This window comes from Achroia grisella, unplaced genomic scaffold (assembly GCF_030625045.1).
Source record: "Achroia grisella isolate CSIRO2021 unplaced genomic scaffold, CSIRO_AGI_Agris_v1 utg546, whole genome shotgun sequence".
NCBI lineage: Eukaryota > Metazoa > Arthropoda > Insecta > Lepidoptera > Pyralidae > Achroia > Achroia grisella.
The window spans coordinates 5,280,684-5,402,579 of NW_026712931.1; the positions used below are offsets into that span (position 1 = coordinate 5,280,684).

General features: G+C 31.4%; 10 protein-coding genes across 13 annotated transcripts; 6 read left to right on the forward strand and 4 right to left on the reverse strand.

The window, feature by feature from the left end:
* The first annotated feature begins 9,637 nt into the window (after positions 1 to 9,637).
* LOC131848197 (rab11 family-interacting protein 4) lies at positions 9,638 to 54,126 on the forward strand. Of its 3 annotated transcripts, XM_059197977.1 has the most exons (11): positions 9,638 to 9,733; positions 10,456 to 10,577; positions 12,457 to 12,540; positions 13,689 to 13,733; positions 26,387 to 26,425; positions 26,933 to 27,050; positions 47,863 to 47,997; positions 48,965 to 49,117; positions 49,463 to 49,745; positions 50,137 to 50,282; positions 52,921 to 54,126. In XM_059197977.1, the coding sequence occupies exons 1-11, from the start codon at positions 9,659 to 9,661 to the stop codon at positions 53,062 to 53,064; spliced, it is 1,344 nt and encodes a 447-aa protein (XP_059053960.1). In that variant the 5' UTR covers positions 9,638 to 9,658; the 3' UTR covers positions 53,065 to 54,126. The 3 variants fall into 3 exon arrangements, with proteins under 3 accessions (XP_059053960.1, XP_059053962.1, XP_059053961.1); XM_059197979.1 differs by lacking the exons at positions 9,638 to 9,733; positions 10,456 to 10,577; positions 12,457 to 12,540; positions 13,689 to 13,733 and adding exons at positions 19,877 to 20,121; positions 52,149 to 52,196; XM_059197978.1 differs by lacking the exons at positions 9,638 to 9,733; positions 10,456 to 10,577; positions 12,457 to 12,540; ... (1 more) ...; positions 26,387 to 26,425; positions 26,933 to 27,050 and adding exons at positions 38,875 to 39,730; positions 52,149 to 52,196.
* A 551-nt stretch (positions 54,127 to 54,677) lies between these two features.
* On the reverse strand, positions 54,678 to 59,485 carry LOC131848213 (fas-binding factor 1 homolog). Its single transcript, XM_059197998.1, has 11 exons — positions 58,391 to 59,485; positions 58,128 to 58,279; positions 57,523 to 57,707; positions 57,164 to 57,424; positions 56,900 to 57,093; positions 56,669 to 56,775; positions 56,402 to 56,527; positions 56,155 to 56,292; positions 55,969 to 56,078; positions 55,376 to 55,898; positions 54,678 to 55,262 (listed from the first exon to the last, which is right to left on the reverse strand). Exons 1-11 carry the CDS (start codon positions 59,421 to 59,423, stop codon positions 55,152 to 55,154), a joined length of 2,940 nt encoding a protein of 979 aa, XP_059053981.1. The 5' UTR covers positions 59,424 to 59,485; the 3' UTR covers positions 54,678 to 55,151.
* Positions 59,486 to 59,986: 501 nt separating this feature from the next.
* On the forward strand, positions 59,987 to 63,553 carry LOC131848015 (ubiquitin domain-containing protein UBFD1-like). Its single transcript, XM_059197754.1, has 6 exons — positions 59,987 to 60,138; positions 60,268 to 60,704; positions 61,764 to 61,889; positions 62,484 to 62,625; positions 62,783 to 62,829; positions 62,908 to 63,553. Exons 1-6 carry the CDS (start codon positions 60,126 to 60,128, stop codon positions 63,016 to 63,018), a joined length of 876 nt encoding a protein of 291 aa, XP_059053737.1. The 5' UTR covers positions 59,987 to 60,125; the 3' UTR covers positions 63,019 to 63,553.
* Positions 63,287 to 66,256, reverse strand: LOC131848014 (uncharacterized). Its single transcript, XM_059197753.1, has 5 exons — positions 65,791 to 66,256; positions 65,324 to 65,571; positions 64,520 to 64,652; positions 64,310 to 64,439; positions 63,287 to 63,974 (listed from the first exon to the last, which is right to left on the reverse strand). The coding sequence occupies exons 1-5, from the start codon at positions 66,145 to 66,147 to the stop codon at positions 63,889 to 63,891; spliced, it is 954 nt and encodes a 317-aa protein (XP_059053736.1). The 5' UTR covers positions 66,148 to 66,256; the 3' UTR covers positions 63,287 to 63,888.
* A 443-nt stretch (positions 66,257 to 66,699) lies between these two features.
* Positions 66,700 to 77,149, forward strand: LOC131848013 (polycomb protein suz12-B). Of its 2 annotated transcripts, XM_059197752.1 has the most exons (9): positions 66,700 to 66,863; positions 66,944 to 66,990; positions 67,069 to 67,356; positions 67,644 to 67,857; positions 68,204 to 68,439; positions 70,096 to 70,315; positions 70,643 to 70,848; positions 72,731 to 73,044; positions 73,727 to 77,149. In XM_059197752.1, exons 1-9 carry the CDS (start codon positions 66,764 to 66,766, stop codon positions 74,424 to 74,426), a joined length of 2,325 nt encoding a protein of 774 aa, XP_059053735.1. In that variant the 5' UTR covers positions 66,700 to 66,763; the 3' UTR covers positions 74,427 to 77,149. The 2 variants fall into 2 exon arrangements, with proteins under 2 accessions (XP_059053735.1, XP_059053734.1); XM_059197751.1 differs by having other exon boundaries at positions 66,944 to 67,356.
* Positions 77,150 to 77,675: 526 nt separating this feature from the next.
* Positions 77,676 to 80,467, forward strand: LOC131848237 (uncharacterized). The gene is made up of 5 exons (XM_059198029.1): positions 77,676 to 77,791; positions 77,884 to 77,928; positions 78,398 to 78,855; positions 79,272 to 79,443; positions 79,999 to 80,467. Exons 1-5 carry the CDS (start codon positions 77,710 to 77,712, stop codon positions 80,244 to 80,246), a joined length of 1,005 nt encoding a protein of 334 aa, XP_059054012.1. The 5' UTR covers positions 77,676 to 77,709; the 3' UTR covers positions 80,247 to 80,467.
* A 117-nt stretch (positions 80,468 to 80,584) lies between these two features.
* On the reverse strand, positions 80,585 to 84,800 carry LOC131848233 (methyltransferase-like protein 22). Its single transcript, XM_059198026.1, has 6 exons — positions 84,557 to 84,800; positions 83,365 to 83,443; positions 82,944 to 83,054; positions 82,247 to 82,438; positions 81,398 to 81,565; positions 80,585 to 80,903 (listed from the first exon to the last, which is right to left on the reverse strand). The coding sequence occupies exons 1-6, from the start codon at positions 84,563 to 84,565 to the stop codon at positions 80,605 to 80,607; spliced, it is 858 nt and encodes a 285-aa protein (XP_059054009.1). The 5' UTR covers positions 84,566 to 84,800; the 3' UTR covers positions 80,585 to 80,604.
* A 754-nt stretch (positions 84,801 to 85,554) lies between these two features.
* LOC131848083 (protein disulfide-isomerase) lies at positions 85,555 to 99,713 on the forward strand. The gene is made up of 10 exons (XM_059197838.1): positions 85,555 to 85,835; positions 86,048 to 86,245; positions 86,388 to 86,659; positions 88,026 to 88,193; positions 90,330 to 90,439; positions 92,020 to 92,140; positions 93,871 to 94,037; positions 96,730 to 96,895; positions 98,019 to 98,108; positions 98,946 to 99,713. The coding sequence occupies exons 1-10, from the start codon at positions 85,688 to 85,690 to the stop codon at positions 98,991 to 98,993; spliced, it is 1,488 nt and encodes a 495-aa protein (XP_059053821.1). The 5' UTR covers positions 85,555 to 85,687; the 3' UTR covers positions 98,994 to 99,713.
* A 4,317-nt stretch (positions 99,714 to 104,030) lies between these two features.
* LOC131848253 (TOM1-like protein 2) lies at positions 104,031 to 113,591 on the reverse strand. The gene is made up of 13 exons (XM_059198053.1): positions 113,457 to 113,591; positions 112,942 to 113,189; positions 111,446 to 111,553; positions 110,802 to 110,897; positions 109,705 to 109,806; positions 109,243 to 109,389; positions 108,821 to 108,972; positions 108,371 to 108,447; positions 107,908 to 107,973; positions 107,458 to 107,560; positions 106,904 to 106,994; positions 106,419 to 106,478; positions 104,031 to 105,127 (listed from the first exon to the last, which is right to left on the reverse strand). The coding sequence occupies exons 1-13, from the start codon at positions 113,509 to 113,511 to the stop codon at positions 104,912 to 104,914; spliced, it is 1,521 nt and encodes a 506-aa protein (XP_059054036.1). The 5' UTR covers positions 113,512 to 113,591; the 3' UTR covers positions 104,031 to 104,911.
* Positions 113,592 to 114,072: 481 nt separating this feature from the next.
* On the forward strand, positions 114,073 to 121,691 carry LOC131848214 (dynein regulatory complex subunit 3-like). Its single transcript, XM_059197999.1, has 10 exons — positions 114,073 to 114,124; positions 114,659 to 114,792; positions 115,216 to 115,583; positions 116,364 to 116,536; positions 116,913 to 117,122; positions 117,973 to 118,113; positions 118,943 to 119,144; positions 119,833 to 120,018; positions 121,122 to 121,261; positions 121,478 to 121,691. The coding sequence occupies exons 2-10, from the start codon at positions 114,693 to 114,695 to the stop codon at positions 121,620 to 121,622; spliced, it is 1,665 nt and encodes a 554-aa protein (XP_059053982.1). The 5' UTR covers positions 114,073 to 114,124; positions 114,659 to 114,692; the 3' UTR covers positions 121,623 to 121,691.
* The last annotated feature ends 205 nt before the right edge of the window (positions 121,692 to 121,896 follow it).

Below are 121,896 nucleotides of genomic sequence, written 5' to 3' on the forward strand. Positions count from 1 at the left end.
AATATATTTATGATTCTAATTGTAAATTAAAAGCGTATTGGTAGTTCTTTTTACAATTACAAACTCGAAACTGTTTTAATCAGTGGTTTTTCCATAAATCACGGACATGAAAACAAAATTGATTCTGTAATTTCAACCGAGACTTGGACATCGATCAGCATTATATTGATTTCACGAAACCATTACGTCCACAATAGACACAGTCCCACTATTTATAGGTCAATGTCGCACGACCACACACAATTATTTAGAAAGCAAGCAACTCAATATAATTTCCACATACACGCATTTGTAGTAATCTAATTTCTTTTATTTTGCTATATATATATATATAGAAGTATACTGTAAAGAAACAGGCAAGCCCATTACAAGTTCAACGTAAAGCCAGTCTGTTTCAATTGGACTATTTTTTTTTGAGTGGGAATGGAAATGTTAAAAAAAATATTTACGCCGGGATCTCAATACTCGACTACCTAATAGTACATGGTAACCATAGCTTACTGATACACGCAACTTCGTCTGTATCACACTTATCCTTATATATCGCCCAATTTACATAATACCTTTTAAAATTATAGCCTATATGTTATTCTGATGTATAAATTTATGTTAAGTACTGTAAAGTTTCATCAAAATCCGTTCTGTAGTTTTTGCGTGAAAGAATAACAAATATCCATCGATACTCACAAACTTTCGCAATATTAGTAATATATGTATTATATATATATGACGAAGACCTCATGACATAACGTCATCGTGTAACACCCATCATCGTATAACTCCCATTTCTCCCTTGTAATTTAAACCGAAACGCGATTTACAAAGGCTAAGAGGGCGCTCATATTCTCAAATTTTAATGTAAACCCACTCTAAAGGTGAGATGAGATACACAATGTACAAATACAATTTTGTCTATCTCGGTAAATCGATATTATACTACGAGATATTAGATGACTTAGAAAGGAATATCGTCCTATATCATCTGACGCTGTTAATCAGAGCGATTTCATTGCAACTGGGTATATAATTAACTACCTACCACAGATAGTTCTTGGAGCGTAAACAACCAACAACGCTGTGGTCATTACTGACTTGCTTCCTATTCCGACGCCCGATACAGCGTAGAACAAATTGCATGGCTAGGGCTTTTTACTCGCCATTTACGATGGATGATCGTTACAGCATACCAGGGTTTACAGTTAGGAATTTACTTCATTGCCTTACTATTTAATACTCAATCTCCGGTAAAATTCCATTTTACAATCTTCGTAAAGTGCACCTGTAAAAGTTGGTCCAAAACGATCAAGATACTTATACTACAACATTTTTGCTTATGAAGTTATTCTATTTAGTTAGAGAGCACTGATATCTATAGTACAGGTGTAATACCTAGTTTAGGTTATCAGAGTCCTGATTTTGTATTACGCAACTTACTGCCATTTGATTACCTAGTATTAATTTGAACTGTTATGTATTTAAACATTGTATGTAGGTATGTATGTATTCAAGCCGTTTTTAAACATTGTAGTTTTATGGTTTGTACAAATAAAGCATTATTATTATTATTATTTGAGAAAACTTTTTATTTAATTAAGAGGAGATATGGAAATAATTACAAAGCCAATTATTTAAATGTCTATAATTTAATTTAATTCTGTAAATTATAAATACATACTGTAAAATACACAAATTCTAGTTTTGTTATGCCGAATTGCTGTATAATGCATATGATAGGAACGCTACAGATCAAATCGCAATGTTACCAATGTTGCTGTAGCTGTCAACAGCGGTGCGGTTTACATTACAATTGGTATACGTATACGTATTACAATACGTATTTGTATTCTGTAATGGTAAAGACATTATTCATTCGCCGTGACAAAACAACCGACAAAAGAAAAGCTAGCTTTAACGCATGATTTACGCAAATCGTACAATCGAGGCAGATTCGGAACGTGACTAAAATCGAATTTGACCCGTGGGCCAGTGAAATTTGTGAGCATTTGACGAATATCTGATAACGAATTATTTAATTATGTCCAGATAATGCAAACAAATATGTTTAAGAAGTTAATGTAATCAACATTAAAATAATGATAAAAGTAATACCCCAGCACAATTCATACAACGTCATCTAGTCCTAAGTTAAGATGAGCTTGTGTTATGGATATTAAACAACTGATAGATTAAATATTTTTTAATGCATACTAAATATATATAGAAAAAACCCAGACCAGTACAAACAATCATACTCGTAAATACAAATAATTGTACCGTTTGTGAAATCGAACCCGTGACTATTGAAAATAAGACGGTGTGCTAAACCACTAGACCACCGAGACCGTCGGTAAAATATATACTTATTGTTTTATTTAATCAAGCATTTAGTTATTATGACTAACTGTATGAACTCAAACCTAATCTGTCGTGTGACACACCTAATTATTATATACAATATAAATCTATATATGACAAATTGCATTAGGTAATTAATGCTTGTTAATTTTACATGCCCATAACTATGCGACGAAACTAATTAACAGTGTCTCAATTAATTAATTCTATTATTGAAGAACTACTTAACTTATTTTTCCTGAATGGGTTCTGAATGAGATTAATGTAAGTAGCTTGTTGATGAGTAATATATATATATCTAGAAACTTCTATAACATTTATACAACATTGATAAACTCCTAAAGCTATGCACACGGTGCATTCTAAGATAAATATTTGGTTGAATTACGCTAACCTTTTTGAAATCACGTAAATGTCCTAATTAAGGATTGATCGATTTATTGTGTTTGATGATGGAAAAATTTTACCTGCCCATATAGTCTGTTAGTCAAGAATGACATCAGGTCTATTATTCGATTTAGCGAATTCTCTTGAAATTAACCAGTAAATTGTGGCGAAGCAATTAAAGACAATGGCTTCTATTGGGCACCAAGTAAAAAATATTTTTGATATATATTTTGCATCAGTATTGCAGCACTGTGTACCTAATACTTAGATTCGGCAAATGGGCCTATTAAACCTACACCCGGGAAACAGGTCCCAGAAGCTGCTTGGAGTCTCTCTCTTTGCCACACGATCACACGGCACCGGCACAGTGAATCGAAATTCGTCTCTCTCTAAACAGCTTGGTTTTTTTTCACTGTGGTAGATTCGACAAAGGGGCCTATTAAACCTACACCCGGATAACAAGTCCCAAGAATTGCTCGGAATTTCTCTCTCTGCCACACGATGGACCCGGCTCCAGAACTGTGAATCTATGGAATACTAAGAAGTTCGTCTCTCTCTTAGCTTAGTATTCCTTTCACTATGTTAGGTATTGTTTAATAATCCTGTAATTTAATAATCTAATGACATTTTGTTTGTTTCAGATTTCATCACGTTGTTTTTTGATCAGAAAAGAGCATTGAACATTTCGGTAAGAATCTTTCGATCTTAAGAGTATAAAGAATTATGCTGGAAGTATCTGAGTGTTAAAAAATGTCAGTCACGTATTGAGTATCCGTCCGGTGTGACTCCACAACTATTATTGGTCTAACTTTTTATACGTAACATCCGTTAGCTTTGTCTTTAACGAAAAAGTTCCAAATTATGTTGCTTTTATCCTTTGCTAGGTGAATGACAGTTGATAAAAGTTGCAGTTATTAAGCAGACTCATCTTTTCATTTACCAATACTGTGAATTACAGTTTTACATTAGATTATTAGGTAATGAACCACTATTGACTTTAAAAATATCAACCAACTGGCAAAAGGAGGTGATTCCCAAATAGACAGATTTTTTTGTAAAACTAAACAGAATATTTCGATCGTCGATTTCGACGATTCTTCTTATAATCGATAAACATTATGTCCGTATATATATTTCTTAAAAAAATTACGTAAATGAATATTCGTCGTCTCACTGTGACAGTATGTTCACTTAATAAATACGGTAATTTTTCGAGCTGAACTTGCTCATTACGTATTGCGAACAAATACTGCAAACTGGTTTTTTAATCTGGTATAAAAAGGGTTACGAAACAAAAATTGGTTTTAAATATACAAATTAACGATCCTTTTTAACGAATTAACGGGCCCTTAAAATGTAATTTTTGTAAATAAAGTAAAAAGGATATTTTATTGGATTTCTGATAAAATCAAAAATATTTCAAATTTATTAATTATATATTTCTGAAATATGGTATTGTGACTAACACACACCACAGGAGTACTTCGTACACTATTGTGCTTATGAACAATACCAATTTAAAAACCTCAAACATTGAAATGTGTGCTTTTTTTTCTATTATCATTAACGCGACGATCACAACTACCACACGTACCTATTCGTGTTACTGTTAAACAAACAAAGTATTCAAGTTATCGTGAGTTCTACAATTAACCGTATTCTAACGTGCACGATTTCCAACAAAGGAAAAAATAATACTCGCAAAAAGACATTTCACCCTACAGCGTAGAAGAGCTGCGCTCGCGCAATCAGCCACATTTAGCCGAACCGATCCATTTGTGCATTGGCTTGGATGAAATAGAACGAAAACACACTTGCCACATTTGCATAACTCGCTGGCCTTGGAATTTACTTTTTTCATTCAATACTATATTTCTGAGAATTTCGCAAACCACACTAATCGTGCACGATTCGTATTTCTAATTTGCATCCGAAACATATAGTATTTTTTCTAATGAAGTTGTATTTGTTTGCAGAATATAATCCTAGAGAATTTGATGCAGACGGAGTGAAACTGCAAAGGTTTTTGCCTACCGGAAGCAATGGTTCATAAAAATCTTGTAATAATAAATTAATTCAGAGTGTGTATAAAAATAGTCATTAGAATCTAGTTACGGCAATAACTTATGTATAAGGTACATAGTTAAATTTAGCTATGTTTATGCTAAATTAGCGATTTTATATGTAGGTACATCGGAGATTCGACTATACTTATCCTAGTTAATTGGCCCTCTTAAATTTCTACAATTATTATCAACAATATGATTTCCAATATAGAATACATATAATCTTTATTCAAATAACTTAATATTAACACTTTTGAATAATTACTTTTTTACTTTAATGCAACATTAGGAGTACAGTTTCAGTCATGAAAAAACTCAATTGGTAGTCTTTGCAAAAATATATTTGTTTGTGATTTTATTCACATAAATATAATACAAACTATCAAATAGCTTGAAGTTTCAACAGTGAACAGTAAATGTAACTGTTCTTTTGTATTTATTGTCCGGACAGTTATCGATAACGCAGTTTATATTAGTTGCATAATCCGTACGAACCAGTTGACCGGCGCGGGGGCAGTTGCCGCCGACCAACGGACCTTGCCGGTTCAGGTCCAAATACGGGAATTTAACACTTTTTGGCCTTTTTATAATAAAAAACGTGCAGTAGAATAAACTACGTATAAATGTAATTAAATGCTATGTTTATCGATTCCAATCAGTTCTAAATGTATTCAGTTTGTAACAAACAGGTTTTAGAAGAAAATTACTACGTGTTAATTAATACGTGTTTATGTGAAGCAATATCGTAATAAGAACAATGCGTTTTGTGGTTCTAAGTGAAAGTACCCTTTAAATACGTATCTCTATATCTAAACACAAACTGCTGAAAACACTTCAATAAATCACAAAATACCCAAAAAATTGCTCCCTATTTTTATGTATTTACGTTATACGTATTAAATCTACGTGCACTTTGAACAAAATGTAGACTGTGTTAATATTAGATAAAATCTATCTGTGTATAGAGTCTCATTCAAATCAGTCCAACAGTTTTAATCATGAACAAGTAACTAATATCTAATTATCTCTAGATACCTTTATGTTTATGCTATTATATAAGTTTTGTAACTACATCAATTATAATAGACGCCTTGAGTAAAGGTCTCCATTTTATGACATCGATAATAACGAGAATAAAAATTGAAATATCTATAATTTCTAAAACACAATGTGTATAGGCCTATTTACTTGCAAAGTATTGTGTGGTTAATCTTGTCCAAGTAAATTTATGAAAATATCTGTGCAGAAAGCGTGAAACTATAACATCTCTCTCTAAATCATAGGTATCCTCGTATTGATGTATCTTATTACCACGATCGGTTTTATTAGCTGACATCAGGTCTGTCATTATGTTTTTTTGCATCATTAAGTTTTAATCACATGTTCATGTACATAGTAAAACTCACTTTTATGCACAAAAATGTTCAAGATAACTATAAATTAAAACAACCTTCTCTAAATATTATATTAAGTTAAAATTATAAATATGACAGTATGTTTATGGACTTTTCGATGTTTAACAAATAAAATAAACATATATTTTTAATTTACATATAGGTAGATAAAGTCGTATATAAGAAGTAGTTCTTACTAATATTAAATTGTGTCCGTTTGCCATTAATTGGCAATTAACGACTAAACCAGTTATCAATTCCTGTATATGTGCTTAAGATTTCTTTTGTAGCTGTACATTTAAAAAGGACACAGGCTACCTCTAAGCCCATTCAAGTAATCTGATTTATTGGTGAATTTGTACTAAGTTGAGAACACATCTAGCACCTACACAACAATTCAATATAATTTTTTAACGTAATTTTAATTTATAGGATTTATAACAATTATATAAATTTAAAAATCACGTTAAAAGTACAAACTCTCAGCCAGTTTATTGCAGTTTGTAATTTATCATGATATTACCATTATGATGTACAATCTGCACATAAAGTGTGTACACTTTCACCACACCATAAGTGCTATGACTCACACTAATGAAGTCATAAACGTGTAATTAACTTTTAGATAAAAAAATGCTTATCAGAACTAAAAACATATTTTAACAGTTTTTCCCGCACCTTTTGCGTTTACAGTTAGACATTCCAAATGACGGCACACTTTCTTATCAAATTCTCTGTATGGCTAGCATTCAAATGTTACAACATTGCAAAATTAAATAGGTGAAAATATACGTCTATTGACTATTTGCTAGTTATAAAAGTTACTGCTCTTTTGATATACCTACTTAGAACATAATTATCTGCAATAACTTCCATTTGTACGCAACATCTATTATACACCAGCTGACCTGCCAGACGTCCTGTGTTGGTGAATATGAACTGATAAACACGCAAGTTGAAACAATCGTAACATTTTCTAATTTAAATTTAAATTTTATTTTTCGTTCCACTTAAGAACTCTCTATAAGTATAAGAAAACAATAAAAAAAAGATGAATTTAATCCGTTAAGTCGTTCTCTAATTACGGCGTGATCAATAGAAATAGGGATTCATTTAACAGATACTATATATAAAATGAATCCCTATATGTATATAGAAGATGTGCTGTTGTATTTTTAATGCATATGCATTACTATTATCATATCGTATCGTAGATAGTTATTATACCCCGATTAGAAAAATATTCACAATTAGGTACGTACCACTAAAACATCAAAGAAAATAATTAATTGTGTTTAACGATTTTGTGTTTATACTTTGCCTTTATAATTGGCAGGAATTATAATAGTCTAAAAAGTAAACTGTAAGTACAAAGTATGTAGTTTTAAATTCTAATTTAAATTCGCTAAGTCGTATAGTTGCTAAGAAACTATAAAGTCTTCATATAAATATCAATCATATAAGGAAAACATAATATAAAAAAATTACGTTCATAAGCGCCTAAAATGTCTTACATGAATATTTTTTTATTTATTTGAATTAAATTTTAATCATAATCATTCTACTGCTTAATTCGAGTTTCCTCTATTAACATTTAACATAGTACATATTTACAAGCTGTCCAGGTGTCATAAAGACATACTATCGTAAATTTAAAAACTTACTACCGTATAACGTGATGAGTGAAGTGATATCCGATGGTGGCATCGATGTCCAAAGTGGTTGTGGTGGTGAAGAGCGACACCCTCGACATCTTGTGGATATTAGAAGCATGGTGGAAGACATTGTTGTTGGTCGGAAGACTGTTGGTTTCCTGTTGCCGGTATCTACTACAGGCTGTATATGGTGGGCACTAGAACTATTTTCTTTATAACGTAATGTAATTCTATTATTTTGTTTACTATTAATTGTACTATTCTCATTGCTATCTTCTACTATCATTCTTTAAATTATGTAAATATGAGCAGTGATAGTAAATATCTATGTACTTGCTGAAAGTTATTAGAATATTCGTATAATGTACACTTGTAAAAATACCTATAAAAACAATTCAATTCTAATTTAGTAACTAAAACTTATAAAATTAAAAATGTAAAAATAAAAAATAAACCAGAATAGTGACACTTTACATTGTGTTACATAAATTTACAGATGTGTATTTAGTACTACTACTAATATATCTATTTCATTTTAAAAACTTCTAGTTACGGTGTACTAATCAATATGTATTTTTATTTTCTCTCTGACAATTTACTTTACTTCATTCTAAATTCGCGCCGCGGCCGCTGCCACGATATCGCCTGCGATTTTAGTGTGCAGACGCTTTAAGATAGTCTTCGGAATGTAGAAGAACAAGATAGTACATCCGGAGTCGTCTATCTGTTGTCTATCTGTAAACATATAAACCACTTTACTTTTTTACCATGTGAATCATACGTATGTCTAAATATTAAGAGACATTATATAGATCTAGTCTACAAATTTACTACGTCGAGTTTTTTTCCGTGAAATTCTCATTTGTATGCATTGTATACTGAAGTATTCAATACATATTATGTATAGTGTATATTATTTATATTTAGAAGATGGACTTGTTCTTTGTTGTTGTAATATGTAGTCAGTAATGTGTTGGACATTATATGTCAACGGCCGGTGGCATAAAACCGACTTTCCTACGCCCTCAATCCAAGGGATAAATATAGCATCATATCAAAAACAAGGCCAAAATAGGTGTCTAATAATATTTAATGGTCAATTTACTCAATTGCCTACCTACCTACTTTCACGAAAGTATTCAAATATAGCATGCATATGATAATTTAAGATATTTTTCCTAGATATAGTTTACGTGTGATAAGGTGACGATTTATCAAGTAATTAGGTATTTACATTTCGTAGTGGCACATAAAACCGCATATAGAACACATATTCTTGTGTTGTTGCTTTAATTACAAGCAGACATAATTGAAGTAGGTAGTTAGTTAACATAAAATAGTCATATTGTAATGTTAATTAATTTTAATATTTTAACTACATACCTAATCTACTTTTACTCTTCCGTGCTAGAAACGTGCATTTATATTCTTAATATAAACCTGTTTTATTTATTGTTACTCACAAAAATATAAATATCCTTAGAAAGTTATTTATAAAATCACAAATTCCACAACTACTTCTTCTACTACATCACAAATACCACAGATGTTATAAATTAAAAAAATATTTGTGGAATATATTTACGTATTTATTCCGATTATGAAATATGAGCAGAGTAGACAAGTATTTACGTTTTTATTTTTTATTTTTAAATAACAGGTTTATATTTTTTACATATTACATTATCATACCCATGTGCCTATATAGATGTATATATTATTGTTCAACTTAAGACATGAAATATACTTAATTTAGTTTTTCATTTCATTTACAGAATTGAAGGTGCCAAAGCCGGCGGCCATGATGGCGCCCAGTGTGTTCCAAAGAACCAAGTCGCCACGGTCATCCCCAGGAAACTTGCCCAGAAAATTACAGGTAAATAAAATATCTTAGTGTTTTTTTTTATATTACGTATGGCAGTAAAATTATTGAGAACAGAACACAACACCTTACTCCTCAAGATTACCAACTGTTAACAGTACTATGCAAGTCACGCTATCGAAATGTATGATCTGTCATATGCCATTGATTTATTATTTATATATATATATATATATATATATATATACCTATATAATATAATTATTGTGCGGTAAACACTCCTGTATATTACAAGGTATAACTTAACAATTGTTTTATTTATAGCATAGATGTCGATAATAGTTTGCTAAAGCCTACAAAATGATATTGAGGGGTATAAAATAAGTATATAATCAACATTCCAGAAACGAAAAAAATTTAAGCTTGGTAAATTATATTAAAAAATAGAATTAGTAATATACATTCTCAGTCTTAATCTCAAATGGGGTAATCATGCAAACATAAACTTGATATATTTAGAAATATAAAAAATAATAATATGCATCTTAATCTCAAACGGTGGTTTCAGACAGAAGTATTGTAAACATTCAACGTCGTGGTGAACTTGAGTAATTGACATGTTTTGAAATAATTTAAATGCGTAAAATAAAGCGTTTTAGTTTTCCCGATTATCATGTTGTTTACCTCCTCCGGTTGCTTCCTCATCATAGCTGTATGTTGGTTAAGTAACTGAATGAATATACTGATTTAAAATTATTTTCAATTACACATTCCAGAACGGCACAGAATCTGCAACACAATCGGCTCCTACAGCGGATTCCAGTCCCGGCAATTCGATTTCCGACGCTGAAAACTTCGAATGTTATGGAGAAGGAGACGCCGACGCACCAGCTAACAAGTTAGTATTTTGCTACATGTGCACGTGTATGGGTATATAATATAATTAACTATATGTTAAGTGTAAATGGAATATACAATTACAAAAAAAAACATTTAATGTAATTCTCTCTCGCAATGTACGGGCACCTATTGGCTCCACTTTCTATTGCAAATGCTTACGCTATGTTACTAACAGTTTTCAACTATTACTATTTATAATTTATGTATGTATGAAGTATTTGAGCGGTGCAATTTCAAAATGGTGGTACGAAGCTGGATTAATACGTAATATCATGTACAAGGACAAATCTATGATTTAAGCTAGTTTAATTTATTTGGAAATAAAATTGACGTACGTGTTGACCCAGTTGTTTAATGCCTAAATTTACTCTCAAAAATTCATGAGTTCAAATCTAGCCGACACTTTAAAATAATTATGTTTGACAAATTAATTATCAGGCTGACTCTTCGGTACAGCAAAATACCAATATCAAACCAAAAAATAATGCGACAGTCGGTAGTAGGCTCTCCCCCTGCCACGTTGTATTCAAATATATCTACCCAGCGAAATGGGGGCAGGTCAAATGTACCGTTCACCACGACATCGACAATTGACAATTCCTCTACCTCATCCAAAATAGTAGTTTTGACATTATATGTAAGAAAACTTAGTCGTAGGCATAATATATTTCAGCACAGATATAAAACTTTCATGCACCTACATATAATAATAACATTGTACGTACCTATTAACATTTTGGCCGGTCAACGATCTCGTAAAAAACTTCCGTCTATAATTCAGTTTTATGTGCATCATTACCCACCTATTTAGATGCAGTGTAGTTGTAACTACAGGTTACAGTTATAACTAAAAATACATTTTATTACTTTACCAATTACAAAAGTAACAACCGAGCTAACATCAATCGATTACCAGTACCAAAATGGTTTTTTACGGCCAGTTTCATTATGACCATAATGTACACTTTCTAATGGCAGATCATACCTAAAATATCACAGAATATATAATGATAGTTAGCGACTCTGAATGTTAGCCCGCACTCAAAATCGTCTTTTACAGAATGCTTCAAAATGAAAACATTCGTTTCGCAATTTAGTACGCGATTTTTAGTACTAAATAAGTACTTTGTATTCCCAACCATAACTCTTTTACTGACAGTAGTACTGGTAGTTGTTACAAGGAAACTAATATTATAAATACGACAGTGTGTTTAATTGTTCACATTTTACTCTTTAATTAATCGTCATGAAATTTGGCAGATATCTCCTGTGACTAGAGCGTGATTCCTATGCAGTTATTATTTAATAATAACGAAAAATTAACATACATGTACATTTTTGTGTCAAAAAAATGCTCACAATTAATTGTTAAAAACTAATTTTTAAAAATATCAAAATAAGATATGCAATACAAAAATAAGCAACGCATTTATAGTAATTGGCATTGAGAAAGACATAATGTGCCTTTATTCCGATCAGACTTAGTCAAGCGGAAAAGTCACGAGGAACACTATAATATATGTAAATAAGCATTACGGCAGCCACAGCATGCTTTTAGCTTGTGTGGAGGCAACAGAGTATTTGAAAACTATTAACTGTTGGGTTTGTCAGTAATTAGGGCTAGGAACTAGTGGCTTCATTTCTATCAATATACCTGCCTTGTTTGATCAACTTCCCCCCAAAACCATTATGGTTAATTCCTTGTGAATTCGTCACTATTTGCTGATCCTTGTCTGTACCTCGCCAACGTAAACGGCAAGCACAGCTGAGCGCACCATAATTGTCCAATACGATCTCAAAATTATTTACTTTTTTTACCTTATTGTTTACCGCTATTATCTAAAATAAATGCTTAAATATGGTCTTTTTATTTGCAGTTTAGAAAATGGCACCAGGAGTCCAAGCAGTAACCTGAATCGACATTCTTGGACTAGAACCAGTTTGAGGCGAACGCCGCCCAGGTATGCATTTTACTTTCCTCATCACGTCACTTGTTCCTCACTAGTCATACATAGTAATCTCTCATTAATAGGTACAGTGGAGATACGACTACCTGGACTAATTTTAATAGGAATATATAAAGTAATAAAAAATTTATATCTCTATTACGATATATACACTGTCGGAAAAATATGAATTTTGAGAAAGATTGCGCAAAGTCAATATTGTTTTATAATAACTAGTTAATTAATTTAAATTATAAGTTTTAACTTTATTAAGGTACTATTTTCAAAGACTATGTGTGTTTGTGTGTAGTTGGTATATTATTTAGTAGTAGGTTATATATAAATACAGTATAAATGCTATTCTTAACGACATATAGTCGTTTATAAATAAATTTTAATGTTTTATAATACATATATCTCACAAATGTAATGTAATGTTTAATACCATCTGATAATTACGATATTGGTTCGCTTAGTGCAGGTCCAATATACCTATAACAGTTTTGTGAAAAGAACTTCCGCAAAATAACACCTAATTCGATTAAATATAAATAAATAATGCTTCAAATACAATAAATACATAAAAAAACATTTCACACTATACCTACATCTATGTTTGACACACAAATACATGATAAAATACATATAAATTAGTGACGTTCAATTAAATAATGAAGTAAGGATAATCTCCACTGTACCTATTATAATTTAAAGAGAACTTCTCTCTATATTTTTATTTTGCATTTGCGCCACAATTATTCTTTTTACTGTATATACTTCTATTTTAATGCAAAAAATATAGAAGTTTTATTTTTGTTTAAAATTGTTTTATTTATTATTTATTACTTTATTAGATGTCTACTAATTTAAAGAAACTGCTTTCCAATGAAAGTAATAGCTTCAAAGAAAAGGACAAAACAAATAAATAAATAAAACTGGATAAGGGGTATATTTAAATCAATTATTTCATTATCATTTTAAGAAATAATAGAACGAATTTTATTCAAAATTAATGTACTTTTTTATTACATATATTTAATTCTTAAATTTTTGTATTTAACGATAATTATGCTTTCTTGAAACTATCTATTGTTGTAATGTTTCTGTTTGAATTTTGCACATTTTGTACTCGCTTCTCACGTTTGTGTTTGTATCTTCCGTAGCCACCAAGAAAACCTGCCGCATCGGCGATGGGGCTCTATGAGACAGTAAGCTTATTTCTTTTATTTTCATTTGTTTTGCTATTTATAACACTGGTTTCATACTTTAGCGTGGCTGTTTACAATTGAATACATTATATAAATGATCCAGTCTACATATGACTAGAACGTTTGTACCAACGTTGAAATATCACATCAAATTAGTAGTTATGGTAAATGTCCTGTTTATATTTATATAATGTATTAAATTTATATTCTTATATCCTAATATGTATCTGGTAATACAATAGCGAGTGTCGCTATAATAATTTTTAGATATAAGTTATAAAAAGTACTTTTGGGTATATTATGTAGAACAATCTTCGTATTATTACAAAAATTATGTAAAATTTTAACCAAATATTATTGGTACAAATACACATTTTCACACAAAATGCATAAACATAACTAATATTATAAACGCGAAAGTTTGTATGTATGTTTGTGACTCTTTCAGGCAAAAAGTACTGAACGGATTTTTATGAAACTTTACTACTTATTAAGAGTAGATATTAATTCAACGTTAAAATTATCTGTCTAGCTAGATGTTATGAGAGTATGAAAACTACATTATTCGAATGATGTCTTCATTAAATACTCATATAAAAACAAAAACGTGCAGTGGTCTTTCTTATAAGGTACCAACAATTCATAGACAATTTGAACAAAAAACCAACGTGCTCTAATCTGCGTATCAATGGGCAAACCTTTTCGATTGATTGTCTACGGATCTATTCTATATGAAAATCTTAAATACAAATGATTTTGCACTTTAAAACTAGTGAATAAGGTGCAAACTTGTTTCACGCCATGGGTTTTAAAAAATTTAATACTATTGTGTATCCAACACAATAGTATTTCCAGTCCGTGAATGAGTCATCACGTTAGATTTAATTGTAAATTGTGAACGTTTTCATTATATTTTAGAGGTGTTTAGATAGGTTTGGCAACGCTTTGTAATTTTGAATTATCTAACCTACAAAAGGAGGATAATGTTTTTATGTGCACTATAACTCATAGGTATACATAATCTTAAGGTCCAATATCGACACTAAATGGCTTCATGAATTTTAATTAATATGATGCAATTCGTTTCAGATTTATAATAATTATTATAGGAATTTTGTACTATGATTATAAAGTATACCTAGGAAAATAAGTAATAATACCAAAGATTATGATAAATTGATATACCGCAGTAGATACATTTATTTACCTAAATTTGTTCAAATCCATTATAAAGAATAACCATGAAATAGTAATTAAGAAATAAACATCCAAACATTCTTACAATCTTCTGGTTTATACTGATTGTCATAAAGTGTATGCTAGATAAGTACAGAACCACTTTTAATTGCACAGTTACAAACTGAAACTGAAAGGATCAAAAATTATTTTGAATTCTTACTTGCTTAAGCAGTTTGTTCATTTTTATGAATATTATACACAGCTTATCGACTCTTTACATCTATTTAACTATAATATGCAGAATATTCTTCATTCGATTAAGAATTTAAAAGAGATATCACGACTTCTTGCCATGGTGTTGTTAAGTACACCCAGGGTGTTGTTAAACACCTCTAATCGCAACACACCGATGCAAGATGTCAAAATCCTATACTAAAATGATTTGTGTAAGTCGAGAAATAAATACCTTCGATAAATAAACGAACGATTCAGTAATCGTTCGTTTATTATTATCAAATAAATACATATATTAAAACCAATGGTTATGGTGGAATAACAGATAGCAAATATCCTGCTATCGATAGAGATCCACACACTGCCGTAAAGTGTGAAATGTGAATGTATCTTATAGAAAATTTATAAAATTAATTGCCAGTTAGATATTTTTGGGCAATGTTGGGTAGGTTACATTAATTTTATATAATTAAGTTTTTAAAATTATAAATCAGATCAGAGAAGAGTTTTTTTTTCTTTATTAAGGTTGCGTTCCAATTCACATCATAAATTATTTGTACATATTTAAGCCACTTATTGAAGTGAATAGCTATTTCTTTACCTCAAAACAGATCTCTGTGATTTGAAATTTACTAATAAATGTACTAACATGGTAACACAGTCAGTTATGATTTGTTAAGATTATGCAAGATTGAATAACAAGCAATTAGAAGAGAACATTGAAGTGTGCGTATGTTTTGGTATTCCTTAACGGTAAAAGTAATTAAAGTAATCGTCTTCCTAGTTGTTAATGTAATAATATTAGTTGTTTATTTTATATCTATTTATTTTATTCGATCGTGACTGCCTAATAACGTACAGGGGCTGTTGGACGCAGTGTCTCATTTAGGGGTTCCTTTATACACACAATTTACACAACGCAATCTAGTCCACGGTAAGCAGAGATTGTATTATGGATACTAGACAACTGATATAAATACATAGAAATATATATAGAAAATACCCACACTGACATGAATACAAATATTTGCACCGAGCGAGGAATCGAACCCGCGCAGTAAAGCGGTGAATTAAACCGCTAGACCACCGAAGCCGCCTGGAATGGAATGGTGCTCAAAGTTTTTGTTTCACGCAATAATGTAATGTGTATTAACGAAACCCGGTTGTTACTGAGATCTTAATATTCACTTTTCCGATGCGTAACGAGTTTAGGAGGTATTATCTATTCCTCGTATTTCAACATTTTATTATATTATATATCCGAATACGTTATATACTTATATAATAATGGTTTAATGGTGAAAGTACTATAGTAAAATTATAAAAAGAATATGTATGGGACCATAACTAATGTATTACATGATACAAAGCTGTATCGTCTCTAGATGTATACTCTTGGAGGTAGTTATATAGCTGTTTAGCTCGTTTGCGGTGTTACAGTGTTTGCACAATATCGTACTTAGTTATTTTACGTTTCAACAGCCAAAAAACCTTTATTGCAAGATACCACTAAAACCAGTAATTGTGGTTAGAAACTAGAAAACAACTGTAATTTTATTTAAACAAGCAAAATGTCTTAGAATTCAGATTTCGAAAAATGATGTCTAATCTATTTATCATAAATAAAAATAAATATAAAATAACTGATTTATTTGTGTCATTTAATTAACAACGACTATTGATATGGATTAAGATTTTTAGTACATTAATAAAACTTATCTTTATTTTGCACTAATATTTTATAAGAATTAAATCGAAACAATTATTGCGCAGGATGTAAACATAGTAAGTTCAATGTATTCCCAAACAAAATATAAGTATTTTATTGTGTAAATTTATTTGTTTTTTATCTTATTAGTCGATAAGTTAAGACTAATCGATAATGAAACTTAGTGCACCCAAATATTTCCTGACAACACAGTTTCTTTGGCGAATGTCCATATTAAGAATTGAAAGCAATATTTCTTTAAAAAAATATATTTATGATAGAGCGGAAAGGTGACCTTAGCAACTCAGTAATAAAATCAAGTAACTACATCAAGTCCTTTCTCCTTTAATTGGACTCTATAAATAGTTGACTGGCGGGAGATAATATTAATCAAAGTCTAATCAGCAACATAACTGATCATCAGTAAATTAAAAAAAAACTATACATGAGAATGGTCTCATGTATAGTTTTTTTATACCTATATATTACCTGTTATACCTCAATTATTTACATATTAAACAGATGATTAACAGTGCCTATTAATTAAATTATTATTTTTTTAAATATAATTATTCAACATTATTATCTAGGTATATATGTATAAAGCGGGTAATGGCGACACGATTGAACTAATCCGTGCGTCCGTAGATTCTCCTTAAGAAAGTGAACTGTTCCACGCGGCTGCCGACGGCGTGCCACGGTTGCTTAACAATAATATGCAATTGTTATACACCCACTGGTTTCCTATCCCTGTGATAGTTTTAATGATCAACACACAGACATTAACTGTGTTACACAAAACTATCAAACGATTAGTGAAATTAGGTATATGAGAGACAAAATGCAATAAACAATTCACCTCCTTTAATAAAGAACGTTGCAATGATTTTGTAATGGTTAATGAAACTACTTATAATATTACAATATCTTCTTGTCTTGATATTTCACAAATTATATATATTTAAGTATCATAATACACCTAACTCTAAAAGCAATTAGACTAAGTTGAAGCAACGGGTTAAGGTCATAACTGCAACGTCTAATATATACAAATAGTACAGTAGTCATTGAATTGACCATGCTAATGATAAACAAATGGCAGTATTATTATAATATAACTTAATAACTAACTTCGCAAAAAAAACATAGCTTTGGGACAAGGTATATCTAGATTCAATAAATAATATACAATATAATTACTTGTACAAGCTGTAATAATAATAACACAGGCCTATATACAGAACGTCATCTAATGCGTTTTTCTTATATATCTTACATATACAGAATGCGGCATTTTTTTATATATTAAAATAAAAGTTATTAATTGAATAAAATTCGTTTAACTTACCACCTACAATGTTTAGCTTTCTAAATAAAGGTTGGATTCATCCGATGAGTTGTCAATAGGTTTAAATGATAAAGTTACGCTACTGACTCCAGTGTTGTACTTTACGACACAATAATAAATGAATTAAATTACCGTTCACAGTAACTGCTGCACAAAATTACATAACGTCTTCCCGTCACTGACAGTATTGACAGAAACTGCTTTTATCCTAACACTTGCTGACGAACGCAACTTTGTCTGCTTCAGTTTTCATTCATGCTCCACAACTATTAGACATAGCGTGATGTTATGTATTGCCTATAGTTTTACTAGACAAATATTTTTATAAATTATAATATAAAATATTTTTTTTTATAACTAAAGTATTTTTTCAGTATCAAACAATATCAAACTGCTTAAAATTTTAATATCTTTACATAGTACAAAACAAACACGTTCTCGCAATCAGTTCGATTATATCTTTTAAATTTTGCTAATTTTAATCAATTTTTCAGCAAGAAAATGATTAGTTCAAGAGGAAGGTTTATATGTATGATACATACGTTGTATAGAACAAACCGAGAAATTAAAAGATTTGTAGTGCGAAGCCGGGACGGATCGATAGTATACACATATAATATTTACTACAATCGTGACGTAAATTGAACCGTGAGTTGTGACGCGAATTGACGTGATTCAAAAATAATTTACCATTATTACCAACACACGGCATTTTTAAAATGACCTGTGACTACATATAATTACGTACAAATGTTCAGCTAAACCTAGTTTCTCTTTAGTTGGTCACTTAAAAAGTAACACGGCGCCATCTAGACCCAAAGCTAAGCTTTTGTTATGTGTAGTAGACAACCGATACACATACTTTTTTTGTTAATACAAACATAATATACATAGAAAACTGCCAGATCAATACAAACAATCATACGCATGAATACAAATGTTAGCATAGTGCGAGAAATCGAACCCGCGGCCATCGGAAGAAATGGCGGTATAGTAAATCGCTAAATCTCTGACGTTCTCAATTAAGTATGGTATTTGCTGTGCCGAAAGCTAGTACTAGTATTTATGAAATATAAAGAAGTAAAGTGGAAAATTGAAAATATTAGGCATTTCAGACCTCTAAAAAACGACGTACTGACGTGATCATAATATGAAGTTTAAAAATATGTTTGCAGATTTTTCTTTCTTTGTAGAGATGATTCAGTTTCATGAGTAGGTATACTAACTTTTACAAGTAACCTTGTATTTATCATTATTTATATTAATTTAATATTTCTATTGAGTATTAAAACAGTGCAAAAATAATTAATAGTAGGTATTGTCTACTCTAATTATAGCTCGTATGACATATAACAACTTGTCATCATAATTATTACAAGGCAAATGATTTTTAATAACAATTCTAAATTCAGACACTGTTTAAAATGTGTTACTTAATTCAGTACCAGCACAGTTGTTCATGATAATTCGCATTCGTAGACGGTAGCTACGTACTTACATGGAGCTCTGTCCGCCGGCACACCGGCCGCGAAGCGCTTAATAATTTAATAACGGCGGGCGTTTTGCAGCCAGTAATTGTGGATAATTTATAGTTACCTCTACTTCGTACCTGCTGGCCAGTCCAACGTTGCGTTTGTTGATGCGTCAGTGCCGCACAACCACTCGAGCGATTCGCTATCTACGAACCCACGCACAGCTTATGGCTACTTCACCTTCCGAATTCGACGTTCCAAATTTAAATTCAAAATTTATTATTTTTTAACAGTGATGTAAATAAAAATGGTATCGTGAGTGATTATAACATTAGTGTGACGTGATTTTCAGTGAAACTTGAAATTATTTTCTAAATCTGCTGTTATTCTATTCGTAAAGCTGGAGCGGAACGGTGTTTACATGCATTACAGAAAACGACCCTATAGGTTGGTAACATTTAAATGGAAATATTCAATAGCTTATCTAATTAGAGTTTGAAAATAAACAATAATTATTATATCTATTACTACATATATAATATAATATAAATTATTTTTATTGTATTAGTACATAGACATTTATTTCCAAGATTAACAATTATGTACATTAATATCTGAAAAAAAAATATCATTGTTTTAAACAAATATTGGAATTACGAATATTCGACCGACTACGACCGACATTAATACTAAACGTTGTTTATTCCATTATAAAATATTTAACCTTGCCGTTTGCAACATATAAAAATAAATTGACAGGTCTATGATAATAGTATTAAATACAAAAAGATCCCTTTGCATTGTTTCCAACATCGTTACTCAGTTATGAGGTGATGATGGCGTAACATTCAGTTGTTGGTGGTTCGGTATGTCAACTATTTTATTTGTCACAATAAACCCAACAGCGATATACGTACACATGAGTACCTGTTTATTATTATGTCCACTCTATTGTGTTCACAGGCGATATGGTAGCATTAATTTTGTCACGCGAATTCAACGTTCCGATGTAGTGTAATCACGAGCCTAATCATATTTTTTTACCCTTGAAATGTTACCTTGTCTGGTGTTTTTCTTAATGGCCAGTCACTGCATATGACTTAAAGGAGACGCTTACAATTTTATGTTTACTTTGTATCAATATTTTTTTATGTAACTGGAATAGCACATAACCTAAGAAAGAGCTGTTCGAATATCCTGATGAAACATGGAAGCCATCGCTTATATACATGGGCAGCATCACAGTATTTATGTCGTCATGTAACGTCTGTCGCGCCCTTCATTTTAATATTTGCGTTGTCTTTCCCAAGGATTAAGGAAACAGGAAATCATGCCTCTGTACCCTATTATTTCATCCTTCACACCGACAGCTGAAAAACGAAGCTGCTTAGCGGCGATTTTCCAAAGTCTATATTTACCAAATACATTATTTAATCAGCTTTCTCATAATTATATTAATTAGCACTTAACGCTCGTGATGTACGTCGGTTCATTATTGTCCTATTGGTTGGTGGTAAAGAGAATGCAGCACTTCATTGTTTTGAATTTATCCGCAAAATTTTCTTTATCTGCGTGTCTAAATAGCCATCTACATTAACCTAGATAAGTGCAAACCGCTTTCGTATGATGTAAATGTGTCTTCCTAAATAAAACGTTACAAGAGATTAGTCGACGGATATTGTGTAACTTTAATCTTTGTACAGGTTTCCCATAAATGAGCATATTTTCATACTGGTTATGCTTATTTCATCTTTATCATGCAATATTAGTGTCTTCTTTTATTATATTTTGTTTGTATAAAAGAAATATATTTCTTTCTTATATTTCGGCTTAAGATAAAGATATTAAAATTCAAATTTATTTCACTTCGTACTTAAATCGAAAACCCTTAAATTCCAAATTTTATTTTTTAGATATCAGATATGTATCTGTATATTATAAAACAAAGCCGGGACTATGATATGTATATTCGTGATATTCTCAAAAACTACGGAAAGCGTTTTTATCCGGTTTTAATACAATACAGAGTGATTTCTGAGGAAGGTTTAGGTATATGTATAATTCGTTAAAGTTAGTTTAAATTAATGAAAATTAGCATGGAGTGCTGGAGTGTATTTATTACTAGTTAACTTCAGTTAATCCAAATCGCCACTTGTGTGCATATAATAACGACAGTTTAGTGTTTATTTGTTTTAGACTATCTTTTATTAACGTCAAAACCTTATAAAACCAATTCTTTATCGTAAAGGGCCTGAACATTAAAATAAACTTTCAAATGACACAGTATTAAAGATGGCTGACGACGGATGTCCGGAACTTATTCGTAATATATTACATATCAACTATACCTTAATTTGACTATATTAGTGTACAAAACCGTTAAACCTTTCTATATTCGTTCAAGACACGTACTTAACCTGTCTTTACAGAAGGAAAGTAAAAGTGGCTTATAATAAATTTATTAACCGCAATCCTTCATTAAATTGGAACATAAATTTCATGTAGGTAACCACGACTGACTATCCCCTTAATGAGATGATTAGCTTTATGATTTAGAAACAGTCTTACGGATGGCTTTGCTATCCCTCACATGTTTTAAAATAAAATGTCCTGAATAAATAAAATATGAAAAAAAAGCAGTTTGCATTTTGTCGTTCTTTTGTTGTTTTTTCTTTACCGCCTTTTTTGAGGATACATAATTTGTGCTAAGATGACATAACATGCTCACTATAGTAATCCTAAGCCACTAAATAAATAAAGAGCAAAAAAACCTGCATCTGGGATCACCCTTTGTAAAATGAGCAACAGTATCCTTTGCTGACTTCAACAAACGCGCATGCGACTGATCGTCACTTTCTTGCACAATTTCACGGCGCACGCACACCCATGTCTCATTTGATGCAGCCACTGATTTCTCTGTCAGTCCCCACGGACATCCTATCCAATATAAAATTATATGGTTACAGTAACACGACTACCAATTTACTCAAGCTATACTTATACAATCATTTGTTCTGACTGACTATATCAACACAGCCAATACTAATCTGGAAAGCTCAAATTTGGTGTATACAATGTAGTAAACTCTGTTATTTTGTTTTCCTTATACTACAAGTATATTATTAGTTGTTAAGGATAAGATAAGGCTAAAATTATTGCAGTCAATGAATAATTAATATTAGACTCATCACACACTCACTGCCATGTCAGAATAAGCGCTCTGCCCGCATGTTTACCGTCAGTGATATATTAAGTTATTACGGAGGCAAAATAGAACATCTAGTCCTCCTAAATGTCAACATTAGAGGGGTGCCACGGTCGTCATATCATAACGTGATTTCCATTGTGCTATTCATGTTTATAGACAACATTTATCATAAAGTGGGCCATCTGTTTGTTTTCAATTTCAATAAAATAATAGACCAACATAAATAAACGATGTACTAAAGATAAATGATATACTGCTACATATTTCTAAATATTGTAATGTAAGTAATATTTTAAGTAAAAGAGACTCTTATAAGCAAATTGGTGGATGATTACTTCTTTCAATTATAATGAAGTAATCACAATTTTGTTTGCAATTATCTGCCTGACTATTAACCACATGCAAACTTCTCTAAACAGTAGGTTTCTATATATTCGAGCATGGAGCCTATTGTTTTAAGATTAAATCACTATTATTAGGGTGGACTGGACTATTATAGTACGTACCTACGATTACACCAAGTTTTCCACCAAATGAAGGTCAGCTTGTGCAATAGTATCTATTCATTTTAGAAGGTTAGCCACAGTTCCACGCCATTTATTTCTTATAAGAAATAAATATACTTATTACATATAAGTATTATGAGTCAGTAATGCGACGTCGGCATCGAAGTTTTGCTTGAGATTTCTTGAGAATATTATCTTTCCATGGGATGGTACAGGATCTCCCGTTTCGTGGGAGGGTTCCCACAGAAACATATGTAATGCAGTAAATAGCTATCAATTCTTGTTTAATACTAGCTGATCCCGCGACTTCGTCTGCATGGAATTTAACTTTAATTTTCTAAAATAAAAATAGCCTAAGTTACTCCTTATTACATTAGATATCTGCCAAAAAACTTACACGTCCAGACATTTAGTCCAGTCCAGAGATTAGCCGGAACAAACAGACAGACAGACTGACGGACAAAAATTGTAATTGTTTTAGTGGTCTAAAATCATCCTCCCCTTTATTGACCATGCTTGGCTTTCAAATGAAACTATGTACTTTGGGGCATGTAGGCTTGATTGCTTGAAAGTCTACAGCGATCATGGGTAGAAAGAAACATTAAACATGTTCGTGTGAACACTAATTACTGGCATATAATTGAATATCGATTGACTGAATACAAATGTTCCAAACTCTTATTGAATTCATACAAAGGCAACAAAAGTATAATTTTAGTTGGCCGGTAATAATCTTATTCCATTTCTTCCTAGGCACACAGACATTTCAATAACAGACAATGAAAAATATCCTTGCATTACCTTAAACACATACCATAGGATTTTTAGGTTTTACTATCAAATAAAAAGTTACATAATTATGTTCATATGTTTTATTAGAAGCCAAAAGCAATTCATAAATATGACCACATTGACAAAAACGTGTATACACATGTATATATGTGTATATTCATGCCTGTATACTTTACTTGAAAATAATAAAATGTAGAATCAATTCATATAATAAGACGGTGACTTACATAGTGATCTATCAACGCGCAGCCCAAACCACTGAACGGATCGGGCTGAAATTTGGCATGCAGGTAGATGTTATGACGTAGGCATCCGCTAAGAAAGAATTTTGATTAATTCTACCCGCAAGGGGATGAAAGTTTATATGAAACTTTGTCAATTTTAGACCAATCGGGCTGAGACTTTGCATACATAAAGCTACTATGACGTAGGGATCCTCTAAGAAGGATTTTGATAAATTCCACCCCTAAGGGGATAAAATAGGTGATGACAGTTTGTATGAAAGTACTGTAAGCCGTAGTGTAAAGCCGCAAAAACTATACCTAACAATAATACTTCTTAACGCGAGCGAAGCCGCGGGCAAAAGCTAGTTTCTTTATACAATTGTTTTTTACTATTTCCATATACGGCAAACATTCTTTAAACGTGAATTTCAGATAGATAATTGCAATACTTTCACCTCTCGTGTATTAACAAGATAGGTGTTGTGTTGTGTGCGCTTAAATATATCACGCATCGTGTTCCTTCATAATTATTAGTCATGGTACTTGGAATGGAAAAGATATACAGTTTCATAACTGAGATAGGTATATTAATTAGGGAGCTGTCATAAAAATAGTATATAAATGTGTGTACTTATATAACAATTACGAGCACAGAAGTTAAGTAGCGAGTAATAAAAATGTACTAATTGTGATAGCATTGCATGCAGTAATATTTCCTTATTTTCAATGAATGTACAATGTATAGTGTTTAAAAATTATTTGTATAATGAGGGAAATGGTGAATATTTCTGTGGATAAAGAGAAATGAGGAGATCTGACATCTTAGCCCTTAGGAATGACAATACATGTGGAGTATGTATTTTGTGATGTTCGGTACCGTATGTTAAATAGTCTGTCAGCTTGTTTATTCTATTAATATAAAGAAGAAACTAATTTGCTATCTACTAACCGTTGACTAATGGAAGGTACGTTAGTGATACAAAACTCACCCTTTATATTTTCCTAATATGTATATTTATTGCTAAAGCTTAATTTATTATAAAATTTGGAATTTATAAAAAGATTTCTATTAAACTGTGTTAGAACTGCAACAGATATATTTTAAACGTTGAAAATACAATAACCAACGCTAGGGTGAATGCTACGTGTTAAATCTTTTACAGATAAACTCTATGATGTCGTTTACGTGGCTCTCACCTATTTCAGCAGCTAAGCAACTTGTTTCGTAAACTGTAACCATAAAACCGAATGTTTGGTAAGTTGAACAGTGAAATACGATAAGAGGCACGACACCTGAGTCCTCTGGAATTGCGCTATCAACGACTGAGCGGTATTAAGAGCATCATATAATAACATAATCTCAGTTCTCTTGATGCATATAGGCAACAGTTGCCACTTAACATGAGGTGGTGGTGATGTTTGCATTGATAGCAATTACATAAAATAATAGATACTAGCATTGAACAAATAACCACTACAATGTAAGTTAGATACTAACCACAAACTATAACGTTGTTGTTACTAACTTTTACCTGATTATTGCTGTGCACGTACACGTAACTTGTTGATATCTATACCTGCATACAAAGAAATTTTTCAAGAAATTTAATTACACTTCAATTCGTACAACTACAATATTTTGTAGCTTGTTACCTCAGAGTATGATTAAATAAATACCAGTAGAATACAAAATTATACTGCAAAACTTATAAATAATTGTTTTTAGAGTTTGTCGCTGTTTGTAATGATATAACTTAGCATAAGTACCGTATTTCTATAAAGAATTTACTTGGATATAAGATACATAATAGTCTTTAGATGATCCAGTACTAACATCCAGGGCAGGACGCCTGAGAAGTGTTTATCAATCGAACCGCTAAGAAATCACTACTATTTCTCTACTAAAGATAGATATATGTAACCAATATATCTATTTAAAATTATTGTTAGAAAATATTAAAATAATAATTATTTTGTTTCAGCTCAGGGAAGCGACAAATCGGCTCCAATGTCTTAGCCAGGTACTATTTTTTTTTATTCTTGTATACCTAATAGATTGTAATATTACATATCGCTGATTAAATGCCAAATGGCCACAACGCAAAAAAAAGCTGAAACTATTTTTTTTTTAATAAAAAATAATTTCCGCAATTTTTTGCGTTGTGGCCCTTTAGACATGTTTGAGATGAGTGAAAAACTCGGTGTAAAAGGTTTACTTAATTTTTTGAAATGATAAAAAAAAAATTGTGACTGCATTTTTATATTTTTATGTCCTTAAATTCGTCTACTATTCGTACAAGAAATGTCATATTGTTGTTAAACACTTTAAATTATGTTTGTGACAGCGCCATCTATAATTATATCGATGTACTACAACTTGTATAAGACAGAAACTTACTTCACGACGTATAGATGTCGCTGTCTCGTTAATAAACTTTATACTAGATGGCGTTAGGAGTGGCATACTCCGTAATAAAACATGACTGAAAAGTTGTATGAAATTAAATATATTTTATATTTTGTTTTAGCCAATTGTACCGGTCGTCGTCATTCAACTCGTCCGGCTGTGGGTCGGGCGGGGAGCCGACAGACGACATGTATTCCGATGTCTCATTAGAAGAAGACGTACAAGGTCTTAATTACAAGGTCAGTGTCAATACTTAGCTCACCCTACCTTACAATTGGTGAGTTCACAATAGATCAACTACGTTTATTGAGTGATAATGCGTGTCATCACTATTGAAACAATTGGCATATGTACCTATTATTTCATTTCCTCTCTGGCATACACATATAACTAACTAGGTACTACTGTGAAGATCTCATATTAACTGAGTATGTTCAAAAGGCCATGAAGATAAGAGGTCCTTCTTATAACGCGTTACCTAATTTTGCAATTGTTTACGTAAAACAGTTTACATATTTTTAATGTCATTAGAATGGCAAACAAACTGACGGCCTATATAAGATAATAAATGGTAACCGTCACCTATATATGTAGATGAACAGCACCATAGATCGTGTGGTCATGTTACACACACGATACCTTATGAGAAGACCATGTCCCCCTCACAAAGAACAGTCCTGAGCCACCAGCATCTATCGATTCCCTGTCAAAGGATTATGGACAGCATCCCTCTCAACATTCATTTATTTTATAGTAGATGCTTGCCTATATATTAACTATCGGTATTTGCTACATATAAAATTTAAACAACTATTAATGATTCATGTAAAATTATATACCAAGCTACCTACTTTTGGGAAAACGACACAGTGTTGTCGGAAAATCGTTAATCATTCTTAACACTTGGTATCTAATAATAGTAGTAATGTTTACACCATGTGTTATCACTTATTATGTCAGTTTCCTTCCTGATTAATCATAAATTTTAAGTAGATATTTAACTGGAAAAACAGAAAGCATTTAAATCATTTGTCATTATATACCGGGGGATCCTGTGGATATTGTATATTAAGGTTGTGTATCCGATTTGATAATCAAATCTACTCGTCATTGCTTTTAACGATTATGGATACAGTTGCTTTGACGCTTGGCTTTAATTAAACAAATATTTACTTAAATAACCAAATATAGAAAAGAATAAAGTATTGGTTCAAGATAGGTACTTATTGAACAAGATGCTTTAAGTGTTTCAAAATTACATTTTTTTTTTCTTTTCTTTTGGAATAACTTACTATTAGCCAGTATTTGGTATATAATTTGTACAAAGTAATATATGTGTGTGCCTCTACCTCACCTTTCAACCAGTAAGGAATTTACGATTAAAGATGTGTTTCGGTGGAAGTTAGTGATATGTCAGGAAACGTAAGTATGACATCGTAGTCCTTCAGAATGACTTCCATCACGCTGCGTATGATGCCGCTGTAGGGTTAATTAAGCCATTTACAATAGCTGCACAATCAAATTGTTTGTCATTCTAGTTAATCGTACATTAAATTGATATTGTAATTTATAGAGATACGGTAGAGTTAGATTATTTAACGTTCACGGCGAACTTCTCATACTGTGCTTATTTTATTAGAGAAACTACACGTTTTGATTATTATTTAGTACGTTTGTGTTCATTACATTCCTCTCATCATGAAAAAAGAAATGAATAATGTTGGAACCAAGTCAGCATAGCAATGCCTGTCTTAAATACATGCCGCTCTTCCGTATCCATCATATTACAGATATATCTACCATACATCTGCCAACCGTATGTAAGAATGTTGAAAAGATCTTCAAATACTTATGTAATGATATTTTCAATCCTGAAACCTGCGATGGTTCTCTTCGATGAAATTATTAAGTACTAGATGACCCGCGCGACTTCGTCTGCATCACACTTATCATTATATATCGCCCAATTTACATAATACCTTTTTAAATTAAAAACTATGTGATATTCTGAAGCTATGTTACTGTAAAGTTTCATCAAAATCCTTCCAATAGGTTTTTGTGTTAAAGAGTAACAAACATCCATCCATATACACAATTTGGCTTTCGCATTTATAATATTAGTAAGATAATGAACTATATCTGCAAATCGGAACAAATAAATGCTATCGATGTTGACTCCCACATTTTGTCAATATAATTACTAACAAAGTAATATTATGCTATCACGATTATGCAAATTATTGATGGCATAATGTGCTGTGACTCGTACAGCGACGAATTTTATATCTGATAGTCTCAGAACTTCCAGAACCTAATCTTTACATCTTTACTTATCTGACAGTAGGTAGCTATACCTATCTGATAGCTACCTACGTGATTATAAACACATAGGTGGATACGATGAGAATAAGATTTCTCTAATACCATAAGTGGAGCACCTACACTTATTTGCCATCTCCCTGTTAATCTATTATCATCTTATTATACTGTATAAACCTGCAGTATTGTCCACGTGAAAAATTATCCTAAGTAATTAGAATATGATCTATTTTTATACCAAATTTTATTCGAATCCGTAACAAGAGTATCAAACAGAAATCCTTACAAACTTTGAGTGTAGTAGTGTCCAGTATTGGAAACATTCATCATCACATTCACTGCTGTAATGGCACTCTAGAACCGAAATACAGCTGTAACATAGCACAAGTTGCTTGGCGGCTGAAATAGGTGATATTGAGGACTTCTTCCAATCTACCTCAAATAAAGAATATAATAAGTGGATAGTTACACATGCCAGTCCTTTCTTGGTGGCTCTGGAATCAGAGATTTTTGTTATAGGTACTAGCTAGCTATAGAATTATTACTTATGTTAGTGGCTATTAAAAACATGAACCACCATAAGGCACAACACAAGATTACATTGGCGAATACCCAAATTCTAAAATAAAAGTTGATTAATCTTTCGCTGGATGTGGATATCTGAGCATGATGCAAAATTATTTAAAGATCTGTTTACCCATCCACCTGGACCTAGCGTGAAAACATTGTATATTTTTGTATTAGACATTTTATATATTATTAATTTAAAATATTATATTTCAGATATTAAAAGCTACATATTATGTCTGTAGTACGGTTTATTTAAAAAAAAATCTCTATCTCTACTTTCTGCAATAACTGCACTCGTGATCCGTCTGAAGCTGCGGTTGATCGCTAGTACAATAAAATTAGAATTCTGTTGTTTACAATCTTCCATACATTATGTTTTTTTTTTGCCATAAAGCTAGTTGTATGGACAATACAACCTTGTGTTAATTCATGTATAATTGTAATTGTATATGTATTTAGTAACGACTAATAAACTTAAAATAAAGATAAAAAAAATTGCAATCTTCTAGTGCTTATATTAATATAAGGTCTAGAAGATTGCTTGTTTTTTAATCAATAATTTATTTCACCAAGAAGCCTAAACTTAATAGGGATGCTGCTCTTCCCCAACTCTATATAATTTATACCAAATGTTCATTACACATAATTTAATTGAATAGAGGTGTATTTTTAAGCAATCTATCCAGACAGCATGTACCAATTTGTACTGTTTAATATTTAACCTATTTTCTATGACTTAGGCATAGATAACCTACTTAAACCTACCAACATCTGGTTCTGGATATTCTTCCTAATATCTAACTTTAATAACAAAAAAATTATACTTAACCGTTTTTATTAAACTAGTACAATGACCCTCGAAATTACTAGATTGAAGGAAAGGGCTCGAACAATGAGTCTCGCTTCATTTACCAGTCAATCGTAGCGACAGAAATGGCCGACGGAAACGGTCTCAGTCATACGCCACTTCCGGTCAGATGCGTGTACGGTAGTACACGCTTCTAATGATAAACGATTGCTTAGTTTAGTATTATTAATATTGAAACCGAGTGTTTTGGGTAACCATAATCCATGTTTGTTAATATCGCTCATTGAATGGTTCCTTATTAGCCTTATATAGTTTCAGTTTCCAAGTATAACATATTAATTTAATAGGATTGTAGTAATATATAAAATAATACATTTCCTGAGGATTGTACCTTAAAATTCCTGATGAAAGTTTTGTGTATACAACACCGAAATATAATCGACTGAAAAATTTATTTACGAATATAAAAATGACATTAAATATACTGTATGATCTTTATAAAAGTCGTTGGAAATAAATTGTAAATGGTATTAATATAACTTAAAAGTTAAAACATGATCATAATTAAATTACACGAAGCAATTGAGTAAATATAAGATACATCATTACCACCACAATCTGTCTGATCACAAAACAAACTTTCATTTTCTGATGTATCAGATGTGTTTAACGACGACAAGTATGTATACTTGTCGTCGTTAAATTGTATCTGAACAGTATCATATACCGTAGTATTATTCGAGTATTCACTGGATGCAGAGTGAACAATTTATAAGAGTTAGTTTAGTAGACAATAGCGTTGCATTGTGGGTGGGAGCAATGCGTGGGTGATATAACTGTGTCAAGGATATCAGGACAAATAATACAGATATATCACAGTTAGGTTTCAATTAATCAAATCCAATTTTAAAACTTTGTGGCTCATAGATATGTCTTTTACTTTACTGGAGTAAAGATTGTATACGTCACCCACGTCAACACAAACAATCACACTTATGAATTCAGACGTTCGCATTGTGCAAGGAATCGAACCCGCGTCCTTCGGAAGTAAGGCGGTGTGCTAAAACGCTAGACAACCGAGGCCTTCTCTATATACATACATATAAATAATAATTAATATGCTGATTGCAGATATTACATTACAAATTTTACTTTGCTTAAACTATTGGAAATGCTAAACAAACTAACAGTCCACCTGATAGAAAGTGGACTATTATATAGTGGATATTCCGAAATTTGAGTACCATAAGATCTTAGACTGTATGTAGTATGTAGGTATGTATATTTATCAGACATTGTACTATGTAGCTACTCGTAATAGGTATGTAAATAATATTTATTCAGCCAAGATGCACAAAACTCTTCAATGAATTTGTAATACGTGATTTAATGATTAAATAATGTATCTATCAATACCTAACACATAATACTTGAGCGTAAGATCTAGTAATGCTTATATGACCTTTTTGGAAAAGTAAACCAGTTTTGCAAAATGCAAGTTATCTCGGTTACCGACGGTGGTGGACATATAAGCACATCATGCTGATCATATTAATGTACTAAAACTTGCTATTGCAATATTGTCAATATTGATTTATGAACGTTTATTTAAAATGTTCAATCATTATTACTATCCTTTACATCAGATCTTCAAGTTGGCTTACATAAAACTAACAAACAACAGTTTGATCTTGAGTTCAATTTCATAACTGTATTGTAAATTGAAAATAAGGCCGAATTACTATAGACTTGCATAACTTACGACAAACTTTCATTAAGTGTGTCATTCGATCCATATCTCCACTCTCAGCAATCTCTTATCTCAAATCTATACCTACATATAATAAAAATGTAACTGATCGCTGTCTGTTCTTACATGAAAGATATGAGAAAAACTGTTATTGGGACTTCGACATAATAGAACTTAAAACAATGATTGTTGCAATAGATTTTTTTTCTTAGATTATCCCATTTGAGTGCAGTTTTCTTTAATGTACTTTAGATATGACGACTGATAGAGAGCAGTGGAAGAGAATGACATACTGCGCCGACCCCAAATAATGGGATAAAGGCAAGGCAATGATGATGATGAATAAGCTGGACTTAATATTTACTGTTTATTTTCTTGCAACCAGTTTAACAAATTACAAACATAGTTTATAAATACTAGTCGCGAGTTCAGCTAATACTTCTATGAAACTATTTAAAGACGATCACTACTGTCAACTATACATGTGTTTACATACATGCTCTTACGTAGCTCTACAGACAGCATTCGTAATTTGTTTTTATTGTTACTGTTTCTAGTTACTATAATTACGAAAGATGCAATGAAAAGAAATTACCACTTAGTTTATAATTAGGCAACCAAAATTACTCTCTAAATTCATAATATACTCGTACATCTATTGTAACACAAACATATATTAGACAATATTGATAATGTAGTCTCATTAATCAATATTGTTACTAAACGGATTAACTAAACTGAAATGACATTTATAGATTTTCGATAGCTTTGAACAAATTGCATTGGATTATTTCGATTATTATGCATTTAATATTACTGCCTGCAAATTGACTTGAATCTTTTAACTCTTTCTATTAACATAACATAATATATTTGGATTTCAGAAAACTATATGTACACATGCCATGTGGAAATATGGTATACGTGTACTAGCTAAGTTTATTTGCAAAACATCATCGTTGTCAGGGCAAGTTATTATGAATTTACACAATTTTGTTATTTATTCTTACTGTATGGTTTTATTGCGAAAATCTGCTAATTACAGCAGGACCTTGAAGATATTTGGAGTGCTAAGATTTACGATTACACACTCTTTTAACGCTTTGTTTTCTCTACCGACGTAAACTTTGTAAAAAGTTGTCTGCGTAAAAATTAAGTAAAATATTCTACTTACTTCATTATTTCAGCCGTTAAACATCTTGCTTTGTAAGATGCGTTTCGGTTGAAGGGTTAGATAAGGCTCTGAAATTACAGGATGTGTATGCATGGAGGCATGACATGTTAGTCTCCAGGAATGGCAACGTATGATTCGTTTCGCGAGAGCCATATGATAACGTGATGCCCTCTGTTCTGTTGAGTTCTGTTCATGAATATAGGGAAAATTTATTATACTTACCATCAGGTAGGCCGCATGTTCGTTTAAATTTACATTTACAGAACAAAATTCTTCCTATGGCCTCTATTTTATGCTGATCTGTTCATAAAATAGGTACCTATGCAAGATGGATGTTTGTAGCGCTTTATTGATATAGGTACATTTCTATAGATGATGCATGTCGTTTATAGATAGACATGCCTCATGCCAATATATTTATAGATATCACAACAAAAGTATATATTGACTGAGTTGCTAATAGTACTCTTACTACGTAGTTCAACAATAGAAATAGATACTGTAATACAAACAACACAAGATACATAATACGTATTAAAAATTTGGCATACGCACATAGACGCAATTAACTTCATCGTATACATATTACATACGAAGCATTACGTCTGACAAAAAATCACAATGTGAAACGGAAAGTGGTGCGAACGTACACGTGTGAACAAACATATTGTATGCAGATGGCTCTTAGCTCATTACATCGATATGCTTAATTACATGTAGCAAAGCTCATTGTACTTTTCTAACTTATTCATTTTGTATTGCTAATATAAAAATTATCTCAGAAGGATCAAATCCATAACGAAGTATATAATTCGCCATAGAAATAGGATCACTTATTTCAGCCACCAACCCGTTTGCTTTGTAAGCTGAAATAGCAGATGTGTTATATTTGTCGTATAACAGTTAGTTTTTTGTGTTTAAAGTGTTTAAGAGTGGAGAGTACTTGTCAACGAACGTAGTGCAGGACAAACTATAGCCAGATGACATAGGTAGAGTTGCGGGTAACAACTGGAAAGAAGCACTATAAAGAGTGCTCAGTAGAGTAGAGCAGTGCCTAAGGAGATGCCTATATCTTACAAAGGACTGATGATGATGAATATAAAAATTGAGCAAACAGAATTGATATTTATACATGCACACGTATTTCAAAATGGTGTATATTAGGGCTGATTGATAGATAGAACAGGTTCTTTGTACGTCTAATATATAAAACATTGTATTATTTAACTAAATATAAACTGCCATAGTATATTCATAATATTAATACACTGCTATCTCAGCTTTTTACAAAGGTTGGTATAGCACAATTGGTAAATTTAGGTACACCAAAAATAAATGTTTTAATTAAACACCCGCTTTATCAGAACATACATATTATATTATTGATACTATTTATCGCCACTTTGTACTTTTTTAATAGATATGATTAGCTATTTGTGTAAATAATATTATTCTTATTGGATCCATAATCAATAATTTTACAATTATCATTTCGATGGACATTGCACGGATGAAACTGACAGAAATTACGAAAACAATATATTTAGTAGATGTATATTTATATACTTTGTACTATATTTTAAGACATAAAAATTACAGGAAGACAATTAAAATAGGGGTAAACAGAAGGGCAACGTTACGCATGTAGGACACCCACACGCAATTCTTGTAAGAAGACAAAAGTTTTTGGGGCGCAAACAACGTGTGTGAATCAGCTATATCGGTAGTAATAGGGTTGGCAACAACCAATATTGTCTCACGACTAATAGCTAAAGTAGTCTAGTAAGTTATAGTCTCATCAACAATATAAGAAATTTATACACATTTTATTTATATTTTTCAAGAACTTAATATTTGTTTAATGTCAACTACATTAATGGTAAATAAGATGCTTATATACATGAACAGTCTATTTTAAGCTTCTGTTTATATAATCCAAACCTGCGGAATGGCTTATGAAGCGGCTGAAGGCCAACTTTAGGTGGGACACCCGCGATACCACACGTGCATTGCCATTCCAAAGAACTAATATGTTATGATTAATCCCTGTAATTTCCCTTTCTGCCACCGTACAACCGAAAAATAATTTACAAAGCAAGTTACATGGCGGCTGAAATAGGTGAGACTGAGATACCTACGCAGACGCCTTTAACAGTCTACCACTGGTATAAATATACAAGGTATCATGTTGCCGTAAATTTTATTGTCATATCTGAACTGACCCTTTAAACAGAAACAGCTTACAAACTATTGGCGACTGAATTAGTTGAGAGTTACCCACGCAGACCTTGTACAAAGTCTAACTAGAAATTTTCAATTAATAAACCTTGTTTACATTATTTTTACTAGTAATTTTGTTTATCGATTATAAAATACGTCTATGTTATTTGTCATAGAATAGATACTTGAAAAATTATCAACTATAATAATACCCTATCAAAATCTATCACTACTAGACAACGTTCCAAGTACTGTTTAATAAAATAGATAAATCATACTTTATGTAATTCAAGACAGTGCTGTCTTCTTTTATCTTTATATGATTATTATTGCGGAAAATTATAGAAAGAATCTTTCTTTATTTTTTAGACAATACAATATCACGAAAGAATTCGTTGGTTCGACCAGGAACAAATCACGAGCATTAATATTGTTTCTCAACTATAATACTAAACCTACTAATTTAGATGTCTTGTTATGCTCTCTACAAATTAATTTTAAACTAATCAATGACAACCCTATAGCTAACAGAGCGCAGATAATGTTGTAACCGTAGCAGATTAGATATAATTAAACTGAGATCACACCACGGATTGGACAAATGTACAAAATTATGTTACGGCCTGGATTTAAACAGACATTTTTTATTTTACTCTACTTATGTAAAACGTACAGTATATATAATCTTAAATCAATATTAACTTAAGTATGTATATGAAATATTAAAAGCTATGTTTAAGGTTTAAGGTTTCAAAATATACTACCATTTCCTAATATTTATATATCTGTATAAGGAGATTTTTACTCAATTTTTTGTGGGTGTAAGCAGATATTAATTTTTGGACCATTATAAAAAATATACAAAACCTGCATTACCACCATTCGCTGAGAATTGCTACAAAAATTTCGAAGTTAATTACAATTTCTAACGAAATCCACTAGTTTAAGAATTCTATTTGACATATCAAGCATCTAAAAAATAGCGGTAATAGACCCCGTGTCAGCTCTGAACACAATCCCATACAGAAAAAACATGTTGTTATTGATTAGCATAACTACAAAACCTCTACAAGCTATAGATATTTGTACAATTATTTAAAATAGAGCCATCAGTTCAACACTACACAATAGATTTTTTAATATTCCCTATCTTTTGTTCTGAAACAATATATTATTTACAAATACGTTATGTCATTGACGTCAACAGTCTGAAAACCGCATGGTATAATTCAATACTAGTATTATTAATGTATAAATTAGTCATTAAACCATCGTTAGTCACCAACGAGAGTAATGACGTTCCTGTTAACTACATCCTCGTATATACTAATCATTATTCTTTTTTTTTATATAATACTATATAATAATTGTATTGTTTTATGCCTGTTATCTAGAAGCTAATATAATAGTGCATAAGACATTAATTTTAAATTATAACATAATAGATTATTTAATTTTAATATACCCAACATTTGCATGCCCTTAAATTAGACCTATTAAATAGTTGCCAATAATATTACTCGTATTACCTGGACATATTACCGAATATCTAACTATATAATACGCAAATTAATTTCATTTCATTGCTAATTAGGCTGTAGAACTATAAGGCAAAAACTACTCTCTGACTATTAGTTTTTCAATATATTTTTGTTCCTATTTTATTATATGTATGTTATATAATTAAAAAGAAATAAAAATATATTGAAGAGTAGTGTCCAACAGTGAAGTTTTAACGATTATTATGATAATGTAGACGATAATACCATCAGGACTCTAAAATCTATAATTATAAGCTTTTAACTATGTAGCTATTTTAGGCATTTCTTCACCTTGAACTGAAGCAAGGTCGTCGCATTGTTTAAGGAGATATATACTACACGAAGAAATAGCGGCACATCACTGATATCATTATTTTATCATCAACTATATAGTTGTATACCAAGTCATTAAACGCCACATTAGATATTCTACCCTGGAAATGCAGATAAACAACGATAAAATTTACAAATATATTAATTTAAAATATAATTTTTGTATAATGTAGAGTAATTATTACTAACATTTTATCCAATCATTTTATTTTAATTAGGCAGTAAAAGATATAAATCTCTAGGACTACTAACTACTACACCCTACAAGAAAATTTTCAACATTTTGTTCAAGTAACAATTTTTCCTAACACCTAATAAACGCCAAAAGTATACTAGGCTATATATATACCCGCCCGAATATATATTAAGTATACATTTTTTATATTAAGTTTACATTTTTTCATGAACTATGTAGATCAAACCATCAAAACTGAATCGCCCTGAAAATCCCTACAATATGAGTAAGGGGAAAGCCCAAAACTGCGCGTTTTACATCGCATGTCAAAGTTCGATACGAATAAGTAATAGCAGTAACTTTAATACAATGACATTACATTGAATATGCAAATTACATAGAAGCAAATCTTACAATTCCTATATATGTCATCAATAATACATTCCGCTCCTCTTATATATATCGTGCTTAGTCTAGACAATGACTTTTTATTTTTTTTTACTACTTATTGTTCCATAGTTCTAAAACCTGCACGTAAAAGGTGTCTGCAACAGGTATTCAATTCCAAATTCCGAACACAGATTTCACACACTCTGAACAATAGCGTTGAAATAATGCTAAAGCGGATTAAATAACTTTGTTATTTGTTGTAATTTAGTAATTATCTGTTACTTACACTTCATTGTTATGTATATTTTTGCTGCTACTACGCTGCTTTAAGTATTTTGCATGAATAATTCCTTAATAATATCTCAGGACAATCCACACAGCGCTATCTAGTCCCGAGCAAAGAAGAGCTTGTATTTTGTGTACATCTGATATAAATACAATATCAACGTTAACTATTATATAATTTCTATTAGATTATTATTCTAACCACTATTTATGAATATTTTCATATACATCTGTTTTGTTTTAACGTCTGTAAACAAAGTCGATATGTGTCGTCCCTCCATCTGGCACCGTCGAACATAATCATAGTAGCCCCTCGGCCGTAAAATTACGAGATGCAACAAACTGGGGGAGCTTATGAAAGGGGTTATTGAATCTGACCTAGCCATTAGACGGTCATGCATATGCGCAGGGAGCGAATAAACTTTATGTGTGGTGCAGCAACGTCGGAACTTTGATAATCATGACATGACGATGGGTGGGGCGCGCCGGCCGAGCGCCCACTGTGCCGCCGCTAGTGCTGATCGCGATTGTGAGCCAACTTCACGTGAACGACGCTCTTCAAGTTTGCTATACGGCATATCACAAAGTCTATAACGTCGTCGCACAATTCAAATCTAACGTGACGTAGTTTACACGCGCTGTTTACTCATCCAGAAAATAATGCCAGAACAAATTTCGAAAATTTCAAATCGACTACGCCGGTGTGTCTTTTTGCCTGATATTTTAATTCTTGTGTACGACGACAACTAGAAGACATTTAGTCTCTTCAACATTGCGAACTTTGCTTTTCATATTAGGACTGTGAAATAAAATGTGACGAATAGTGATATTTCTTCCCTGTGCTACATGATTTCAATAAGTCTTACTTTACGAGTGATGTGAAATTGTTTTAAATATTAATAACATTTGCAACTTGTTGTAGTGCCATTAAAAACTTAGCTTTATCTCTAATCAAATTATTCTAATCGTTGATTAAAGTCAAATTATATACGTAAATTTAAGGTGAAGTGCTGTAATAAATAATTATTGGAATTCATCCAAATATCGTCAATATTGTGAATGAACTAACTTTTAAATGTTTAAATCGGGAATATTCAACCGCTCAAGAGGCGCGATGGGTGAACCAATTGAAGTAGAAGATAGTCTCGAGCTTGAATACGACATGTGGGACGGTCAATTTGACTTCGTAGGACCCCAGGACCCGCCACCCGGGGCCCGTGTTCGGGTAACTTCAAATGCTAGCATTACGGAGGATTTGTTCACGGGGGGACCACTGACTCCTCATCTGAATAATGGATTGAATGGAGGAAAGAAAACTGCTGCACATCAATGGTGTGATAATCTGTCTGATCAAGTGAGAACCGTTATTATTATATTAGTAGTAATTCAGTTCACAATTATTTTAAAACTATTGGTTCATATTTTTCATAAAATTTATTTGTTAGTCATCAAAATTAATTAGTAATAAATTGTTATAACGTCATATCATTTTTACCCATACTGACATACAGTCCGCTGTAAAAGCAAACTATCCTCTATTGATTCACTTAGACTCACCGGTAAATTATGTATGTACTGCAAGTACCTACTTATAATACAATGTACTCTGTAACATGCAACTAAGTAAACGTAAAAATATTCATATTTTACCAGCAGATTAAGCATAACGAAAATAATATCCTCTATATAACATTGTGTAGAGTGACAGAAAAATTGTCGACATAGATTTGATCTTTTATTTGTTATATTGCAAGTAAAATAATAGGGAAACAGTTATCATGACCAGCCGGTCACAGACAGTGCGTATCCGCTAGCTACAGAACATTATCGAAAACAAAAGTGTATTTTTTTGTTATCGATAATGGTAACTGAGCCGCGCCATCGCAATTCCTCGACCTGGCGGCGCTGTTGCGGCCCCTGATTTGTGCACCATCGTCACGCGATCTTACACTCCATCTAATGTATTTTCATCGAACAAACAACACCAATCATCATACTTCATATATATACTACCTTATAGTTAAACTAACTTTGATTCTTCAATACACTTATGCTAGCCTTTTTCAGCAAAAGATTTCGCTCGAAGGTTTTCAAAACTCATTTTACACGATAAGGGTTTATGTGTACAAGCTGCAGGTCTGTCGTATTGAAGACGTAATATTAACAGACTAGTACATCTTAATGTATAACAGTCGATATACTGAATAAGAAAGAAATTATAGTTTATTAAAATTTTCGATGGTCTCTTCAGTCGGGACAGAAGTGTTTATATGACTAACTGCTATATTTTGATGATTAGCTCAGTAGCGACTTGTAATAATAATAGGTAATTAATATAAGATTTTATGCGAAAATCTTATAGAAATTTGTAATCTAAATTATATGTAATAATGTAATAGTATGTAATAATGTAAATCTAAATTTGTCTCTAACTAACATATATCATTGTTCTGATTAAATTTTTCGTATCTCTAAATACTCTTATTTAGATTGCCAAAACTAAAAGGATTATCTCTACTGACTAAATGAAAATGTTAGAATATTCGGATTTTACAAACAAACATATTACTACAGTAAATTTTTATCAGTATTTGATTGTTATCAATATCGGTGCTCATGAATTCTTGATTGATGACCCTTGTCATCACTCTCCTTGAGAGTTTTGTTCCATAGAATTATCTTATGAAGCTTACTTATAATATTTATCTTTGAAAACATGTAGTCTTTTTTTTTAACATGACTTGAAAAAATAAGGCATGCTGTTAAACAAATAGTATAGTTATTTAAATGTCCATAGTCCATTTAGTATATAAAGTATCATAATCACTGTTTTGTCTTAATTTGAATACTAACGTGTATAAAATGAATATCTATTACTATACAAAAGAGTAATTTAGCTAAATTTGTCTAGCTACACGAAACACTAACAAATATTTATTATTTACATGTGGCATTGATGAAAAATTTAAAATCATTACTACACCTCTGAATCTACATGTAAAAAAGGCAACCTATCTACCGCCATGTCAAAGAAGAATAACTTGTTCTGTGCAAACTTTGATAATATTACTTCACTTTCACGCTTCATTGTTCACTACAAACAATTCTACTAAGTACTACTTTAAACGAGTAAACAGTCTCAGGAAAACTATGTTATGGAAACCATCTCATTTTGCGTAACTTTAGCACCATCAGATAAGCTATTGAATAAGATCACTTATTCAATAGACACAGTTTTCACACACTTTTAGCCAATTCGAGCGTAATATAGTTATGAAGTGAACGCGAACGCATAAAACAATACCACAATTTAATTTATTCCATGTGATAAACAATAGTTGAGAAAGAAGTACCTACTACCGGTTTTGAAGTTTTTTGTTCTACATAATGCTTTCATTTGAATATTCAGAGTTAACATATCAATGCTGATAACCGACTTTTACTGATAAATGTTTCAAATAAATTGCCTAATGGTATAATAAAATAAATACGTTATATAACAAGCATATCACTTTAGCCACTAAGGTTAATAAACTATGAAAGTTTAAATGGTATTATCTGATGGGCGAAGTCTACTACTGCCCTTCAGATAAATTATAACGTTCAATAACATAACAATAACAAGCTAATATATGCAAGAATCGCTAGATAGATTAATAACTAATTCTTTTACGTGAATCAGAAAACAGAAGAGGCTTTTCTCGATTACGAGTAATTTCGTATTATACCAAGTTTCGTGTTAATACATCCCGTATTTCCAACTACATATAATAAGTTATTGCCCCACTTAACTAGATTCTAATATATGCAAACCAGGTATATTAATAACTTATTTCCACTACTAATGTTAACTAATAGTAGTTTAAGTGTTGCAGCTGGTAAATGTCTCGGAAGTAAATAATTTATAAGTAATTGATACTTATTTGAAAGCAAAGCAATATTTGTATCAACAATTCTTAATCATAATAGGAAATCCAAAGAACAGAGCATTCAGATAATATGTTCATCTCAAATGAGAAGCATTTCTAAAGTAGACCTAATATTCTAATGCAAAAAATACTAACCTCGGCAGGATATTTTTTTGTTACAAATAAAAATTGTTGTATTAAATCATGTCTGTTCTTACACGAACAGAAACTGTAAATAAAAAGAAAATATAAATAAATATTATACATTGTTCCGTACAAAATGTAAGTCATGGCCATACCAGCTCGGCATTTTCTGCATAATAAGTTAATAATCAGGTTAGCATAGTATGCAACTTCTGGAACATTCAACAACTCCACTTCCTTTATAAACATACCTACCTACATTGTGTTCTTGATACTTAATGCTATCAGAAAAAAACTAATTTATTTATCATCGACGTTTTTGTATATAAGTAGCGTGGTATTTGTACATTGCAATTGAGCATCCTTTTGATAACAAAATGTTCTAATTTACCAAGGTCTCTTGATTATTTTAATTAATTAGCAGACAATTAATAATTTTATTGAGTTATATTTTTATTGTTTAACTATCATAATTAGTATTTAAATATACATAGGAAGGAATGAGTTGCTTATAAATGATTAATAATTAATTTAATTAATAAATCTATCAAAATAACCTAGAACTTACACTCGGTTGCAGTTTACCGTTACGTTATACTGTTGACTAGAATTGAATCTGTAATTGATATCGATCGAACCTGGCTATTCGTTTACCGCACAACGACCTTTTTATTAGTTAGGACTTCGACCAACCGTTGACCAGTACTAATCTGCAATATTGTACTTAGTTAATTGCCTAGTTCTGTATGGGATTGTTCAACCGTGAAAAGAGTATTATTCCTGTTAAATATTTCCTGTACAACGTACATATATATATACCATGTTAGTTTTTTTTAAATCTATAATTAGCTTATAAGTGGTTTAATTAACTAGTTAGTTATTACAGAGCAATGCAGACAGTTATCGCAAATCAATTTTAAAGGGTAAAAAGTAGAGTTTTTTTAATTGTATACGATAAATACTAAAAAACTTCCCCCATGATCAATATTGCTCCGTACTAGTCCCCAAACCCATAGGTCTCTTATAATAGAAGAAGATATCTTCTATTAAAAAAATAACTACATACTTTAATAAATACTAACACTGTTTTTTTTAAACTGCTATAATTTCCTATCACATAATTACTGTTACATTAATTATATTTAACATACCTACATGTGTGTATATAAAAACTATTAATTAACTAACAATTATTATCAGAAAATATACTTATGTATTTCGACATTATTAATTAGAAATAAAATTGGTAACCTGTTTTTATATAACTTCTGATACACATACATAAAAACGTCTCCATTATTTTCGCTGCCTCCAACATTATTACAGTTAAAATTGGTATGGACGAAAACGAATCGCTAATATGTCCATCAGTAAACGTATAGTTGTTAACAAATGCTGGAAAGTTGCAAGACAAGTTAGCCCAGCAAGAAAATGTGTTCACTTGAGGAAGTCACGAGCGCTCACTTTGCAAGCTATTCAGTTAAAGTAAAGTGACTATTGATAGCACTTAAATACAATTATGGTAACATAGCATCTGTTACCACAAACGTTCTCTGTTATTTCTGTACAATACACGAATGAGTATTACTACTAATTTGCAATATCCAATTGAAAATATAGTCGATTCATATTTAATAACAGCTACAGTAAAGATTTAATACAATTGTGGATACATTATGTTTATCACTAAACAAAATGTATCCAAATATCTTGTGTGGAACGTAAGGAATAAACTCACAATTGTCAACAAAGTAATCGTTGCAATATATCCGTTGGTATTATATAAATAACGAGGTTATCAGTTATTGACGTGAACGTGCTGTTGAGTCTTCATTAATTTGAATACTTTATTATTCTCGATATATTTTAATAGTTGCCAGTTTCAATATCAATAGGCAATCAAACATTAAAGTAATAAATGAATGATGTAATTATTCCTCTTTTTTGATCGTTTTACTCTTATTTTAAAACTACAGCCTACAAGATACAGAATATTTGACATATTTTTATCTATATCCGTAAATACCTACATATGTACATTAATGTAAATACTGTGTATATAGATATAGAATCTATATTGACGCACGTTCTAATTGACATATAATAAAGTTATGTCTGTTAGATTATTAGGACACAATTACGTTTAATGCATAAATAGAGTTCTCTCTCTTAATTCCATCTGTATTTCGGCAGCAATCGATAATTTAACGATTAACTACATCAGAGAAACGTAGGTAGATAATTGGTTTCACTTTCTCCCGTGATTTGTATACATAATAATCTTGTGCTTCTATTCTTATAAAGATTGAATGCTATTGAAAATTACTAATTTTGAAAGTAAACACTGTCCGTCATTATCTTGTTTATGTATATATTGCGTGTAAGTTTTTGTAATCTTATGGCATGTACAAACGCTACTGAATTTAATAAAATATTGTAAATAAAACATTGTACGCTTTACTCCTATATACTTATAATATTATAGATACGTCGGATTGTAGATATATATATTTATATGCATCACATTTTAACTTTTATATTTTTTTATGTCAAAAATCAATCAATCTTATTAATAATTTAATATTGAATAAAACAAGAAGGTCGGTTTATTTAATATTTAATCTAAACCTCTATCTATAAATAATATTTCGCCTGTAAAAACAAAATTCATAAATATGTGTGTACCATTGTTCCGTTTCTCTAATATGTATTGGTAGATATCTACTTATCTCATAAGCAACTCAAAGCACAACTGCACCGAGCAGGTGAAACTGCGCCTTAGTCTTGGGCTTAACAAAAGTAAAATCGTAAACAGATTTACCTACTCTTACTTTTGAATAGGTACTGATCGAAAGTAATATCTAAGCAATTTAATAGGGATGACATACAATTATGTAATTATATAATGTAATTACTTATTGCCTTTTTTACTTGTAAATGAGTATTGAAGATTAATTATAATAATATTAGATTATTTTAATGTTATAGAAGGATGTTTCAGAATATATATTTTTAAATTCTAATTAAAAATGATTATAAATAGATATTCATTGGACAACTGTCATTTGGTTTTCGTTTCGTAATATTTAAGACGGTATTATGATTAGCTTTGGCAGATGTTATTTTTAATGGATGACGATGATACCACTGGCCTACGCTACTTTATGCTGACAAATTAATCATGGAGGATGATAGTATAAGCATGTAGTCAGGTCAGTTAACGTAGCAAAATCACCACGTTGCGATGGACAGATGTTAGTTGGTCAATTTCTCTCGGTACAAAATGAGCATAACTCTTTCTAGATGTTAGTGTTAATACTACCTATCAGAGAAAACTTGGGAACCCTAGTGAACTGATATTGAGCAGTTTTAGTGAATGACCTAATAAGCCCTCTAAGTTTAGTTTTTAAAGCATCGCGCCGTCTCCGTTCATAGTAGTCATTACAAGTCTTATGTTTCACGCACGTGTAAATATAAGTAGGTACTAATAATACACCATATTCATGAGAATTAGTAGTGCGTGTGTTCTTCTGAACGTCAATAAACTGTATTCTTCCTATTTATGACTGTTCTTCCTGTTAATACATGTTATGTCTCACTATATAACGTAATGGTAAAAGCACTTATGACTAATGTCATAAATACTTATGTAGACATCTAACTACTTCTCATTATTACTTGCTTTTTTATACTTACTTTTATTAAAACTATTACCTAAATTAATTCAATATGTTTATATTTAAAATCTGTAACTAGCGTTGTAATCTGTTTCGCACGGGTTTACCTTTGCGGCACCATTTATTTTCCGTTCCCATACGAATTTACCTATTTATTTAGCTAAATTAGAAATAAACCTATGTTCCAAATACCAACGTAGACTTCTGGAATTTGTAGTTTTGGCTGTACGTTGATAAATCAGTACGGCCAAACGACCTCCATTAATGATTAAAAAAAACACTGTTTTCTTTGATGTATATTAATTATTATTCGGTTAAATAAGGAAATTAATGAATGAAAACTTTAGAAACACACATTTAGAGTAATCGAAAATAAAAAAAGAATTTAAATAAAAATGTTTACTACTTGCATACGTATAGATAGTGCATAGGTATATACGTTTTCAATACCCCATTGGTCATACAAGCAGCTGTTTTGAGCTGGTAAATATATTCTAATGCAAATGAGGCGAAATCCAATTCGGTGTCCGAAGTTACGAGATCGGCTTCGCTATAGTTACTGATCCCGTATGCAGCTGTTGAGTTTACGAGCCCAATTCTGTAGTTATATTAAGTTTAAAGTAGACCTTATAATGTGTTTATTTAATAGACATTGATTTTATTGCCAAAATGTTAAATCTTACTGACTGGTATCCCGATATGGTAGAAAATAAAAGTTAGTCACCTGTCTCTATGTTGTTTTCACATTTTTTTTTAATTTGTGATAATGGAATGGTGCACCCGAGTGAGCTATCTGTTTATGTTGTCGGAGCACAAATGAAGAATGATAAGAAGAGCATAAGGTCAGGACAGTTAGCCCATCGTAGCAAATTGACCGGCAATTTATCACGATGGTTTCCAAGAGGAACCGCGTAGAGGCCTACTTTTTTGAGATGTGGAAGATAACCTTCGTCAGTCCTTGTGATACTATTAATCTTCACGTCAACTTTTATTAAGACTAGTTCAGCCATTTAGTCTTGAAGGACTAAGAAACAGAAAAAACATACTTTCTCATTTGTAATATTAGTATAAATACATAGAAATTTAAATAAATATAAAATAATTTGCTACTTCATTAAAAACGTTACATCCGTCGATCTAAATTGATTAATACGCAATCGTAAATTAAAATTATTTGCGTTTGTGACGCCTACAGCGCAATCCTGGCGAACGCGCGGAAAATGACTCAAGGTTTCTCGTACACGAACAAAGTGATTCAGATTTTACTGAAATAACTATTACTGTCTTTAAGATGTACCCTGATTCAACAACTGACACTTACGTGTCTGACTACTGTCCGTAGTCAGACACTATTAGCTAGTACTATATAGGTTCCTTTACTTACACTCCCACCCAACACTAATCTTATGGCCTCATTTGTCACATTCACTCAAGACAGTTCCGGAGACTTGATCTTCTTCTGAGACGTTTCTGACCATGATAGATACGATGATCATGGTATCACATTCGACATTCCATTTATTCTTATTTACATTCTCGTTAACTATATTTGTCTTATTAATATTTTATTCAACGTTATTTTCAAAAACTTGATTTCGTCTGCTGCAGTCTTTTTCTGGTATTGCTTCGACATTTCTTACAAACATGGGTGTGGTTTACTTTATGAATATCATAAACCACACCCCTGCCCCCTTGCATTAAAGAAATATATCAAAATACATGTCACTAATATTGGATCTTTTTCTTTTTCTCTCCAGGTTCTATTACTACAACAACAAGTGACGACACTGGCGGATACACAGAGCACGGCAGATGAACGCTACGCCAGGGCGAAGGCTGACAATGCAGTGCTACAGGCCAGGTTGCACATGCTCGACGAACAAATACGAGAGGTATGGTCTACCGTCTTCATTTTAATTATTATCTTCTTTCCTTAGCCCATATCATGAGAGTAATATATTCTTAAATGGATTATCTACTAAAGTGGATGACGTTAGGAGATATATTTGGCAATATTTGACATCCATCTTTTGGAAGAGGTACTATGTAGCAATCAGTCTTTCACCCAACCGCACATTGTCGAAAATTCTATCTATTATTTTCTGTCCGAAAATCTAATAAGAAAATTACAATCTACTCTTTATGTAAATTTTATCTATGATATGATATTACATAAGTTTAGAGTAGACTCCGGGCTGATAGTGTCTGAGATCGAATAACACTAATCAACTTATGCCGACGTCAGAACATATTTTGAGATACTGTCTCGGGGGCCCGGATAGACATGACTAGATAAGCTGTAAAATCGAGGATAATATATATTATATATATTTGGCTACATTATCAGACTCTCTTAGTATGAAGGAAAATATAGGCAAAGACTAGGTTTTGACATTCAATACATTTTTTCCGACTAACAGTTAACAGTTTGCAGTAAAATACAGCCTTTATTTAGTAATAAATGAAGCTGCAATAAATATTAATGCGACGTCGTTAACATCTACTTATATCCATAAGTATGGAGGTGGTATCCAAGATATACGATCACCAATTTTACAACGTAGGTACATTAAATATGGTTAAACTTAAATGTACAGGTTCCATGTTTCTAAATAAAGCTTACGCATTAGGTAGTAACTGTTTTTGAATCTATGTATCTGACAAATTGTATATAGGATTTTGTAAGAATCGTTACTAGTGCCTATAGTAGTACATAATCTAGGTAAATCACTTTAATAATACCCAACTGTATCCGTAATATCGTAATGACCTCTAATTATAGCAAAGGCGATTAATTCATATCCTTTTGCGGAATTGAATGTAAAGCTATTGGATTGTAAAGTTAATACTTTTTGCTAGATTGAATGCCGCTGCGAAGAACGCATAGCTGATGAACAGAAAAGATGTAGAGATGCCATCGCGCGCGTGGAGCGTGAGAGGGATACACAACAAGTTGCACTCAATGACCGACTTGTAGCCGCAGAAACTGAAGCTTCTGATCTTAAACAAGAGGTAATGATCCCTAAATAAACTACAGTTGAATTTAAGCGATCTCATCAATTTAATCTGCACTGTAAATTATATGTATACACTAGGATATGACTGCACATTCAAGTTACTTTTTTCGGATATTTGTTATAGTATAAATAAATACTATATATAATAATATAATAGAAACATAAATCACTAGAAAATACCGGTATTAATATTAAGAAAAGTGTATAACCTAAGAAGTTAGACCAGACTGATCTTACCCCTCAGATAACCCATATATCTATTTCCCTTGATAAAAAGACTCACTCTCACTTGATTATTTTAAGTCCTACTGTATAGAAAGATTAACATTTCAATCGTCAGGTGGGACGTCTTAGAGGTGTAGCAGAAACACTACGAGCAAACGCTGAAATTTCTACGCGGGCACATCGCGAAGCTCAAGAACAAATAGGAGAACTGGTGGCTCAGCTAAACGCTGCCCGTGAAGCTGAAAGACGAGAACGCGAAGCTGCCACTGCCACTGCTGAAATGCTGACCGCTGCTAAATTGGAACTCCAGAAAGTAACGGAAGCTCCACCCCCGCCTCCTGATCCTCGTTTAGACGAACTAAGGAAGGAGCTAACATTGCTAAGAACACAAAACAAATGTAAGTTAATGTTTTATAGTATCCAGTTGGATAGGCCAGGTCATCCAGGGTGTGGAACCGGTCCCAAAACCGTTATTCTTACATACATTTCTGGATACATCATATTTTTAACTTGTCTATCCATAGACGTAGATTGTAGACGCTCTTAACATATCTCTAAAACTATATACGTGAAAGTCAACAAATGTTTGATACCAGACATTTGAACAAACATTCCAAATACTATGGTATATGCTAAAAATAAATAACTCTAATGATAGGTCAAGCCTTTCAACTTTGTTGAGCATTCCATCAAAATTTTTACAATAGTATTTAAATCTGATTACTGTACTACGAAGATAAATCTTAATTGTGCACATTATCTCATTTAAAAACGTAATTACTATTACAGCTTTATCAGAAGCTCAAGAGGAACTTCAAGCACAAATATTGACGCGCGGCGTGGAGGAAGGTCGCAGTCTGCTCGACGGCGTAAGTGGACCTCTCGTTGGCACCACCTCCCTCGCACACGAACTTTCTCAAATGAGCGACGATGAGGTAATTTATTAACAATTCACTACAGTTATTAAACATTAAGTTTTTCAAGCATTCAAACCTACTCAAGCCCGTCCATGGTACACGCTAACTGATTATTCACTTACTTAGATGGTTAATTGACTGGACACATGTACACAAGTATCTGTGTCAATACATTCTGACGATTTCTCTATGACATTGTAAACATAATTGTATATAGATTAATCAGAAGAAGTGTGAATGGGTGCCTAGTAAGTAGGACACTCGTTGTGTATACAATGATTTTTAAGGAATGAAGCATTATTACACTTTATTGTAGGTAGCTACATCTAATGTAGAATTAAATGTAATATTTTTGTGTCAGGAAATAAACAGAAAAAAACCCCTATTCTTTCGGTTTTTACTAAGATACTGTTAATAAATAATTACGGTAGAACTATACGGATACAGGTATAGATTACAACCTAAACATAAAATATTGAACATTTCATTACAAATGACAGTCACTTCATCAATTTCTACTGTAATCAATCAAGAATCCATTTGATTATTAATTCCATCATAAATACTAAAGCTGGCACGCACTGCTCTTGAAATGAGTACAAACAAAATTATATCGTATCAAAATTAACTCTGGATACATTTTCTAAAGGACTAGCAAACACGCGCCGAGGACTTTGCCTGCTACGTTTAAGGGTGGATTTAAAACAATGTAGTAAATTCTCGTTCATTGCATATGTCTATATATGTATTATATGCTAGAGTATGGCCAGGAGTATTTTTTTTAACAGCCTAGAATTATTTACATCTAAAAACAATTTTGTAGATACTATGACAATACTCAATAATTACAACCTTACAATGGCTTCATTATTTAATTTTTTGCTTTTATTAATTTATATCTCTTCTTAGTATTTTTTAACATGAAACTGCTGAATTTATGATTATATAATTTTCAGTTCTTTGTAGCTTACATTTCGAATAAGACACTAATATTTAAAAAATAGAACGCTTTGCCTTTTGAATATCAACTAAAAAAGTAATATATATATATATATATATAGTTTCGAATATTGAATCTTTTTTATTACCTTAAAAGAGAAAACTTTATAAAGATGTCTCAATCTAATGCCAATATTATAACATTATTTTTTCAACCTAGTTTCTCTACTGGCTCATGTTCTTTATTCATTTCATCTGAATCTACCTTCAGACGTACTAACATCATTTTTAAAATGCATTTAATAGATTGTTATTGAACATCCATTGCATACCGACGTATTTTCCGGTCGCTTGTTATACTAGTCCGCAATTCATGTTATGTCATTTTCTTATCTTATGATTTATATAATTGTATACAAAGTCAAACCTTTAATATTTGTTGCATACTGATTAGTCGCATACTAGTACGATAGGTGCATTAACTATATACTAATGTGCTTGTTTAAGTTTGAATTCTGACAGTGCGTAGGCAAATAGTAGGTAGTTTTGAAATTTCAATACCATTCTTTCAAAAAAATAAAAACGAGATAGGTAACAAGCAATGGAACTATGGGGGTAAGTATTGTTAATGGAGACTAGGGGTACCAGTGCTATCTGACGGGAGTTATCCTCCCAATAATATTCTTTGACTGTTGCGACGCCAGCGTATACCCTCATTGTAGGTAGTTGCACCATTCCATTCCATAGTCACATAAGAAAAATCAGTAGCAAAATTATTTTTACACATTTTTTTTTAGTAATTTGTAGACATTTTTGATTTGAGCACTGTAAGAATTTAACTATTGTTATGTCTTGTCATCATGGCCACGCTTTGCTTCGTGTACTGTATGTTTGCAGAATATTCTCGATACAGTCATATATATTTTTATGTATACATCTTTGCAGCTCGATGGTAGTGATACACAATCAGATCTCAGCATAGAGATGGAAAAGGTACGACATTTTTACTAACTGTGCATGTACATTTCAGGAACTGGTTAACTTCTTGCATGCTTTTACTTTAACAAGCTGTACCTTTTTCATACTTTATGAAATATCTTTGCTTAACCCATTACTAACATACCATTTACACAGATACACTGCATTGCATGATTTAATCACACACAATACTGTTTTTTTTATTGATTTTATAATTTTGTCTTACCAGCATCTTCCGTTTTTTTATTAGCAAATGATTACTGAAAACTATAAAGTTTTTGTGGTATTTCCGACTTAACGAGTACCTACTCGAACACAATAGCAAGTACATTGCGTTTGTGCATATTAGAGTCCGAGTTCGATTCTCGGTCAAATCGGGAGAAATTCATTGTTTCTTAGTCCAATGTTTTAGCAGTTTAGTCTTAGGGAGAAATTATAAGCAATCCTTCGGATCAGTATCTATAATTCATTGATATCTATATCTATTCTTCAGTCACAGGCCACGCATACTTTTACGGACTTGTTTTTTTTACATTAGGGCCAAACAAAAAAGCAAGAAGAAATACTATACATATGTAGTTATAAAGCCGGCGGATGATTTGATGCGATGCGGTCTTGGAACAAGAACTAAGGCCATGCCCCATTTCTTTTAATAAAAGTGCAAGTAATGTAGTTATCACAGTTAGTTATTAAATCGGTCTTAGTCAAGTCAGCTAACTCCTACTTCCTTTGTTTACAGTTGCAGAAAGCTTTAAAGGAACAACAAGACGTAAACGTACAATTAAGAAATTACATCGACGGCATATTATTGGCGATCGTGGAAAATTATCCACAACTATTAGAGGTGAAATACCAAAAAGAAGCTGGTGTTAATAAATCATAACGTTTAATCATTATCATCTAATTACTTAAAATAAATTATATGCATAAAAATTATACATCAATATTGTTATAATAAAATTTATGTAATTAACAAATCGAATTCAATGGTTATATACTTATATATATTATTATAAAATTAAGTGTTGTTTAGTTCAAAAATTTGATAATAATGTTGGATTCTACAATGAAATAAATATGTGTAATACTGTGATAAAATTCATGAAAGGATTTTTTTATTCTGTCTTCGTTAGGTAGATATTATTCAAGATGGTATTGTCATTTGGAATTGTATGTATTTAATCATTATTATAGAGCTTTATGTAACTCTAATTAAATACATTTTTGTTGTAAATATTGTACCTATAGACATAAATAATAGTTAATGTACGCGTACAGTCGCATAAAATAATTTTAATAACAAGTAAACGACTGTAGCTTGTTTACTTGTAATAAACTTAACGTAATTATTATTATTATTGTAAGCGACTATACCGAATAGTTAATAAGTTCCTTATAATATCTCAAGGCATGTGGCCTTTTTAAACAATGTTTTGATAACATAAGCAATTTTAGAGATCTGTATAAAAAATAGTTTAGTATAATTTTAATATCGACAAAGGCCAGGCCGTCCATAACGATATTATTTCAATAATACTTAGAGCCAATTTTATAAAAGACTGGTAAGTATTCATAATGTTAGATGCAAATATATTTTCTCCAATAAGAATGTTATGGCTTCTAATATTATTTAAGCCATCCAATGTAAAGTGTGTATTCGTATATGTAGCCACACTTGATAGTACCTAAAAGCTTCTATGGATCAAATTCACGCCCGATCGTTCGGGCCGATGTGCTGAGTGCTGTCCTAAGTAACACGTATTGAATTAGTAGTACTCTTCTCGATATTTTATCCCATTATCTCCTGTACATCTCGAAAATAGTTCAAAATACGAATAACTTATTTTGTTATTGTTACGCCCTATCATCCATATCAAAGAACGAGGTCGTGATAAATAAAACTCAACTTAGAAAAGCTAACTACTGCGACGGCATTTAAATAGAAAAGGATTTACATTACAATGATTGTTTTTTGTAATTGTTTATATAGAAAATTGATATTGAGGAATTATGTATATTTGAAAAAAAAAAAAAAAAAAAATTGAACAAATAAACGGTTTTACAAATAAGTCTAAATTTAGAAAAAAAAAAAATAGAAAAGGAATCATCATTTCTAACGCATTAATGCTCTTATCCTCCAAATTGACCTGAAGTTGGAAGGTTGCAAAAATGCGTGTGCGTGTGAACATAGCAAAGTAGACTCAACTGATCGGCCCGACCAATCAGATGTCAAATTGTTTTGTCTGTAGATGGATTAAAATTAATGTGTATTTGTTAAGAGAGATTGTGTATATGATATTTTTACAATGAAAATCCTATTTATAACTTTTAAGTTAGGTAGTTACGTAGGCATTTGTGTACATTTTGATAACATGAAATAAATCTATTAAAAATGTTCTTCTACTAATAGTCATTGAATATAAATTAAATGAATTCTAATTTTATTCAGTCTTTTTATTTTGTTGTTTATTTCTCTTATGCATCATAGACAGCTAATACTTTTCTCGTAATATTAAAGAAATAACTTGATCTTAATACAATTTAACTTGAAAAAATATCAATCGGAAAGTGTCTGCGTAAATAGCCGATACAATGAGTGACTATTTACGTATTGTCTAGATAAGTATCGAGCTAGTTTTGGTTATAGTAACACACGAAGATGTGTAAAGGTGGACGAGAATGTCTACTCATTACATCTGGCCGCTGTTATTCAGCTTATCCAAAACATTGCGATTACATCACCACTAAAATATTCGGATCGGTTACGAATGAAACGTGAAAATCTTCGTATCGAAATCCTTGTTACTTCTGTAATATTATGTATATAAACAGTATAAAATGCTATATATAATAAATTCGTAGTGTAGGTATACGAGAACATATCTTTTTTAAGCTAGTCGACAAAATCAAATTACCAAAATCAATCATTTTCAAGTATAACTATAATAGTAGTAATTATAATAAGACACACTACTTCTCTTCATCACCTGAATGGTCATCGTCATTTTTGTTTTGTTCCAAATTACTTAAAACCTGTTGAACATCTAAACGTAGCATCATAAATTTCGGGTCCATAAAATCCTAAAATAAAACCAATGTATTAAATCAACACGTCGTGATTTCACTATTTTTATACTCAACAAAAGCAGACGTACAACTTTATACAAGCACAAATATAATTTATTAAAACAAACCTTTAATGGCCCTGTTTCGTTCTGGACAGATTGTAAATTACTTTCGGCAGCAGTCTTTTTTTCAATAAAACTCCTTTCTTCGTTAGTAAGACTTGTACTATGTCTTAGATTAAAATTTCTACTCATAAGATACGCCATTTCGTGTTCGATTGCATTCATTGCAGAATTCACTTCAGCACCACCGTAGTCTCTAGACACAGAGACGTTAAGAAAAGTATCTGGCATATTATAATTAGGTTCATATGTATATGTAGTTACATTCTGAGTGCTTTTACATAAAGAACATTGTTGTCTACTTTCCAATTGTTTTCTTTCATTGTGCAAATTTAATCTTTCTCTAGACAATGCTACCTTCTCTTTAGCAATTTGCTTCTCTCTTGTGTTTAATGAGACAACATGCTCTTGTATCCGTCGAATTCTTTCCTCGTATTTTCTTTGTAAATATTCTGCCTCCGAATATTTTTTGTCTGCTTGTGATTGTTTATCTATTGCTGTTTTTGCAAGTAAATCTAAATCACGACTCCTAGGGACATACGGTTAATTGTTAATAAACAACTTTATAGAATTGACTGCCTATATCAATGAATACTTACTTAGCTAGAATTCGCTGTTCTTCCATATGCATGTGTTGTTTTTCAACATTTAATTTCGATCTATCTTCGGTAACCTCTTCTAATTGAGCTTGGAGTTCTGATTTCATCGTCTGTAAATCAAATGAATGAATATGATAATTCGAATTATTTGTATTAAACGATAAGCATCACTAATTGTGAACAAACTTCTAATTCTTGTTTGATGCTAAGTATGGTCGCCTTTTCTTTAGCAGCAACTGCGCTATCCTTCACTGCTTTCTTTTTTTCATCATCTATCTTAGTTACTTTTTCATCATACTCTTTCTGTATTTCTTCTCTCAACATCTGTAATAAAATCTACACGTAAGTATACACAAGCACATTTTTTAATGTTCAACAATAGGTGCCCATAGAAAAATTAACATATGTACATAACTTACACATATAGACATACCTTTATGTCCTCGTCTTGTTTTTTAAGAATAGTTTTAGCGAATTCTGTTTGTTTATTGAAGGTAGCTTTTTCAAACTCGAATTCCATTTTTCTTTGCTTTAAAGCCGCTGTATCTTCCTCAATTAACTGAAAATATAAAATATTATTTATTTTCATTAATTTAAATTGTTGCTAATGACAACTTAATTACGTTGTTAAAATTTTAATAAAAATATCTTTTATTGTTTCTACTACTCTACATCATGTCTAAATATTAAAAATAAATACCGTAGTCATTTGTTTTAATCTGTTTTCTAGCAGTTTAACTACTTCTTTACTTTCTATTTTTTCGCTTTCAAAATTTTCACGCTCTTTTTTCAGTTGGTGGACCATATCTGTAAACAATACTAGACATTATATCCGTTCCTATCTACACAGTCTATATCTATTTAAAAATAAAAGTTCCAGACGATAGTAAATTTAATAAATATAGATCTATCAGCAATATATTTTATTTACCATTTATTTGTGTTTCTCTTGCCACTAAACTTTTTTCGGTATCTCGCTGAGCGTTATCTGCAATCGCTTGAACTTTTTCTAATAGTATTTGGCACTGGGATTTATTTTCTTTAACATCTGTCACTAATTCATGCAGATCAGATGAAAAACCTGCTGATTCTTGAATGAGTTCATGTTCGTGTTTTACTGCCTTTCTGTGAAATGTTAAAATATATTTCTAACATGTTTAATTGCCATTTACTATCTACAAACATAAAATCTTACTTAATATTCTCCATCAGCGTTACATGATGTTCTTGTAAAATTCTAATATTCTCCAGATGCTGTTCTCTTAACAATTCATTTTCTGCTTTATGGCGCTCCGTTAGCGCGTTCACATTGTCTTCAGTTAACTTTTTGAACAAGTGATGATGTTGTTCTAGCCAATTTATCTTTTCAGAGTAATATTTAACTAACTTGTCACTTTCTTCCTTCATTCTTTCTTCTGCTTGACTAAGAGAAATTTCTAAGAAAGCTAGTTGACGCCTATGGTGATGAAAGACATAAATATTAAAATAAAATAAGAATCATTATTTAAAAATTAAAGACATGAATGTTAAAATACAATAAAAATCATTGTTAACCTGTATGAGGTTTCCATTAAGTCTATTTCCTTATCGTGATTTTCTTGTAACGATTGAACTAACTGAAGCAACTGCCTTTTCTCCTTCATGTAAGGAGTTTCTTTCTGTTCTGCCTCAGTGGTAGTAACAAGCACATCTTCGGAATTATTTGGGTTATTTTCTATACTAGTTGTACCTAATAGCGCCTGAAATAATTTAATATATAATTTAACTTTAGAAATGTTGATTGACGATTGTTACGTCACCCAACAATCCCTGATTTGTTATACCACAAATAGATACGAGATCAGGGGTAACGCAAACATGTCTCAAAATTCCAAAAAATATGTTAACAAGACATTATTAAAATAAAAAATTTTAATAGTTCACCTAAATTTCAGATTTGTAAATTACAATAGGAAATAATGAAGTCTCTTATGAAATTCAGGTCACTTTTAAGCACCTAATAAAGTAATAATCGGTAATATCTAGTTCCGTAACTTGTTTATTGGTGTTACTATATTCCTCAAAAATATTACTGCCTGAAGCTAATAGCACTGGTTAAACGTAAGCTATAATATAAATATATTATTTATGGGTATAATAATACTTAAAAGCCAGATCACCTTTATTCTTTGTGTAATACGTTCTTGATGTGCAGATATTATCGCTTGCATCTGCTGTCTGTGAGCAGATTGTCGTTGCAACATGGAATCTAATTGAGCATGATGCGCTAATTCAGCCTCACGCTGGACCCTTTGACTCTCCTTCTGACGCACTAAGAAATTAATTTTCTATAACTGACAGAAGTCCTACTAGAGATTTATTCATTTATTTATGCAAATAAGAACATGCATGTATTAACATTTTATAAATTTTTATTACTTACTCTGCATTGCGGCTAGTTTTTCTTCTTGTGCTTTCAACTGTAAAGCAATCATTAGCTGTGATTCCTGTTGTTGCAGATATAGAGTTGCACCTTCAGTGGTTATATCTTCAGTCCCTGTAGGTAATAGGTTTGGAGTTGGAGCTCTAGCAACTTTAGGATTTTCCACGTTGACATTTACATTTGTTTCTTGTTTAACCTCATCCAACTGCTTAAGGGGTTCTTCAAGAGGTTGTTCTGGAGTTGCTTTATTTACATTTACAGGTTTCTTTTTCTTAGCATCCGACCCAACTAACCACGACGGCATACCTGCATCATCATCTTCATTGTCATCATTGTTCTCGTTTTTATCTTGAAATATACCAAGCCAATCATCACCAGACTTTTTCTTAGGTGCAGCGTTTTCTTTAATCTTGTCTGTACTTTTTGGTTTATTATTTTTCTTTGCCACAGATTGCTTTGAATCACTTTTTCCTAAAATCGAATCAAAATCAAAGTCTTGGCTTTTTGCTGCAGTGGTCGGTTTTGCTGCTTGACTCGAAACAGTCTTAGAGGACCCACCTAGAATATCATCCAATAGTGACTGCGAACTTTTTCCTTTTTCTAGTGGTTTAACAATGTCTTTTTTTCCGACTGCTAACTCACCTAACATGTCAAGAGTGTCATGATTCGCACTTAACTTTAGTTTACTAGGAGATTTAGCGAATTCTAATTTGTCAACTAACTGTTTAGGTTTTGCTTCGCCTTTCAAAGAATCTCTAGAAAAATCGCTTTTATTTCGATCACCAAAATCCATTGCTTTATTATCATTTTTTGTAACATTTATAGCTTTGATATTCTTGTCTTCTATATCAGCTTTATTAGTGGGCTTTAATGATTCTGAATCTATGTTAAACAAAGACTGTTTCCTTTCAATAGTTGGTGTGGCCGTTTTTTTGGAGGGTTTTTTCTTCCCTAATATATCGTCATCAAAAAAACTATCGTCGCTTCCATCACTAAGTATACCAGCTAAAGGATCGTCAACATTAAAACTCATTTCCAATAAATAAACGGGTACCTAGTTTACTTAAGAAAAGTAAGTATAATTCAAGACTTGATAGAATGTACAAAAACTTCTATTTGTTTACAAATCCAGCGCCATGGAAACGGAAGACCATCTTTTTTTTATTAATATCTAGGCTAAGAAACGCCATTATAATGCCATAACCCAATGAAAAATACATACCTTGGAAGTTTTGTACTTTTCGAGAAAATACTGATTGAAACCCATATATAGTCAAAGTGAAGTACACAATTTAACTAACTACAATTTTTTCATTTGCATTTTAATTATGCTTTTTTTTTATTTAATTTGTCAAGTATTTTTTTAGCAAATAATTTTACAAATGAAATTATGGAACGTCATTGTATAATTGGTTTATTTAAATGGAGCGAAATAGTTTCTTGACTTTTAATATATATATAAACTTCATTTTTAGTATATGTGTAGAGCTTACAATATCTGATTCCTGTTCTACGGCATAGTTTGCGATTGTCTCATAGACATTGCCTTGCTAATCTGTGCAGCTGTCTTTATTTTGCGTCCTTCAATTTTGCTTTACATTTCAAAATCAAAAATTGTTGCTTCACGTCACCTCACTGTACTCAGCCATTCGGCTGTATTTTAATATTTTTTTTAAAAACAAATATAATATTTTTATCAATTTTTCAATTTTAAAGTTACGGTTCTCGTCAAATTATGGAATATATTGGTATATTATTGTTACGATCAATTTATAATAATTGAGTTTTGGAATATTGTTGTCATTCTTTGTAGTCGAATGTATTGATACCTTTTGTTCTAGAATATCTGTTAATTATGATTTTTCATTATTTACCAGCTTCCGAAAAGGGGGATTCAACAGAAAATAGAGACCCGAACTCATTAGTATCCAATGGCACTCCCAAGACTGCGATAGATAACAAACCAAATGTGGACAGTGAAAAAACACACATGGAAGCTACTGAAAGCGCACCATGTACTTCGGAGTCCACTGAAGAGTCAGAAGTCTGCGAGATTCCGGAACAGGTCGAATTTACTGTAGTTTTTAACAAAGTGAAACATGACATAACATTTGCGTACGACGCATCTGTATTAGAATTAAAGGCACACTTGGAAAGAATATGTGGTGTGCCACAGTCCGCACAGAAACTCATAATTAAAGGCATGGCCAGAGACGACATGACGCTCAGGAAGGCGGGAATTGTAAAAAGTGGAAAAGTAATGCTAGTCGGATCTAAGATGGATGACATCCTTGCTGTGAAAAGTGCTCCCAAGGTAAATAAGTCTTAGGCTGGTTATAGAAAAATATGCTTAATTCTTTATTCTATTATTTCATAATGGAACTTTAATAAAATATTACACATGCCCTATATACCTACATTTACATTAAGTATCCAAATATGTTAATGCTGCATGTGCCCAACCCATTTCCATGCACAACATACTACTATGAAAATTGTATACAATAAGTTGTAATACACAATGAAAATATTAACCATGTGCTAAGGTAACCAGATTATCTTTAAACAAGTCGGTTTTGGAATCATATTTAACTGAAAAACCCAAATTCCATTAATAACCATATCTATCTTCAGCTAATTCAAAACACAACCCTATATTTACCAATCCAAAATAGTCTAAAATATCCAAAAAATGTGCAAGTCATTGAAATTTTAATGTATTCATCATAATGTCGAAAATATAGGTTTGTGTCTACTGAAATAATATTGTAAGCTGAGTAGAGTGGAACATAAATATATACAACCAATTTTCGATTGAAAGTATTGCTATTGTGCTTGGGTGAGGGAAGGTGCAAAGTCGCTGAATAGAGATAGAATGAATACTGTACAATACCTACATGGTAATTTTATTTCATGTACACACTTCTCTTAACAGTATTATTAATAGAAATTACTAAAATAGATTATGAAAATGATTCATATTTGTTATTTTATTCACTGTAGTAGTTAGTAGTTTAGTACAACTATTATAGAATAATAGCCAATATTTTAGACAATTTGTTATAAAAAATGTATTGCACTGAATTTTTTTAAGTTAAATATAATATTGTGTATAGAATATCAAAAATTAATTTTGTCACCATTGGGTTTTGAATACTGTGAACCTTTTTAAATTATTTGTATTTAGTCTGATAAATATAGCAGAGTATCTTTCAGTAGTATATGTCAAACACACAACATTGAGGGGGCAACATCAGTTTTTTATTTTCTTCTAATATAATTTTTCTATGACTAGAAAATTTCTAAACAGTGGATAAATATCCACTCTCATCATAAATTTTACAATGTTCATTGAATTAATACTATATTTTAGGAAATATTAGAAGAAAAAGCCAGTAGTCAGTCAAGTAAAGAGCCACTTTCCATACAAAAGATCCATAGAAAGGTTCTAGACAAAGGCATCCCTCCTGATGTCATGCCAGGAATCAAAGGAGTCAAGGTAATGTCACACTATCATGCTTTTTAATATATAAAATAAAATATAAACATGATGTCATTAAAAATTTGTACTAGAGCACACTGTACAGTTGAGTGTAATTATAACAATAGAATTAGTAACAATAAATCACAGGATCTTACCACGTTTTTTATTTATTTATTGAGTTACAGATATTTCTGCAGTGTTTCAACTGCCATGATAAATAAAAAATATGGTAAGATCCCATGATTTTTACTAATTAAAAGTAAATAATGACAGCATCAAAATTAAAACAGTATATAATATTAAGTAGATTGCTGAACAAAATAGTAATAGAACCAATATTTTGTAGTTTTTATATAATGTCTCTATATAATTTCAAGTTGTTGTGGTATGTATCTTGTAGTGTAGAAGTAAGCCGAAGTTCAGATATATGATAACAATGACTTTTCATTATACTATTTATAAGTGTATATAAAATTATTAAGTCAAATGGCACATTTGGGAGGAATGTTGTGATATGTTCATTGCATCTTCCTTGTTCCTAGTATTAGTCTTATTTGTGAGTTTAAATGATTACTGCATTTATTAATAACTTATTTTCTGTATCTAAAGGAACCTTTACCACCAATTCCATTAAGTGGAATGTTGAATAAGCATGGAGGCAAAGTGAGACTTACCTTCAAACCAGAGCAAGACCAGCTTTGGCTTGGTACCAAAGAACGTACTGAAAAGCTTGCTATGACTTCTATTAAAAGTAAGTCATACAATTATGCCCATTTGTATATATGTAACATTTTAAATCCAAACTATATTTCAAATAAATTCTTCAACATATAAGATGCTATATTCATTAATTTATCAAGGTACATAGATTATAAATTCTGGACTAATTCTTTACTCACATATTACAGGCATCACATCAGAACCTATTAAAGATCATGAAGAGTATCACATCATGGTAAGCTATGCTATTTTAATTCAATATAATATTTTACTACTGTACACTTGATAACCTGATTGTTATTTATCTTCCCAGGGTCTTCAGCTGGGACCTACTGAAGCCTCTAGATATTGGGTGTACTGGGTACCAGCTCAATACATAGAGGCTATAAAGGATGCTGTTCTTGGTGTTTGGCAATTTTTCTAATCACACCACTCATTGTTCTCAGTCCATTTCTGTATCTACCTTTATGGAGCTAAATGGGTAGTTGCAATATAAATATAATATATATGGTGTCCATTTCTTACCGGTACAATATAATGGTACCATTTCTTTTGTGATATCACAATGCCATGTCAATTAAAATTGTCCATTGGAAATATTGAAGTACTGGCATCTATCTGGTCAAATGCGAAATTATTTATTGTTATTGTAAGTTGCATTGTGCATTAGGTGAGCTGTTCATTGATGCTGATTTTACAATGAATCTATTAATGTTATTTTAATCTGGATAAATATCCATGAGCTTATTGACCCTTCAAGTTTCAAACCTGATCTCTATTGGAACATTACATTTTAGTGAAGAATTGGACAGAACTTTTTGCATAATTGACTGTCATTTCTTATTGATGTTTAGAGTAATTTGTGATGATTGTAGTGGTTTTAAAATTATTGTGTATTAAAAAATAAATAAGTACATGCATAAGTTTTGACGCCAATCCTTCACTGAAAAATTTTAATAATAGAATAGACAAATACAACGTTTTAAACAAACACATTGTTTATTATTTAATTATTAACTCTGGAACATATTACTCATATAAATAGTTACAGAAATGAAACTTCAATAAAGTGATAAATATCATATAAAGTTTATTTACCTACAAAAAGAAAATAGGTATAAATAATTTGTAAAAACAATATTGCATATTTAAAAGTCACAGTAGTTAAACTACATAAAATGGCACATGATCAAATAGTAAAAGTAATAAATAGTGTATAAATAAAGAGATAGTATAAATTTGGCATCTTGATATGTAAATAATTATTTTGTACTAAAGAAGTGTAAAATGAAAATTATCCATATTCTGATTGAACCGTCAGGGAGAATTCTCCCTTTGGAATTGTTGTTGCATGGTACCAAACACGAGTATCCAGTAACACTGAAAGAAAGCAAATATTATTATAATTTATCCACTATTATAATTTAATTAAACTATCTCTCAATAATAAAACATACTTATTATCAGAGGGAAAATATTACAAATTAAAAATTGTATGATGTCATAAAGACATACCTCTGTTTCTGTAATTTCACTGCATTCACTTGTCTTAACCTTTCAATGGAAAACATCTTACAAATTAAAGTACTTGCCAGATAAAATAGGTGAGACTGAGGTATCAATGTAGATTAACAATGTCTACCTCACTAAGTTAAAGTTATTTGAGGATAAGTTATTATGTTAATGGTTTATTACATGAGATGCTGCTAACTTACCAACATCTCCAGGTTCCACAAAATACTGAAACTTTTGGCACACATGATCACATTCGGGAACAGGTGCTATTGACCATTTCTTGTTCCCTTTCACCTGTCCCTGCCACATCAGTCTTGGTATATAATCCAACTATTCAAAAATAATATTTGTTTTATTAAAACATAAGATTAAGCAAGTATTTATTCAGAGTAAAATATGTATGTACTCACATGCATCACTGCTCCCATTTCATACCCGAAAAATATATTTTCTGTGGCCGGGAACTCTGCATCATCAGGCAGAAACTCAGGATTACTATAATACTGTCGTACTCTTGATAATATGTCAGGATGACAATTGCCCCTACAAATAAAATACTACATTTATTACTTAAAATGGTGAAAATTCAACTACTGATTTATACAATATAATAATATTGTCATAAATCTCTTAAAATATTAAGATTTAATTACTAGACACATTAATATTTACAAGTTTATCATTATTTGTCTTACATATAACAATAAAATACAAATTTCAAGTATAATACTGTAATTGGAATATTATTAAAGAAATTGTTTTGTTTTTATAAGTTGAACTAAACACATACTTCTTTTCCTTTCTTATCATGTTTATTGGGAAATTGTCTATTAATCAATAGTCCAAAGTTTTCTTATTTTACTTGAATGTTTTATTTTTCAGAGACATAGCTTGCCCAAAAGTATGACTTTTGTACATGCTATATAATGTAATAATACTAAATACAAAATAATCAACTTTAATTACTGTACTATTATTTCTACTGTTACTACAACTTTTTAGGCTGATGGTTCAATAACCAGTCTTAATAAGTAATGGTTGTCATATTAAAAACGAAAAAAATATTTTTATTACCAAATACAGTCTGGATAATTTATGTGAGCTGGGACTACACCTACTGTTGTATATAAATATTGTATTTGATTTGTAAATTATTAAAACAAACTTATGTAGAGATATACTTAGGGTAAATATATTGGTAACATTTTACTAACCATCCCACATACCAAGGCTTATGGCCTGGTTCATTCCTTACTCTAGCTTCAGGCATATCAAACACTTCTTTCAGTGTAAACAAATCTGTTTTGAAGTTAAGAAACTGACAACCATCTTCAAGACTCTCATAACTTCCACTAGTTTCTTCGTATAGTCTTTTAAATGTATTATAATTAAACTCTTTGATTGCTTTCCAATGACTAATTGCATTCTTAACTATTATAGGTTTGGAAGAATATGAATATTCCTAGAACAGATAATTTCAATTTAATGTAAGTATTAAAAAACAAAAACAAATGAAAGTTTGTCTATTACATTCATTAGTTACTATTCAATTAAATATAATTAGTACTTATTATTGGACTACAGTTGTGTAAAAAGTAAAAAAACATCTCTGTTTTAACTCTGAATAAATTGCTCTTTGGACATGAATAGATTAATCTAGAGATTTTTAACATGTTCTTACAGCAAAATTGTGACGCGTGACGTTCCTTAATATAATAGGTTTCGTAACATTCTCGCAATATGTACAATCTGCCAGGGGCCGCGTCGCCTCCCACACCAAGTAATTACTAGGTAACAAACATCTTGAGCTTAAAATACTATTTAACGAGCTGCCGCAAATAGCTAACACCATAAAAATTGTTACTAATGCTATTATTAACTTTCTATTTGTTCCTTTTATTGCAGTCTCATTATTGAAATTGCAGATGTAATTATACTGCTTTAGCAATTCGCCATTCAAGCCATTTTCCACCGCGCTTTTTTGGAGAATTAGCAATTTTTTTCGTATAATCCTTTTATCATTTGTCAACTTTTGCATTTTATTTTACAAAGAAATAATTTTTCATATTTTAATTACTACGTTTTTTTATAAAAACAAACATGTTTTCAAATTTAAGTTAGTTAACTATATTATATATTTATCGCATAATATACAGTATATGACACATGTCAAACAAACTGTCAAATGTCATCATTTGTCAGCTTTATAATTTTCGTTTATTCCTGATGAGAAAGGCAAAGAGATAAAGGCATACATCCTAATGTCACATTTTTTACAATAGAAAGTTACAAATTGAAAATAAAATCCAACAGCTTGAATAGTTCGCGCTTTACGCACCTTCTTCATTTCATATTGTTATGTTTTTGAATCACAGCAGAAAGGAAGCATAACGTATCATATTACGAACTATATAGAAATGCTCCTATATGTGATCGTGTATTTATACAAGTAATACGCACTACACTCTTTTTCATAGGTAATATGATGTTAATTTATATACTAAAGAATATTTCTTTCGTGAACTGCGTTCATTTGTTAACTAGGAACAAATAAATAAGCATACTTGTCTATGGTTTTTGACCTGACGCTGTCAAGTCAACGAACTGATGAACTTGGCGGTTTCAATAATAGTTTTGATAAAAAATCTATAGAAATGCCTCCCAAGAAGCGTGATAAAGATAGTGAAACTAATAAAAACTCTAAAATTGACCACTTACAAGCAGACCATGAGTTATTCTTACAAGCTTTTGAAAGTAAGTTAAAACAGTAGCAATAACTGTACGATATCTGTGAATATTGTATTTAATTATGTTTATTCAATCTTACTTTTCAGAACCCACTCAAATATACAGATTTCTACGAACACGCAATATGCTATCGGTATGTATTCTTGATTTTTTTGTTATAAATATAATGTTCCTTAAACCACCATCTATTACTAACTTTCATTCGTTCCAGCCAATATTTCTTAATAGGACACTGTCCTACATGAAGCGTAGAATGTCTAGAAGTAATAAAAGCCGAATTGGATTTAAAGTTGATTCCTTGCTTGACAAAATCACTTTGAAAAAAAGCACAGAACTTCAGCCAAACAGCTTGGGAGGTTATATGACTCTTACTTTCCTAGGATTTTATGACAAAAGTCTAGATGACCCAAGAGATTATCAAGTAAAAGTGGAGACCTTACTTCTAAAAATCTGTCATAAAAAGAGGAAAGAAAGTTCATCAGCCATTGTTGAAGTTTCAGTAAGTCTCTCTACTCAAACCTTTCCACTTTTATATATATTGAAGACCCTAACTCCATAGACATACACACATACTGGAGCCATATTATTAATAATATATTCTCCTTGTGATTCATTACCATACATCATTTAACTTATTTGTTAATTAATGTGATAATTTTAGTGTCTCTTAAAATGATTTAATAACATTAATAAAATAATGTAAATATGTGTGAAAGAAAAAAGATACTTTTCCTCTATACTGGTACATATAAATTCAATTAACATCTAACATGACATTTTGACCAGGTTGGCAGTTGCTCAGTGCCCCTCAATCCTTCAACATCGGAACCTCCAGCGATGGCATCAGCTGTTAGTATATCTAGTGACACATTTAGTCCTTCCCAAGGCCCTAATGTGAAGTCATACATGCTCATGCTTCGAGTTACTGTCACTAGGGCTTCAGGAATTAGTACAAATGGTGCTGCAAGCTCTTCTGAAATTACCAATGGTGATTCTGATGGTAATTATATTTTTATTCATGTAACTATTTTTGTACTTGCTCTGAATAATTTAAAATTTAATTGTAATAATCATATACATAATATACTACTATACTTTTATACATAGAGTGTCAAAGTGCTAAAGTAAGCAAAACTTGTTTATGAGCATAACTGTTTAAATACAAACATGCATACTCATAATTATAAATGTATTCTATGTAGCATGTGTGTAACAATTTAACTTAAGATTTTTGTCTAAAATTAGTTCTATACAAAATTTATATTTTTATGAATAACTTATTTATATAATATTCAAAATATAATTGTGTAAAAGTCTATGTACAACTGCAGTGAAATGTATTTTAGAGCCAGTAACGAAAAGACTGAAATCATCCTCTACGGATCATCTGAACTCATCTGACAACAAATGGACTAAGCTCTATGGAAGTGAGCTAATTGTCTATGACAAACATAATAGATGTCTCCTTACTAATGGAGAATATGACTTAGTTTTGCATGATGCAACACCAGGAGGGAGAAGCGCTACAATTGCTAGATCTCCACATAAAGCCCTAATGGCACAGTGGGAAAATATTCCTAATGTAAGCTTACTTGAATTACTTTAACTTCAAATATATTTTATTAAGTTTTTATTATATAACTAGCTGTACCCACGACTTCATCCACATGGAACTTTATTTTATTTTTCTAAAATAAAAGTAGCCTAAGTTACTCCTTATTACATCAGCTACATGTCAAAATCGAGCCAGCCAGCTAGAGATTAGCCGGAACAGACAGACAAAAATTGTAAAAAATGTTATTTTGGTATATGTACTGTATTTATATTCATATGCATGTAGTAAAAAATGGTTATTTCAATATTACAAACAGACACTGCAATTTTATTTATATGTATAGATTAGAATAGCAAAGAACATGACAATTCACCTGACGGTAAAAAACAAATTTTGCATAGATATATATGAACAGAACCACAGACATGTCATGTGATGCCCTCATGCATCACACTTCCTGAGGACTAAGTCTTTCTTCAGCACCCAACCAGTGATTTCACAGCAATACTGCACACCCTTCATCTGTAACATGGTTTATAATAGCAAGAAAATAAGTAAACAAATATAGGAAAAGAGGTATCAATGCAGATAGCTTTGTACAAAATGTACCTATGGTTACAATTTGTAATATATTTATTTTCTCCCATATGAAATGTAATAGTTTCTACAAATACCAATACTATACTGAGTCTTCTTTTATTTTTTTATGGAATTGGAATGGCAAACAAGCTTAAAACAAGCAGCACACCTAATGCTAACTGGTAGCTGTTGCTTATATACATGTATAGCACTATAGATATCACATTATCATGGGACACTTGTGTGATACCACTCATACATTGCCATTCCAGATGGGTCACATATCCTGCCTAGTTAATAACTTAATAAGGCTATCACAAAGTTCAGAAGGGAAGTTCTTAGTGTGACTAATAGTATCAAATATTTTTTTGTATACAATTTTACAGTAATCAGTCCTAGAAAATTTGTGACAGTAGAACTCAGTGACTGGTATTGGTGACCATTATTTAGTTGGGCTCAATAATTTCTTGCGTATGAGCTTGCGTCAAACTGTAGTTGTAAGGTTGCTTTCAAAATGCAAATTTATTATGACAATTATTTTTAATTTACTTTTAGTAAGTAAACGTTTATTTGTGGATGAAAATTTTATATATTATTCCTTCAATGAATATTTTTTTCAGTTTGTTCACCCTTAGTCTTAATGGCTGCACTATTTTGTTCATAAAATTTGTATTTTGCTTATTGCTTATTGCTTATATTTGAAATGAGTACTACTATTTTGAATGGTGTGTACTTTTAACTTGATTTAATCTATACATACATATAAATAAAATTGGATTGTTTGTTTGCAATATTGAAATAATAACAGTTTTTTACTACATGCATATGAATAGAAATACGATATATATACCAAAATAACATTTTTTATAACTTTTGTCTGTCTATCTGTCTGTCTGTTTGTTCCGGGTAATCTCAGAAATGGCTGGACCGATTTTGACGGTACTTTTGCCAGGTAGCTGATGTAATAAGGAGTAACTTAGGCTACCTTTATTTTAGAAAAATAAAGTTAAATTCCACGCGGACGAAGTCGCGGGAACAGCCAGTTTTATAATATGCCACAATTACATGTACAAAATTACAAATAAAAATTTTCATAACTTTTAGGAAAATGACATACATACAGAAACAAATCCATTTGATATATTTAAAGTGAGACCATTATTGAAATTAAAATTAAGCTGGAGCCAAGAACCCACTAATGGTTTAGTGAATAGACCCAAATTGTATCAACAGACCAATGAAAGTAATGGTGTTAAAAAAGAAACTACTAGCAACAAAGACAAAATACCTATGCAAAAATCTAGTACTAGTGATAGTAAAAATGGTGAGTATGTTTTTTTACCATTTCAATTATTTACTATTTTATTTATATAACTTTATATAAAAGGGCCATGTTATGTATTTTTGCATATGTTTATTGAAAGGACAATGAAATTGTGTATTCAGTGTAACTATATAATATGATGAGTTTGTCTGCCTGTCCATCTAAATATGATAAGCTTTATCTTAATGTGAAAATCAGGAGTCTAATACTATTGGCGTAAATACATTTAGTTGCCATAGAATCGAAAGAAGAAGGAGAGACATAACATAGAATGTGTACCAAACAAGCAGCATTTGGTTAGTTAATATAAAGTATTTCTTTATATAGGCGAGAAGCTGAAGATTGAGCCAAGTGATGGTGAATCAAAGCGTCAACAAATCATCTACCAATTCCTATATAACAACAACTCCAGGCAGCAGACGGAGGCCTGTGATGATCTGCACTGTCCATGGTGTTCATTAGACTGTGGCACATTGTACTCTCTACTCAAACACTTGAAACTTTGTCATTCCAGATTTAACTTCACATACTTTGTGAGTATATATTTGCTTTGATTTCTGTATTTTATTATAACTAAAAAGGCAAGCAAACTGACGGTCCATCTGATGGAAAGTGGCCACTATACGGAAATACAACACCGGATGTCATGTTGTCCACTTGACGCCCTTACTATTCACATACAACTTCATACTATTCAGGGGATAATATTGCTGAGTATTAATGTGTCATGCACACTTCTGTATCTCAAAAGTTATCAAAACGATAATGAATTTTATCACAAATCCGATAACAGGGGGCAATGCGGGGCTTTTATTTAACTAATTACCTTAAATTTAATCATTATTAGTTTGGATAAAATAAGTAAAAAATTTATGATCTAGACAAAACCTGTGCTGATATATTATTTGTGCTGAATTTGTATTATTTAATTCAGCACAAAAACGAAAATGTGAAACGAAAAAGTTGCCAAAATGACCCAACACAGTTTCGAACGTCTGACCTCCTTTAAGGTCGACCATATAGATATGAGCAATCTAGGTCATCAAATATTTGATGACTTGTCTCTTGATCTTAACATACAATGTTATATTAGTGGAACTCATTTGTATAGAGATAGACAATGCAAGTATTTCAATTTATATGAAAATTTGGCATGTTATCTTAAGTAATATTATAGAAATGTTCTTTAGTTTTTGTTTGTACCGGATGAAGTAGAATAATGTATAGGTAGGTAGATAAATGAAATAAGATTATTGATCTGCAATAAGATGTGTTATTAAGAACACATGTTCTTAGTAACACACCTTATTGCAGATAAATGTATAGAATAGAATAGATTATGTTGTAGGTATATGTATAATCGTATAAATTACAACATTATATACCTACAAAATAAATAATAAAATATCAACCTACAATATATTAAATAAAAGAAGTTAAGAAGTGAAAACATATTTAAATAATTTTAAAACTTCATATAGAATATTTAGGAAATTAAACATTGTCAACTATTAACAGCAACTCTTGTATCCCGGGGAAGCCACTACTAAATGCTAGGTAGTATACTAAAATTGAATTGTTTAAAACCTAATTGCCCTAAGGACTTGGAATTAAATTTTAGTATGATTATACTAAAATTTAATTAGGCCGAGTTAACTAATCGCTTGACTACCTGTGGTTATAATCTACATGATAAATAATGGGTACATGTAACAGTCGCTGACGTGTCTTATATAAATAATCTAATATCAATGAGTATTTAATTGAATTAGTGCTAATTGGTAGTTTGTATTCACACAATCAAACTTAAAAATGTAAAGTAACAATAAAATATTTAAAACAGCAACACGCAAATTACTTGCTCGTTCTTCTTGTGATGAGATAGCTTTCCAAATGAGCGGGTGATTAAAAAAATTGTGATGACTATTCAAAAGTGCCTCAATGTAAATTTATTTGAATAGAATAGAATAGAAAATCATTTATTCAAATAAACTTACATTGAAGCACTTTTGAATAGTCGTAATGACTTTTCAATCTACCGAATAAATGATTTTCTATTCTATTCATGCAAATATTAATTAGTAGTCTTATTAATGTTATAAACGCAAATGTTTATGAGAATGGATGAATAGATGGATGGATGAAAACGGATTTGGATGAAACTTTACAATAATATAGCTTATACATCAGAATAATATAGGCTATAATTTAAAAAAGATATGTATTATGGAAATTGGGCGACATATAATGTTAAATGTCAAGTAAGTAAGTTACAAACGAAGTTGTGCGGGTCACCAGTATAAACTATAAGTTTGTGAAATTTCATACTTCTCCGTCCTCACAATTTTCGTAAAAATGGATATCAACTTTTTGCTTCGCCTATTAATATATAGATTACACATTTGCGTATCGCAGCCGATTCAGGGCGGAGCACGCGTGGACGTGTCGATCAACGAGTTGTACGACGGGTCGTACACGGGGTCCCCGCACGACCTGATCGCGGCGCAGGGCCGGTCGACGGCGGGCCCACTGGCGGGGTCCGGGTCCGGGCCGGGGTCCGGGTCGGGGGCGGGCCCGCGCGCGGGGCCCTCGCGGCGCGCGGCGCTGTCGCGGGTGCTGGTGTGCCGACCACGTCGAGCTCGCCGCGCGCATCACTCCCTCGCTGAATTCCTCGAGCTGGACGATGATATGGCCGATGCGCAGCGCCCTTACCTCGCCGGACACAATAGGTGAATTCTTTTGTTAATAAATGATTATGGAAGGTGGAACCGTCTGCGTTATCATAACGAAACAGTGTGTAGCAAATCTGGGTAAACATATAAATAAAATAAATAAATAAATTTGTCAAACTAATACATAAATATAATATGGTGGATATATATACAGGTGGAAGATGATAAAATGAGTATGAGGACTATGAAGTCCAGGTCAGTTTGTCATCGTGCCAAATTCACTAAGAACTTATCACGACGGTTTTCAGAGATAAATGCGAGGAGGTTGACCTGACATGACACATTGCAGCGATGGAGTAATTAGTTCACATTACTTACAATCATTTCCGTCCCAAGAATCGGTCAGTACTCACCCTAGTGAGACTGCTGCTAGTCAACGGTGAACACTGTGTATATATTAGCTTAACACATTTTATACATGTACTAAGTTTGCTTCAGTCTGACTTTCGGCTAGATATTAGCTAAATAATTTAGTGATTCAACAAAAACTGACATTCTATGTTTTATTTTCCCTATAATGTCGATAAATTATCATTGATTAAGGACTTAATTTTACAGCTTTTTTTAAATGCTTATATGTATCATACATATTTGATATGTTATATCCTATATTAGAAATAATATTAAACTACTTATGCTAAGGTAAAGACACTAATGGTTGTAACTGTTTTATTTGCAGACTTTATCACCACACGATTACTTGCCTGCCTGTATATCCCAACGAACTCGACATTGATTCAGAAAGTGAAACGGACCCGTTGTGGCTTCAACAAAAGACTATGATGATGATAGATGAGTTTACAGATGTGAATGAGGGTGAGAAAGAACTGATGAAAATGTGGAATCTACACGTCATGAAATACAACTATGTTGGTGACTGTCAAATTCCTATTGCATGCCAGATGTTCCTACAGATGAAAGGTAAGGAGCTCCTAGAGAAAAACTTGTATAGGAACTTTATTCTTCATATGTGCTCCTTACACGACTTTGGGCTTCTCAGTCCGGTTGCACTTTACCAAACTATTCAAATGCTCAACCAAATGTTGGCAGACAATGCCGAAGCCAAAGAAAAAATGCGCGAATCGCTAAAAGCTCAGCGCGAGCACTGGAACGCGGTTGGTAAATACCAACAGCCTGCTATTATAGAGCAGAAACCACAATTAAATACGGCTAAATTAAACAATGTAGAGGCTTCGCCGTCAGTAAGGCGAAAAACATCGAATTTGCAAAACGCAAATAGAATGGCTAGTGCCAGTGCTAACTTTAGCAAGTCAGCTAGCCCCGGACCCAACCACCCTGAGAATAAGAGGAAAATGTCGTCTGGAAGCATACAGAGTAGAAAACGCACATCAATATCAGAAAGAAAAAGCTCTGTATAGCGAATATTCAGTGTTTAATATATAACGGACTCGCCCAGAGAACTAAAATCTTCAACAAGTACACTAGGAATGTAATCTAAAAGTATTGTTTTTAAACTGTTAGTTAACTCCCAATATTTTCTTTACATCGTTGCCAATAATTGCCAGGAGTTTAATGACTAATATTTTCATAATAAAATAAGTTCCCTTTCTTTTATTTTTAAAACAGATTATCAAGTAAACGGTAATAGAATTATTTTTCAGATTTTTAAGTACATAATTATTCTAAATATATTTGGCGCCATATCAATCAAACTAAACAATTATTTCTCATTACTATTAGTTATAATAAAAAATTCGTTACTGCCCAATATGATTGTGTTTAGGTATAAGTAAATCCATGAAATGGATAACGATAATTTTAGTTATAAAATTATAACTTAATGTTTAACTTTTCCTTTCTGAACTTGGATCTCTATTAACAAAAATGTTTGCATTTGAGTTGTATTTTCACAAATCTAATTAATTAGTAGAATTTTAGTAGCTGTGATTTTGTCAATCGTTTATTTACACGTATTTTGTAGGTTAATTTTATGATCACTAAAGTTATTGTATCGTATTATATAGGTAGTAATCAGCTTTTATGACAATACCTTTATGCCACCTATCAAAATAAGTACATAGGATTTTCTATTTTAATATAGCAGAGTATTTTTATGGAATGAACTAATATTGAAAGTATAAATCAACATGCAGAAATAAAGTTCGAGTATTTCGATATTTTTTTACGATATTGGTACAAATACAATTAGCATCAACATGTGATTTTTGATAATAATTCGTTTTTATATTTCCATTTATAAAAATAAATCATAATTTAAAATTCCATGATGATGATAATTAAAAATAGATTCAATAGAATTAAAAATGTATCAAAATAAGCACTATATCTTGTCATTTTTAAGACAAACATCACTTGTGAAAATGGTATTTTATAGAAAATTCTCAACTACGATTTTATCGAATGTTGTCAAAGAGTAAAGTAAGTATACCTGAGGATTGTAGAGTTCAGCCGTCGTCGTATCCCTGTTATATTACTTGTAAGCATACAATTGAAATTTTCAAAAATTGCATAGAAAATTGCGACTTATTTTATATTTAAATTTGTGATATTTTTTTTATAATCAGTGTTGACTGTTGCTTGAAAAGAACGTTACGTTGTTTGTTCAGTAAGTCTCATATATATGATCAGACAGATATATGAACTGATATTAAAAATGAACTATAAAATCAAAGATTAAATGAACTGTATTAATGTAATATTAATAGAAATATTAAATAATTATCATTCCTTCATATTACGCTAAAAATGTTACAATAAACAATCATATCACTGCCATAGATGTAGTTATGATGATATAAATAAATATTGGAAATAATTCTAATGCTGAATTCACACAGAATTCGCGATATTATCAAATTTAATTTCTTATATTACTAGTATAATCATTTAGGTAATATAAATCGCATCGCAATCGCATTTATACGTGCATGCACAACACAATAAATTATTATGCGTTTCGTTCTGAAATAAATGCGCAAGAATGACTTTATGGACTGTACGGAGGACGTAGACATTTGACAAATGAATATATGGCTTCCCGACACATGAGGTAGAATAGGATAGCAATATCTAGCGTCTTATTCTTGAATAATTTATGGACAACTTACTTTGTCAGTTGTATAAACCCGTCGTATTTGTAGTGAAATAAGCGTGATGAATTTACAGCCTAATATAAAATAAAGATTTTCTTGTCTATAAAAGATCCGCGATATCTACACCAAAGCTTATTTTTAATAGATATCGCGAATCTAACTTTCGGGTTTAGTACACATTATTTATATAGTTATACGGGATTTTACATGAATAATTTTATGTTAAAAAATTGTTTACCTCTCTGGACGTTGAGCATAAAATTATGTGTACAAACCTGTTTAACTATATTAATAATGTCCACTAAATTTGTACTGATTTTATGGTTCTTTCTAGCGATCGATAAGACTTGCCTCTGTATTAGTCCTCTGGCCTGTACAGATTTTGTCACAATTTAAACCGATTTTTATCGGAATCTTAAATTGTTATCTAAATGGCTATATTTAATTTTTTATAATTATAATAATTATAGTGAACGCTGCCACTTCTCTACTGACAATATTACATGATTATGAAATGGGCAGGACATTTGTATTTTAGCAATATAAAATAATTATTTTATATATTATTATACATATATCTATAAGTTCTATAAGTTTAACACACATAAACAGTAGTGATACTAAGTAAACCGTTAGTTAAATTTTGTGTATCTTAACATTGTATGAGAAAAAACATTGTTTTAGTGAATGATCAATAAAATATGGCAAAATTGAGTAAATTTTTATGGTACTTGTATATTTTCATTGGGCAGGCACTGCACTATCTCTTCACTACATTAGTCAAATTATATTATTAATGATGATTGTTATTTTTAAGCACCTACTTGTATTCATTGGACTCGAAAAGAAACTAAATCTCGTAATTAATCTAAAATATACATTACTTAAATATGCTATTAATATTATGCATGTTTAATGGTACGATAAATGTTTTAGATGTATTTCCATTTTTGCAAGGCTGTTTTGAAAAAGAAATAGTTTTTGTTATTTTTGTATTGTTCCATTTTGAGTAACGTTCAGTAAATAAAATTGTACTTATATAAAATTTTATATTTTTATTTATACAAAACACCCCAAGGACTTAATTGCATTTTCAGGCAATGGTCGACACATTTCGCTTGTAAAATAGTTCTTGTACAAAGCGTACCGAACGAGAATTACAGTTGAGTGCATTTATTTGTTTACGTTTTTTGTATAACTTTACTTACTTAAAATAAGGAAACAAACAGACACTCGTCCCAGATAGAGTTGATTTTCAATTTAAGTCTGTTTGTGTTTTTATTTTTAAAGTCTGATGAAAAAAGTATGTATGTACTTGCCTGCAGAAACGGTATAACAGTCGGAATGGTCAGAACATCGTAGCGAATTTATATCTTAAGAATGAATGACTTCCAGATGGACCACGTGGATCTCAACCCAATATGGTACTAATAATTTACATTACTAACAATCCAAAGAGTAAGTCCACAGTATAAATTCTCCTTTGTATATATAAAAAAAATAAAAATAGAATTATCAAACGCAAGCATAATGAGAAAAATGCAATACCATTTGACAAACTTCACACATTGAAATTTGTTGTTTAATAATGTCAATTTCGAGAAATAATCACAAATTAGCAGATAAATGTATAACAGACACACGAATAATTGATAAATATGAATATGAAGGTATGTGATATGTATTTACGTTATGCATGGCGCTAATTCAAGAATCAAATTAGACATATATGTCCATATAGCTAATGTTATTTTCTTTTTAGATGAAATGTTAAGTTGCAATCCTACAGAAAGCTGTACTTATGCTGGTATGATATTTTGCTAACTAACATTTTTAGGCATTTTTATAACTGTTTAGTACCTACTCAGATATTATATAATAATAATGTGTAACGTGTTTATTTTTATTTTTTATCTAAGACCATAAAGCATTTTACAAGTGAAATATTGATAAATATTATGTAGAAATATTTTTTTACAAATCTATGTATTTGTAAAGTTAGTTATTTGACTGACTTGATGCTGTTGTAGTTGAGAACACCACCGTAGTTTCAATATTCCAAAATTTATATACTATAAAAACACATTCATGTCGTTATATATGATTATGAAACTAGGTGACACTGAGTAAATTGTCATTGAATATAAGAAAAATAGAAATATGTACGAAAATGCGCAACCAAAAATGCTTTGATCTTATGCCACCTGTGATGTAGGAACAGATATGTAAGCGAAACGGAAACAGATCAACCAACTCATAATAATTATATTTCACAGTGACTGTATCGAAGAAACCATCCACCTCAGGCGAGGATGAAGTTACCCTATGTGCTGGACAAAAGTCATTTATCAGCATTCATTCCACTGACCAACTGTGTCAAGTGTCAGATGTAGAGAATCCATCGCTCCTCGAAGTGTGTAATGTGGAAGTACTTAGTTTGACCGATGTGTTTCTATCCACTTCAGAAGAAAGTCTCTCTAGTGAAGATTCTCCAATACCGCGAAGAAACAAAGCTCCCCAAAAGTCGCAAATGGAAAATTCTAGTAAACTACCTTATGTACCAACTAATAGTAAATCTTCAACAGTCTCAGGGAGACAGAAGGAGCCCGTTGAAGGTCAAAACTATGTATATTCAGATTTCGATATTCCAAAAAGTACGTTATACGTTGTTGGTAGTAACCCCGGAGAACCGAAGATGTCCTATCAAGATCCACCTAAAAAAATATCTAAAACAGTAATGTGTCAATTACATTATTATTCACTATCATTTAACACTATGTTCTCACTTATTATATTTATATTAATAATGGCAAAGTGTACGATATCGTTAATAAACGTCACCCAGATATCATAAAATATTGATTATGTTTACATATTGTTGTAATTTTTTCTCTGTGAAGAACAGAGATAATAAACAGAATGGTAGAAAAATTATTCTCGTTCTAATGACTAAAATAGCCGATTGTATCTATAAGTAATTTACTATTTATATTAAAACTTAGTCTTACTTTAAACTAACTTTTAAAGACGTCTTTGATTACAAACAGATGGAAATCAACAATTATGTCGTTGGCACGATTCTCAGAATCTATTATGTTATTTACTAATTACTATGAAATGTAGGTATTGTAAATATTTCCATTTTATTAGATGAAGAAATTTTTACGAAATATTGACAAACACAGAAATGGCCAGAATAGCAAAGTTAACGAAAAAGCGATCATCAAACTAACGACCATGCGAGGGATTCTGAAAGACGGCCGCTGTGATCCAGAATGCACCGGAGACTCTACTATCCAGGGATCCAAGGAACTTGCTGCTCGTCAGTTCACTTATCTGCAATAATACTCCTTCAATATTGTAATGGTAGTGAACGTGAAGCATTACTTGATATGCGTACATTTCACAAGGAATATTTGAATTTAACGTGAAAAAAAAATACAAGATGGCAGAATGTATGTATGTGTGTGTGTAATTTATTTACATACACACACACACATACATTCTGCCATCTTATATTTTTTTTTCATTATATTAATTTTAAATCCCTATTTCTTTCACCATTTTAGTCAAATATAAATTGTCAGTATTTTGGTGTCGGCCAAATTTGGACACACAACCTCTTGGTTGTAAGTAGGGGTAGTAAACCACTAGGTCTCTACTGAAATGGGTGAGACAAAGGTAGACATCCACGCATTTTTACATAATATACTTCTAGCCGTAGATCGTAACGGTCTATAGGCTTCTTTATAGTCCTTCTTTCTTAAGCATATTAGGCTATAAAAAATGATATTTTAAAATCTGATTTGTAGTATCAAAGTTTGACAAACCCTTCAGCTTTATGTATTAGTATACATATAATACTCTAATATTGCAGCAGAAGATTTAACGCTAACATATCCGATGAACTTCAGTCCTCAAACCAACTATACAAAACAGAGTCCAGACAAGAATGTAACATTCAACACACAAGTAATGATCATTCACTTCACCGGAAACCTCTGCGTTGGACAAAGTGTCGAAACACTCAGCAAGGAAAAAGATCAACAAGCACGAAACTCGGAGTTAAGGAAGATTTTTCTCAGCAAATACAATGAATTTTGGCATACCCAAAAGAAATCATAAATATATATTGTAATTTCAGATGTTGTCTTTAATGCTAGCTGTGATAGTTTTATATGATTTTTCTGACAGACCTCAAATAACAAATGTTGTGTATATCTAACTTGTGCTATGTTTAAGTAACGTTGACGTAACGTAATAACGTTGTTTAAATACGGAAATTTCGGTTCGTCCTCCGTCTTATTTATGAATGTAAATTGATGAAATGGTACATAATATTTGAGGACCTTAATTTATTTATATATTGTTAATTTATATATACTAATATAAAGTAAACGTTGTTCTCTAACCAAGGGTTTTAATAAAATCATGTATCCAATGAAACTAATATTTAATATCACAGCAATGATTACGGGTAGTCTTATGAGGGTTTAGACGATATTTTCCATAGTACTAATTCTTTTACACGATCATATGTAAAATATTTTGGGAAATCAAGAGACATTTCTTGGACTGTCCAATTGTAAACAACATCGTCCATTTTGTCTTTATTTAGTAATGTAAGGAATGTTTCATAGCACGGTGCAACCGAATCCAGATGCTCTATCGTAAATACATAGCGTTTCTCCAGCGCTATATAGATTGTTTTAGGTGGATTTGTATTCATTATCTTGTCTATTGTTCTAACGAAAGCTGCTGTTACGTCGTCATCGTAGATAACTGAAACCAATGTAACAGTATTATTTTATGATAATAATAACCCCAGTGACACACAGAGCCATCAAGTCCCAAGCTAAGCAGATCTGATAATTTATATCACTAGACAACTGATATTAATTATTTATTACTTAAATACTGTTTCTAAAATACATACATAATGTAATAGGAAACACCCAGAGCAATAAAAACAATTATACACATCAATACAAATGTTTGTACTGTGCAAGGATCATAGGAACATAGGTTTGTACCGTGATCATAGGAAATAAAGTGGTGTTATAGGGATGATCAAATATGAACAAATATGTATATACACATATATTGTTTGACAATTCTCATCAAACTAAGTAAATTTTGTGTTATGAGAGCTAGTGAATATCATTTCAGAAATGATGTTCACTTGAGAAGTTTGTTACAATAGTTAGGAATACTATTGTGTTATATTCGAATTTATATATATTTAAACTTATATAGAAATCATAATAAATATATACCATCTGCAGCGATGACAATATCGACGTCTCTTATTTCATCCGTTAACTCCTGGCTCCAATTAATATCCATAAAATCCAATGGCATCACTTTAAATTGCGACTTTATTAGCTTGTCATTGTATTTTGCGTTTAATTTTATAAGTTCTAAGATGCCTCCAACATTAATATCTGAAAAAGTCGGAAAATAATAATAACTGTACAAAACAAAAGATATGAAAATATTCTATTTTTGGAATTAACAGACCTTTAGGCATTTCTCTTCGGTGAAGCTATAAAGGCCAGCCACGGCTTTATCCTTACAATAGTTCGAAAAACATTGCAAGAAGGAAAGAAATGCGACTTACAAAATTTGTAGAGGCTGTCTACTATAGAACATTTTGTAGATCTCTGTCCTATGCTGACCATGACTACTTTGTTTGGTTCCGAATTTACCAACTAGTATTAATAATAATTTATATAAGGTACGCTATATAAAATAACATCACTATAATTACAAACTAGAATTACAATCAATAGTAGGTGTTTTAAATTTTATCTGAAAATAAAGTAAAATGTTCTCTGCACTCCAAAATAATAATGTTATCCCAAGTATCGTGACTACGATTTAAAGAAATACAATTCTTGGTTGAAAATGGTAAAAAAATATAATACCTAATATATGTATTAACAAAATCTAAATCTAAAAACTGTTTAAATAATGAAATAAATTTCCACAGGGTAAATATATTTTTTTAAACATTTTAAGATCAATCCAATGTCCATTCTACTTTTTTTTCGTGTTAAAATAATGTCATCCAATACACGTCAATACTTTAATAAATATATTGCTAGATCGGTCAATCAATTTACCTGTACATACAACTTTTTTGGCATACAATGCAGCGGCAAAACTAGTGAGGCCAGTGCCAGCACCAAGCTCCAGCACTGTCTTGTTTATTAGCTCTCCCTTTATACCCAGGTGGGTAATCAAATCGGCCAGCAAAAATGCCCCCCTCCACACCTGCAGTCCCACCAATGCTAATTTTGTTTTAGAACTGTGTTCTGAAATATATTTTTATTTACATAACTATAATGTTAATTCTTTATCTCTTGTATGTCTGCCTGACAACATATCTTTTCCCTGAGAATTTTCAGAATGTTTTCTTAGTACATTCTTAATTTATACAATCTAAACATAAGGCATCAAATTTTAGTAGTTTAGTAGTAGCCTTAGCAGTTTTAGCTGTGATATGATTTTCTCAATTTTTAATGAGCAGATTTGATAATACAGTTATTTTGAAAGTATCTTAGGTTACATGGAGAAGTGTACAGGCATCAAATCCTCCATTATAGACAATGTAAATGCTTTCACATTAAGATTATGCAAAATTAATGACGTCAGATCAATAATGTAATATTACTAAGTATTAGTATATAGTAACTCTGTGATATATTTCATTTTATATGTAACTACTATAAAAATTTTGATAAGATTTTGGTAAATAAACAAGCAAAAAGTACAATTTTTTTGTTCTAAATTTTTATATAGAATAATAAAAGGAATTACCTATTTTAATAACTTCTTTTTTTGGCCTCACTACATCCAAATCATTGTCTTTATCGAATTTAGCAGCAGTTGTTTGTTTGGCCAATACAAATGGAAACTCTGATATTACATCTGAAATAATGTAAGTACAAATGTAAAATATTGTTACATTATGGAACTTAGATAAATAGTATAGTTAGGGTTATGCATAAGCTAAAGTCAATTATATTTTGCTAGTTGTTACCAATGGACTTTATCTGTATTTTTAAGTATAAAGAAGCCTTGTCTTGTGACACAACCTATCTCATATTAAATTCAGTTGTTCAGCTATGAAAATGTAACAGACAGACACAACTTTGAATTTATAATATGGATGTGGTGTAAGTGTTAATTCACTAAAGTGTGTATACACTACTATTCTAATAATTATTATAAAACTTACTGCCTTCATTAGTTGGTGATATCTTTGTGTGATAATCATACTCATTATAAATCTCAGATGTAACAGTGAGTTCTGGCATCTGTAATAATAACATTTGTTACATAAGATTATTCATAGCCAGAGATGCCAACCATATGATAAACCTTGTACAAACATACAGTATATATAACATCTAATAGTGAATATGTACATCTTGTACATATTGACTATTAGATTTATGGCCTTCAGTATGGTAATGTTTACATTACATCTCTGGATATGCCAACTATATAATAGGATACTCATACAAATATGAAATTATTGGCGTTTGATATAAGAATGTGAAAATGTTCTAATACTGAAGGCCAAAACTGACTAATGAATGAAATTTTATCAGAATTTTTATTTCTTGTTTAATAGTGTTTTACTTAATGTGTCAACCCTGTTATATACTGCTTAAAAACAATGTAACTATAATTGATGTCCTTATGCCTATGCCATTAGAAGACTGATCATATTTCTCCTTGTATAGCTTTTTGTGTCTTTGTACATACTGTGAATTAAAAAAGACAATAACAGGTTGCGTCTAGCTCTTATATTTATGCCACCAGACAAACATAATAAAGCACTTTTCCATTTTTTAAATGATTTTTTTCCAGTATTGGTACTCAATGTTCTGTTACAATTAAGAAAAAGAGTCTGTGACCTTCCTCTGATTAGACTTATCAATATAACTGTTAAAGTTATGAAAAATTATTTTATGGTCAATTTAAATAAAAATAATAGATATTTAATAAATGAAATTGTTATTTATTATAAACTGTACATACCTTTTAATTATAAACTTAGCAACTACTAATAAGACTGATAAAATTTGCAATGGTGTTAACAGTACATAGGATAAATTGCAAATGGGAAAGACCTCGTCTATAAAAATTGGATACATTCCAATTTTAATATTTTAAAATAAATCTCAATAGTTCATAGTGTGCCAGTATTCATAATTTAGTTGTGACTAATACTGGAACATGTCTAGAAATATTTTAAGATTACTAAATATTTTTATTAGTGAAGTTTATGATATAATTTTATAGTTCTAATCAGAGAATGTAAAAAAAAGGTGAGAGCACGTCATACATTTTTTGTTACTTAAACTATATTTTTAAGTTGGCTCAAACGTTCGTAATATTTATTATAGAATATGGTTTTTCACCTGTTGCATTATTTAATGACCATTGGTGTCTTTAATGATATGTATTGAGCATTCTTCAAAGAGCTAAGGTTGAATCTAAAATATACACCCATAAACACTACATTTTATACCATTAGTTATATTTTATTTCTTGTAGCGTATATTTTTAAACATTCGCGAAATGTTACATATTTAGTAATAATATGTAACTATTAAAATATAATAGTAATTATTATATATTCTCACATAAACATTTAAATAACTTTTTGTTTAACTTCTGATTAATTTCAAAATGTCAAATTATGATTATTATGTGCCAGAAGCGCCAAAATTGACCTTTGACAGATAGTGGTTACATACAATGTCAAAGTCAAAATCAGCTGTTACTGAGACTGAATACTGTTATTCTCCGTAACTAGAAGATGAAGATAACTGCCTTCATTCTATACTCTAATAATTTGTTTTAAATTTAAATCTTAATTATTGTGAATGAATAATATAATTCCACTGAACAAGAAAGGTTAAATAAAAGCACCCCTAATAAAAAACTAATGAGGCATTGACAGTCATTACAAAGTAGTTATTTTTTCAGTGGACTGAATTACAACAAATTATTTTAGACACCCACATATAATAAAGGTATTTAGTATATGTACTGCCGAAGCAAGTACAATAAAGGTATTTAACTTATAGGTAACAGTTTAGGAAAAAACTAAATACGTAAAATTGGTGTAAATAAATAAATATTATTATTATTAATAACAAAATTTGAATGGAAATCTATTTTAAATATTACTTTTGATTTTAATTATCCTATTTTTTTACCTAACTTATTTTAAATGTAATATATGCAATAACGCATTGTTGATAATAATTTACCTAAATGAATAGTAACGGATACTAATTGGAACAAAGTATCATAGTGCGGTTGCGCCCTCTATTCTTGTGGCCTGCTTTTATTTGTTTTCGTTCGAGTAGTATGATGAGTTGTTGTTGCCTTTATAAAAATTAAATCAACCAATCACAACCAAACACACGAACAACGCTGCCACGTCAAATTGAGCCGAGAGACCGTGTGAATGAAGTGGCATTTTTCGGCATTTTAAAGTTTCTCGTTCCGAGTGATCAACGAGAGAATAGTAATTAATTAAAATGCGTGTCTTATTACTTTCTGTAGCCATAGCCCTTTTGGGTACGGCTTTTGGTGATGAAATTCCAACAGAAGAAAATGTACTTGTGCTAGGAAAATCCAATTTCGATGGTGTTGTCTCAACGACAGAATTTATTCTTGTTGAATTCTGTAAGTTTTTACAGTTTTTGTTATTTATTTTATAATAAGATTTTCCTGTATTTAATTTGTGTGACATGTATACTCTTATTTATATCGCTATATATCTTATTAGCCGAAAGGTCGTTGACACGTTAATATTCCTGCTCGTACCGGCATGCTTTTAGTGTCACGTAGGTACCACCGGTTTGGTTTATTTTCTAAATTCTGTAAACATGTTCTAGATGCGCCATGGTGCGGCCATTGCAAGTCCTTGGCTCCCGAATATGCTAAGGCTGCTACCAGATTAGCGGAGGAAGAATCTCCTATCAAATTGGCAAAGGTGGATGCCACGCAAGAACAAGACCTCGCCGAAAATTATGGAGTCAGAGGTTACCCGACTCTCAAATTCTTTAGAAACGGAAGTCCTATCGACTACTCAGGTGAGCATATCAAAATGTAGTTATTTGATTAGTTATGGAATGTTATGATTGCACTGTTAATACATTGTTCATGCTTCATCAGTGTTCATAAATATTAATATACTTTTATTAAAAGTAGTTTTTATGTTTTAAATATGTTTAGGTGGTCGGCAAGCTGATGACATTGTTAACTGGCTGAAGAAGAAGACTGGACCTCCTGCGGTCGAAGTCACATCAGTTGAACAAGCTAAGGAGCTTATTGCTGCTAACCCAGTCATTGTCATTGGTTTCTTCCCTGACAAATCCTCTGTTAAAGCCTCTACATTTTTGTCAATCGCTTCTGCTGTTGATGACCAGGTGTTTGCTATTGTGCAAGATGAGAAGATCATCAAAGACTTGGAAGTTGAGGCTGAAGATGTTGTCCTGTTCAAAAACGTGAGTTAAGATACAATTTTGTTAATAATTAAATTTTTTATCTCCATTAATTTTAACCCAGGTCCTATATAGACAGAAAAGAAACAAGTGTCATTGGTTTTTAGCTAGTTTCAGACTTTTAACTCTTTTGTATATACATCCTAACTGATCATGATAGGAAGCCTATGCTCTCCTTTTATATGTCACTGTCTCTGTTTGGTAGTTTTGTATTTAAAATTCATATTCTATAAAGAAATAAATTGCCTGTGTCACATGTAATTTGATGAAGGAATAGTCCTTAAAAATCAAAATTAAAATTTGACTAAAAATCCTTAAAATATCTTATTCGCCTAATATTACATATTCATTATTCTCCAATTAACTTAATTTTTTTCAATATGAATTGGTAAAGAATGTTCTAGTAACTCTATTCAGAAATATATACATTTTTGGTGAAGCCTTTGAATAGAGACACTTCACCTTGGTCTTATTTATTTAAGGTACATACATACAGATGTATCATATTAAGGAAGTACAATACTATGTCATATAATGCTAAATAAAAATAGAGCATAAAATAATGTTTGATAGCTTGCTAACATAATAGATAAAAGTTTATTGCTCTTATTTATTGATAAGCTTTATTTCAAATACATCACTTCACATTAAAATAGATTAAAATTGTCTATACACTAAACACATAATGTTCTAAAATATTAATAATATTTTTTACATTATTTTAATTATAAAATGTGCAATTCTTAGGAAATTTGCTCTAAAAATTTGTACTCTAATAATTTTTTTAGATGAATTTTATTGCAAAACAATAATCTATATAAAATAGGTAGGTATTATTCATGAATTACTAATCATAATGAGAGAAAAATATTGAAAACTAATTGTCATATGCCTCAATAATATATACACATTTTATCAATGAGTACTTAGATATTTTTAAAAACTAGTTCAACAACATACAATCAAAGTAATATATATATATGTATGTATCCTATTTCCCTATTAAGTTTATTATACATAGATACATAGGTAGAAGTATTCGAACAATTTAGTTGCATATTTAACAGGTTTAAATAATTTACATAATTTATGCTATTCAGGATATTATGTTAGCACATCTTGTTTTCTGTTGTATTGCTGTATCTTATTTATTTAAAAATATCTGCAGGATTATACAGTAATTAAGAAATAGCTATAGCTAATATATAAACATAGAAGCCAACATATTTTCTTCATATAATTGAAAATAGTATGTAATTAGAATTTTGGTATTCCAATTATTTAATCTATACAAATATATACTAGTTATATTTTATTAAAAGTGATTTTTGTAACACAATGAGAGTAATGATAGCATTTTTGTTGTTAGTTTGAAGAGCCCCGCGTCAAGTATGAAGGTGAAACCTTTGATGAAGATTCATTTAAAACGTGGGTATTCGTCCAGAGTATGCCCACTATTGTGGAATTCTCCCACGAGACTGCATCCAAGATCTTCGGTGGACAAATCAAATACCACCTCCTGTTATTCTTATCCAAGGTAAGACCATAATTAAAGATCATTAAAAGAAAAATCGATTACATTATTTAAATTTCATAGATTGTTTGAAAAATGTAATATATACTTCTTTGAAATCTTGTACCAAGACTTTTGTGAGGGACTCAATATTCAGTCTGACTATTTTAATTATTTTAAACCCTCAACCCACCAAAGGGGAGTTTAAGTTGGATGTGTTCGTGTATCTGTATGTCTCTTATGTTTGTGTGTCTATATGTCTGTGGCATCGTACCTCTGAAAAGAATGGACTGATGATGCATTTTGTTTTTGTTTGAAAGCTGACGATAACAAGATGGTTCCTCGCTAACATTTATTAGTACTTATAATTCAGAGGATATTTTAATTTTTATGATTATAACTGCTTTAGGCAGGGTATTGGCAGGGTCCGGTGTAGTAGTGTTTATGCGTTTTAGTAATTTTGAGATTATATTTTAATAAAATACGGAGAAATCCGTATAATACATTTTGCTATCTGTCTTTTGTTGTATTGTGTTTAATTACTCGAGCATAGACAAGTTGAATTGTCGGTGAAAGTTCAGGTCAGGTCAAGCGTACGTCGCGATTCGTATCGACTTGTGAAAGTAATCAGTTGACTTGCAATCTCTCTATAAGATTGTTAGAAAAACTGGCATACTTTTTGCATACCTATTCAATAAGTTTAGCGATGGACATAAGTATGAAATAATTCATATGTTTAAATATATTAAACCTGTTCGGTTTTGCAATAACGAGAGCTTAAAAGAGAAAGTTATAGATCGAATTCAAAAGATCTCACTGTGACTATGTAGCTGACTTGTTAAGTTATGACCATATACTGATAGGTCTAATGAGCATATAGTTTCGTTGGTACTCGACTGTCCGAAGCAGTGATGTCACTTTCACCCGATAAAAACTAAAAGGCATTCCGAAGTTCCATTTGTTAAAGCAGTGGAATCGCATTTGCTATCCTTTATGACGTCAACAAAGGCTAAATTTGTTTTGTAGTTCTAGTAAATGTAGAGCGGGCTCTAAAGTAATGTAGATTCTCTCTAAAAGTAGACTTTCCTGCGTCGACAAGATGATAAAATTAACTCTATCTGAAAAAATATGAAACTATGCTAACGCCTATCATTAATAGCGCTTGATAGACGCAATGGATCTCTAGATACAAATGTATACCTAAGTTAGAGATGATGGTGCTTAGGAGCTTTTAGTTTAGTATTAAGGATAGTGTGATGCCTAGACAGGGATACGCTAACATTAGCGAAACTATAGAGATTATAGTAAAATATCAATCTTTCCGATATTTCAAATTTTACATTTTGACCTTGGATTACTAAGCGGAATAACTAAATGTAGGTAATAAGTCACATATAAAAGCAATCCATTCGCTATACGTGTCTAATAATATATGCACAATTGTCGACATTATTTACTTATTCTATTAGTTCAACAGATATCGACCGAATGAGTTTGTTGAACTTATTTTAAATATTGTGATTCGTAGAGTTGCCTATATTTCATAAGTTTATGTAGTCAACTGGTTATAATCGATTTCAAGAAGTGCCTTTAAATAGACACTCCTATGTAATTGATTACGATACCGATTTTTATCTCTTCCAATTTAATTTAGTTTAATAACAATAGGCGTCGTAAAAACTTACTGTTCTTAAATTAATATTGGTTATGTTTGATTTGTTAACTGTAAGCAAAATAATTTATTACCATACAAAATTGAAATTTCACAGTTATGGTTTACATATATTGCATATTGTTAAATACAGAAGTAATTATTTCCAGTTTTGATTATTCTTTCATTGTGTGACTTTTGCTTACAGAGCCTTAATTATGTAAAAATATTGTTAACGATTCTCAATTGTTGCAACTTTACATAATAGCAAAGTATTTTTTAATCTATTTTATATGAGAATAGTTAGTCATATCGTTACATAAATAAGACCGCAATTGTACAGATGTCTGACTGACTGTTATGAAGTATAAGTATTTACAAATCTGCGTCGCGAGGAATAAAATTCATAATATGCAGTATGTATAAGATATGGAATAAGTAATAAAATTATACTACATAGTTTGACGTATAATTTAATTACTTAATCTATATTGAAATTTTGTCACTAGAAAAATGGCGATTTCGACAAATACGTTGAAGAACTTAAGCCCGTTGCCAAGAACTACCGCGACAAAATCATGTCAGTCGCTATCGACACTGACGAGGATGACCACCAGAGGTACAGTACTTTCATTTAATTGGTACATTTAATATGATAAAAATCCTTTGTGTTTATAGGCGACTGTGACAACCACCACCTCCACCGAACCAGCTATTTATAATACACGCATTAGTATCAAGGGAAAGTTTTTAGCACTAAAAATAATAATTATTAATTTAATAAATTATATTCTCCTAAGTAAACTGTCACTATAATATACACTCATATGTTAATGTTGATTATGAGCAATGACACAATGATTAATTATCCAATACCTTATACCATTTCAATAATTTTGGTGCGAGTTTTACGACCGATATAAAATTAACATTGAACTTTAATTACGAATTCTGAATATTATTATTTACTTACATACTTAATACTTTTTATACGCAATATGTAAGTCATAATAATCTGTAAATATAACTAGCTTTCCGGAATTAACTCTGAAACTAGGCTTTTTATCTACTTTAATTAGAGGAATATTATTTTAATTAATAAATTATGAATTTGTTTGATCGTATCGATCGAATTAGTCGAGAATAATTGATACAAGACTTTTAATTACTTTATACTATTTATAAATTAGTAACTAACTTATAAATTCATTAATATAAACGGTATCTTGTAATAGTCACGGTTTTTAATTAACAAACTAGATGAATACGAAATTCCCTTATTATTTATTACAATTAGATGAAATATGTTTGTTAAATAGTATGTTACAATCGTTATGTTGATATATTACGAGTACATCATAATCATCACTCGCTACACATCATGTATTTACATTATTTGGTTACGGTACACGCTCCCTGCGGGAGATATTGTACGTTTAATGTTAGAATCATGCATTCTTAATCGTTTTAGCTTTATGGTTTACCACGTCTATGAAATATTCAAACTTTCATTATCTTTATTACAGCTCTTTGTTCCACTACTGAAAACGTTTTTCGCCTGATTGTAGAGCAAACAGCTTAATATAGGATTGAGCATCTACGATTGATTTCTTATGGTAGTCCAACGGGTATCGAAATTACGATGGTCTACATCGAGGTGTAATCCCATAGTCGTATCCCTTAGGCATCAACATTTGCCTAAGGGATAGCCTTTAGCCACTCCATAGGTTTGAAGTGCGTTCTGTACACGTCCTAATTTTCGTCCTGTAACTGTAAAGCCTACTGTGGGCAAAAGCTTTAGATTAGTTAAAATATGGTTTCAATTGGAGTTTATTTTTATTTTATTCTGATATATATATTGTATGTATGGGCTGGATAAGATTGGTGAGATGTGTTTTTGTACCGTCACCACATGTTGCTGTTGCCACTCTAATTCCAAACTATTGCAATTAATATTTTTCACTAAATTATTTGATATTAAACTCATTACAACTTTACTTATCTCAAATCGCGATGTGTAATAAACATTATATGAACTCTTCTCATTAGAAATCTTATTGCAATAGATTTTCATTAGAATTTATTGCATCAATATTAATGTATTGTGTATATCAATATTATGTGTTTTTATATAGAATTATTGATATTTTAGTCATACTACTAATATTTATATAGAATTAATTAGATATTATTTTATAGAATCCTGGAGTTCTTCGGCATGAAGAAGGAGGAAGTACCATCCGCCCGTCTCATTGCTCTCGAACAAGATATGGCCAAGTACAAGCCTGCCACTGACGAACTTAGCGCAAATGCTGTTGAGGTAAGTTTACAATATACTGATATGAAGTTAAGGTTTGAATTTCAATAAAAAGCTAGCCGTACTGGTAAGTTAAAGGGGATTTCCCCAACTTTAACTGAGGTTGCCATTTTGGGAAACAATCAAAATTATTCTGAATTGTAGTTTTTCGCTACGTGTTGCCAGGGTAAACATTAATCTCCAAAACTTTTTGTTCAGAAGACAGGAAAACATCAATTGATATTTATCAAGATAAAAATCAATTGATATATATCGTGACATATATCATGATATATATTGACGAACCCTGCTGACTACACTTTGTTGATCGAAACACTGGTAACAAACTATACGGCGCTTGTTGGCTTGAATAAAGTGGGCATGTCTAGTTCAATGTAAGGTGTTTCGAAATAAGATTTACTTCTCACTGAAGTTACCTTGTACTATAACAACATAAAATTATTGAAATACCTTTCATACATTTCATATTATTATAATGCAGTGAAACCATGTTAGTACGATTAAGCAGGTCAGTTTATTTATTGTTATTCAACCAATTTTATCTACTATAATTAGATAATAGAATTACTAGTAATAATTAAAGATAAAATCTATCTACAGGTATATTTTTATTGTTATTTTACAAAAAAAAAATTAAATACATAATGTAATTTGAAAGCTATATTACTTTCGTACATCATTCATTATTCTTGAGATTCTTGACTGAGTATATTACTACTGGGAATGGGGCTAATAGGTCAATTCCCTTCCCCATTTATATTTCCATGTACAATGTATATTTGTACCAAATTAATCACGAAACATTGAATATTGAAGTATTATCATATGTATGTACGGCTTTTATTACAATCATTAATTTACAATGCTACAATATCCCGTTCAATTAATATCTCAATTAACCATAGCTTGTGTTATGAAAACAATGGCATACCGCGTACGATACCGTACAGTTACCTTTGCGGCGATGCCAACCCAACCATGACGCGTCAACGTTATTACTACATTATCGTGCTTGCAAATTAGACATAAATATGCAATGAAATTGCTATTTTATTATTGTATATAATTGGTAGACGAACGACGATAACATATGTTAGTAGAATTGTAATAGTGAATTTTAAATTTTGGACTATCATCGTTGTTCTTGTTCAGAACATATTCTCTTTACTGTCTCATAATACTTGAAATATGTATTAAAAATCTCGGTGGTCTAAGGGTTTAGTAAACCGCTTTACTTCCGTAGGTCTCAGTTTCAATTCCTTGCACGATGCAAATATTTGAATTCATGTATTCGCACGTTTCGATTTGGAAATATAAAGTTACAATGATTATTTAAAAGAGCAACACGCAAATTTCTTTCTCGTTATTTTTAACTATGTCTATTCCAAAGTGCTTAAATTAAGTTTATTTGAATAAATGATTTCTATTCTATTCATGAGTATGATTGTTATTATTATTAGTCTGGGTGTTTACTATGTATATTATATATGTATTAAAAAATTATTTTAAATATTTTTATCAGTTGCCTAGTACCCGTAATATTTACATTGTATTTCTATAATTTATATTATAACTTATCATCCCCTCCAGAGAAACACATCAAACAATTAAAACTTTTGCCGAAAGTACACAACAGAAGAGAATGTATATTAAAAAAAATACTTAAGTAAACTTAGGACCGCCATTGCACTGTCATAAATGATTATTATTTACTAATGTTATGTTTTATATAGGAATTTGTACAATCGTTCTTCGCCGGTACATTGAAACAACACCTGCTCAGCGAAGACCTGCCATCAGACTGGTCCGAGAAGCCCGTCAAGGTTCTCGTCGCCACTAACTTCGATGAGGTCGTCTTCGATAGCAACAAGAGGGTCCTCGTTGAATTCTACGCTCCCTGGTAAGATATGTATCTTATCTTACTAATATTATAGACGCGAAAGTATGTGAGTATCGATGGATGGATGAATGGATGTTACTCTTTCAAGAAAAACTATTGAACATATAATTTTGTTGAAACTTTATATTAATATAGCTATCAGAATAAACACATAGGCTATAATTTAAAAATATATTATGTTAATTGGCCGAAATACAAATAATGAATGTGAAGTAAGTGTGATGCAGGTAAAGTTGCGCGGGTCAGCTAGTTTATAGTAATTTGTTTTGTTGAATCCATCGATCTTAAAAACTATGGGTTTGATTTGAAAAAGTTGCTAGTGTTATATTGAGGAAGGCTATATTATAACATCAAGGTATTTGCAATAGGAGCATGTGAGATATACCTACTTTACATTTACATATACATCCTTATTGTTCTGGTTTTCTATGTATGTATTAACAAAAGTAGGTATTGAAATCTGTATTTAATACCTAGTAAAAGATAATAAGTTCATTCTCAACATTGCTATGTGAAGTTGACTGTACAATGTTAAGACCTGCGTGTGATCTGTCGCATTTGTTCTACAAGGTCACTCGTTTTATTCAGCCACGTAGCAGTGCTTGCGTGGCTTTATTTCTAAGGAAATGTTAAGAAAAACTCCTTAGTTTCGTTTTATACAGTTCGTGGGGCTATATTTTTGAGGAAGTCTTGGAGAAATCACCTTAGTTTTTAGGCATGACTTTAAGTTAAAATGGAAATCTATTCTACAATTATATACAATTTTCACGTTAATATCATACTATGTTATATTAATGGCGAAATGATGATGCACCTTTACATAGTATAAAACAAAGTCGAAGCCGCTGTCTATTCGCTTATATCTTTTAAATTATGCAACGGATTTTAATGCAGGTTTCAGTAATAGATATAGTAATTGAAGAGGAATATGTATTAATTAAAATATCCGTCTTATTAGTTTGCTCTTTTATTACTCAATGACAGAATGCAAAAAACAATAAATATCTTTTCTTTCGAAATAAACACAAATTAATGCAGAAAGAGGTCTACATACGCATCAGTAATATATACGTATATTCGAGAAATTCGAAGATTTATAATTATATAATACATCCGTGCGAAGCCAGGGCGGGTTGTTTAAAATAAAATAATATAAGTTGTCAATGCTTATATTAGATATTAAGAGAGATAGGGAGATCATATTTTGTTTTTATGAAAATAAATTCAACAACCAAACATTAATTTGCGTAATCTGTGGCAATTTTCGAGTTGTTTTTAATTTCCGATACAATCTCATAGATTTTTAAGTTTTAATAGCGTTATAGGTTACTGGTACATAAACTTGTAATATTCACGGCATAGTAAGGCGCGTTTAGCTGTTTACTGAATATATCACATATGTATTATATTTACTCATGTGTTACCGCCTTTACAAAAGAAAATAATAATTTTTCACGCTCTTTGTTCGAAACCTATTTTTAATCGATAAGTAAATATCAACCGACACGTATTTGAGCAAGTGATCGATAATGTTTTATCTCTTTATGATAAGATTTCATCCAGCATAATACAAAAAATGTAATGGAATTAAGAAAAGTAGTCTTTAACCCCTTTTAAATATTGGATTTCTGACAGCAAAACAATGATTGTTAAAATTTTAATCTGTTTGTTCGTCATTAGTTTAAAGTGTAATGTATTTATTCACTTTAATTAGGTGTTCTAAAAAACTTTCCTTAAAAAAATCATTGGGGATAGCTGTAATGGTATTATTACTAAGACAGTATTGACAACCCTACTGTAGTTATTTCCTAGCAACAGTGTAGGTGGTATCAAACTGTCTTGTTAGGGATGTATTCAATGAACCATAATTAATAAATGCTTGTGACAAAAGTCGTTCTATCATCGCTCAATGGTTCAGAAACAGTTCATTATGTAGATTTTTGTTGACACGTTATGGTTAATTGAACAGAAAGTCTGAATAATAATTTAAAGGTCAAAGGGTAGCTTGGAGTGATAATAATTTAGTCTAAATACATTGTTATTGTTGCCAAGTCGAGTTACAAACTGAATCATTAGTATTGTTTATTTTTAATAACTTTCTGTTTCCTATATATATATCCCAGATATATATATATATATCTGTATATGTCTATGTGTGATAAGATAACTTAATGGGGTAAATACGTACGTAAATACTAAGTGTCTTTCCTTTATTGTAATAATTCTGAGCATAAAAACCGTAACACTCCAGCGCAAGAACAACTCTAAATGAGACTTGAAATAAGCTTTATAAACGAACCGTCATCTCAGTATAGGAAAGTTACAATCTGACCGCAAGCCCAGCCTTGGAACGTGGGGATAAAGCTACGATTCAATACATTTCTAAGTATTTTATATATTGCACATTGTCAAAGACTAAAATATCTCACTAATATTATAAACGCAAAAGTTTTTGAGAGTGGATGTTTGTTAGTTTAAGACTACGAGACTAAGTTGTATGCATATTATATACAAAAATATTCTCGATTAATACGTAGAATACTTTTTACCACAATTCAGATGTCGCGACGTCAGACCTAGTTTAATTATTATTGTCAACTAATGTATTTTAAAAAGTATAATGATTACATGAAAAAAACCTACATTTCATTCATAGATTAAAAGTAATTAAATACCATTATGCATTGTTAAGGTGCGGCCACTGCAAGCAACTGGTGCCCATTTACGACAAACTGGGCGAGCATTTCGAGAAGGATGATGACGTAGTTATCGCGAAGATCGACGCAACTGCCAACGAGCTGGAGCACACCAAGATCACATCTTTCCCCACCATCAAATTGTACACAAAGGATAACCAGGTATGTGTTTACGTTTTCAGGTCTCTTGCCCGTTGCTTTTGATGGAGACACTCAGTGGATATAGAGAGCAGTAAATACAATTTAATTTATTTTTTCTATAAAAAATAGTTGTATGGCGTGTTGTTTGTATCGTATCTGTCGTTAAATCTACATTGTAAAGTTGACAATAGATCCGTACACAATGGTTTAAAATAAAATTTGTATGTAAAGAATATTTCTATTAATTTTTTTAAAGAAAAAGTAGGTAATAAGGATGACATTTTAATTTAAAATAAAAGACGCATTGATGCATACAATTATAAATAATAAATTTAATTTCAAATTTCTTATCTCGAAAATAATACGAAGTTTGCAAATTATAAGTTAAAATTAAAAATAATGCACTATATTCCATTAAAAGTGGAAGTTTCATCATTTCATGATTTTATGGTTTCATAATTATATACTGTACGTATATGTATAAATACTATTAAGTTTCATTATATTAATTTTAAATCAAATTTCCACATAGGATAATGGAACGGAACAATTAATGTAACGTTTAACGATCACGCAAGCTGATTTTTATGTTAGCATTCGAGAAATAGTTACTTGTATACATCACCTACATAACAACGGATGTTGTTACCTAGTTAACATTATTGTTAGTGTATATAAAAAGTAAATGTAGTAATTTACATAGATATTAAAACTATTCACATTGGAAATCTGTATTTAGTGGAGCGTATACTAAAGCTATCAAACAACGTATAATAATTTATTTATGTCTGCATATATTCGTGTATATATTTCATTGTGACGCGTACTATTTCCACCACTCCACAATTCCACTTAGTCACTCTAAGTTTGACTGGAAGAAATCTCTCTTTAGGGATACGTCCGTTATTGTTCCCATTTATTCTTTAAGTCAATTATGTTATTTTATTATTTATGTATGTGTGAACTATTTAATTAATGTATATAAAATGAAATGTCTAAGTCACGTGATATCTCCCACTTCTTAGGTCTATACTCGACAAGATTTCAAAAGAACATAGCTACCATTAAAACTGCTACCACCTAGTTTATGTCACAAGCAGTATACATGAACTGTAATTTTGAATTAATCAATCACATGGCATAGGTTCGAGATTACAACGGTGAGAGGACGCTGGCCGCCCTCACGAAGTTCGTTGAGACGGACGGCGAAGGCGCAGAACCTGTACCTAGTGTGGTAAGTTACTCCCCTTTATTTTTAAACAACATAATCATGAATATAAGCGGAAACCTGGTATAATATAGAAGAATACACATTTCTGACTAACTCTTGTGATGGAGACACCGGTAAGAAACCAAATTAATACAAGAAATGGCGGTAGGCTCGACCTCTGTTATATTGTCTTCAATTATATCTTTGTGCGAAATGTACATATGTCGAGTGTTGTGTTAACCATGCCGTCAACAATTAAGAGTCTCGGACTATCCCTTATGGCTTAACAGATGTTAAGGTATAATATGACTACATCCCAATTGATGTTCTGTTAAGAACAGGAAGATAACAGCATAATAATAGTTCCTTTTACAAATTAAATAAACAAAAATGCAAGGTTTTTTTAATATTAATTATAATTTGTCATTTGGTCTTGGAACGTAATACCGCCTACAAATGATGCGATTTAGTATGATCGGTAATGATGTTATCTGTAACCAACATTTTCTACAGTTGTCATGAAAAATGTTGAATTTTCTACTTTGTATTTGAACTCTCCAGTCATTGCGCTATTATTTTTATTTAAAACGTTATTAAGTGATCTTTGGTTACTTTTGTGGTCTACTAATTATATTAGATTATAAATTGTCTTGTGACACTTCACACTTCTATACCATGCAGCCTGTGTATATCTAAGAACTATCAATAATCTTTTGTTCTGCAGTCATTGCGATAATTTTAAGGGGTGAAACACGTAATATATAGTTTTGGTAATAATGGTTTATACTACCATTCGGATATAATATTAGTGAATAAGTATATTAAAATAATGTAAATACATGATGACCATGTCTGTTGCAGAGCGAATATGAAGAAGAAGAGGAGGCACCAGCCAGGGACGAGTTATAAGCTCTCGGCTCTATTACTCTTATGAGACTTCCATAGTTATAGTTCTGTATAGATCATAATTTACTTTTATACTTAATATAAAACTAATTTGCATTTGATTTGCTAGACTGTTATTATCTAAATTGTATTGAGGTTGTACTTCATTTACCATCTCGTTATGTTTAAACAATATATTGATATTTAACGTAAAAATACTCTTAATAAATGCAACGTTAAAGTATCAGATCTCTCCGGTGTGCCCACTTAACTTATTCGGTGTATGCATAATTTATTTAGTATATAACCAGCGGCAACTTAGTTTATGTACAATACTAATTGTATTTATAATTTCTGTATCATAATTGAATATTGTTTTGCACATTCCTTAGTACAAGATACATTAGTACATCGAACAAGTGTTTTTGTTATTTTATAATTAAACTATTTTTTATATGACAAATTATTAAGTTATATTATTATTTCATCACAAGAAATAGATTATATAAGTCGAAAATTGTTATATCAATTATGTATTTTTGTATTGTTTCTGTTGGAGTTTCCTGTTATTTTATATTGTGGTAAAAATTGAGGTGCTTTTCAATTTGATCAATTAAACATGCTAATCTAACCATATTTTTCTATTTAATTCTAATGTAATGTAAATATGCATACTTAGTACATTGCCAAACCTGCATTTTGTGTATTTATTGTGAATACAGAAATTGATAAATAAAAAAAGATATGGACTTTTGTTTTTCATTGTTACGTATTAAGTTCTATTTTGTTATAACTAATTATTTTAAAACTGACAAATTATTCATTATCCCTTCTTATATGTATTAGACGTTTTTACGTTTCTAATAGTGTAGGGTCAATAGATAAATTTGTGTATATTTATCGGCTGACCCTACTTTATCCGTATATATATATATTTCTTATTTTTATAGTCATATACTTATTAAAAGTAAATTTCTCTAAATAATTTCCAATGTAAGCAGAGCTTGTATTATGGATACATTAGTCAACTGATAGAAATACTTAAAGTTTTTAAATACATACATTAACTAGAAAACACTCAAAACTATACAGACAGACATCCTCATGAATAAAAATATTGACATCGTGCGAGGAATAGAACACGCGACTATCAGAAGTAATGTGTTGTGCTAAACCGCTAGACCACAGAGGCCGTGGAATGATCAAAACAATGATGCATTAGTCAAACAATAATAAAAAATGGCGTTTCATTTCTAACGCTACCTACAAATAACTGACGCGAAAGTGCGTTTCACGCGTGCGTTTGAAGTTTCACGTAATGAACTTATTCTAGTTTTAGTGGTTGTATTACACTACTACGAACGCAATAACGCTTTTAAACATTTGCCTGTAATGTGTATAATCTTGCTCTAACCAACGTAGTAGGGCTCATTTTTATTATTATTTTAACATTAATCTGACACTTTCAACTAATTAATTTAAATGGAAGTGGCAATATGCATTTCCGGACATTAGTTACGAGCGATGTTTACCGGTGACAGTGAAATCCTGTAATCAAAGACACTTGATTCTATAAAACAATCGACGAAAGAATCACGTGATCGGAACGCCGCTAAATTTCACGCTTGGCAGAACATTATAATGAAAAACGTCTGGTATGATAATTGTTTTATTATCTTAAATACAACGATTATTACAACATAAATTAACTCTTTTATAACATTAAGCTTGTTCTGTTCAAATTATCACATCAACACCAAAAGAACATTTAATTGAGACAAAATGGAATGGTTAAATTTGTCAGTACATTAGATACTTTGGTACAAAGGATTAACATAATTGGGTAACTTTAATAAGTAGGTATATTTATAATAACAAATATTAAACAATATAATGTTCCGGTATAAAAAGCAGTGTACCTACTGTAATTACCGTAGTAAAATAAATACATATATATCAACACTTAGCAATATTTATCAAGAATCTTCGTCCTATGATACATGTGCTCAATTTCGAATAATATTACTTTCATGCCCTATTCTTAGACGCGTTTAACTTACATATGTGTTGAATGCAATATAATTTCATGCTTTTTGTTTTCATTGTAGGTGCATTTATTAGTAGTATAAACGATACATTCATTCAATTTGCTACACGCGTCAATAAAAATAACTCCCGTGTATGATTTATTTAAACGCCGTTATATCTTTAAATGATGCTACCAACCAGTACCCAGGCCGGTAGGTAGTTCTTGCAAGTCAAATCTTCACCTTATTTATTTGTGCACTAATTATAATAGGCGGGGTAAGTTAGAATACAGATCACAAATTACTCTAATTTCTAAAGTGAAGCCAACGTAAATCTATAGAATTTGTTCGTATGTGGCGCTAATATATATATATATATATATATATATATCATCCAGATATACACTATTATGTAGACTATTAATAATATATTTATAAAAGAATATCATCTAAATACAGATAACCTAAAGTATAAAATAAAAAAATAATCACTGAAAATGAAGAGGCAGAAAATCCAATTTGATCAGTAAATTCATCTTCAGCTAGACATAATGCGCAAAAGACGATGTAAGTATTTTCAATGAAATTTTTTGAGGTGTCCGTTTTACCTAATGATAGATGTAGATAGTGTATATACATTTCCACTTAGACAAATAAACTCAAAGATCATCAAACACGGTATGAAATGTATAATCAATTTTGATTGCTCTTTGCTTAACTTCATAGTCCACTTTATCAAAATTAGACAAGACAAAATTACAAGAAGACTCCTTAAAAATATTATATAAGCTTGAAAATATAAGTAGAAAATTAATTATAAAATGAAGCGATATTTTTAAGGAAAACATGCACCCGTGCCATAGAGCGTAGCTATATGTATGTGTTTCTATCAACGTTATACTTATTACATAGCAAACACCTAGAATATTTGTATCTTATTTATATGTATTTGTCTTAAAAATGTTTAACAAAATAGCTGAGGAGCCCAAAGTGTTTAACAATCAATGTAATTTTAGTTATTGTTCTTAGAATACCCTAGTTCTCTGAATTTTACGCATTTTGTACAATAAGTATAAACTCAATGCTATATAGAGACAATAACAATACATAATCGAGCTCAGTATTGCCTAAAAGCAGACAATATACCATTGCGTTCATTATAGGGTTAATATTTTCTGGTAAAAAATAATGTATACATAAGGGAGCATCAATAAATTACGTCACAGATTAAGCGTCGCAAAATTACTGTTGTATATAATTATTGAAACATTGTTATTTGTATTTTGTCCCTAATTTTTTGTTGTTAATTTTTTAGCCTTTAACTGGACCTCTTGGGCCAATATATTCCACTTTCCGTACGTATTGTTTGCCCGTAATGACTTTCCTTCTTGATTCAAGTTATTCTTAGTTCAAGTTAATTTTGCAAATATAAAGTTGCTTTACCTTTATTTTTAGTGTAATTTATGTTGTTGATATTTTCAACATTTGTAGTTGCAGTATAAATTCCTCTGCAATAGTTAATGTAATTGCTCTAACGTTAGGATTCAATTTACTAATTCAAATAATTTCGGTTGACGACTCTCGCGGACTCGTAAAATTCTTGCCCTTCAAATTTGGTGCGACGTAATTTAAGAATGGTCCCTAATTACATGTTAAAAATCTATGCTCTAAAGTTATAACCAATCCATAAAACAAATCTCAACAAACCAATAACGACGTCTAACTAATATGCGGTTGATCAAACATTATCATTATTCGTGTCATTATTTTAGAGAATATCTCGAGTAAAGATTCTAAAACTAATAAAATAATTGTTTTTACAATAAAATAAAACACCGTAATATCTTTATATAAACAATACTTATCACATTTCCGCCCCATCAGCGCTCACACTCGAATACTATGAAATCGTAATTTTGAATTACAATACAATTGATGTTTTTAAACCAGTGGTCTTGTATTAAATGCTCCCGTGGTCTCGTGAATACTACACACGTTATATATTAAAGAAATCTACTTAATGTAAAACTTATCCTAAAAATAGTCGATGATGCGTCCAGTATGATCTATGTATTACAATTTTATTGACATCGAAGTATTTTAAGTTGAATGATATTATTTTGTCGATGGTTATATTAGTCGCTGTTTCATTCATTACTTGATCAATTATTTTATAACTCTAAATGCCATAATAACATTACGTTAGCGTTAATTGTAGCTGTAAAATACTTTTATTAACTGTTATAATAATTATTAATTCATTACAACATACAAATAGAATGGTATCGCAACTACATTCGATAATTTCCATTACAATTAAAATTAGGCAGCTGATATACAGTTGGTTAGTTATCAAGTTACCTGAATGCAACTATCGTTCTGTTGTATTTCAATTGGTGCATTTAGTTGATAGGCCCCACCCTCTAACAGACTGTGTATCAGGGCCTTAGTAGATAATAAATTGTTTTATTAGACAGCTTAAAATATTTCAATATTAACTATTAGCCAGGCACCAAACGGTATGTGGATTAATTGTGATAATCATATTGAAGTACTAATAACTGCTACAAAAAAGCCTGGTCACTCATACAACATTATGGTTGAATGCAAAATCGATAATTTTAATGACTAATCGCTAATTCCGCATTTGAGATTTTACGCTGAATATAAAAATATTTAAATTCTTACTCATAACCGCCTTCAATGGAATGATATGTGAATGTCATTCGCCGGCATTCCAACATTATTGGGTGTTATATATTCTATTTGCAAATATCTCAAATATGAAATTCTTAGTGCGAGTCGCGACGCACACGGCTCTTTGCCTCTAGGCTGTATACTCATGTTACAATTGTTACCATAGACAAAAATGACAATGTAGACAATAATCATGCCGCCCTACTATTCTTTATGAATAGAAAATATTATTTTAAATAAATACCTAATCATAGTTTCTGTAGATAGGTATAAAATATTTCGGTCAGTTGTATTTTAAAATAACCCTTATTAAATAAGAACTGATATAAAGAACATACTGAACTGCAATATGCATGTTTTATCATAATGTAAATGTCATTTGAAAAGATTGAAAGCAGAGTTTCTCATTAATTCTTCTTGGATCAAATTACATTCAAGTATTTTTCATAAGGTCTACTTGAAAAAACATAATTATGTTTCTTATATCTGATCCATGAAAGTGCATTTCAAATTTTATTATTAATATTACTTGCGGACTTTTTGAGGCAGACACGATGTTGACGATTGTCAATTTTATCTATAGAAATTAAAACGACTTTAATCTGGTTTACATTAGCATTTTATTCAAGCACTTAGTATTTTATTCTTTGAGCTCAGATAGAATAGAGCGCTTTGCCTCAAACTTTAATAAAACTACAACAGTTAACAATAATGTATATAACATTAATAATAAATTATATGTATATAAAAATTTCCGTTGTATCCCTAGACAGTTGCAAGTCAGACTAAAGGTAAACCGTATATTACTTATTAACAAATTGATACTTTTATCAATATTAGTCATAAACAGGCGCTATCACTGAGTCACGATGATAGTATATCTCATTCAATCATAGACATTACACAGTACTGCAGAAGATGTAAAATGGCTCAAGCAGTATCGCTAATTATCAGTATGTTGTATTTAGATACATCGCTGTCGTTGTGACTCACGAATAAAACACTATCGTAATCAAAGCGAAGATTATCGACGTACAATAACGTACTAAGTGCAAGTATTACTCTAGTGTAAACCAGTTTCTGCCGCGAACAAATAAAAGTCAATTTCGGGTCGTTCCGTCTCGTTCCCTCTAGAATGTAGTTGACGGAACAACTAGAAATGGTTTAGACGTTCGCAGAAAAGTCTGGGGTTTATACCGGCGTAGGTGGTGAAACATATCAGAGCGCGAACATGGAGTCCTGGCCCTCCTTGTTGATCTGCCGGTGTCGAGGGGTGGGTTGTGGTGTGGCGGTGGTGGCATTGGTGGCGGTGGTAGCGGCGGTGGCGGCTGTGGCGGCGGGCAAGTTGTCGGCGGCGGCGGCGCGCTCAGCCAAGAATTTATCGAAATCGCTGCTGGTCACGCTCTCTTGAGCGCCATTAGCTTCGGTTGCAGCCTGTTTTATTAAAATGTATTTATTATACTGGACGCAGATGTGGAATATTGTTTGATCATCAAAATTGACCAATAATATGATGGCCAAAGTGTAGACTATTTATTAAGGTTTCTTAAGGGTCGGAAACGCGCACGTGACGCCCCCGGTATCTCAGGCGTCTACAGGTAACCGTTTACGATCAGATGGACTGCATGCTTGTTTGCCACCATCGTAGTATAAAAAGTTCAGTATAGAAAAAATATATACGACTTGGTACAAAGTCTCTCTGGTCAATTTTTTCTATTTACATATTGTGTTGTGATAAATATTATTCTATTCTATTCTATTAAGTATCACATTCAAAGAGAGATTGAAATTACGATAGCTGGAGTCGAAGTTCAAACGTCTATTCGTATTCGTCAGGCTTTAACCTTCAGTTGCCTTATAAGGCCTTCGGGGTTTGGAGTGCCTTCTACAGTAGCCCTTTTATAGTTTGGTAAAGCTGTAAATGCTAGCGACTGCCAACAGGATATATAGAATAAGACAAAATCGTGAGTTTTCCCCGAGAGTATCTATTTCGATTATTTCTGGAACTGGCATCGCGTTTGAAGAATAGGATATGACTTTGAAGCATAACAGTTCTTAGGAATGACAAAGCTATAGAGCAATATAATTGTTACAATGTGTTTAGTGTTTTGATGCCTATAATGATGGCTCATGTCTATGGGCACGATTATCACCTTCCATCTGGTAGGCTGTTGCTTGGTTGCAACTCCAATTGTAAAAATAAATACAATGTATGTGTATAACATTTTGTTACTCAAGTAGAGATTGAAAACAAAAAAATAGTATATCTCACTCCTAAACTATATAAGATATTATATGTCATTTTAGTACTAATACAACACATTTATAGCTTCATAAATTGATAAATAAAAAGAATGGGATACAAACCTATATCATGTATAATTATGTATAGTGTAACATGGAGTATTTAATGAACATGAAGAACTATAAATTTAATAGAAAATCTTCGTGTAAACTTTTTAAATAGTTTATCCGATCTGCATAAAAATGTGCGTTAACGATCCACAAAGGGCAATGAAGGATACTGTAACGATAAGGTCAGCAATATGAGTATATACACAAATTGTGGATAAGCAATCTTCTATGTATATGGTGTAAGGTATATTGCATTTAAAATAATTATATAAATGGTGCAGAAGGTGAATAATGAAAAAAAAAATGTATATATTATAATGTTACGAAAAAACCGAAATGATAATGACAAAATAAAAATATAAAAACACACCTTCTCTTGCGCTAACCAAGCGGCTATCTCATCTATTTCTCTCTGATCCATACCCGACGGCTGTAGAAAAATATATAGAAGAAAAATAAACATAGGAAGGTTTCAAAATATAACTAATAGGTACTTTTATTTAAATAATTGAAATCGGTTTAAAAAATAAAAATACTTATATAAAAAATAAACAGAACATGAGAAGATATTTAAATTTCGAATTTGAAACAATATTTTTTATGTTTTCTCTGTATCGAGTTAGTGTATTAAGACATTACACAGTTGGATCGCTCCAATCTTTTTATGTTTATCTTGAATAGATTTTCACGAGATATACATAATATTTATATAGATTGGGTTTAAAGGGATGAAATCATTATGCCAAATTATTTGAGGTCCGGATGGAAAGGTTCTTTTCTAAAAGGTTATGTCTTCACCATGCTTTTAGCATTGTGAATATCATATAGACAGAAGTGGATAAGGTAAACACTCACCATCGGCTGCGCTTGTGTAGCGCGCAGGCTAGCGGATGCCGCCAGTCCGCCCGTTGCTTGTTCCTCTGAATTATCCGCGTAAGTGCTTCCACTAATAGTAAGAGAATTAAAAATATAGGTACAGTTTTACAGAGGTATTTTATTATTATAAATGAACCTGAATTTCAATTTCTGGTTTAGATACACTTTTACATGTGTATTATAAATATTTCAAAAAATAGTGACCCACTCTTGCTTTAAATGTATTAATGAAAATGAAAATCGTGGCCTACTGTGAAATTTGAAGTGTTTTTACATAACGAAAATATTTTACAAAAACTAAAGTACGTCACTTTTTGTAAAATATTTTCGTAATATAAATTCACATTAATACAAACACCAAGTGATACTCATAAATTGAAAAGCCTTGCCAGATATTGAAAAAAAAATAACTATGACACATATAATGCGTTTGTGGATATTTTCACAAGTTAGTCTCTGCATATACGAAGCTTATTGACTTATTATTAGTTAAACTTATTATTATTCTATATCTTATTAAAATTATGACTAACCCAGTTTTGGAGGTTTCATAGGAGACATTCCGAGATTGCGCAAACATATCAAACTCATCTTTGGAACTGCCTGGAGATTTGCCCGGTTGGGCGTCCTTCACAGCTGCAACGATTATTTTTATAAATTATTAATTTCACTTGAAAAATTGAAATATAAATTAAAATAAACATTTTGTCGTGACTATCGAGTGTTTTTCAGTGGTAGTAGGTGTGGTTAGTAAAATACTAAGATTATTTAATCAGATTTATAAGCTCATAATAAATGTTTACATCCACAGTTCATCTCCTCCTATATAATATTATTAGAGTGTTGTATAGAGTGTTTCCATAATTTGTATAAACAGTCGTGCGGGACGTTTAAAACAGTGTTAAAATTAATAACTTGCTGATGTTTAGAAGTGAACTGTGAGTGGTTGAAATGACTTCAAAATAATTTAAAAAAATACTTACTCAATTTGGCAATATCAGGTACATCATCGCTGAGATCTATAAGTGCATCATCCTCTGTCTTCTTTGCTGGAAATATAGAACAATACTTACTACATATACCCTCCTCTCCCTAATACTAGGGAGTATTATTCTTTGAATTACGAAATTATTATGATATCAACACTGACGTTAATTGTAAAAAGAATATATGATAATATCACAAATCGGGAGATTTTATTGTGAAAAATACGGATGCAAAAAATACAGTTACATTTAAAAGTTAGAAACATTTCAATGTATATGAAAAGTTCGAAAGTTCGAATCTTAACTTCATATTTCGTATCTTAATTTCATCATGACATATGGCATACTGCAAAGCGTTTAGCATAGAGTAGTACTTCTCAATAAGCTATTTCATATCTCGGTCATGTGTGGGCGAAGCCTCCGGCAACTACTTCAGTTTCAATTAAAAATGTATACATACGTGATTCAGTAGAGCCGGGCACTCCCATAGCGGCACCCAAAATGGCGGAAGGCGTGGCGCCACCAGTTGCAGCATTCCTATTTTTGAGACAAACGTGTTTTAATATGTATGTATTATATTGATACGTGAAGTAAAAAGTTTTGTACTCCTGTTTAAGTATTGAAAATAATTGCGCGGACGGAGGTATACGAAATTTCGAATATTTATTGCTTATATAGGAGTGCAGAATGCTAATATTTATTTATTTATACATTAAATCAATAAAAAAAACATTACACATACTACCAAGTATCTGACACACATACGGATATATACACTTTTATTATTGTTAAAGTTTGTGGACAAATTGAGGAATAGTTTTTGACAATAGAGCCGTCGTCGTCGGTGATATCATACAATACAAAGCAGCGACATCACCGACGGACATGGCACATGGCTTGGCTACTGTACCTGTTGTTGAGGAAGCGCGCGTGCCGCAGCAGCAGGTTGTTGAGGGCGTCGTTGGCGTGCAGCAGGTCGGCCGTGAGCGGCGCCTCCCCCGCGAGCCGCGCCACCAGCTCCGCCACGCGGCACTGCATCGCGCGCACTGTGTCCGCCAGCTCCTAAAATAAACCCTTTGAGATATGTGGTGAAGCTTAAGACTAATGATGCTTGTTACATATGGCTCCATATCATTATCATCCCATACTACCACAATTTTAATACATTCAATCATCAGACATAATATATGTATTATACATATACAGCTTCCTCTTGAATCACTATCTATTGCAGAAAACTGCATTAAAATCCTTTGCATAATTTAAAAGATATAAGGTAACACACAGCGGTGGCGACTTTATTTTAAACTTTGTAAAGATGAGAGCACTAACGTTTAGCAATTCAATGTCGCTCTGGTGGTGGTTGGTGTGCGGCTGCGTGGTGAGCTCGTTCAGCATGTCGTTCATCACGCTCATGTTGCCTTCCACCACAGCCAAGTCGGCGCGCAGCTTGCTGATCTGACTCTCGGACAGTGTCACCTATAGACAAACAAACACAATTACAGTTCCCTACAGAATAGTCATAAAATTAAAAGTTGAGTACCCCTAACATACATAAGTGTACCCTAAAAATGTAACCCCCAATTAAAAAAAAACTAATTATAAGAAAGTAATCTATATATTGTATTAATATAGTATATATTGTTTTAATGCAGTTCTAATATGTATTATACAACATATATGACTTCCTTGGAGGTCTAATGGTTCAACACACCGCCTTACACCCAATGGTCGCAGGTTCCAGTCCTCGCATGCAATTATTTGTGTTCATATTAGTCTAGCTCTATGTCTTACCGTGCCAGAGATCTGTTCAGGCGCCGGTCGACTTGGAGACGTCTGTGAAATGGCGGTTCTTTGTGGCGATCCCACCACTGGTTCTATCCCATCGGGGACACTCTGAAACATTTTAATACTAAATATGTCTTCAATTAAATTTTTAAACAATCATAAAGAAAATTTAAAAGTGAACTGGGGAGATAACTACATTAATACAACCATAAATGGACAAAAAACATTACATAGTTGGCTGTAATGGTTGTCTATTTAGGTACCAGACATAAGATGTAGAAGAAACAAATTAAAAGGTGGGAAGACGATATTAGGAAGTCAGCAGGAAAGAGTTGGACTTAAAGAGCAAGGGAAATACATTATGCATGCTTCAGAAAGAAGAAAAAAGTAAAAGAAGAATCGCCAAGATCGATGAGTAAAACACGCAACTGTTGACTTAATTTAGAATTTTCCATATTTCTCTTGTGTTAAAGACTAGCATAAGGATACCAAAATCAATGAGTTGAAGTTGACTGATGCAGACCAGATCATACAAGTAGAAGCCCTTCAAGAATATTACGTCAATTTAGCCGAGCACACTCAGAGAATAATCTCGCCAACTATTATTAGGCTATATTAGATAATCAAGTAAATCGAGTTTAATCGAGTTAGTCATACTCAATATAATTATGAATCATCATGTCCAGCTGATTAGATTTTGCAAATGATTAGTCAATAAATCTCTACGGAAAAACTGTTATGATGATGATAATAATAATATATTATGTGGTAAAACTTAGTAGGCGTTCACATGACAGTTCATTATACGATAAGTTACGTCAACTTTCTTCGGATACACGTCATAAGAGAACTGATAAACATATTATGTCCACGTCAAGCAAACAAACATATATGTCAGTCACATAAATATGCATTTCTTTTTATATGATATAATGTGATAATAGTCGCCAATATATTTGAACAGTACCAGAGACAAAAATATTAATTGTCATTCCTCAAAGCTAACATGCTATACCTTCATACCCTGTAATTTCTCTTTCTCATTCTTTAAACAAGAATACAGTAAGTTATTGGTAGATAAAAATAAATAAAATGTTATTTACCCTTTGTGGGGTAAATATTGGCGCCATAGCATCTAAATCTGTCATTGGAAACTCCACACCTTTGGTTCGAAGTTCATTATATATTTGTACAACACCCTGGAACAAAATCAAAAATATATGTACAAACTAAACTTCAATAAAAATTATTTATGTATCATACACAAATATATAAGATATATAAATATTTTTTATTTGAATAAACACAGTGTATTAATTGAATGTTCATTTAGCCTCCCCTAGCTATACTGTTTTTGTCTAAAGTGATTATATCATAATTAGACCACAAGTTTTAATTGTACACATAAATATTACTTACTACCTGTCCATCCATACTCACAAATATGTCCATGTACATCCATACTCACAAACTTTCGCATTTATAATATTAATTAATAAGAATAATATGTATATTCATACATCAATTCAATGAAACATTAATATACCAGTAAAGAAGGAAGGAAATATATTTTATCATATAGCTCTATATAAATGCATGTTTCAAAATTTAGATTGCAACAGCAAACATAACATTACCTCTTAAAGCTAATTTACCAGAAATATTATGGAAGCGAATCATAAACAAAAATTAATAACATTAAATTAACACACTTTACTTGTCAGAACAATAATAAACAAATACCTACCTGTAGCTCAGGTTGATTTTGAAATGCATCAGCCCAGCACTGGATCAAGCTTAGTACCTTTTCCTGAACTACTGTTGGGGGATCATTTTTAGGGCCAATTAATTTTACCTAAAAAAAATTAAACTTATTTAACAATAATAACGAAAACCAAATACAATGATTTTTCCAATGCATGATTTATCCCTGCATAATTGCAAGGATAAATCATGAATAACAGTTGTATCCTACTAAATAACATAAGGCTTGCTTTATTTGCTAAACATTTTGTTTAACACAATATTAGCAGTTGATAATGCTTTCTTGACATCTTGCAAGTCATACATATATTGTAATAATTTTAAATCGACATGAAATATTCTTTTCCCATGTATATACCATATATACAAGTTATATGTAGAAACTTGCAATCATATTGTACTAGCATTATGGTGCCAAAGCAAATAGTCAGTTGATGGCTGTGTGTGTGAACAAAGTGATTTTTATATAATTTTTTTTTTGTAATTTAAAATCAAAACAATTTTTTTTTTTGTATTTAATAGCAGATTAAACATATTGTCTTGTCATAGCAATACAGAACAATATCAGATAAACTAACAAAATTATTCATTTAAAGATGCCGAAAAAAATGTCTGAAACAATAGTTAATTTAATTTCAATGACAAAATATAACAAAGGATTAAAGTTTATTTGCCGATTGCTGAAAAAGATTTGAGTACTATTCATTGAAATCAATTAGTCATTAGCATGTTGTAACTTCCTATTAACTGTATAGGTAAAAAGACTATTGTTATTATGATTTTGCTTATCTATTTTGACATAAATCCAAATTAATTTTATTTTTTATTTAAATTAATCTCACAACAATATCTATATATAAAGTCTAGATATAAATGCTTTATATATGCTATATGCACATATCTTTATGTGTAATATCAAGACTATTTTCAACTTCCATGTTATCTTTTACAAATACAAAATTAATTCCAAATACACAATATTATCAACATATTGTTAAACATGATAATTAATATTAAATTTTCTCAAGTGAAAATAATATATAGTTGGTAAAGTCATTAAGTGCTAATAGTGCATGCAATGCTTATAGTGGGACACAAGTCGATTCTCAAGAATCAAGAGTCAAGAGGTCATCCTCTTGACTATTGATTCTTGATAGCCAGATTAGTTAGCTCATTTTGACAAATTCACTAAGAATTAACAATGATAGTTCCAGAGAGGAACATGTGGAGGTCAATCTGACAAGAGTACCTTGTTAGCATTGAGGTCAGATATGCTCATTTTTAACAGTTCTCTCTACCCCGTCTACAAGAGCATACTTAAAGTACTGGTTCAGCTCATGGACATACTAATAGTCACAGCTTAGTAGTAATATTGCAACAATGATAATAGAACCAAAATGCTTTCAATAATCCTTGATTTTAATTTGCTACATGGATAGCAGTTTTGCTATAATAACCTGCTTTCAAAATAATACTTACCAATTCAGAAATAAATTCTTTGTGACACACCAAGACATGGAGTGGCTTTCCACAATTTTTGACACAGGTTTCCAGTACAGTCAGTGTGTACATGACAACTGTATAGTTTTTGCCAGCGCTTTGGGTTAATTTCTTTCTGATGGCTTTTACAGCATCCTTAGGTCCGTCTGTGCTACTGTTAATAATATCACATATTTCCATATTAAGGGCCCAGTTTTCCGACGGCAGATTTCCATCTGTCGCTTGCTCTGGAATTATTAGGAAAAGAAAACATTACAATCAGAGGGTCATATTAATTAACACTACGGCGTCATGCGATCTTGTATATAGTAAACGATTGTATATTAGCAAGAATTTTTGCGAACATAATACAGTGCCTAGAGAGAAATTTGTAATGACAAACGTGACAAAAAGAAATTTGTAATGTAATATGCGCAACAAAAAGTGAAAGACGATCACAGGATTACTTAAGATGGATTACGAGTTACTTACACAGTAAATGTTTATTTACTTACCGATTTTTTGGCCTACCGGCGTAGAAAAGGGATTTCCTACCCCAAAGAAGGACATTTTTACAAAATAATCAAATATTTATCAAAACGATTACAATGATTTCACTTTGTCATGTCATTAAAAAGTTGTACAGTGTATTGTACAATTCAGAACCAACGATAATAAGCACAGACTACATATAATTATTGACATGTTGTCAAAAGTAAAGTTTAAGGGGGCAGTATATTATCAAATATACTTCACTGTACATTATGAAGAATGCTCCACTAACATAAGTTAAATGGCGGTAAACAGCCAAATTCTATATCCTCCAGTGGCGTAACCAAATAGCATACTCTGTCGTCTGTATAAAATTAGCGGCAATAGCGACATTCTTTGAAATATAGAATTATCATTTTATATGCAATGTAACAAATTAAATACTTACCAACTTATTGTTATGTAAGTTCTTATTATTACGTCCGTCCAAAGCCGTTGAATGATTACTATACATCAGACATATCTACACTGTAGTCATGAAAGCGCCAAAAATACTATTATTGAATAAAAAGTAAATAAGAAAGTACGACTTCCGTTTTTAAAATTATTAAAAAAAATAAATATAAGAAAATGTATGAATAAATATTTACGTCTTAAATTTTACGTCTATTTATTTAGAACTCAATACTCAGTAAGTAGACCTACCTACTTTATCAACAACATATAACAGTTACTGAATGCTTGCATGTAATACTATCTGCTTCTCTAGCGACATTTTAGACAAGTTATAGAACTATCATTTGTACTTTGCAACTAGACAGTTTTGCTATAGTTCTCCCCATTTAAAGTAGCTTACTTGCCTCTGCACTCCATAGTTCATATGGAAAGTTGATGGGAAAACGTATTTAATTTAGCCTAATTGGTAACGCGAAGGGTGAAAAGGATTGTTAGTAAGTATCTACCTATATTGTTCTGTTCTAAATAATATTACTTCCCCCAGTATAAGATTGATTCGTATAATATTAACATTTCTAGTAATAGAATATTGGCTGATACCAAATTTGATGTTCCAGGTCCAGTCTGATTATTATTAGCCATGAATATATTTGGTACAGTTGGTAGCTTAGCAACCGATACTGTTTATGTACATATTTTGAAAGTATTCCTGAAAGTGTATAATTTTTGAATAGTTAGGTATTTATAGTTCCACGTAATTTGATTATAGGTGTTAACAAAACTAAATATAAAAAATATTTAATATGTCAGACAAGAAATCATTGAGCAGTATTATTATTCATCCTGACATCGAACCTGGAGTAATAGATAATTCTATGCTTACTAGATGTATATTAGAATATGGTGCGTAATTTTTATTTTAATTATATGTATACCTATTGGAGTTTTTATTTTCATGTCAAATACCGGAAAATAATGCCTGACTAAAAGAAAGATTTAGATTTGGTTTCATTGTATAGGTACATGAGTAATTTTGTAATGTAGGAGCATGGACGGGAAGGGGATTGTTAGTAATGTGAACCAATGACCCCGTTGTGAGCAATGTACCATGTCAGGTTGAACTCCAAGCAGTTTCCTCTAGAAACAATAATGAAAAATTCCTGGTGACCTAATGCTCATCTCATTGTCATGCATTAGTGCTCCGCCTGCGTTAACCATTAGCGCAGACCGATAATTAGAAACACAGTTTGCAATCTAAAGAATTTAAATTTAAAGAATCGAACTTTTTTTACATAATAATTCAATTTCGTTTTATTTATTCATTAGGCCCCACTGAAGAAGCGGGGAGATTGTTTGCAGAAGAAGGGGTACATTTGGATGAAGCGCAAATTGTGCGTTTAGAATTCCAAAACATTTTAAGAATCGACCATCTTTGGATGCTAAAATCCTTACGAAAACTTACACTAGCTCATAATCTGATAGAGAAAATAGAAAACTTAGACCAACTCACAGGTCTAAATGAATTGGACTTGTCATTTAATAAAATAGAAAAAATTGAAAATCTTGATGAACTAGTCAATCTTGAAGTATTGTCGTTATTCCATAATAAAATACGTAAATTAGAAAATATGGATACACTTGAAAATTTACTTGTTTTTAGTATTGGAGATAATTTAATAGAAGATTACAAGGAGGTAAGTGTTGTACTTTTCAATAATAGTAGGTACGTATAGAGCCTTTTAGTTTAAAATTGGAAGGCATATTTTAATTTTATATTATTTAAACCGTGGCCCGGACTTCGAGTTGGCATGCCCTAGATCATACCAACTCGAAGTTCGGGTAGAACACGCTTGAAATTGAACCTTTTCGTTATGAATCAAAGTGGAAATTTAAAAAGACTTTTCCTTCTTTATTGGCAGCGCAGCGGCGCCGTCTGGATTATGTTTTAAAAAATATTTTCAATTAACTATTTTCTTTCTTAGTGAATGTGGTTCACGACACGTTTTTGTGGTTATTTTGTTCAGAACCGAAACACGTCTCTAAATATGAGGGTAGATTCAATAACTATCAGAAATGGGAGGTCACTGTTATGGAAAGTCGCTTCTAGTATTTGTGGGCAGGTATCCGCAATAAACTACATATATATTAGATGTCTCATGCATATAATTATAGTGGTAGGAAACAAAATTAAACAAAGTAATATATATATATATATATATATAACTTGATTAACTAAATTCTGATGAAAGTTTTTAGTGTAATTTTCATTGAAGTTTTTATTGAAATGTATGTTAGGATTTAGTCGCTAGTATAAATTATAATTCATATTACTTTTTGTTGTCTATTAATATCACTGAAATAATATAAATTTGATTTTGGTTTAAGTAATAGTGTTCGTAAATCATGAAATTACATTAAATATTTACGACATTACGGTTATTAAAATGTTGGTTTCATCCACTATGGTTTTCCAGATGGCATACATGCGTAGATTTCGCAAACTGCGGTCGGTTAGTTTCAAAGGGAACCCATGCTGTGACGATCCGATGACATACCAGTTCCTCAAGTCGGCACTCACGAGGGTCACATATATTGATTATAAAACTGTAAATGAAGAGGATAGAGAAAATGGGAGAGCTCTTTTTAGGTATCTTCATAAAGTTAAACATATTTTTATAAGACCATTTTTTTTACTTTCCCTAAGTGCCAACCGTATCCTATACTCCTGTAGACCGTGGCCTATTCCGGAGGTTTTGTAGGATGATTCCTCCGTACCCTGTAATTTCACTGTCATATCTCACCTTCCAACCGAAACAAGGAATCTCCTTTACAGATGTCTGAAATGGTTGAGACTCACGAATATAAATTTGTACTCAATGATGGCTCACATTCTCGTACTGTACTTTGGTTCAACTAAGAATCTTTATTGACTTAATATTATAATTACTGAGCCACAGATCAGACTTAGATAACGTATAAGCAGTACAATATTTTAAAAAATGAACATTTTCCTATACCCACAGGGGTTTATTGCGTAAATTAGACGAGGCGGATGAAAAATCGGAAAAAGAAAGGATAGCTAAAGAAGAATACGATGCTAAAGTTGAATTTTATGCACTCTCATTCGTAGAGTATCTAAGTGGACCAGAGTTACTCGAGTCGATGTTTGAGAAAGATCCGGACGGATCTCTGCTACTGAAAGTCGGCGGTGAACTTCTGGGATTTTATGAACAGTAAGTTTTTTATGAAGAGACGTTGACGGTTCACCTGATGGTAAGCGGTAATAATCACCTATTATATAGCAGTAAGGATATCACGTCATCATATGACACCACGTTATCATATATTACCCATGCGTTGATATTCCAAAGAATTAAGATTATAAGTTCTAGGGATGCTAATCTCAGATCATCTATTAGATTTAGTATCTTCCTAGATACAATTCCTTTATACAAAGCTGACGTACCCTCTCAGACGTTTCTCAGCAGCTCTGTTTCATCAATTTCTGCCCCAAGCAGATTCCAGTTTCATTTATGAGATGAGGCCTAATTTTGCTATTCCAGTTTAATTTGTGAGATGATTTTCATGACTATGAGACGTATCGCACGGGCGTCACATGGTAAAGTGTTAGCCGTGGTGCTGTCCATATGTATAAGTGACGGTTGCCAGTTTTCATAAGAAGGGTCGTTGGCTTGTTTGTCCATCCAGTTGGAAAAAAGCTAGAAAGTTGTAATATACTATACTACATTTGTTTAAAAGAGCCACAGTTGAGTTCCTTGATGTTTCTTCTCAGCTGAATCTGCATTTAGAATTAGGTGGTGTAATTGAAAAATGTTAGGGTTTTAACTCTTGTCTTCTCCGTGGAATATCTAATACAGTGACGATGTGTGGTATCTCATTTGCGACACAATATAGACATGCTACACTTTATTCGTTACAGAGAAGTACTCGGTAATTAAAAAGAATAGCTCTTATTTTTGTTTGGTAACATTTAGCCTTTATTGTCTGTCTGTCTTTTCAACTTCTAGTGTTTCATAGCCCACTCACTATATTGTATGTATAATTATTTCTCCATATTCACAGGTATAAGGAACAATATGTAGAGACCATGGCAGGTTTAGTGGACTTTGCTCAAGATGCATATAAAGCAAGGCAACATGAAATAAAACTTTTTAAAGATCTAGTGAATAATGCTTTGGAAGATAGCGTACAAACGAGCAAAGAGTAAGAATTTGACTTTTTTTTCATTATATTCGTAATTATATTTCACATATTAATTTTATTTTCAAATAAAATAAAATATTCATATAGGACTTTTTAGGCGCTACGGAACGCGTTTTTTTGCATTATATATTTTTTTTTCAACTGTCCATTTCAGTGTTATTCGTATTCGTATACCAGCGACCTATCTTGGCTTCTCCTTGTGATGTCTCTCTATACTATACCAAACTCATGTATGTGAAGGAGGCCGTATAACTAATTACATATTTACATGTATTATAAAATATAGGTAGGCATACAATTTTTCCGAAAGAAAATATGGAAATTGATAGAGAAAAGATATGAAAATAAGTTGCATGGTTTAGATGAGTTAAGCAAAAACCGAAATAATTTTTTTAGGTATAATTTGTAATATAAGTTTTAGTCAAATATTTCAAGTTTCGCCTTTGTCATAGATACACATTATTACCAATTTTACGGTTCAGAAAGAATGCCTGTCCCGCAGAATCGACCTTAATAAAGTTATGTATGAAATAAAACTATATTACGAGGTCAGACATAAGCTACGTGCTTATTATTTAATTATATAAATTGTTTCAAACCGAATGTTAAAATCTTTAAAAGGCTTTATATTTTATATTATACATAGATATATCTCTATATTATATATAGATATATCTATGTATAATATGTCATATCTATATTTATTTTTATTTATAAAATATAAATATACAAAGACGAGCGTAACAGTTGAGCAACTATAAATAATGAACGACATAAAAAGGTAAATAAAAAGAAGCAAATAATATTGGTAACTATAATATATTATTAGGGTTTTAGAAGATTTCGAGAAGAAGAAAAAACCTCTAGTGGAGTCCATGAACGAGGTGATCCGGAAATTTTCGACGAAACAAGCTACTATCGATCAACTTGAACCTACAATAGTGGACTTGGGGGAGGCCTATAACGACGTTTTATATGAACTGTGGAAGAGTCTTATGATTATTGAAATGCAGTTGTATGAGCGATGCGAGGTGCGGTCATCTTTTAAAATTGATTTCTGGTGCTATTTTATTTATATGGTAGTAAATAAGCAAGCCACATCTGTGTATTTACCTGTCCAATTAAAACGGGGATTGAAATGAATACGACATGAGTCGAGGTTAAAATTTTAGGTGTCGTAATATAATTGTTGCCGTCATATATTACTTTTTCTCATCTACCATGTACCTATAGACATCGATCATGTGTAATGAAAAAATCTTAACACAACCTTAACCTTAAAAAACTCTATTTATGTTCCAAAAATTTAAGATTCTAAATATACAATATGTATAATTCCATTTGGTTTCACATAGACTTTGTACAGATTCATCTTGCTTTGTAAGGTATATTTGTTGGGATAGAGTTGTGTAAATAAAAAAATGTAAGTATTTTTATCAGTTGTCTAGTACCCAAAATTCAGACTTTATTTAGCTTGGCCCTAGATAGCGCTGTGTGAATTGTCCTAGGTTAGTAAATTAGAGGATACAAAGGTATAAAATCGTATTTTATATCATATTTCTCTGGAATAGCAAGGAAGAGTAGCGCCATTGGTGTCACATGATGATGTGATGTTCATCATCGCAGTGCTATTCATCCATATAGGCAACGACCATGCCACTTACCATCAGCTTGTTTGTACCAATTGTATAAAATAGAATTAACTATGTTGTGATTTAGGAATCTCGGGTTCAATTCTCGGTGAATATGACGGAGATGATAACAAAACTGATGGAGGTCTCGCGTAATGCGTTTGGCGCGTGGCGAGAGAACGAGGGCGTGTGGTCAATGCGCCAATTCGAGTCGCTTTCCAAGTTGCTGGGTAACAAGATCATGCTGGGGGACGCACCACCGGAGCTGTTCGAGGTACTCTTTTATACGTAGATCTGGTAGATCTTCTCCGAGGTCTTCCTTACCTACTAAACACATATGGTGTACCAAAACGGTTCGAATACGGGTGTGCACGGTACACATTTTTTAAATAGCTTAATTTTCTTGATTGTATTTTTTATTTGTAAAGTAAATATGTGCAGATAAATATGTGATTCCTTTGTTCCTGATTTTCTTTACCATTACTTCCAAACACCGTGTTGCCTTATTAAAAAGCATCATACAGACAACGGTTTACAATAGAGCGAAATTATAGTCATGAATACAAATGTTTGTTGCTACAATCGAACAGGTGACCATTGAAGTAAAGTGGTATGCTAAACGGATGTTTTAGAATCGCCTAAACCTCTACACCACAGAGCGCTTCCATAATTAATAACATTAGGCTACTAATCTACTTTAATCAGTCGGAACGGAACAGTGCTTCAATGAAACTTTCGCTCACTACCTTGTTTCTCTAGTCAACTTTTACGACCTCTTGGCTATAAAAATCAGTGGTAATACATATATGTACCTATTCTTACCGCGTACCTATTCTTACCACGCTTTAGGAATTTTTTTTTCCATTAAATTACATTCTACAATATGTAATGTGGTGAGCTATTGTAATGCATTTAGAAGTACGTCGTCATACAAGGCTCTACATGCCATATCGGTATTCTGCCCATTAGGGTCTTTGAGGTGAGGTCCAAGTCATGAAAAAGGACTGGCAAACAAGCTTACGGCCCATCGTTTACCATTACCATCAATCGGTAACCGTAGCCTATATACATGAACAGCACTAGGGAGGTTTTCAAGTGACCACCACTCATTCATTGTTATTCCAGAGGGCTAAGATATAATGATCACAGGATAACAAGATCTCGACAGTGCTGTTCATATTGTATAAGCTACGTTTACGGTTAATTTCACTGTCTAACTTTACCCTACAATCCGTAGGTACAGCTTACAAAGTGAACTATTTTGCGAATGAAATAGGTGCGACTGAGGTCCCACGCTGTTGACTTTTTATAATCTTCTATTTCTGACTGGTGTTGATAACACAAAAGAAATCGCGTGATTTATCTGTGAAATTTCAGATAATGATGGACCGCGACATGATGATGAACTTGGTGGCTCAATCATCTGATAATCACATGCGGTTCATTGACGCACGCGAGGATCTACTCATGACCCGAGCGAATAACTGGCGAGATGATCTTGTACAAGGAACTAATGAGTAAGTTGCATAATGTGTATGGCGTTTCCAACACCGTAGAGTTAGTTAAGAATTATATTTGAAATATATAGTTTTTTTGTTGCTAACCAGATTTGAAGCCACGACCTTTCTAGTCGAAGTATAGTAGTAGGCCACAACGCTAGCAATAATTTTAGACTTACCTATATACTTTCTGAATATCTGTAGGTACAGTTTAATGTACACTCTTTGTTTTAGTAACGAGATTAAACGGAACCGTGATAGAATATTGGAGATAAATTACTTCATTGACAATCAGAGAGAGGAGTGGACTGATATGCAGATGGGTTTAACTGAGGCAGTGGATCCAGAGACCGCAGCTTTACTGGGCGATGATTTCTAAGTCTTGTTCTGTTCTTTATATTAATTGTGATTGTACTAACTACGTAAAAAATAAAAAATATATATTGTAACGGGGACCATTTTCAGGGGGGGGGGGGGGCAGTTCTCCCCCAACTGGGTACGTTAATCCAAATATAAGAAATCATGAAAATATACCAAAAATATACCTATATATAAATAAATAGTCGAAATAGTCACATTGTTTGTACTACCACAGATAACATAATATTACATACAGATACCCCATCCCATACAAGAAAATGGTTCCTTCCTAA

What these genes read in the sequence shown, in the direction of transcription:
- LOC131848083 (XM_059197838.1), top strand. Translation starts at nt 85,688, where the DNA reads ATGCGTGTCTTATTACTTTCTGTAGCCATAGCCCTTTTGGGTACGGCT. An exon ending in ATTTATTCTTGTTGAATTCT is followed by an intron (nt 85,836 to 86,047) that starts GTAAGTTTTTAC and finishes AACATGTTCTAG; the next exon opens with ATGCGCCATGGTGCGGCCAT. An exon ending in TCCTGTTATTCTTATCCAAG is followed by an intron (nt 88,194 to 90,329) that starts GTAAGACCATAA and finishes TTTTGTCACTAG; the next exon opens with AAAAATGGCGATTTCGACAA.
- LOC131848213 (XM_059197998.1), bottom strand. Translation starts at nt 59,423, where the DNA reads ATGAGTTTTAATGTTGACGATCCTTTAGCTGGTATACTTAGTGATGGA. An exon ending in AACAAGACGAGGACATAAAG is followed by an intron (nt 56,293 to 56,401) that starts GTATGTCTATAT and finishes ATTTTATTACAG; the next exon opens with ATGTTGAGAGAAGAAATACA. An exon ending in GCATCAAACAAGAATTAGAA is followed by an intron (nt 56,079 to 56,154) that starts GTTTGTTCACAA and finishes TTTGATTTACAG; the next exon opens with ACGATGAAATCAGAACTCCA.
- LOC131848015 (XM_059197754.1), top strand. An exon ending in CTGTGAAAAGTGCTCCCAAG is followed by an intron (nt 60,705 to 61,763) that starts GTAAATAAGTCT and finishes ACTATATTTTAG; the next exon opens with GAAATATTAGAAGAAAAAGC. An exon ending in TGCTATGACTTCTATTAAAA is followed by an intron (nt 62,626 to 62,782) that starts GTAAGTCATACA and finishes CACATATTACAG; the next exon opens with GCATCACATCAGAACCTATT.
- LOC131848237 (XM_059198029.1), top strand. Translation starts at nt 77,710, where the DNA reads ATGTCAATTTCGAGAAATAATCACAAATTAGCAGATAAATGTATAACA. An exon ending in CTAAAAAAATATCTAAAACA is followed by an intron (nt 78,856 to 79,271) that starts GTAATGTGTCAA and finishes CCATTTTATTAG; the next exon opens with ATGAAGAAATTTTTACGAAA. An exon ending in ATCCAAGGAACTTGCTGCTC is followed by an intron (nt 79,444 to 79,998) that starts GTCAGTTCACTT and finishes CTAATATTGCAG; the next exon opens with CAGAAGATTTAACGCTAACA.
- LOC131848013 (XM_059197751.1), top strand. Translation starts at nt 66,764, where the DNA reads ATGCCTCCCAAGAAGCGTGATAAAGATAGTGAAACTAATAAAAACTCT. An exon ending in ATTCTTACAAGCTTTTGAAA is followed by an intron (nt 66,864 to 66,943) that starts GTAAGTTAAAAC and finishes CTTACTTTTCAG; the next exon opens with AACCCACTCAAATATACAGA. An exon ending in TACTAGTGATAGTAAAAATG is followed by an intron (nt 70,316 to 70,642) that starts GTGAGTATGTTT and finishes TTCTTTATATAG; the next exon opens with GCGAGAAGCTGAAGATTGAG.
- LOC131848233 (XM_059198026.1), bottom strand. An exon ending in ATCACCAACTAATGAAGGCA is followed by an intron (nt 83,055 to 83,364) that starts GTAAGTTTTATA and finishes ACATTATTTCAG; the next exon opens with ATGTAATATCAGAGTTTCCA. An exon ending in CAAAAAAGTTGTATGTACAG is followed by an intron (nt 81,566 to 82,246) that starts GTAAATTGATTG and finishes CGACTTTTTCAG; the next exon opens with ATATTAATGTTGGAGGCATC.
- LOC131848197 (XM_059197977.1), top strand. Translation starts at nt 9,659, where the DNA reads ATGATGGCGCCCAGTGTGTTCCAAAGAACCAAGTCGCCACGGTCATCC. An exon ending in CGATGGGGCTCTATGAGACA is followed by an intron (nt 13,734 to 26,386) that starts GTAAGCTTATTT and finishes ATTTTGTTTCAG; the next exon opens with CTCAGGGAAGCGACAAATCG. An exon ending in GGCTCCAATGTCTTAGCCAG is followed by an intron (nt 26,426 to 26,932) that starts GTACTATTTTTT and finishes ATTTTGTTTTAG; the next exon opens with CCAATTGTACCGGTCGTCGT.
- LOC131848214 (XM_059197999.1), top strand. Translation starts at nt 114,693, where the DNA reads ATGTCAGACAAGAAATCATTGAGCAGTATTATTATTCATCCTGACATC. An exon ending in AATGGGAGAGCTCTTTTTAG is followed by an intron (nt 116,537 to 116,912) that starts GTATCTTCATAA and finishes CTATACCCACAG; the next exon opens with GGGTTTATTGCGTAAATTAG. An exon ending in CTTCTGGGATTTTATGAACA is followed by an intron (nt 117,123 to 117,972) that starts GTAAGTTTTTTA and finishes CCATATTCACAG; the next exon opens with GTATAAGGAACAATATGTAG.
- LOC131848014 (XM_059197753.1), bottom strand. Translation starts at nt 66,147, where the DNA reads ATGCAAAAGTTGACAAATGATAAAAGGATTATACGAAAAAAATTGCTA. An exon ending in AAGCCTTGGTATGTGGGATG is followed by an intron (nt 64,653 to 65,323) that starts GTTAGTAAAATG and finishes TTTTATTTGTAG; the next exon opens with GGGCAATTGTCATCCTGACA. An exon ending in TGTGGAACCTGGAGATGTTG is followed by an intron (nt 63,975 to 64,309) that starts GTAAGTTAGCAG and finishes GCTTTCTTTCAG; the next exon opens with TGTTACTGGATACTCGTGTT.
- LOC131848253 (XM_059198053.1), bottom strand. Translation starts at nt 113,511, where the DNA reads ATGTCCTTCTTTGGGGTAGGAAATCCCTTTTCTACGCCGGTAGGCCAA. An exon ending in GCCGGTAGGCCAAAAAATCG is followed by an intron (nt 113,190 to 113,456) that starts GTAAGTAAATAA and finishes TAATAATTCCAG; the next exon opens with AGCAAGCGACAGATGGAAAT. An exon ending in GCGACATTGAATTGCTAAAC is followed by an intron (nt 108,973 to 109,242) that starts GTTAGTGCTCTC and finishes GGTTTATTTTAG; the next exon opens with GAGCTGGCGGACACAGTGCG.